The sequence below is a fragment of the Ranitomeya imitator genome, chromosome 2 (genome assembly GCF_032444005.1).
Source record: "Ranitomeya imitator isolate aRanImi1 chromosome 2, aRanImi1.pri, whole genome shotgun sequence".
Taxonomy (NCBI): domain Eukaryota; kingdom Metazoa; phylum Chordata; class Amphibia; order Anura; family Dendrobatidae; genus Ranitomeya; species Ranitomeya imitator.
The window spans coordinates 17,629,167-17,773,345 of record NC_091283.1 but is presented as its reverse complement, the minus strand read 5'-3'; positions in this window follow the sequence as shown (position 1 = coordinate 17,773,345).

Here is a 144,179-nt window from a genome sequence, read left to right as displayed (position 1 = left end):
TAAGCATCGCGTGGTGGTATTGACTGATCATAAGAACTTGACTTATCTCGAGTCTGCCAAGCGCTTGAATCCTAGACAGGCCCGTTGGTCGTTATTTTTTGCCCGCTTCGACTTTGTGATTTCGTACCTTCCGGGCTCTAAAAATGTGAAGGCGGATGCTCTGTCTAGGAGTTTTGTGCCCGACTCTCCGGGTTTATCTGAGCCAGCGGGTATCCTCAAGGAAGGAGTCATTGTGTCTGCCATCTCCCCTGATTTGCGGCGGGTGCTGCAAAAATTTCAGGCGAATAAACCTGATCGTTGTCCAGCAGAGAAACTGTTCGTCCCTAATAGGTGGACTAATAAACTTATCTCTGAACTTCATTGTTCGGTGTTGGCTGGTCATCCTGGAATCTTTGGTACCAGAGAGTTAGTGGCTAGATCCTTCTGGTGGCCATCTCTGTCACGGGATGTACGTACTTTTGTGCAGTCCTGTGGGATTTGTGCTAGGGCTAAGCCCTGCTGTTCTCGTGCCAGTGGGTTGCTTTTGCCCTTGCCGGTCCCAAAGAGGCCTTGGACACATATTTCGATGGATTTCATTTCTGACCTTCCCATTTCTCAAAAGATGTCAGTCATTTGGGTGGTCTGTGATCGCTTTTCTAAAATGGTCCATCTGGTGCCCTTGGCTAAATTGCCTTCCTCCTCTGATTTGGTACCTTTGTTCTTTCAGCATGTGGTTCGGTTGCATGGCATTCCTGAGAATATTGTTTCTGACAGAGGTTCCCAGTTTGTTTCAAGGTTCTGGCGAGCCTTTTGTGGTAGGATGGGCATTGACCTATCCTTTTCCTCGGCTTTCCATCCTCAGACTAATGGCCAGACCGAACGAACCAATCAGACCTTGGAAACATATCTGAGATGTTTTGTTTCTGCAGACCAGGATGATTGGGTGTCCTTTTTGCCGTTGGCTGAGTTCGCCCTTAATAATCGGGCCAGCTCGGCTACCTTGGTTTCTCCATTTTTTTGCAATTCTGGGTTCCATCCTCGTTTCTCTTCAGGACAGGTTGAGTCTTCGGACTGTCCTGGTGTGGATTCTGTGGTGGATAGGTTGCAGCAGATCTGGACTCAGGTAGTGGACAATTTGATCTTGTCCCAGGAGAAAGCTCAACTTTTCGCTAATCGCAGACGCCGTGTGGGTCCCCGACTTCGTGTTGGGGATCTGGTTTGGTTATCTTCTCGTCATATTCCTATGAAGGTTTCCTCTCCTAAATTTAAACCTCGTTTTATTGGTCCGTATAGGATTTCTGAGGTTCTCAATCCTGTGTCTTTTCGTTTGACCCTCCCAGACTCCTTTTCCATACATAATGTATTCCATAGGTCGTTGTTGCGGAGATACGTGGCACCTATGGTTCCATCTGTTGAGCCTCCTGCCCCGGTTTTGGTGGAGGGGGAATTGGAGTATATTGTGGAGAAGATTTTGGATTCTCGTGTTTCTAGACGGAAACTCCAGTATCAGGTTAAATGGAAGGGTTATGCTCAGGAAGATAATTCCTGGGTTTTTGCCTCTGATGTTCATGCTTCCGATCTTGTTCGTGCCTTTCATGCGGCTCATCCTGGTCGGCCTGGGGGCTCTGGTGAGGGTTCAGTGACCCCTCCTCAAAGGGGGGGTACTGTTGTGAATTCTGTGGCTGAATTCACTCCTGTGGTCACAAGTGGTACTGCAGCTTCTGAGCTTCCTCCCTCAGGTGTTCTGGTGAGCTCGTTAACTGCTTCATTACTTAACTCCGCCTGATGCTGCTATCCTTGCTCCTTGTCAATGTTTCAGTGTTGGATCTGAGCTTCTCCTGATTGTTCCTGTGACCTGCTGCTCTGTATAGCTAAGTGCTTTTTGCTTTTTGTTGCTTTTTTTCTGTCCAGCTTGTCTTTTGTTTTGCTGGAAGCTCTGAGACGCAAAGGGTGTACCGCCGTGCCGTTAGTTCGGCACGGTGGTTTTTTTTTGCCCCCTTTGCGTGGTTTTGCTTTAGGGTTTTTTGTAGACTGCAAAGTTCGCTTTACTGTCCTCGCTCTGTCCTAGAATATCGGGCCCCACTTTGCTGAATCTATTTCATCCCTATGTTTTGTCTTTTCATCTTACTCACAGTCATTATATGTGGGGGGCTGCCTTTTCCTTTGGGGAATTTCTCTGGGGCAAGTCAGGCCTATTTTTCTATCTTCAGGCTAGCTAATTTCTTAGGCTGTGCCGAGTTGCCTAGGTAGTTGTTAGGCGCAATCCACAGCCGCTTTTAGTTGTGTTTAGGATAGGATCAGGTGTGCAGTCTAGAGAGTTTCCACGTCTCAGAGCTCGTTCTTGTATTTTTGGGTATTTGTCAGATCACTGTGTGCGCTCTGATCGCTAAGCACACTGTGTTTCTGGATTGCCTTCATAACACCTGTCATTAGCAAACATAACAGTATACCTTCCCACAGGTGAAGTGTGTCCCCAGGGCTTCCCAGTAAGGTGGATGGTGATGGTGTGAGGTGCAGGCAATAACGAGGACACAGGGTGGCAGTCTCTTTACCTCTTTACTGAAGACTTCAGGATCCTCAATCCAGAGCACGTTTAACAGGGCTATCAGAGACCGGCCGGTCCGATGGGCACATCCAGAGTTTCCGTCGCAGATGGAAATCGTTGCCTACCACTAGTGCCTTTGTGTTGTAGTCCTACCCTGCTGAGCATTCGGAATAGTCCTCACAACTGCTGTCCTCGTTCATTTGTTCTCTACAGCTCTCTCTCTCTTTTGTTCCAGATGTTACTAGTTTCTCGTCCCCCAGTATGTTTTGGCTAGGACGCACCCGTATGACGGGAAGGCTTGGAGGTCTTCCGGGACCCTAGAGACGCCCCTCTCCCAATGTTGCCCCCCATGTCTGCTTAGGAAATTTAAGGTAGACAGCCAACCTATAATTGACTGTCCGGCGGAGTTTGAAGTAATTCTTGAAGTCAGTTACTCCTGCGGTGTTCCGGCCACCGACTACGCGCCTCAGTAAGATGTTGCCTCTATCTCTCGGCACGACTCTTACTGGCTCTCCTTTGTGCTTGATCTCGTTTACACTGTTCCACAATACCCTTCCCTTCGTGTTTCTCTCCTGGATACCGCCGCAGGGTGTGCAGGTGCGGTTCCGTTACGTTCTGTTCTGTTCACTAGGCACCTGCTAGGATTCCACGCCTGACAGGGACCCCCCTGTGCCTTCTCCATTCAACACCCCCTACCACGGGATGTTGCCTGGTTCCAACCCAGTCAGCTTCTGATTAACTTCCTCCCCAGCCCCTAGTTTTACCAGTGTGAGGAGTGGCCCAATAAATAAAGCCTTTTTCTCCCCCTAGTGGCCGGAGTGTGAAGTGTAATGTGTTCTGGTGATACCTGGTCAGGAGAACTCCTTAGTGCCATCAGACGTACCGCCACTCTCCTTAGCAGCAGAGTGGCATACTGCAACGACCAGGTCTCTGGGGTGCTGCAACTACACACATACTACATACATACTACATACAACATACATACATGCATACAACATACAACATACTACATACATACTACATGCATACTACATACAACATACTACATACATACTACATACATACTACATACATACTACATGCTACATACGTACAACATACTACATACATACATACTACATACATACATACTACATACATAAATACTACATACATACATACATACATACTACATACATACTACATACAATGCATTCATACATTACATACAATACATACATACAGACATACAGTACATATAACATAGATTACATTCTCACCATCACTTGTCATTTTGATCCCCGAAGCCAGTGTCATCCGTAAAAAAGATTAAAATAACAAACAACCAATATACTCCCTGTACATAGAAATCCACGAGTGTCCCACGATGATCTCCCATGGAGAACGGCGAGCATCAGCTGATGTGACCGCTCTCCAGGGGCTCCAGGAATACAATGACAAGGGGAAAGTATCCTTCCGCACTGTATTCCTCCACCACTGTAAAAAATTAGTCCCTAGTCTCACTTTTGGCCTTGCTGTGCGAGAAAGTTCCTACGCAGCTTTTGCCATAAAGTGAGACTTTGAACTAAGGTAACCTCAATGATGCAGTGCAGGAGCCATTGTCTCCTGTCAGTGTTTCACTGAAGGTCCTATAGAGCAGTGACATCACCCGATGTCACTGTTCTATAGGGGAGATCGTCGTGGAACACTCGTTATTAATTGGACTACGGCGGACAGGTAGTATATGGTTTATTATTTTACGTTTTTTGCAGGCGCTGAAGTATGGTAAGTATGATTAAATGAAGAATATTAAAATACTTTTTTACCTAATGTGTGTGTGTTTTATTAACCGTTTACTAGTATTGGATTAATAATGGATAGTGTTGTGAATTCCGTTCTTGGGCTCCCTCCGGTGGTTGTAAATGGCTGGTGGTTTTGAGTGGAACTGCTGCTCCTTGGGTTTAGCTTTAGCAGCTGCTTTCACTAATCGTCTCTCCTGGCCACTTGTCAATGTTCTCTGGCTGGATTCACATCTCTGCTTGGATTCTCCTGGTTTCCTTACCAGTTCTGCTAAGTTAAGTTCTGGCTTTGCTCATTTCAGTCCTCATGTTGTGGACTTATTGTTCTGTGCATTCTATTTTTGTCCAGCTTGTCATTATGGATTTTTTCTGTTAGCTGGAAGCTCTGGGAAGCAGATTTACCCTCCACATCTTTAGTCAGGTGTGGAGATTTTGTAAACTCTGTGTGGATTGATTTGTAGTTTTTATACTGACCGCACAGTTTCCTTTCCTGTCCTATCTATCAAGCTAGACTGGCCTCCTATGCTAAAATCTGATTTCATCTCTGCGTATGTTATTTTCCCCTCCTCTCACCGTCAATATTTGTGGGGGGCTAACTTTCCTTTGGGGATTTTCTCTGAGGCAAGATAGGTTTCCTGTTTCCATCTTTAGGGGAAGTTAGATCTTAGGCTGTGCCGAGGGGTCTAGGGAGCGTCAGGTACCCCCCACGGCTATTTCTAGTTGCGCTGCTAGGTTCAGGGTCTGCGGTCAGTACAGATACCACCTCCTTCAGAGCTTGTCTCATGTTGTTCCTAAACCACCAGATCATAACAGTACAAGTGGCCAAAAATGAATTAAATGTATCTCAAAAGAAGGAAAAGAAAGTTCTGAACCATTTTTTTTTCTGTGCTCTGGTTTGCCTCTTTTTTCTTCTTGATATCTGGGTGGTGCAGGATATATGCTTTGGCATGGATGCTCAGGGTTTGTTTTCTCGTTTGGATCAACTGGCTGCAAGAGTACAGAGTATCCAGGACTATGTTGTCCAGACTCCGGCTTTAGAGCCCAGAATTCCTACTCTGGATTTGTTCTTTGGGGACAGATCCAAGTTTTTGAACTTTAAAAATAACTGCAAATTGTTTTTTGCTTTGAAACCCCGTTCTTCAGGTGATCCCATTCAGCAGGTGAAAATCATCATATCCTTGCTGCGTGGTGATCCGCAAGACTGGGCTTTTTCTCTTGAAACAGGGGATCCGGCATTATTGAATGTAGACGCATTTTCTCAAGCGCTCGGATTATTATATGATGAACCTAACTCTGTAGAGCATGCTGAGAAAACACTGTTGGCCCTGTGTCAAGGTCAGGAAGCGGCAGAGTTATACTGCCCGAAATTTAGAAATTTAGAAAATGGTCTGTGCTCACTAAATGGAATGAAGAGGCTCTGGCTGCTATTTTCAGAAAAGGTCTTTCTGAAACCCTTAAAGATGTTATGGTGGGCTTTCCTACGCCTGCCGGTTTGAACGAATCTATGTCTCTAGCCATTCAGATTGATCGGCGTCTGCGCGAGCGCAAAGCTGTGCACCATATGGCAGTATCCTCTGAGCAGAGTCCAGAACCTATGCCATGTGATAGGATTTTGACTAGAATAGAACGGCAGGAATTCAGACGTCAGAATAGGCTGTGTTTTTACTGTGGTGATTCGGCTCATGTTATCTCTGATTGCCCTAAGCGTACTAAAAGAGTCGCTAGGTCTGTTACCATTAGTATTATACAGCCTAAATTTCTCTTATCTGTGACCCTGATTTGCTCATTGTCGTCCTTTTCTGTCATGGCATTTGTGGATTCAGGCGCTGCCCTGAACTTAATGGACTTAGAATTCGCCAGGCACTGTGGTTTTTCCTTGCAGCCTTTGCAAAGCCCTATTCCTTTGAGGGGCATTGATTCTACACCCTTGGCCAAGGATAAACCTCAGTACTGGACACAGATGACTATGTACATGGCTCCTGCACATCAGGAAGATTGCCGTTTTCTGGTGTTGCATAACCTGCATGATGTTGTTGTGCTGGGATTTCCATGGTTACAGGAACATAATCCGGTGCTGGATTGGAAAACTATGTTTGTGACTAGTTGGGATTGTCAAGGAGTACATAGTGACGTTCCTTTGATGTCAATTTCCTCTTCCCCCTCTTCTGAGGTCTCTGAGTTTTTGTCGGATTTCCAGGATGTATTTGATGAGCCCAAGTCCAGTTCCCTTCCTCCACATAGGGACTGTGATTGTGCTATTAATTTGATTCCTGGTTGTAAGTTCCCTAAGGGCCGACTTTTCAATCTGTCTGTGCCAGAGCATGCCGCCATGCGGAGCTATGTTAAGGAATCTTTGGAGAAAGGGCATATTCGGCCCTCTTCGTCACCATTGGGAGCGGGTTTCTTTTTTGTTGCTAAGAAGGATGGCTCCTTGAGACCCTGTATTGATTATCGTCTTAATAAGATCACGGTCAAATTCCAATACCCCTTGCCTTTGCTTACTGATTTGTTTGCTCAGATTAAGGGGGCAAGTTGGTTTACTAAGATTGACCTCCGAGGGGCATACAATCTTGTTCGTATTAAACAGGGTGACGAATGGAAAACTGCATTTAATACGCCCGAAGGCCATTTTGAATACCTTGTGATGCCATTTGGGCTCTCTAATGCTCCATCTGTGTTCCACTCTTTCATGCATGATATTTTCCGCAATTATCTTGATAAATTCATGGTCGTATATTTGGATGATATTTTGATTTTTTCCAATGATTGGGAGTCTCATGTGAAGCAGGTCAGGATGGTAATCCAAATCCTTCGTGATAATGCTTTACTTGTGAAGGGGTCTAAGTGCCTATTCGGAGTTCAGAAGGTCCCTTTTTTGGGTTTTGTTTTTTCTCCCTCGTCTATAGAAATGGATCCTGTTAAGGTCCAAGCTATTCATGACTGGATCCAACCCACATATGTGAAGGGTCTTCAAAAATTTTTGGGCTTTGCTAATTTCTATCGCCGTTTCATTGCCAACTTTTCCAGTGTGGTTAAGCCCCTTACTGATTTGACGAAGAAAGGCGCTGATGTGACAAATTGGTCCTCTGAGGCTGTTGAGGCCTTTCAGGAGCTTAAACGCCGATTTACTTCTGCCCCTGTGTTGCGTCAACCGGATGTTTCTCTTCCTTTTCAGGTTGAGGTCGACGCTTCTGAGATTGGGGCAGGGGCTGTCTTGTCTCAGAGGGAGTCTGATGGTTCTTTGATGAAACCGTGTGCTTTTTTCCAGAAAGTTTTCGCCTGCGGAACGCAATTATGATGTCGGCAATCGGGAGTTGTTGGCTATGAAGTGGGCGTTTGAGAAGTGGGGACATTGGCTTGAGGGAGCTAAACACTGTGTTGTGGTACTGACGGATCATAAGAATCTGATTTACCTCGAGTCGGCCAAGCGGCTGAATCCTAGACAGGCTCGATGGTCCCTGTTTTTCTCCCATTTTGATTTTGTAATCTCGTATCTTCCGGGATCTAAGAATGTTAAGGCTGATGCCCTCTCTAGGAGTTTTTCGCCTGATTCTCCTGGAGTCCTTGAGCCAGTTGGCATTCTTATGGAGGGGGTGATTCTTTCTGCTATTTCCCCTGATTTGCGCCGGGTGCTTCAGGAATTTCAGGCTGATAGGCCTGACCGCTGTCCAGTGGGGAAGCTGTTTGTTCCTGATAGATGGACAAGTAAGGTAATTTCTGAGGTTCATTGATCAGTGTTGGCTGGTCATCCTGGGATTTTTGGTACCAGAGATTTGGTTGCTAGGTCCTTTTGGGGGCCTCCTTGTCTCGCGATGTGCGTGCTTTTGTGCAGTCCTGTGGGACTTGCGCCCGGGCCATGCCTTGCTGTTCCAGCGCTAGTGGGTTGCTTTTGCCTTTGCCGGTCCCTGAGAGGCCCTGGACACATATTTCCATGGATTTTATTTCGGATCTTCCTGTTTCACAGAAGATGTCTGTTATCTGGGTTGTTTGTGACCGGTTCTCTAAAATGGTCCATTTGGTACCTTTGCCTAAGTTGCCTTCCTCCTCAGATCTGGTTCCATTGTTTTTTCATCATGTGGTTCGTTTGCATGGCATTCCAGAGAATATTGTGTCTGACAGAGGTTCTCAGTTTGTCTCTAGATTTTGGCGGGCCTTTTGTGCTAGGATGGGCATTGATTTGTCTTTTTCTTCTGCGTTTCATCCTCAGACTAATGGCCAAACTGAGCGAACTAATCAGACCTTGGAGACCTATTTGAGATGCTTTGTGTCTGCTGATCAGGATGATTGGGTGTCTTTCTTGCCGTTGGCCGAGTTTGCCCTTAATAATCGGGCTAGTTCGGCTACTTTGGTTTCACCTTTCTTTTGTAATTTTGGTTTTCATCCTCGTTTTTCTTCTGGGCAGGTTGAGCCTTCTGATTGTCCTGGTGTTGACTCTGTGGTGGACAGGCTGCAGCAGATGTGGACTCATGTGGTGGACAATTTGACATTGTCTCAGGAAAGGGCTCAACGTTTTGCTAACGTGTGGGGGATTTGGTTTGGTTGTCTTCTCATCATGTTCATATGAAGGTTTCTTCTCCTAAGTTTAAGTCTCGGTTTATTGGTCCTTATAAAATTTCTGAAATTATTAATCCGGTCTCTTTTCGTTTGGCTCTTCCAGCCTCTTTTGCCATTCATAATGTTTTCCATAGATCTTTGTTGCGGAGATATGTGGTGCCCGTTGTTCCCTCGGTTGACCCTCCTGCCCCGGTGTTGGTTGAGGGAGAGTTGGAATATGAGGTTGAGAAGATTTTGGATTCTTGTTTTTCGAGGCGGAGGCTCCAGTATCTTGTCAAGTGGAAGGGTTATGGCCAGGAGGATAATTCTTGGGTTGTTGCCTCCGATGTCCATGCTACCGATTTGGTTCGTGCTTTTCACTTGGCTCGTCCTGATCGGCCTGGGGGCTCTGGTGAGGGTTCGGTGACCCCTCCTCAAGGGGGGGGGGTACTGTTGTGAATTCCGTTCTTGGGCTCCCTCCGGTGGTTGTAAATGGCACTTTTGTGAATTCTGTCCTTGGGCTCCCTCTGGTGGTTTTGAGTGGAACTGCTGCTCCTTGGGTTTAGCTTTAGCAGCTGCTTTCACTAATCGTCTCTCCTGGCTCTGCTATTTAACCTGGCTCTAGTCTTCAGCCTATGCCACTTGTCAATGTTCTCTGGCTGGATTCACATCTCTGCTTGGATTCTCCTGGTTTCCTGACCAGTTCTGCTAAGTTAAGTTCTGGCTTTGTTCATTTCAGTCCACATGTTGTGGACTTATTTTTCTGTGCATTCTATTTTTGTCCAGCTTGTCATTATGGATTTTTTCTGTTAGCTGGAAGCTCTGGGAAGCAGATTTACCCTCCACACCTTTAGTCAGGTGTGAAGATTTTGTAAACTCTGTGTGGATTGTTTTGTAGTTTTTATACTGACTGCACAGTTTCCTTTCCTGTCCTATCTATCAAGCTAGACTGGCCTCCTATGCTAAAATCTGATTTCATCTCTGCGTATGTTATTTTCCCCTCCTCTCACCGTCAATATTTGTGGGGGGCTAACTTTCCTTTGGGGATTTTCTCTGAGGCAAGATAGGTTTCCTGTTTCCATCTTTAGGGGAAGTTAGATCTTAGGCTGTGCCGAGGGGTCTAGGGAGCGTCAGGTACCCCCCACGGCTATTTCTAGTTGCGCTGCTAGGTTCAGGGTCTGCGGTCAGTACAGATACCACCTCCTTCAGAGCTTGTCTCATGTTGTTCCTAAACCACCAGATCATAACAGGATAGGCGTCTTATTGATGCCTCTCCATTATTAACCAAGCTTAATGTCACCTTACAATAGCAAGGTGACATTAACCCTTTATTACCCCATATCCCACCGCTACACGGGAGTGGGAAGAGAGGGGCTAAGTGCCGGAATTGGCGCATCTTACAGATGTGCAATTTCTGGGGTGGCTGTGGACTGGTATTTGTAGCCGGGGAACGGCAATATCCATGGCCCCTCTCTAGGCTATGGATATCAACCCGCAGATGTCTGCATAGCCTTTCTGGTTATAAAATATAGGGGGACCCCACATCATTTTTTTTGGGGGGTCCCCCTATTTTAATAGCCACTAAAGGCTATGCAGACAGCTGCAGGCTGATATTCATAGCAGGCTACAAATATTGGCCCCCGGCCATCGGCTTTCCCCCTCTGGCACAGAAAATTGCACGGGAGCCCACGCCGTTTTTTTTTTTTTTAAATTAAATGCTCATTAAGGCCTCTTTCATACTTGCGTCGGTACGGGTCTGTCGCTATGCGTCGGGCCGACGTACCGACGCACGTTGTGAAATTTGTGCACAACGTGGGCAGCGGATGCAGTTTTTCAACGCATCCGCTGCTTATTCTGAAGTTCGGGGAGGAGGGGGTGGAGTTTCGGCTGCGCATGCGCGGTAGAAAATGGCGGACGCGATGGACAAAAAAAGTTCACTTGAACGTTTTTTTCGCGCCAACGGTCCACCAAAACACGACAGATCTGTTGCACGATGGACGCGATGTGTGGCCAACCATCGCGATCCGTCGCTAATACAAGTTTATGGGTAAAAAATGCATCCTGCAAGCACATTTGCAGGATCCGTATTTTTCTGCCGGATCCATTTTTTTCTCAGTTATATTAGTGCCGGATTGCGCCTGATGGCCACACGTTTCATCCGTTTTTTTCCAGATCCGTCCAAAAAGCTGTTTCCGCCGGACGGAAAACACTTACAGAGGAACGGTTTTTCTGTCTGGCAAAAAAACACACAGCGACGAATCCGGCATAAAACAGATGAAACTGAGATGTGTAATGATGAATCCGGCCTCCGAATCTGTTTTTTTCATGCATGTTTCCATTCAAATCATGCACATTTTCCGTTTATTTATTTATTTCCAAAAACTGCATCAAAACTGCGCAAAAAGCGCACCAAAAACTGCATCAAAACTGCACCAAAAACTGCATCAAAACCTGCATCAAAAACTGCATCAAAACTGCAACAAAACTGCACCAAAAAGTGCATCAAAAATCACACCAAAAACTGCATCAAAACCTGCTTCAAAAATTGCACCAAAAACAGCATCAAAACTGCACCAAAAACTGCATCAAAACTGCACCAAAAACTGCATAAATATCCGCATCAAAAACTGCATAAAAACTGTGGAAACAGCTTTTTTGATGGATCCGGAAAAAACGGATGAAATGTGTGGCCATCAGGTGCAATCCGGCGCTAATACAACTCTATAAGAAAAAATGGATCCGGCAGAAAGATACGGATCTTGCAAATGTGCTCGCAGGATGCGTTTTTTACCCATAGACTTGTATTAGAGGCGGATCGCGACGGATGGCCATACGTCGCATACATCGTGCAACGGACCTGTTGTGTTTTGGCTGACCATCTGCACGAAAAAAAGTTCAAGTGAATGTTTTTTGTCCGTTGCGTCCGCTATTTTCTACCGCGCATGTGCGGCCAAAACTCCGCCCCTTCCTCCCTGGACTTCAGAATGGGCAGCAGATGCGTTAAAAAACTGCATCCGCTGCCAACGTCGTGCACAAATTTCACAACGTATAGCGACGGACCTGTACCGACGCAAGTGTGAAAGAGGCCTTAATGGGCGTTTAATTTAAAAAAAAAAAAATGGCTTGGGCTCCCGCACAATTTTCTGCCCAAGACGGGGAAAGCCGGCGGCCAATATTTGTAGCTTGCTATGAATATTACCCCACAGCTGTCTGCGTAGCCTTTACTGGCTATTAAAATAGGGGTCCCCCCTATATTTTATAGCCAGAATGGCTACGCAGACAGCTGCGGTCTGATATTCATAGCCTAGAGAGGAGCCATGGATATTGGCCCCCCCGGCTACAAATACCAGTCCGCAGCCGCCCCAGAAATGGTGCATCTGTAAGATGCACAAATTCCGGCACTTAGCCCCTCTCTTCCCACTCCCGTGTAGCGGTGGGATATGGGGTAATAAGGGGTTAATGTCACCTTGCTATTGTAAGGTGACATTAAGCCGGGTTAATAATGGAGAGGCATTAATAAGACGCCTATCCATTATTAATCCAATACTAGTAAATGGTTAATAAAACACACACACATTACAAAAAAAGTATTTTAATGATCTTCTTTTAACCATACTTACCATACTTCAGTGGTTGCAAAAAACGTAAAATCATAAACTGTATACTACCTGTCTGCCGTAGTCCAATTAATAACGAGTGTCCCACGACGATCTCCCCTATAAAACAGTGACATTGGGTGATGTCACTGATCTATAGGACCCTCAGTGACACACTGACAGGGGATAATGGCTCCTGCAGTGCATCACTGAGAGGTTACTAGAGTTCAAAGTCTCACTTTATGGCAAGTGCTGCGTGGGAAAATTTCTCACACAGCAATGCCAAAGGTCACACTAGGGACTATTTTTTTACAGCGGCGGAGGAATACAGTGCGGAAGGATACCTTTCTCCCGTCATTGAATTCCTGGAGCCCCTAGAGAGCGGTCGCATCAGCTGATGCTGCCGTTCTCCACGGGAGATCATCGTCGGAAACTTGTGGATTTCTGTGGATCAGGGAGTATATTGGTTGTTTGTTATTTTAATATTTTTTACAGATGACACTGGCTTCGGGGATCAAAATGACATGTGATGGTGAGAATGTACTCTATGTTATATGTACTGTATGTCTGTATTGTATGTAATGTATGAATGTATTGTATGTAGTATGTATGTAGTATGTATGTATGTAATATGTTTGTAGTATGTATGTAGTATGTATGTATGTAGTATGTTGAATGTATGTATGTAGTATGTTGTATGTATGTAGTATGTATGTTGTATGTGTGTAGTATGTATGCATGTATTGTATGTAGTATGTAAGTAGTATGCATGTAGTATGCATGTAGTATGTTGTATGTATGTAGTATGTATGTAGTATGTATGTATGTAGTATGTATATATTATGCTGTATGTATGTAGTATGTATGTATGTAGTATATATGTAGTATGTTGTATGTAGTATATATGTAGTATGTATGTAGTATGTATGTAATATGTATGTAGTATGTATGTAGTATGTAGTATGTAATATGTATGCATATATGTAGTATGTATGTAGTATGTATGTTGTATGTAGTATGTGTGTAGTATGTATGTAGTTTGTATGTAGTATGTATGTTGTATGCAGTATGTATGCAGTATGTATGCAGTATGTATATATGTATGTAGTATGTATGTAGTATGTATGCAGCGCCCCAGAGTCCTGATCGTTGCAGTAATGTCGCTCTGCCGCTAAGGGGAGTGATGTTATGTCTGATTGCACTAAAGGAGTTTACCTGACTAGGTATCACAGTCACACATTACACTTCACACTCCAGCCACCAGGGGGAGCAAAAGGCACGATGTATTAGGCCACTCCTCACACTTTGGTAAAACTGGGGGTTGGATAGGAAGTTAGTGAGAACGCAGCCTGGGAGAGCTCCAGGGAGGACCTGTCAGGGGTGGGTTCCTGGCAGGTTCCTAGCAGAAAGGACAGAACGTACGGAGCCGTGCCTGCACTACCTTGCGGCGGAATCCTAAGGAAGGATACGAAGCGAAGGATATTGTGGAGAAGTGAGAAACATAATCGCAGCTCAAGGAGATATCCAGTAGGAGTCGTGCCCCGTGATCGGCAACATCCTACTGAGGCGCGTAGCTAGGTGGCCGGAACACCGAGGAAATAACAGACACCAAGCATTACTTCAAACAGCGGCATGACAGTTGATTTTAGGTTGGCTGTCTACCTTACATCACCTAAGCAGACATAGGGGGCAATGCGTGGAGAGGGGCATCTCTAGGGTCCCAGAATAGCTCCGAGCCTTCCCGTCAAAAGGGTACGTCCTATCCAAATAATAAACTTGGGGGACAGAGAGAAAGAGAAAGAACAGATACGAAAGTTGTGAGGACTATCCCGAATGCTCAGCAGGGAAGGACTACAATACACAGGCGCTAGTTGGTAGGCACTGATTTCCACCTGCAAAGGGAACTCTGGATGTGCCATCGGACCGGCCGGACTCAGACAGCCCTGTTAGCAGTGCCCTGGATTGCGGACCCCGAAGTCTTCAGTAAAAAGGTAAAGAGACTGCAACCCTGTGCTCTCGTTATTAACCGCGCCTCACATCATCGCCACTTACACTACTGGGAAGCCCTGGGGATATACTTCACCTGTGGGAAGGTATTCCATCTAGATGCCATTCCATCACCCCAGCGGACCCCTAAGCAGCGTCGGTCACCCTGACCGAATACCACAGGTGGCATCACAAACCCTTGACAACCTTTCATCACCCCTTTTATTGGACGCCCCTAAGCAGGGTCACGGACCGGGTCCAGCCAGCGTGACAACCCCAGCACCGAGACCGAGAGGACCGGTACCGAGTACCCCGCGGCCCTGCGTCTGGGGGCGCTCCATGTACGTAGTATGTAGTTTTTGTTTTTTTTACATTCAACACATTAGCCGGATGATGGGACTACTCCTGTCCCATCATTGGCTAATGTGTCAATCACTGCCATTGTAGCAGGCATAGCCCGATGGTACTTCTAGTCCCACCAGACGATGTCTGCACACAAACACAAAGGTCACACAGACCCACGAGGAGCCCATACAAATCCCCGGCAGGCCGCACAGACCCCTGGCAGGCCTCATAGACCCCCAATAGTCCCGTACAGGCCCACTGCAGGCCGCAGAGATCCCCGGCAGGCCACACAGACCCCCGAGAGGCCCATACAGACCCCCGGCAGGCACGCACAGACCCCCGGCAGCCCACACAGACCCCCGAGAGGCCCGTACAGACCCCCCACAGTCCCACACAGACATGCTGTCTCCACCCACGCACCGCCCACACTCTTCCCCCCTCCGGAACAGGATGTACAGAGAAAGAAAGGGTTTATTTTCATTCCGATATTTGTGTCCCATTGACTTGCATTGGTATCGGGTATCGGTATTGGCAATATCCGATATTTTTTTTATATCGGCCGATACAATCCGATCCCGATATTTCCGAATATCGGAAGGTATTGCTCAACACTACTAATGAGCCCTCTTTACTTGACAACATAATTGTCACTAAGTCAAAAGTTGCCATTTTTTTCCCTGGTATTTCATGCTGCCTCCCAGTATGATATATATATACATGAGCATTTGAAAACGTCATGCTAAAAGGAGGAGTCAGTGAGCTGTGTCATTACCTAAAGCAACTGGTAGATCCTATGTTATCAGCTGTATATAGAGATGTTATCAGTCATTGCACAGGAGGAAGAGGTGAGCTGTGACCTCCTGGATTGTGGACGGTGGATCCTGTGTTATCTACTGAAAACAGAGGTGTTATCAGTCATTGTACAGGAGGAGGAGGTGAGCTGTGACATCACCTATTGTGAATGGTGGATCCTGTGTTATCTACTGTATATAGAGGAGTTATCAGTCATTGTAAAGGAGGAGGAGGTGAGCTGTGACATCATCTATTGTGAATGGTGGATCCTGTGTTATCTACTGTATATAGAGGTGCTATCAGTCATTGTACAGGAGGAGGAGGTGAGCTGTGACATCATCTATTGTGAATGGTGGATCCTGTGTTATCTACTGTATACAGAGGTGTTATCAGTCATTGTACAGGAGGAGGAGGTGAGCTGTGACATCATCTATTGTGAATGGTGGATCCTGTGTTATCTACTGTATATAGAGGTGTTATCAGTCATTGTACAGGAGGAGGAGGTGAAAAGTGACATGATCTATTGTGGATGGTGGATCCTGTGTTTATCAGCTCTATATAGAGATGTTATCTTGCATTGTACAGGAGGAGGAGGAGGTGATCTGTGACAACATCTATACTGATTGATGGATCCTTTGTTATCTACTGTATATGGAGGTGTTATCAGTAATTGTACAGGGAGAGGAGGTGAGCTGTGACATCACCGACTGTGAATGGTGGATTCCTTGTTATCTGCTGTATATAGAGGTGTTATCCGTCATTGTACAGGAGGAGGAGGTGAGCTGTGATATCACCTATTGTGAATGGTGGATCCTGTGTTATCCCCTGTATATAGAGGTGTTATCAGTCATTGTAAAGGAGGAGGAGGTGAGCTGATATCATCTATTGTGAATGGTGGATCCTGTGTTACCTACTGTATATAGAGATGTTGTCTAGCATTGTACAGGAGGAGGTGAGCTGTGACAACATCTATACTAATTGGTAGATCCCGTGTTATCTGTTATGATCTGGTGGCCTTGGAGCAGCATGAGACGTACTCTGGAGAAGGTGGCACCTGTACTGACCGCAAACCCTGAACTTGCAGCGCAAGTAGAAGCAGCCGTGGGGGGTACCTAACGCTCCCTAGACCCCTCGACACAGCCTAAGAACTGGACCCGTTGAAGCACATACCGTGCGAAAAGGCCGTCGTCCACACTCCACCTCCGCACTCTCCTGTTGACCTGATGTCCTAATGGACGTTTTATACATTTTTCTCCAATAAAGAGCACGATTTCACAGCTTCAAAAATAAGGGTGAGTGCCGCACTGCTTTCTTTTCTTGCTTCATCGTATTTACTCTGGATTGCTTATCAGTGCTGAGCACCGTATACCCAGAACATACGTGCCACCTGCGCATTTTTCGGATGTTCTTTAAGGAGTGAATGTCCATATTGATTTGTGCTTCTCTAGTGCCGTCCATTGCTCATTCTGTGTGTTGGTCAGCCTAAGAATTAACTACCCCTAAAGACAGAAACAGGAAACCTATCTTGCCTCAGATAAAATCCCCAAAGGATAGATAGCCCCCCACTAATATTGACTGTGAGAGGAGAGGGAAACAACATACGCAGACATGAAATCAGGATTTAGCATAGGAGGCCATACTAGCTAAAAAGAGAGGATAGAACAGAGTACTATGCGGTCAGTATAAAAACACTAGAAAATATCCACCACAGAAAATACAAAACACCACATCTGACTAAAGACATGGAGGGTATATCTGCATCTCCAGAGACACAGCTAGGCTGCAAAAAATCCTTTACAACAAAGCTGGACAAGACAAAACATGAAAAATGCACAGAACTATAAGGTCCACAGCAGGTGGACAGCAAAAACAAAGCCAGGACTTATCTTTGAAGAAAAGCACAGCGAACTGGAGAGACCAGAAGGGATGTGAATCCTCCATAAACAATGGACAACTGGCACTGACTAAAGGATCAAGCAAGGCTATATAGCCCAGCCCAAATTGCAAAAAATAGATACACCTGATAAATGCTGTGATCCAACTACCGCCGCACTACCACTCATAACCGCCGGTGGAAGCCCAAGAGCAGAATTCACAACAGTTATCTACTGTATATAGAGGTGTTATCAGTCATTGTACAGGAGGAGGAGGTGAGCTGTGACATCTCCTATTGTGAATGGTGGATCCTGTGTTATCTACTGGATATAGAGATGTTTTCAGTCATTGTACAGGAGGAGGAGGTGAGCTGTGACATCACCTATTGTGAATGGTGGATCCTGTGTTATCTACTGTATATAGAGGTGTTATCAGTCACTGTACAGGAGGAGGAGGTGAGCTGTGACATCTGTTGTGAATGGTGGATCCTGTGTTATCTACTGGATATAGAGATGTTTTCAGTCATTGTACAGGAGGAGGAGGTGAGCTGTGACATCACCTATTGTGAATGGTGGATCCTGTGTTATCTACTGTATATAGAGGTGTTATCAGTCACTGTACAGGAGGAGGAGGTGAGCTGTGACATCTGTTGTGAATGGTGGATCCTGTGTTATCTACTGGATATAGAGATGTTATCAGTCATTGTACAGGAGGAGGAGTTGAGCTGTGACATCACCTATTGTGAATGGTGGATCCTGTGTTATTTACTGGATATAGAGGTGCTATCAGTCATTGTATAGGAGGAGGTGAGCTGTGACATCACCTATTGTGAATGGTGGATTCTGTGTTATCTACTGTATATAGAGCTGTTATCAGTCATTGTACAGGAGGAGGAGGTTAGCTGTGATATCACCTATTGTGAATGGTGGATCCTGTGTTATCTACTGTATATAGAGCTGTTATCAGTCATTGTACAGGAGGAGGAGGTGAGCTGTGACATCACCTATTGTGAATGGTGGATCCTGTGTTATCTACTGTATATAGAAATGTTATCAGTCATTGTATAGGAGGAGGAGGTGAGCTGTGACATCTATTGTGAATGGTGGATCCTGTGTTATCTACTGGATATAGAGATGTTATCAGTCATTGTACAGGAGGAGGAGTTGAGCTGTGACATCACCTATTGTGAATGGTGGATCCTGTGTTATTTACTGGATATAGAGATGTTATCAGTCATTGTATAGGAGGAGGTGAGCTGTGACATCACCTATTGTGAATGGTGGATTCTGTGTTATCTACTGTATATAGAGCTGTTATCAGTCATTGTACAGGAGGAGGAGGTTAGCTGTGATATCACCTATTGTGAATGGTGGATCCTGTGTTATCTACTGTATATAGAGCTGTTATCAGTCATTGTACAGGAGGAGGAGGTGAGCTGTGACATCACCTATTGTGAATGGTGGATCCTGTGTTATCTACTGTATATAGAAATGTTATCAGTCATTGTATAGGAGGAGGAGGTGAGCTGTGACATCACCTATTGTGAATGGTGGATCCTGTGTTATCTACTGTATATAGAGCTGTTATCAGTCATTGTACAGGAGGAGGAGTTGAGCTGCGACATCACCTATTGTGAATGGTGGAACCTGTGTTATTTACTGGATATAGAGATGTTATCAGTCATTGTATAGGAGGAGGTGAGCTGTGACATCACCTATTGTGAATGGTGGATTCTGTGTTATCTACTGTATATAGAGCTGTTATCAGTCATTGTACAGGAGGAGGAGGTTAGCTGTGATATCACCTATTGTGAATGGTGGATCCTGTGTTATCTACTGTATATAGAGCTGTTATCAGTCATTGTACAGGAGGAGGAGGTGAGCTGTGACATCACCTATTGTGAATGGTGGATCCTGTGTTATCTACTGTATATAGAAATGTTATCAGTCATTGTATAGGAGGAGGAGGTGAGCTGTGACATCACCTATTGTGAATGGTGGATCCTGTGTTATCTACTGTATATAGAGCTGTTATCAGTCATTGTACAGGAGGAGGAGTTGAGCTGCGACATCACCTATTGTGAATGGTGGAACCTGTGTTATTTACTGGATATAGAGATGTTATCAGTCATTGTATAGGAGGAGGTGAGCTGTGACATCACCTATTGTGAATGGTGGATTCTGTGTTATCTACTGTATATAGAGCTGTTATCAGTCATTGTACAGGAGGAGGAGGTTAGCTGTGATATCACCTATTGTGAATGGTGGATCCTGTGTTATCTACTGTATATAGAGCTGTTATCAGTCATTGTACAGGAGGAGGGGGTGAGCTGTGACATCACCTATTGTGAATGGTGGATCCTGTGTTATCTACTGTATATAGAAATGTTATCAGTCATTGTATAGGAGGAGGAGGTGAGCTGTGACATCACCTATTGTGAATGGGGGATCCTGTGTTATCTACTGCAGGGGTCCCCAACTCCAGTCCTCAAGGCACACCAACAGGTCATGTTTTCAGGATTTCCTTTGCATTGCACAGGTGATGCAATTATTACCTGGTCAAGACTAAGGAAATCCTGAAAACATGACATGTTGGTGGGCCTTGAGGACTGGAGTTGGGGACCCCTGATCTACTGTATATAGAGGTGTTATCAGTCATTGTACAGGAGGAGGAGGTGAGCTGTGACATCACCTATTGTGAATGGTGGATCCTGTGTTATCTACTGTATATAGAGCTGTTATCAGTCATTGTACAGGAGGAGGAGTTGAGCTGCGACATCACCTATTGTGAATGGTGGAACCTGTGTTATTTACTGGATATAGAGATGTTATCAGTCATTGTATAGGAGGAGGTGAGCTGTGACATCACCTATTGTGAATGGTGGATTCTGTGTTATCTACTGTATATAGAGCTGTTATCAGTCATTGTACAGGAGGAGGAGGTTAGCTGTGATATCACCTATTGTGAATGGTTGATCCTGTGTTATCTACTGTATATAGAGGTGTTATCAGTCATTGTACAGGAGGAGGAGGTGAGCTGTGACATCACCTATTGTGAATGGTGGATCCTGTGTTATCTACTGTATATAGAGGTGTTATCAGTCATTGTACAGGAGGAGGTTAGCTGTGATATCACCTATTGTGAATGGTGGATCCTGTGTTATCTACTGTATATAGAGGTGTTTTCAGTCATTGTACAGGAGGAGGAGGTGAGCTGTGACCCTGCATATTGTGAATAGTGGGCTATGTGTTATCTACTGTATATAGAGATGTTATCAGTCATTGTACAGGAGGAGGAGGTGATCTGTAACATCACCTATTGTGAATGGTGGATCCTGTGTTATCTGCTGTATATAGAAGTGTGGAAACAGGAACACATGGGCTACCTGCACAGTGAACAAGTCTGTATGATCATGTTCACACACCACCAAGAAACCTGAAGACACAAAAGAGAGTAGTAAAACCAAAAACACTCAGTTTGAAAAAATGAGTGTTTTTGGTTTTACTATTCTCTTTTGTGTCTTCAGGTTTCTTGGTGGTGTGTGAACATGATCATACAGACTTGTTCACTGTGCAGGTAGCCCATGTGTTCCTGTTTCCATAATTGTCCTCTTGTGTCTACAAGACTGGGGAGTTCCACCACTCCTCTTGGGCTATCTGCACAAAAGCTGTTCTACCCTGTATGCACACATGGATCTTTCCTCTCTGAACCCTGTTCACACAGGTTATATACAGATGATCAGGTTTTTAAATACATCAGATAGGGATTGCATACATTAGTTAGGACTGCTCTGATAAGGGTATACCGTGAAGATTGGTAGAGCAGCTTAGTATACATTTTTTGCAAAAAACGTATCAACCAAATACCCTGTATTTTACATCTTTTACTAGCACTTGCGGATTACTGCAACATTTTTTCAAACTGAGTGTTTTTGGTTTTACTATTCTCTTTTGTGTCTTCATGTATATAGAAGTGTTATCAGTCATTGTACAGGAGGAGGAGGTTAGCTGTGATATCACCTATTGTGTATGGTGGATCCTGTGTTATCTACTGTATATAGAGGTGTTTTCAGTCATTGTACAGGTGGAGGAGGTGAGCTGTGACATCACCTATTGTGAATGGTGGATCCTGTGTTATCTACTGAATATAGAGGTGTTATTAGTCATTGTACAGGAGGAGGAGGTGAGCTGTGACATCATCTATTGTGAATGGTGGATCCTGTGTTATCTACTGTATATAGAGGTGTTATCAGTCATTGTACAGGAGGAGGAGGTGTGCTGTGACATCACCTATTGTGAATGGTGGATCATGTGTTATCTACTGTATATGGAGGTGTTATCAGTCATTTTACAGGAGGAGGAGGTGAGCTGTGACAACATTTATACTGATTTGTGGATCCTTTGTTATCTACTGTATATGGAGGTGTTATCAGTCATTGTACAGGAGTCAGAGGTGAGCTGTGAAATTGCATTCTCAATGGTGGATCCTGTGTTATCTACTGTATAGAGAGGTGTTTTCAGTTATTGTACATGGGGAGTAGGTGAGCTGTGATTTACAGGGCTATTTAGTCTTGCTTGATTCTTTAGTCAGTGCCAGTTGTCCACTGTTTTTGGAGGATTCACATCCCTACCTGGTCTCTCCTGTTTTGCTGTTCATTTCTACAAAGATAAGTTCTGGCTTTGTTTTTGCTGTCCACAAGCTGTGGGCCTTATAGTTCAGTGCAGTTTCTTGTTTTGTCTTGTCCAGCTTGGTCTGTGTAAGGATTTTTGCAGCCAAGCTGTATCTCTGGAGATGCAGATATACCCTCCATGTCTTTAGTCAGATGTGGAGATTTGTATTTTCTGTAGTGGATATTTTCTAGTGTTTTAATACTGACCGCATAGTACTCTGTCCTATTCTTTCTTTTTAGCTAGAATGGCCTGCTTTGCTAAATCCTGAATTCAGTCTACGTATGTCATTTCCCTCTCCTCTCACAGTCAATATTTGTGGGGGGCTGTCTATCCTTTGGGGATTTTCTCTGAGGCAAGATAGTTTTCCCGTTTCTATCTTTAGGGGAAGTTAGTCCTTAGGCTGTGTCGTGGTGTCAAGGGAGTGTTAGGTAACTAAATATAAATTTAATCTGGGTAAAGGAAGGAGGTAGCGGCGCTCCCGTGCCTAGCTGTAGTGATCGCTCAGCACGGGAGCGCCGCTACCTCCTTCCTCTACCCAGATTAAAAGTTGTCCCAACATTGCGCAGATATGCCTGGGCATTACGCAAACTTAGCATCACCAGGATCCTTATCCCTACTCTCCCTATACGCTCTAAAAACTCTCTAAACAAGCGAGTATGATGAAGGCTCTGGTGGAGCCGAAACGTCTCTTATCGCTTTTTTGAAATATTCTGTTATGCTCCCTGAACACATTGAATAAATTTGTTAATATTTTGGCATCACATTCCCTGTGAGAGTGCGGTGAAATTTATATTTAGTTATCTAAGAGACCATTTGGTCCGTTACACCTGCACCCCAATTCTCTGACAGAGTGCACGCTATATCCGTTACTAGGGAGTGTTAGGTACATCCCACGGCTACTTCTAGTTGCGGTGCCAAGTTCAGGGTCTGCGGTCAGTACAGGTACCACCTTTTCCAGAGTACGTCTCATGCTGCTCCTAGGCCACCAGATCATAACAGCATGCGTGATCATCAATGGAGTCAGCTGATCCTGACAGCTGACGCGTGGCACTCAATGCCCGGAGCGGTGCCATCACTGCTCTCGACACTTTAACCCACTAAATACTGTGATCACTAGAAAAATGTCATGTGCCTAAAAATGGTACTAATAAAAAACATCAACTAGTCCCACAAAAAACAAGCCCTCACATGACTCTGTAGGCAGAAAAATTGAAAAATTATAGCTCTCAAAATGTGGTGATGCGAAAACTAGTTTCTCAATAAAAAGCTTTTTTTAGTGTGTGACAGCAGCCCAACATAAAATCCGACATAATCCAGTATCTCTGTAATCGCACGAAGAATAAATCCACCTAATCACTTATACCACACGAGGAACGGAGTAAGAAAAATAAATAAAACCAATTCTTCGCATGCTGTTGATTTGTTCATTCTGCCTCCCAAAGATTGCAGTTAGGCTCGATGCACACTTATCCTGCTCTCTGCACTGAGCGCTTACTCCGGGGTTTCTGTGTAAATCTCTGAAAAACGAGATTCAGACAGAACCTCTGGCAGAAGATTGCCTATAATGAAGCAGATGGAGGCACTGTGGATGCTGTTTGGCCTATGATCTGGCGGTGTCCGTGTTTCTAGGTGTGTATAAAAGTGCTGTTGGCAACGGTTTTGTGCACTTCTGAAAAAAACACTGCTGAACAGAGGCCAGACAGAGTCCAGAGTAACTCTGCTGCCTCATTATAGTGAATGGATCCCTTGGGGGTTTCATCTGGATCATGGCACTTGGAAAACCCAAAGTAAGCGCTCAGCGCAAAGCACAAGATAAATTTGATACAAAACATTATGGAAAATGTTCCTAATAAAAGCTTCAAATCAATCCACAAAAAAAAGCAAGTCCTCACTCGGGTCCATCATCTGTCAATAGAAATATAGGGGGCTTCCACGTTACAGGAAGTGACATCTACTACATTATCTGTACTCAGAGACTTATCATTGTGTTATATTTGGTGTTACATAGGACTGCAGGTGACATCTACATTATCTGTACTCAGAGAGTTATCACTGTGTTATCTGTGGTGTTACATAGGACTGCAGGTGACATCTACTACATTATTTGTACCCGGAGAGTTATCACTGTGTTATCTGTGGTGTTACATAGGACTGCAGGTGACATCTACTACATTATCTGTACTCGGAGAGTTATCACTGTGTTATCTGTGGTGTTACATAGGACTGCAGGTGACATCTACTACATTATCTGTACTCAGAGAGTTATAATTGTGTTATCGGTGGTGTTACATAGGACTGCAGGTCACCACATTATGGCTATTCTATTTGGCACACACTCTGCCCCCTCCTCACTCTTTGTTCCATACACTGATGATGTAATATGAATATTATGCCGTAGAGCAGATGATGCTCATCCGTCGCTCAGCTCTTTTCTATTGTAGAATGACAGTAAATCTCCTCTTTTGAGCCCCCAGTATTTCCATCTTTTCAGCCCCCAGTATTTCCATCTTTACCCTCAGAGAACACGATACAGACATTTCTTTCTCCGTGAAGCTTTTTCCTTCCAGAACGTACAGAATTCCCGACCGCCTTCCTCTGCGGAGACGTTCCGCTTTGTCCTGCAGGGGGCAGTGTTTGTCCACAGTAAACGTTCCTCATCTTTATTTCCTCCCCTGTGTTTTGGGGCTGCGTCGCGGCGTTAAACGCGTTTCTCCGTGTTATATGCACAACAATTTTCCTAAGTTATTTTCTTGATTGATAATGTTGGCAAAAGCTAAATCACTTCTGTTTGCAAACTGCTGTTTGTATAAATTTACATTTGTATACCTTCACAACAAAGAAAGATAAGTTTAGGGAGATGCTCGTTATGTCATCCTGTCGCTGCATTATGCGTCCTGTAATATTGTGTTACACCGCGCTCTCGTATTCACTTGTTTCTCTGCGGTGGGTTCGCTCAGCGCTTGTGGACGTAATTGCGCCTTCTTTCATCATGTACACGCCGGGCTTTGCGTCAATGACCTTCGCATGGGATGAAAATGCAAAGCTGTCACTGCGGTCACAGAGGTGCATTCATCTGCGCGGTGCCCCAACAGCTGGGGTGCAGATTTACATAGAGCACATTGCAAGATACAAAGGGACTGTCAGCACAAAATGACTGTTCAAACCAAGCACAGGCGCTCGGCGCACCTTTAGTGTCACCGATCAGTTCATTGCTTCTTCCCACCTACTTGTGTTCAGACCACTTTCCTGATCTTCTGGCTTTACAGGGGCAGATATAGATGGAGAAGTAGGTGCATTATTCTGCTCGGCCATGCTAAAGGTGCACTGAGTGCCTCTGCTTGGTTAAACATTTGTTTTGTGCTGAAAGAACGACAGAACCCCTTTAAAGAGAAGGTTCCGTGTTTGTAGATCATTAATAAATCAATGTAATGTAGCATAACATGCTGTTATAACCAAGTTTTGATTGCATTTGAAACATATTTTGTGTGGTATAGGACTTTAAAGAAGGCACTGAGGGCTGTCATCTTGGTTTTATAGTAGCAGCACGACACTCTCAGTGTCATAAAATGGCAGACCATGGTCATAGGAGATAACAGACCACCGCTGACCCTATCTATTGTAATGGAGCTCGATTCACAGTAGTGGGAGTGTTCTGCTGCCCACTACTTGGAGCCCTCGGATCTGCTAACAAAAGCAGTACTGATTCCAGCAGAACAGATCCTAGATAGATGGCCAAGGGGAGTGAAATGCAGGAGAAAAGCATGGCCAAATAGCAGAGACATCAAGGAGGAACAGTGTACCATTAGCATTTTTGAAACAGGAGCTGTGATCCACCCCTTGCTAAGAAAAGATAAGGAGCTACGGGTCTGCAGTGAATGGCCAGACATTGTGGAGGGGGTGAGAGAATCATGTAATTAAGTGGCCCGCCTGGGCAGTGGGGTACTTGGTACCGGGTCCGATCTCACTCAAAGGGGATGTCACGGTGCCTGTGACCCAGTCAGTGGCCCTGGACACTCAATTAAAGGGAAAAGTCTTTTGAAGGGTTTTGTATAAAAGTTTCTGTTCCTGACGCCACCTGTGGTTCTCGGACAGAGGGGACCGACGTGGCTTAAAGGGGTCCTCTGGGGTGATGTTGTTGCAGCAAGATGGTGACACTTCTCACAGGTGAAGTGGGGTCCCCAGGGCTCCCAAGGTGTATGGGCAAGGATGGTGTTTGCCCGCAAATAAGTGGAGGACACAAAGTTGTAAAGTCTTTACCTGGTTTACTGACAGTAGCAGTCCACAGTCCAGGGTACCAGGAAAAGGTGATGGTATGGCCCAGCCGGACTGGAGGCAATAGTGAATCCCTCTCCCAGGTGAGGCCTGTAAGCTTTCCTACTTGCGCTAGTATGCAAGGTCCCTGCTGCCTGTAGCTGTTGGCAAAATCCTCTCTCTCCTGTCCTGGAGCAGTTACCTGTATGGTGGGCAACTTGAGTCATTTTATAGGGTCTGACGAAGGAGCAAGTGCGTCCGAAACGCGCGTCGGGGTGCCCCTGATTGTCCTGGCTACCCACGGTGGAGTATATACAAATTGATCAGAGTAAGTGTCTTCCTACTACTACCTACCCGTTCTGTGTTTGCACCTTTTATAATAATAATAATAATAATTTTGTTTATATAGCGCCAACATATTCCGCAGCGCTTTACAAATTATAGAGGGGACTTGTACAGACAATAGACATTACAGCATAACAGAAATACAGTTCAAAACAGATACCAGGAGGAGTGAGGGCCCTGTTCGCAAGCTACAAACTATGAGGAAAAGGGGAGACACGAGAGGTGGATGGTAACAATTGCTTTAGTTATTCGGACCGGCCATAGTGTAAGGCTCGGGTGTTCATGTAAAGCTGCATGAACAGTACTTTAGTTTTTCTTGCAAGTTTTTGCAACTATACCCATTACATCATATGTACATTAAGCACCTTAGGCACATTGCACTTTTTTCACTTTTTATTCAACTGAGAATTTTTTATATATGTATTTTTGATATTTGCAATAGGTGGTAGGACTGAGTAGTGACCTTATGTTGATCTAGATTATAACAGCCAGTTGAATTGGGGCACGTAGTAGTAATTTTGTTACATATATATTGGTATTTAATTATTATTTATTTTCCCTTGTAATCTTATGTGTGGAATTTAATAAAACTATATTTTATATGATTATATCCTTGTCTTGATTAATTTTTGGATTTTTTACCATGGGAAGAGCTTGAGTTTTTAACCTTTGGTAGTGGTTCACTACATCACTAATACACTGGGTGTTTTCAGGGTTCTTTTTAAAAAATAGATTTTATGAATTATTTTAATATATTATATATGAAATATTTTTTTACCTGAACAACATCTGTGTATTTTTATTAGCACACAGCCACATAGTATATTGCCCAGCCACGTAGTATATTGCCCAGTCACGTAGTATATTGCCCAGCCACGTAGTATATTGCCCAGCCACGTAGTATATTGCCCAGTCACGTAGTATATTGCCCAGTCACGTAGTATATTGCCCAGCCACGTAGTATATTGCCCAGCCACATAGTATATTGCCCAGTCACGTAGTATATTGCCCAGCCACATAGTATATTGCCCAGCCACATAGTATATTGCCCAGTCACGTAGTATATTGCCCAGCCACATAGTATATTGCCCAGCCACATAGTATATTGCCCAGCCACGTAGTATATTACCCAGTCACGTAGTATATTGCCCAGCCACGTAGTATATTAACCAGCCACGTTGTATATTGCCCAGCCACGTAGTATATTGCCCAGTCACGTAGTATATTGCCCAGCCACGTAGTATATTGCCCAGTCACGTAGTATATTGCCCAGTCACATAGTATATTGTCCAGTCACATAGTATATTGTCCAGTCACGTAGTATATTGCCCAGTCACATAGTATATTGCCCAGTCACATAGTATATTGTCCAGACACATAGTATATTGCCCAGTCACGTAGTATATTGCCCAGCCACATAGTATATTGCCCAGCCACATAGTATATTGCCCAGTCACGTAGTATATTGCCCAGCCACATAGTATATTGCCCAGCCACATAGTATATTGCCCAGTCACATAGTATATTGCCCAGTCACGTAATATATTGCCCAGTCACGTAGTATATTGCCCAGCCACGTAGTATATTGCCCAGTCACATAGTATATTGCCCAGTCACGTAGTATATTGCCCAGCCACGTAGTATATTGCCCAGTCACGTAGTATATTGCCCAGTCACGTAGTATATTGCCCAGCCACGTAGTATATTGCCCAGTCACATAGTATATTGCCCAGTCACGTAGTATATTGCCCAGCCACGTAGTATATTGCCCAGTCACGTAGTATATTGCCCAGTCACGTAGTATATTGCCCAGTCACGTAGTATATTGCCCAGCCACATAGTATATTGCCCAGTCACATAGTATATTGCCCAGTCACGTAGTATATTGCCCAGTCACATAGTATATTGCCCAGTCACGTAGTATATTGCCCAGCCACGTAGTATATTGCCCAGTCACGTAGTATATTGTCCAGTCACGTAGTATATTGCCCAGTCACATAGTATATTGCCCAGTCACGTAGTATATTGCCCAGTCACGTAGTATATTGCCCAGCCACGTAGTATATTGCCCAGTCACATAGTATATTGCCCAGTCACGTAGTATATTGCCCAGTCACGTAGTATATTGCCCAGTCACGTAGTATATTGCCCAGTCACGTAGTATATTGCCCAGCCACGTAGTATATTAACCAGCCACGTTGTATATTGCCAAGCCACGTAGTATATTGCCCAGCCACGTAGTATATTGCCCAGCCACATAGTATATTGCCCAGTCACATAGTATATTGCCCAGTCACGTAGTATATTGCCCAGTCACGTAGTATATTGCCCAGTCACATAGTATATTACCCAGTCACGTAGTATATTGCCCAGCCACGTAGTATATTAACCAGCCACGTTGTATATTGCCCAGCCACGTAGTATATTGCCCAGCCACGTAGTATATTGCCCAGCCACATAGTATATTGCCCAGTCAAGTAGTATATTGCCCAGCCACGTAGTATATTATCCAGTCACGTAGTATATTGCCCAGCCACGTAGTATATTGGCCAGTCACGTAGTATATTGCCCAGTCACGTAGTATATTGCCCAGTCACGTAGTATATTGCCCAGCCACGTAGTATATTGTTCAGTGACATAGTATATTGCCCAGCCACGTAGTATATTGCCCAGCCACGTAGTATATTGCCCAGTCACGTAGTATATTGCCCAGTCACGTAGTATATTGCCCAGCCACGTAGTATATTGTTCAGTGACATAGTATATTGCCCAGTCACGTAGTATATTGCCCAGCCACGTAGTATATTGTTCAGTGACATAGTATATTGCCCAGTCACGTAGTATATTGCCCAGCCACGTAGTATACAGCACAGAGCCACGTAGTATATTGCCCAGCCACATAGTATATTGCCCAGCCACGTAGTATATTGCCCAGTCATGTAGTATATTGCCCAGTCACGTAGTATATTGCCCAGTCACGTAGTATGTTGCCCAGCCACGTAGTATATTGCCCAGTCACATAGTATATTGCCCAGTCACGTAGTATATTGCCCAGTCACATAGTATATTGCCCAGTCACGTAGTATATTGCCCAGCCACGTAGTATATTGCCCAGTCACGTAGTATATTGTCCAGTCACATAGTATATTGCCCAGTCACATAGTATATTGCCCAGTCACGTAGTATATTGCCCAGTCACGTAGTATATTGCCCAGCCACGTAGTATATTGCCCAGTCACATAGTATATTGCCCAGTCACGTAGTATATTGCCCAGTCACGTAGTATATTGCCCAGTCACATAGTATATTGCCCAGTCACGTAGTATATTGCCCAGCCACGTAGTATATTAACCAGCCACGTTGTATATTGCCAAGCCACGTAGTATATTGCCCAGCCACGTAGTATATTGCCCAGCCACATAGTATATTGCCCAGTCACATAGTATATTGCCCAGTCACGTAGTATATTGCCCAGTCACGTAGTATATTGCCCAGTCACATAGTATATTACCCAGTCACGTAGTATATTGCCCAGCCACGTAGTATATTAACCAGCCACGTTGTATATTGCCCAGCCACGTAGTATATTGCCCAGCCACGTAGTATATTGCCCAGCCACATAGTATATTGCCCAGTCAAGTAGTATATTGCCCAGCCACGTAGTATATTATCCAGTCACGTAGTATATTGCCCAGCCACGTAGTATATTGGCCAGTCACGTAGTATATTGCCCAGTCACGTAGTATATTGCCCAGTCACGTAGTATATTGCCCAGCCACGTAGTATATTGTTCAGTGACATAGTATATTGCCCAGCCACGTAGTATATTGCCCAGCCACGTAGTATATTGCCCAGTCACGTAGTATATTGCCCAGTCAAGTAGTATATTGCCCAGCCACGTAGTATATTGTTCAGTGACATAGTATATTGCCCAGTCACGTAGTATATTGCCCAGCCACGTAGTATATTGCCCAGCCACGTAGTATATTGTTCAGTGACATAGTATATTGCCCAGTCACGTAGTATATTGCCCAGCCACGTAGTATACAGCACAGAGCCACGTAGTATATTGCCCAGCCACATAGTATATTGCCCAGCCACGTAGTATATTGCCCAGTCATGTAGTATATTGCCCAGTCACGTAGTATATTGCCCAGCCACGTAGTATACAGCACAGAGCCACGTAGTATATTGGCCAGTCACGTAGTATATTGCCCAGCTATGTAGTATATTGCCCAGCCACATATGTAACAGGTTAAAAAATAAAAAATAAATATACTCACCTTCTGAAGGGCCCCTTGTAGTCCTGGCACTTGTGTACGGTGCACGCGGCAGCTTCCGGACCCAGGGTTGGTATGAGCGCAGGACTTGTGATGATGTTGCGGTCACATGACCATGACGTCATGGCAGGTCCTTCTCGCATAGCATCCTTGCCACCGGAACCTGCCGCTTGCACTGCCGAGGACAGGATGAAACATCGGAGGGTGAGAATTACTTTTTTTTTATTATTATTATTTGTAACAGTGGATGTTTTTACTATTGATGCTGCATACACATCATCAACAGTAAAAAGTTGGTCACACAGGGTTAATAGCAGCGTTAATGGAGTGCGTTACACCGTGCTACGGTAACGCTGGCATTAACCCTGTGTGAGGGCTGACTGGATGACTGGAGGGGAGTATGGAGCGGGCACTGACTGCGGGGAGGAAGGAGCGGCCATGTTGTCACCCGACTGCGCCCATCGCTGATTGGTCGTGGCAATGGTCGTGGGTGTTTTGCCACGACCAATCAGCGACTTGGATTCCATGACAGACAAAGGCCGCGACTAGGGTTGAGCGAAACGGATAAAACAAATTAAAAAATCACCGACTTTCGGCAAAGTCAGGTTTCATGAAACCCGACCCGATCCTAGTGTGGGATCAGCCATGAGGTCGGCGATCTTCGCGCCAAAGTCGCGTTTCGTATGACGCTTTCAGCGCCATTTTTCAGCCAATGAAGGAGGACGCAGAGTGTGGGCAGCGTGATGATGACATAGTTCTCGGTCCCCACCATCTTAGAGAAGGGCATTGCAGTGATTGGCTTGCTTTCTGCGGCATCACAGGGGCTATAAATGGGCGTTCCCGCCGACCGCCGTCTTACTTCTGCCGATCTGAGTATAGGGAGAGGTTGCTGCCGCTTCATCAGAAGCAGGGATAGCATTAGGGAGGGAAGATTAAGCCCCGAAACTGCTTGTGCTGTAGCGATTTCCACTGTCCAACACCACCTTTTGTTTGCAGGGACAGTGGAAGCTACATTTTTTTTCCTCAGCGCTGTAGCTCATTGGGCTGCCCTAGAAGGCTCCCTGATAGCTGCATTGCTGTGTGTACGCCGCTGTGCAAACCAACTGCTTTTTTAAAAGCAAAAATCCTCTTGCTCCTTTCTGCACAGTTATCTTGTTTATTTGTCCACACTTTTGTGTGCAGCAGTCCTTTTTATTGCTGCCATACTTGTCCTGAGATCATTGTAGGGAAATTTAAATTGTACTACAGTCCTTGTATTTTTTCATATATCTTCCAGCCACGTTCTGCCACTTACATTGTGTAGTGTAATACATTGGGCCTGAGTTTTGGTTCAGTCTCCCCCCCAAAAAAGGGAGATTTAAATTCTCAACAAGTTTATATACACCTTCTACCTTGTTTTACACTACCAAACAACGGTTGTTATTTTGGTTAGATTTTCCCAAAAACGAGGAAGTCTGGTGGAAGAGGCCGTGGGCGGTGGTTGCCAGCTGGTACTGATGGTGGTGGTTGTGGTGATGGAGCATCTGGTGGTAGTGGGAAAAGCAAAATAGCACCAAAGGCTGGAGGTGTTGAGCCAGGTTCGTCGTCTGGCTACACAAGGCATCGAACGCTCCCTTTTCTGGGAGTAGGAAAATCGCTTTTAAAGCCGGAGCAGCAGGAAAAAGTTTTGGCTTTCCTTGCTGACTCAGCCTCCAACTCTTTCGCCTCCTCTTCAGAAAGTTCGAAATATTAAAGCAGTGCGTCGTCAGTGGATGCTCCCGGTCAGGAACAAGTTGCTTCCTTGTGTCCTTCACCCAAACCAAAAGTGAAGGATGCATCAGGCGACACTACAGTTTGCTCCATGGAGCTCTTTACACATACCGTGCCTGGGTTAGAACGGGAAATTATTAACAGCGCATTACAAGATGAATGGGACATGGAGTGCACAGACGCACAGCCACAGCTAGATTATTATGCTGTTCCATTGACTCAGATCACTACATTGCCCTCGTAGTGTACTGAGCCAGAATCTGACCCTGATGAGACTATTGTGCCCCGTCCAGAACGCTATAGAACCGGCTTACACGGTGACACAGAGGAAGGTGCATATGACATTGAAGAGGAGGTGATTGATGACCCAGTTGTTGACCCAGATTGGCAGCCATTGGGGGAACAGGGTGCCGCTGCCAGTAGCTCTGAAGCGGAGGAGGATGATCCACAGCCGCCATCTACATCGCAACAGCTGGCAGGCCCATATCTGGCCAAAAACGTTTGTCAAAAACAGTTTTAGGACAGCGTGGCCATCCGGTGAAAGTAGCACAGCGTCCAATGCCTGAAAAGGTATTCCATAGTAGGAAGAGTGCAGTGTGGGAATTTTTTAACCAAGATCCGAATGATCAGTGCAAAGTTATCTGTAAGAAATGCTCAAAGACCTTTAGCAGAGGGAAGAATCTTCAAAATTTAAATACAATGTGCATGCTTAGACATTTAACCAGCATGCACTTGCAAGCCTGGACTAACTACCAAACGTCCCGTGCCGTTGGTGCACCTGCTCAGAATGAAGGTAGTCTGCAACGCTACATTGCTTCCCTCACTGTAACCCACCGGTTAGGACACCACCAGCAGCAAATGTGGAGGTATTGTCGCAAGGCCAAAGCAGTCAGGGAATCGCAAGGTCCTGGGTAGGGAACACTGTATGTAGGCCAACATCGAGAATACCATCACAAACCCTCTCTCAATCCGCCATGTCCACCACCACCCCTGCTAGTTCCACCATATGCAGCACTCCAGTCCAGCTCACCCTACAAGAGACTCTCGTTAGGAAAAGAAAGTACTCATCCTCTCATCCGCGTACACAGGGTTTGAATGCCCACATTGCTAGACTAATCTCATTAGAGATGATGCCCTACCGGTTGGTTGAAAGTGAAGCTTTCAAAGCCCTGATGGCCTACGCAGTGCCATGCTATGACCTACCCAGTCAACACTTCTTTGCTAGAAAAGCCATCCCAGCCTTCCATCAGCATGTCAAAGACCGCATTGTCCATGCACTGAGGCAATCAGTCAGTAGAAAGGTGCACCTCACAACAGATGCATGGACCAGTAGGCGTGGCCAGGGACGTTACGAGTCCATCACGGGTACACTGGGTTAATGTGGTGGATGCAGTGTCCACAGGGGACAACCATAGTGGGACAGTTCTGCCTAGCCCATGGTCTAGGAAACAGTTGGCTGTAGCCGTTCGCCCCCCCTCCTCCTCCTCCTCTTCCTCCTCCAGAAGAGAGATCGTCCACAGACCACAGTCGCACAACCACTCCATCCGCAGCTGCCAGTGTTGCACACGAGGTGTCCCATTATGGAACAGCTAGTGGTAAGCGTCAGCAGGCTGTGCTACAAATGAAGTATTTGGGCGACAACAGACACACCGCGGAAGTTCTGTCTGAGTACTTTCAGCAAGAAACTCAGTCATGGCTGGGCAGTGTACATCTCGAGACAGGCAAGGTAGTCAGTGATAACGGAATGAATTTTATGGCTGCCATAGCCCTTTCAGAACTGAAACACATTCCTTGCCTGGCTCACACCTTGAACCTGGTGGTACAGTGCTTCCTGAAAAATTATCCGGAGTTATCGGACCTGCTCCTGAAAGTGCGAAGACTTTGTTCGCACATCCGCCGGTCGCCCGTACACTCCAGCCATATGCAGAACCATCAGCGATCGCTGAATCTTCCCCAGCATCGCCTAATCATCGACGTTGCAACAAGGTGGAACTCCACACTGCACATGCTTCAGAGGCTGTGCGAACAGAGGAGTGCTATCATTTATTTGTGGGAGGATACACATACACGAGCAGGCAGTTGGATGGCAGACATGGAGTTGTCAGGTGTGCAGTGGTCGAAGCTCCAAGACCTCTGTCAAGTCCTTCAGTGTTTTGAGGAATGCACATGGCTGGTAAGTGCAGACGACGCCATCATAAGCATGAGCATCCCACTAATGCGTCTGCTGATGCAAAGTTTGATACACATAAAGGAGCAGGCGTCTGCAGCCGAGGAGGACGGAAGCCTTGATGACAGTCAGCCATTGTCTGGTCAGGAAACTCTCCTGGACGAGGTGGCGGATGAAGAGGAGGAGGAGGATGATGGGGATGAATTTTTATGGGAGGAGGATGCTTCTCAGGGGGCAATAGAAACTGGTGGTGTTGCAAGGTCAGGTGTTGTGAATTCTGTGGTCAAACTCCCTCCTGTGGTCATGAGTGGTACTTCGGCTGGTTCTGTCTATGAGCTTCTTCTGGTGGATGTGAGTGGGGCTGCGGCTTCTGAGTTTCCTTCCTCAGGTGACGAGGTTAAGTCGTTAGGTGCTGCTCTATTTAACTCCACCTAGTTCTTTGTTCCTTGCCTCCAGTCAATGTTCCAGTATTGGTCTTGCTCTCTCCTGGATCGTTCTTGTGGCCTGACTGCCATGCATAAGCTAAGTTCTGCTTGTGTTACTTTTGTTTGCTATTTTTTCTGTCCAGCTTGCTATATTGGTTTGTCTTGCTTGCTGGAAGCTCTGGGACGCAGAGGGAGCACCTCCGTACCGTTAGTCGGTGCGGAGGGTCTTTTTGCGCCCCCTGCGTGGTTGTTTGTAGGTTTTTGTGTTGACTGCAAAGCTATCTTTCCTATCCTCGGTCTATTCAGTATGTCGGGCCTCACTTTGCTAAAACCTATTTCATCTCTGTGTTTGTATTTTCGTCTTTACTCACAGTCATTATTTGTGGGGGGCTGCCTTTTCCTTTGGGGAATTTCTCTGAGGCAAGGTAGGCTTATTTTTCTATCTTCAGGGCTAGCTAGTTTCTCAGGCTGTGCCCGAGGCGCCTAGGTCTGGTCAGGAGCGCTCCACGGCTACCTCTAGTGTGGTGTGATAGGATTAGGGATTGCGGTCAGCAGAGTTCCCACGTCTCAGAGCTCGTCCTATGTTATTAGTAACTATCAGGTCACTTTGTTTGCTCTTAACCACCAGGTCCATTGTGTTTCTGAATCACCAGTTCATAACAGTACTGGAGGCCCAAAGTACTAATGCTTCTCAATAGAGGGAAAAGAGAAGTTCTGAGACCATTTTTTTTTCTCTGCACTGTGTTTTGTCTTTCTTTTCCCCTAGACATTTGGGTGGTTCAGGACACAGGTGTAGTGATGGACATTAAAGGTCTGTCTTCTTGTGTGGATAATCTCACTGCAAGAGTACAAAAAATTCAAGACATTGTGGTCCAGAAATCTATGTTAGAACCTAGAATTCCTATTCCTGATTTATTCTCTGGAGATAGAGCTAAGTTTCTGAATTTCAAAAATAATTGCAAACTGTTTCTGGCTTTGAAACCCCGCTCCCCTGGTGACCCAGTTCAACAATTTAAGATCATTATTTCTTTATTATGTGGCGACCCTCAAGACTGGGCATTTTCCCTTGCGCCAGGAGATCCTGCATTATGTAATATTGATGCGTTTTTTCTGGCGCTCGGATTGCTTTATGATGAACCTAATTCAGTGGATCAGGCAGAAAAAAATTTGCTGGCTCTGTGTCAGGGTCAGGATGAGGTAGAGATATATTGTCAGAAGTTTAGGAAGTGGTCTGTGCTCACTCAATGGAATGAATGTGCGCTGGCAGCAATTTTCAGAAAGGGTCTCTCTGAAGCCCTTAAGGATGTCATGGCGGGATTTCCTATGCCTGCTGGTCTGAATGAGTCTATGTCTTTGGCCATTCAGATCGATCGACGTTTATGTGAGCGTAAAACTGTGCACCATTTGGCGGTATTATCTGAGTATAAACCTGAACCTATGCAATGTGATAGGACTTTGACCAGAGCTGAACGGCAAGAACACAGACGTCGGAATGGGCTGTGTTTTTACTGTGGTGATTCCACTCATGCTATCTCCGATTGTCCTAAGCGCACTAAGCGGTTCGCTAGGTCTGCCACCATTGGTACGGTACAGTCGAAATTTCTTTTGTCTGTTACTTTGATCTGCTCTTTGTCATCCTATTCTGTCATGGCATTTGTGGATTCAGGCGCTGCCCTGAATTTGATGGACTTGGAGTTTGCTAGGCGCTGTGGGTTTTTCTTGGAGCCCCTGCAGTATCCTATTCCTTTGAGAGGAATTGATGCTACGCCTTTGGCCAAGAATAAGCCTCAGTACTGGACCCAATTGACCATGTGCATGGCTCCTGCGCATCAGGAGGATATTCGCTTTTTGGTGTTGCAGAATCTGCATGATGTGGTCGTGTTGGGGTTGCCATGGTTACAAGTCCATAACCCAGTATTGGATTGGAAGTCTATGTCTGTGTCCAGCTGGGTTTGTCAGGGGGTACATGGTGATGTTCCATTTCTGTCTATTTCATCATCCACCCCTTCTGAGGTCCCAGAGTTCTTGTCGGATTACCGGGATGTATTTGATGAGCCCAAGTCCAGTGCCCTACCTCCGCATAGGGATTACGATTGTGCTATCGATTTGATTCCTGGTAGTAAGTTTCCTAAAGGTCGACTGTTTAATTTGTCTGTGCCTGAGCACGCCGCTATGCGGAGTTACGTAAAGCAATCCTTGGAGAAGGGTCATATTCGCCCGTCGTTGTCGCCATTGGGAGCAGGGTTCTTTTTTGTGGCCAAGAAGGATGGTTCGCTGAGACCTTGTATTGATTACCGCCTTCTAAATAAAATCACAGTCAAATTTCAGTGCCCCTTGCCGCTGCTGTCTGATTTGTTTGCTCGGATTAAGGGGGCTAGTTGGTTCACCAAGATAGATCTTCGTGGTGCGTATAATCTTGTGCGTATTAAACAGGGCAATGAATGGAAAACAGCATTTAATACGCCCGAGGGCCATTTTGAGTACCTGGTTATGCCATTCGGGCTTTCTAATGCTCCATCAGTATTTCAGTCCTTTATGCATGACATCTTCCGAGAGTACCTGGATAAATTCCTGATTGTATACTTGGATGATATTTTGGTCTTCTCGGATGATTGGGAGTGTCACGTGAAGCAGGTTAGAATGGTGTTCCAGGTCCTGTGTGCAAATTCTTTGTTTGTGAAGGGGTCAAAGTGTCTCTTTGGTGTTCAGAAGGTTTCATTTTTGGGTTTCATTTTTTCCCCTTCTACTATCGAGATGGAACCTGTTAAAATTCAGGCCATTTATGGTTGGACTCAGCCGACATCTCTGAAGAGTCTGAAAAAGTTCCTGGGCTTTGCTAATTTTTATCGTCGCTTCATCAATAATTTTTCTAGTATTGCCAAACCGTTGACTGATTTAACCAAGAAGGGTGCTGATGTGGTCAATTGGTCTTCTGCTGCTGTGGAAGCTTTTCAAGAGTTGAAGCATCGTTTTTCTTCTGCCCCTGTGTTGTGTCAACCAGATGTTTCGCTCCCGTTCCAGGTCGAGGTTGATGCTTCTGAGATTGGAGCAGGGGCTGTTTTGTCGCAAAGAAGTTCTGATGGCTCGGTGATGAAACCATGCGCCTTCTTTTCCAGGAAGTTTTCGCCTGCTGAGCGTAATTATGATGTTGGCAATCGAGAGTTGCTGGCCATGAAGTGGGCATTCGAGGAGTGGCGTCATTGGCTTGAAGGAGCTAAGCATCGCGTGGTGGTCTTGACTGATCACAAGAACTTGACTTATCTCGAGTCTGCCAAACGGTTGAATCCTAGACAGGCTCGTTGGTCGCTGTTTTCTCCCGTTTTAACTTTATGGTTTCGTACCTTCCGGGCTCTAAAAATGTGAAGGCGGATGCCCTGTCTAGGAGTTTTGTGCCCGACTCTCCGGGTTTGCCTGAGCCGGCGGGTATTCTCAAAGAGGGGGTAATTTTGTCTGCCATCTCCCCTGATTTGCGGCGGGTGCTGCAAAAATTTCAGGCTAATAGACCTGACCGTTGCCCAGCGGAGAAACTGTTTGTCCCTGATAAATTGACGAGTAGAGTTATCTCTGAGGTTCATTGTTCGGTGTTGGCTGGTCGTCCTGGAATCTTTGGTACCAGAGATTTGATGGCTAGATCCTTTTGGTGGCCATCTCTGTCGCGGGATGTGCGTTCGTTTGTGCAGTCCTGTGGGATTTGTGCTCGGGCTAAGCCCTGCTGTTCTCGTGCCAGTGGGTTGCTTTTGCCCTTGCCGGTCCCGAAGAGGCCCTGGACACATATCTCTATGGATTTTATTTCGGATCTCCCCGTCTCTCAAAAAATGTCGGTCATTTGGGTGGTCTGTGATCGCTTCTCTAAGATGGTCCATTTGGTACCCTTGTCTAAATTGCCTTCCTCCTCTGATTTGGTGCCATTGTTCTTCCAGCATGTGGTTCGTTTACATGGCATTCCGGAGAACATCGTTTCTGACAGAGGTTCCCAGTTTGTTTCGAGGTTTTGGCGAGCCTTTTGTGCTAGGATGGGCATTGATTTGTCTTTTTCCTCGGCTTTCCATCCTCAGACAAATGGCCAGACTGAACGAACCAATCAGACCTTGGAAACATATCTGAGATGTTTTGTTTCTGCTGATCAGGATGATTGGGTGTCCTTCTTGCCTTTGGCTGAGTTCGCCCTTAATAATCGGGCCAGCTCGACTACTTTGGTTTCGCCGTTTTTCTGCAATTCTGGTTTCCATCCTCGTTTCTCTTCAGGGCAGGTTGAGTCTTCAGACTGTACTGGTGTGGATACTGTGGTGGATAGGTTGCAGCAGATTTGGACTCATGTAGTGGACAATTTGACATTGTCCCAGGAGAAGGCTCAACGTTTCGCTAACCGCAGGCGCTGTGTGGGTCCCCGACTTCGTGTTGGGGATTTGGTTTGGTTGTCATCTCGTTATATTCCTATGAAAGTTTCCTCTCCTAAGTTTAAGCCTCGTTTCATTGGTCCGTACAGGATTTCTGAGGTTCTTAATCCTGTGTCTTTTCGTTTGACCCTTTCAGCTTCTTTTTCCATCCATAATGTATTCCATAGGTCATTGTTGCGAAGATACGTGGCACCTGTGGTTCCATCCGTTGATCCTCCTGCCCCGGTTTTGGTTGAGAGGGAGTTGGAGTATATAGTGGAGAAGATTTTGGATTCTCGTATTTCGAGACGGAAACTCCAGTACCTGGTTAAGTGGAAGGGTTATGGTCAGGAAGATAATTCCTGGGTCTTTGCCTCTGATGTTCATGCTGCCGATCTGGTTCGTGCCTTTCATTTGGCTCATCCTGGTCGGCCTTGGGGCTCTGTTGACGGTTCGGTGACCCCTCCTCAAGGGGGGGTACTGTTGTGAATTCTGTGGTCAAGCTCCCTCCTGTGGTCATGAGTGGTACTTCGGCTGGTTCTGTCTATGAGCTTCCTCTGGTGGATGTGAGTGGGGCTGCGGCTTCTGAGTTTCCTTCCTCAGGTGACGAGGTTAAGTCGTTAGGTGCTGCTCTATTTAACTCCACCTAGTTCTTTGTTCCTTGCCTCCAGTCAATGTTCCAGTATTGGTCTTGCTCTCTCCTGGATCGTTCTTGTGGCCTGACTGCCCTGCATAAGCTAAGTTCTGCTTGTGTTACTTTTGTTTGCTATTTTTTCTGTCCAGCTTGCTATATTGGTTTGTCTTGCTTGCTGGAAGCTCTGGGACGCAGAGGGAGCACCTCCGTACCGTTAGTCGGTGCGGAGGGTCTTTTTGCGCCCTCTGCGTGGTTGTTTGTAGGTTTTTATGTTGACCGCAAAGCTATCTTTCCTATCCTCAGTCTATTCAGTAAGTCGGGCCTCACTTTGCAAAAACCTATTTCATCTCTGTGTTTGTATTTTCATCTTTACTCACAGTCATTATTTGTGGAGGGCTGCCTTTTCCTTTGGGGAATTTCTCTGAGGCAAGGTAGGCTTATTTTTCTATCTTCAGGGCTAGCTAGTTTCTCAGGCTGTGCCCGAGGCGCCTAGGTCTGGTCAGGAGCGCTCCACGGCTACCTCTAGTGTGGTGTGATAGGATTAGGGATTGCGGTCAGCAGAGTTCCCACGTCTCAGAGCTCGTCCTATGTTATTAGTAACTATCAGGTCACTTTGTGTGCTCTTAACCACCAGGTCCATTGTGTTTCTGAATCACCAGTTCATAACAGTCAGGTACAGGGTTTTTGCGGGCCACAAGTGATGTTGATTTGCAAGAAAGTGCTCCTTAACCCAGCACAAGCAGTGAATTGACACCTGGAACATTGACCCACATGGCAAAGTATGCCTTGCGTATCCTAAAAGGGACCCCCGCATTATCAAAATGATGACCGATGACGTTTACTGGTTGGCCTGCCTCCTGGATCCACGATACAAAGGAAAATTACAAAATATCATGCCACATGAGAACCTTGAGCAAATATTGGCTACCAAACCAGCAACTCTTGTAGACCGTTTGCTTCAGACATTCCCAGCACACAGAGGCGGTGATGGTTCTCACACGAGCCGTAGGGGGCAACATGGCAGAGGTGTTAGAGGTGCACAAATCCGAAGTGGCGTTGGACAGAGGGGTTTTATGACCAGGTTGTGGAGTGATTTCGTAATGACCACAGACACGACAGGTACTGCTGCATCAATTCAAAGTGACAGGAGACAGCATTTGTGCAGTATGGTTACGAACTACTTTTCCTCCCTTATCGATGTTCTCTGTTATGGACCTGGTGGTTAGGAGCACCCGGAACGACCTGATGGTTAAACTCACATAGGACAAGCTCTGGGAAGTGGGAGCTCTGCTGACCGCAACCCCTAATCCTATCACACAACTAGAAATAGCCGTGGAGCGTACCTCACTCTGCCTAGACGCCTCTTCACAGCCTAAGAGCTAACTAGCCCTAGAGATAGAAAATAAAGTCTACCTTGCCTCAGAGAAATTCCCCAAAGGAAAAGGCAGCCCCCCACATATATTGACTGTGAGTTAAGAGGAAAGTCACAAACACAGAAATGAAACAGGTTTCAGCAAAGGGAGGCCAGACTTACTAAACAGACAGAGGATAGGAAAGGTAACTTTGCGGTCAGCACAAAAAACTACAAAAAAAACCACGCAGAGTGTGCAAAAACACCTCCGCACCGACTCACGGTGCGGAGGTGCCACTCTGCATCCCAGAGCTTCCAGCTAGCAAGGCAAAAATCATGATAGCTAGCTGGACAAGGAAACAATGAACAAATAATTAACTAGCAGGGACTTAGCTTCTGCTGGAGTAGACAGGTCACCAGAAAGATCCAAGAGCGAACTGAACCAGTACAAGAACATTGACAGCTGGCATGGAGTAACGATCTAAGTGGAGTTAAATAGAGCAGCCAGCCAAAGAATAAACTACGTCACCTGTGGAAGGAACCTCAGAAGCAGCAGCTCCACTCACAGCGACCAGAGGGAGTCCATGCACAGAACTCGCCGAAGTACCATTAATGACCACAGGAGTGAGTTCGATAACAGAATTCACAACAGTACCCCCCCCTTGAGGAGGGGTCACCGAACCCTCACCAGAGCCCCCAGGCCGACCAGGATGAGCCAAATGAAAGGCACGAACCAGATCGGCAGCATGAACATCAGAGGCAAAAACCCAGGAATTATCTTCCTGACCATAACCCTTCCACTTGACCAGGTACTGGAGTTTCCGTCTCGAAATACGAGAATCCAAAATCTTCTCCACCACATACTCCAACTCCCCCTCGACCAACACCGGGGCAGGAGGATCAACGGAGGGAACCATAGGCGCCACGTATCTCCGCAATAACGACCTATAGAACACATTATGGATGGCAAAAGAAGCTGGAAGGGCCAAACGAAATGACACAGGATTGAGAACTTCAGAAATCTTATACGGACCAATGAAATGAGGCTTAAACTTAGGAGAGGAAACCTTCATAGGAACATTACGAGACGACACCTAAACCAAATCCCCAACACGAAGTCGGGGACCAACACAGCGCCGGCGGTTAGCGAAACGTTGAGCCTTCTCCTGGGACAATGTCAAATTGTCCACCACATGAGTCCAAATCTGCTGCAACCTGTCCACCACAGTATCCACACCGGGACAGTCCGAAGGCTCAACCTGCCCTGAAGAGAAACGAGGATGGAAACCAGAATTACAGAAAAAAGGCGAAACCAAAGTAGCCGAGCTGGCCCGATTAGTAAGGGCGAACTCAGCCAAAGGCAAGAAGGACACCCAATCATCCTGATCAGCAGAACAATGATCTCAGATATGTTTCCAAAGTCTGATTAGTTCGTTCGGTTTGGCCATTTGTCTCAGGATGGAAAGCCGAAGAAAAAGACAAATCAATGCCCATCTTAGCACAAAAGGACTGCCAAAACCTCGAAACAAACTGGGAACCTCTGTCCGAGACGATGTTCTCCGGAATGCCATGCAAACGAACCACATGCTGGAAAAACAATGGCACCAAATCAGAGGAGGAAGGCAATTTAGACAAGGGTACCAAATGGACCATCTTAGAGAAGCGATCACAAACCACCCAAATGACCGACATCCTTTGAGAGACAGGGAGATCTGAAATAAAATCCATGGAAATATGCGTCCAGGGCCTCTTCGGGACTGGCAAGGGCAAAAGCAACCCACTGGCACGAGAACAGCAGGGCTTAGCCCGAGCACAAGTCCCACAGGACTGCACAAAAGAACGCACATCCCATGACAAAGAAGGCCACCAAAAGGAACTAGCCACCAAATCTCTGGTACCAAAGATTCCAAGATGACCAGCCAACACCGAACAATGAACCTCAGAGATAACTCTACTAGTCCATCTATCAGGGACAAACAGTTTCTCCGCTGGACAACGGTCAGGTCTATCAGCCTGAAACTTCTGCAGCACCCGCCGCAAATCAGGGGAGATGGCAGACAAAATTACCCCCTCTTTGAGAATAACCGCCGGCTCAGGAACACCCGGAGAGTCAGGCACAAAACTCCTTGACAGGGCATCAGCCTTCACATTCTTAGAGCCCGGAAGGTACGAAACCACAAAATCAAAACGGGAAAAAAACAGCGACCATCGAGCCTGTCTAGGATTCAACCGTTTGGCAGACTCGAGATAAGTCAAATTCTTGTGATCCGTCAAGACCACCACACGATGCTTGGCTCCTTCAAGCCAATGTCGCCACTCCTCGAATGCCCACTTCATGGCCAACAACTCTCGATTGCCAACATCAAAATTGCGCTCAGCAACCGAGAATTTTCTAGAAAAGAAGGCACATGGTTTCATCACCGAGCCATCAGAACTTCTTTGCGACAAAACAGCCCCTGCTCCAATCTCAGAAGCATCAACCTCGACCTGAAATGGGAGCGAAATATCTGGCTGGCACAACACAGGGGCAGAAGAAAAACAACGCTTCAACTCCTGAAAAGCCTCTACAGCCGCAGAGGACCAATTGACTACATCAGCACCTTTCTTGGTCAAGTCAGTCAACGGTTTAGCAACACTAGAAAAATTAGCTATGAAGCGAAGGTAAAAATTAGCAAAGCCCAGGAACTTCTGCATGCTCTTCACAAATGTCGGCTAAGTCCAATCATAAATGGCCTGAACTTTAACAGGGTCCATCTCGATAGTAGAAGGGGAAAAAATGAAACCCAAATATGAAACCTTCTGAACTCCAAAGAGACATTTTGACCCCTTCACAAACAAGGAATTCGCACGAAGGACCTGGAACACCATTCTGACCTGCTTCACATGAGACTTCCAATCATCCGAAAAGACCAAAATATCATCCAAATATACAATCAGGAATTTATCCAGGTACTTTCGGAAGATGTCATGCATAAAGGACTGAAACACAGATGGAGCATTAGAAAGCCCGAATGGCATAACCAGGTACTCAAAATGGCCCTCGGGCGTATTAAATGCTGTTTTCCATTCATCGCCCTGTTTAATTCGCACAAGATTATACGCCCCTCGAAGATCTATCTTGGTGAACCAACTAGCCCCCTTAATCCAAGTAAACAAATCAGACAACAGCGGCAAAGGGTACTGAAATTTGACTGTGATCTTCTTAAGAAGGCGGTAATCAATACAAGGTCTCAAAGAACCATCCTTCTTGGCCACAAAAAAGAACCCTGCTCCCAACGGTGATGACGACGGGCGAATATGACCTTTCTCCAAGGATTCCTTTATATAACTCCGCATAGCGGCGTGCTCTGGCACAGATAAATTAAACAGTCGGCCCTTAGTAAACTTACTACCCGGAATCAAATTAATAGCACAATCGCAATCCCTATGAGGAGGTAGGGCACTGGATTTGGGCTCATCAAATACATCCCGGTAATCTGACAAAAACTCAGGGACTTCAGAAGGAGTGGAAGGTGAAATTGACAGCAATGGAACATCACCATGTACCCCCTGACAACCCCAGCCGGACACAGACATAGATTTCCAATCCAATACTGGATTATGGACCTGTAGCCATGGCAACCCCAAAACGACAACATCATGCAGATTATGTAACACCAAAAAGCGAATATCCTCCTGATGTGCAGGAGCCATGCACATGGTCAATTGAGTCCAGTACTGAGGCTAATTCTTGGACAAAGGCGTAGCATCAATTCCTCTCAATGGAATAGGATACTGCAAGGGCTGCAAGAAAAAACCACAGCGCCTGGCAAACTCCAAGTCCATCAAATTCAGGGCAGCGTCTGAATCCACAAATGCCATAACAGAATAGGACGACAAAGAGCAAATCAGAGTAACGGACAAAAGAAATTTAGACTGTACCGTACCAATGGTGGCAGACCTAGTGAACCGCTTAGTGCGCTTAGGAAAATCAGAGATAGCATGAGTGGAATCACCACAATAAAAACACAGCCCATTCCGACGTCTGAGTTCTTGCCGTTCAGCTCTGGTCAAAGTCCTGTCACATTGCATAGGCTCAGGCCTATGCTCAGAGAATACCGCCAAATGGTGCACAGCTTTGCGCTCACGCAAGCGCCGATCGATCTGAATGGCCAAGGACATAGACTCATTCAGACCAGCAGGCGTGGGAAATCCCACCACGACATCCTTAAGGGCTTCGGAAAGACCCTTTCTGAAAATTGCCGCCAGGGCACACTCATTCCACTGAGTAAGCACAGACCACTTTCTAAACTTCTGACAATACACCTCCGCTTCATCCTGACCCTGACACAAAGCCAGCAAGATTTTCTCTGCCTGATCCACTGAATTTGGTTCATCATAAAGCAATCTAAGCGCCAGAAAAAACGCATCTACATCACGCAATGCAGGATCTCCTGGCGCAAGGGAAAATGCCCAGTCTTGAGGGTCACAACGCAACAAAGAAATAATAATTTTTACTTGTTGAACGGGGTCACCAGAGGAGCGGGGTTTCAAAGCCAGAAACAGTTTACAATTATTTTTGAAATTCAGGAACTTAGATCTATCCCCAGAAAACAAATCAGGAATTGGAATTCTAGGCTCTAACATCGGATTCTGAACCACAAAATCTTGAATGTTTTGTACCCTTGCAGTGAGATGATCTACACAAGAGGACAGACCTTGAATGTCCATATCTACACCTGTGTCCTGAACCACCCAGAGGTTAAGGGGAAAAGAAAGACAAAACACACTGCAGAGAAAAAAAAATGGTCTCAGAACTTCTCTTATCCCTCTATTGAGATGCATTAATACTTTGGGCCAGCTGTACTGTTATGGACCTGGTGGTTAGGAGCACCCGGAACGACCTGATGGTTAAACTCACATAGGACAAGCTCTGGGAAGTGGGAGCTCTGCTGACCGCAACCCCTAATCCTATCACACAACTAGAAATAGCCGTGGAGCGTACCTCACTCTGCCTAGACGCCTCTTCACAGCCTAAGAGCTAACTAGCCCTAGAGATAGAAAATAAAGCCTACCTTGCCTCAGAGAAATTCCCCAAAGGAAAAGGCAGCCCCCCACATATATTGACTGTGAGTTAAGAGGAAAGTCACAAACACAGAAATGAAACAGGTTTCAGCAAAGGGAGGCCAGACTTACTAAACAGACAGAGGATAGGAAAGGTATCTTTGCGGTCAGCACAAAAAACTACAAAAAAACCACGCAGAGTGTGCAAAAAGACCTCCGCACCGACTCACGGTGCGGAGGTGCCACTCTGCATCCCAGAGCTTCCAGCTAGCAAGGCAAAAATCATGATAGCTAGCTGGACAAGGAAACAATGAACAAATAATTAACTAGCAGGGACTTAGCTTCTGCTGGAGTAGACAGGTCACCAGAAAGATCCAAGAGCAAACTGAACCAGTACAAGAACATTGACAGCTGGCATGGAGTAACGATCTAAGTGGAGTTAAATAGAGCAGCCAGCCAAAGAATAAACTACGTCACCTGTGAAAGGAACCTCAGAAGCAGCAGCTCCACTCACAGCCACCAGAGGGAGTCCATGCACAGAACTCGACGAAGTACCATTCATGACCACAGGAGGGAGTTCGATAACAGAATTCACAACAGTTCTCCCTCACAGGTCATTCCCATTTGATTACTGGGCATCCAAAATAGACACCTGGCCTGAATTGGCAGAATATGCATTGCAGGAGCTTGCTTGCCCAGCAGCTAGTGTGCTATCAGAAAGATTCTTCAGTGCTGCTGGTTCAATAGTGACCGAAAAAAGGAAATGTCTGGCTACCCGAAATGTTGATGATGATCTAACCTTCATTAAAATGAACCAATCATGGATTTAAAATTATTTTGCCCCACCTTCCCCTGCTGACACGTAGCTTGCCTTCAAATTGTCTTGCTTTTGGCCTCCTCTTACTGACTGCTCCAAATCCTCCATTTGCAGCTACTGAATGTCCACCATAGGCCATTTTTATACCTACCTAAATGGGCTGACTCCCACCACAGGGCTGTGGTCACCACTTGGCGCAAGCATCCGTGCGAGTGCCGTTTGCCTGGACAGGTGGGTGTGCCCACCCCTGGGCGATGGCACTGGCACAGGGTCCCTCATAGTACAATGAAGTGTCTCTGATGGTGGTTGTGCACAACCAACGCCAGACACACCGTCATAATATGAGGGGCCCTGTGCCAGTACCGCCACCCACGAGAGAGTGTTCCCCCCCAGCTCGAACAGTGCTCTACAAACTTGCAATACTTACCTCTCCCTGCTCCACCACTGTGTAGTCTGTGCTGTTAAATCCTTCAATGGCACTGCCAATACAAATTTGTTGAAATAATAGATGATAGTAAAAATATACAGGGGCCCTGGCCTCCATTTAGACAGGTTAATTCTTTGCGCCAACTACCACTGTCTGCTACTCAGCAGAGGAGCCCACCCCTGTACCTAGCTATGCCACCAGTTTATTAAATTATGAACATTTTTTTGGCTGACATTTATTATTATTTTATTTTATTATTATTATACATTTTTATAGCGCCATTTATTCCATGGCGCTTTACATGTGAATACGAGGCAAATATAGACAAACACATTAAATAAGAGCAGATAACAGGCACACGGGTACATAAGGAGGGAGGACCCTGCCCGCGAGGGCTCACAGTCTGCAGGGGGTGGGTGATGAAACCCTAGGAGAGGGTAGGGCAGGTTGCGTGGCGGTTCAGTAACTTCAGGATCATTGCAGGCTGTAGGCTTGTCGGAAGAGATGGGTCTTCAGGTTCTTTTTGAAGGTTTCTATGGTAGGCGAGAGTCTGATGTGTTGGGGTAGAGAGTTCCAGAGTATGGGGCAAGCACGGGAGAAGTCTTGGATGCGGTTGTGGGAAGAAGAGATGAGAGGGGAGTAGAGAAGGAGGTCTTGAGAGGATCGGAGGTTGCGTGTAGGTAGGTACCGGGAGACCATGTCACAGATGTATGGAGGAGAAAGGTTGTGGATGGCTTTGTATGACATTGTGAGGGTTTTGAATTGGAGTCTCTGGGCGATAGGAAGCCAGTGAAGGGCTTGACATAGGGGAGAGGCTGGGGAATAGCGGGGAGACAGGTAGATTAGTCGGGCAGCAGAGTGTAGGATGGATTGGAGCGGTGCCAGAGTGCTAGAGGGGAGTCCAGAGAGTAGGAGGTTGCAGTAGTCGAGGCGGGAGATGATAAGGGCATGCACTAGCGTTTTTGCGGTGTCGCGGTCAAGAAAAGCACGGATCCGGGAAATATTTTTGAGTTTGAGACGGCAGGAGGAGGCAAGGGCTTGGATATGTGGCTTGAAAGAGAGGGCAGAGTCGAGGATCACCCCGAGGCACCGGGCGTGTGGGACTGGGGAAAGTGAGCAGCCATTGACATTGATGGATAGGTCTGGTGGAAGGGTAGAGTGAGATGGGGGAAAGATGATGAATTCTGTTTTGTCCATGTTCAGTTGTAGAAAGCGAGCAGAAAAGAAGGCTGAAATAGCAGACAGACAGTGCGGGATTTTGGTAAGTAAGGAGGTGAGGTCAGGTCCGGATAGGTAGATCTGCATGTCATCAGCGTAGAGATGGTACTGCATACCGTGGGATTCTATGAGCTGTCCCAAGCCAAAAGTGTAGATGGAGAAGAGTAGGGGTCCTAGAACAGAGCCTTGAGGAACACCGACTGACAAGGGGTGAAGTGAGGAGGTGGTGTGGGGGAGGGAGACACTGAATGTTCGGTCTGTCAGATATGACGAGATCCAGGAAAGGGCCAAGTCTGTGATGCCAAGAGATCAGAGAATTTGTAGCAAAAGGGAGTGGTCCACAGTGTCAAAGGCAGAAGACAGGTCCAGGAGAAGGAGGACAGAGTAGTGTTGCTTGCTCCTGGCAGTTAGTAGGTCATTGGTGACTTTAGTTAGGGCAGTTTCAGTTGAGTGATGGGGACGGAAGCCTGATTGTAACCGATCAAAGAGGGAGCAGGAGGAGAGGTGGGAGGTCAGTTCAAGATGGACGTGTTGCTCCAGCAATTTGGAGGCATAAGGGAGAAGAGATATCGGGCGATAGCTAGACACAGAGGATGGGTCGAGGGAGGGCTTTTTGAGGATGGGTGTGATCTTGGCTGTTATGAACTGGTGATTCAGAACCACAATGGACCTAGTGGTTAAGAGCACACAAAGTGACCTGATAGTTACTAATAACATAGGACGAGCTCTGAGACGTGGGAACTCTGCTGACCGCAATCCCTAATCCTATCATACCACACTAGAGGTAGCCGTGGAGCGCTCCTGACCAGACCTAGGCGCCTCGGGCACAGCCTGAGAAACTAGCTAGCCCTGAAGATAGAAAAATAAGCCTACCTTGCCTCAGAGAAATTCCCCAAAGGAAAAGGCAGCCCCCCACATATAATGACTGTGAGTAAAGATGAAAATACAAACACAGAGATGAAATAGATTTTAGCAAAGTGAGGCCCGACTTACTGAATAGACCGAGGATAGGAAAGATAGCTGTTAGGACTGGTGGAACGCACCAAGACAGATGGTATAGATGCGTTCACAGTCCGGGGTCCACCGTGCAGGTAAAAACCTGCTGCTAGCAATTAGCAGACTATATGGCGGTACACTAGAGCAGAGGTCCCCAACTCCAGTCCTCAAGGCCCACCAACAGGTCATGTTTTCAGGATTTCCTTTGCATTGCACAGGTGATGCAATTATTACCTGGGCAAGACTAAGGAAATCCTGAAAACATGACATGTTGGTGGGCCTTGAGGACTGGAGTTGGGGACCTCTGCACTAGAGTATACACGCGTGGGTTAACCTCACCCAGCGTGAAAGAAGCAATCCTGTTAAGGCACAGGACCGCGGTACCGCACCTAATGCGCGAGCAAGTAGTCAGCGAACTCAACCCCAACTGGGATTGAAGTCCGATTAGACCCTTGCTGGCGCAACACCGCAACTGGGTGTGAAATGAAACAGAAGAGCATGCAGTGCCGCACTGACGAACGCCACTAACCACCCAGGCTTGGGTAAGGAAAGCACAGAGGAAGTGCACGGCGCCGTACTGGCGGTCACAGCAACTGGACGCTATAATGTGTGACTAGTGCTGTAGGATAAGTCGGGCGCTAGGTAGCAGCCATACACCTTCCGCGAACAGTCATACTATAGGGTAGGGGTATCCAAGGACGACTTGCACTCACAACATACACACATTAGCAATTGTTTGACAATACTAGCGCATGGCCGTGCGGTCATGCGCAGTTTATATAGCAGCAGCACAGGAAGTGGCCACAGCACTTTTGCCCTTCTAGGACCTGCCAAGAGGACCAATGGAATGTGCTGCAGAGCCTGAGCACATGACCCTCGATCTCCAACGGGAGACCTTACGCTGGGCATGCTCAGTACGTGCAGACAAGGACTTAGTCCCAGAGAAGTCCGCTCGCTGCTGACCAGCACAGACTTTAATAGCAGAGACTGGAGAAGCAGCAGTAACTCTCAGAACAGAGTGAGAATGAGCAAGACGCTGGGACCGACGTCCTTGCTGAGCAGACTCCACTGCGGCTGGACAAGAATGGGAGACCGCAGCGGAGGTGGCTCGAGATTCCCCCTGTGCAGAAGCGGGAACTCGACCCCTAACATTACCCCCCCTCCTAGGGCCCCCCCCTCCTTGGGCCTCGCTACGTTCGAAGGCAGCAATGAGCTGCGGAGCCCAAATGTGCTCAGCAGGCTCCCAGGACCTATCCTCAGGGATGTAACCCTTCCAGTCCACCCAAAAAAATTTTTTGCCACGTACCACCTTGCACCCCAAGATAGCGTTCACCTCGAAATCGTCCGTAGACGAACCCGATGTCCCGGCAGATGGCTCAGAAAACCGAGACATGTATATGGGCTTAAGGAGGGACACATGAAAGGTGTCGGTGATACCAAGGCGTGGAGGAAGGGCCAGATGGTAGACCACAGGATTAACCTGTTCGAGGACCTTGAAGGGACCCAAGTAGCGAGGAGCAAATTTAGTGGACTCAACTCGCAGCCTGATGTTACGGGCGGAGAGCCACACCAAGTCGCCAGGAGCAAAGGACGGGGCGGGGCGCCGATGAGCATCGGCGGAGGACCTCATTCTCTCCTTAGATGCCCGAATGGCATCCTGAGTGCGGTCCCAAATATCCCGTGCCTCCACAGCCCACTCTGCCACCCTGGAGTCTGCGGAAGACACGGGCATAGGCACAGGTACCCGTGGATGCTGACCATAGTTGAGGAGGAATGGGGTTTGTCCAGTGGAGTCGGCTACGGCGTTGTTCAGCGCAAACTCTGCCCATGATAGCAAGGATGCCCAGTCATCCTGCCTGGCTGAAACAAAATGTCGCAGGTATGTGACCAAGGTCTGGTTGGCCCTCTCTACCAACCCATTCGTCTCGGGATGATAAGCGGAAGAGAGATTCAACTCAATACTGAGAAGACGACAGAGCTCTCTCCAGAACCGAGACGCAAACTGGGGACCCCGGTCACTGACAATTTTGTCAGGCATACCATGTAGGCGGAAGATGTGCTTAATGAACAACGCAGCCAAGGCCCGTGCAGAAGGTAACCGTGGTAGCGGCACCAAATGCACCATTTTCGAGAAATGATCGGTGATGACCCAAATGATGGTACAGCCGCGAGACTTGGGCAAACCCACGACAAAGTCCATCCCGACCATCTCCCAGGGCCTATCTGCCACCGGCAAGGGATAGAGCAACCCAGCTGGCCTTTGACGCGGAGATTTATTTTTGGCGCAGGAGACACACGCCAGAATATAATCCCTGACATCCCGGACCATATGCGGCCACCAGTACGTCCTCGCCAGTAGCTCAGATGTCCTCTTTGTCCCAAAGTGTCCACCCACTCTGGACGAATGAGCCCAAGAGAGAACCTCCGGTCGCAAATTAATGGGCACAAAAGTCTTGCCCGGAGGCACAGACTCAAGCGAAACCGGTGCTACGGTTCTCAGGCTCTCAGAGGGAACAATAAGCCGAGGCTCCTCTTCCTCCTCTTCAGTTGACATAAGGGAGCGAGAGAGAGCATCAGCACGAATATTCTTCTCCCCGGCGAGAAAATGAAGAGAAAAGTGGAACCGGGAAAAGAACAAGGACCATCTGGCTTGGCGAGAATTTAGCCGCTGGGCTGTCTGTAAGTAGACCAAATTTTTGTGGTCAGTTTAAACCTGGAAGGGAAACCGCGCACCTTCCAGAAGATGTCTCCACTCTGAAAAGGCCAACTTCATTGCTAGCAGCTCCCTATCCCCGATGGAGTGGTTTCTCTCCGCTGGCGAGAAAGTCTTAGAGAAGAAGAAGCATGGATGCTTCCGACCTTGAGCATCCTTCTGGTAGAGGACTGCTCCAGCACCAACGGACGAGGCATCCACCTCCATTAGGAATGGCTTATCCACATCGGGACGATGTAAGATGGGAGCGCTAGCAAAGTGGGACTTAATAGAAGTGAAGGCCTTGGAGACCTCTTCCGACCACAATTTAGGATTCGCTCCCTTCTTGGTGAGGGCTACCAAGGGAGCTACCAGAGTTGAGAAGTGGGGAATGAACTGGCGGTAATAGTTAATGAACCCCATAAAGCGCTGCACCGCTTTAAGAGAATGGGGCTCTTGCCAGTCCATCACAGCCTGTAGTTTGGCAGGATCCATAGCCAATCCCTGGGCGGAGATGATATAGCCCAGGAACGGCAAAGACTCCTGCTCAAACATACACTTCTCCAACTTAGCGTAAAGAGAGTTTGCCCGTAGGAGGTCGAAGACTCTGCCAACATCTCTCCGGTGGGAGCCAATATCTGGAGAAAAGATGAGAATATCATCCAGATAGACTACAACTGAGGTGGAAAGCATATCCCGGAAGATGTCGTTGACAAAGTCTTGAAAAACGGCTGGGGCATTACAGAGCCCGAAGGGCATCACCAGATACTAATAGTGCCCATCTCTGGTGTTAAACGCCGTTTTCCATTCGTCCCCCTCACGGATGCGAATCAGGTTGTAAGCACCCCGCAGATCTAATTTAGTAAATACCCTTGCTCCCCGAAGCCTATCGAAGAGCTCAGATATCAAGGGCAAAGGATACTTGTTCTTAACGGTGATAGCGTTAAGACCCCTGTAGTCTATGCATGGACGTAGCTCCCCATTCTTCTTCTGCACGAAGAAGAACCCTGCCCCAGCAGGTGACACTGACTTCCTGATAAACCCTCTTGCCAGATTCTCTTGAATGTACTGAGACATGGCCTCCGTCTCCGGGAGAGATAATGGATAAACTCGACCCCGGGGAGGCTCCGCACCAGGCAAGAGATCGATAGGACAGTCATAGGGGCGATGGGGCGGAAGGGTCTCCGCTGCCTTCTTGGAGAACACGTCTGCGTAAGACCAATATTGCTTGGGGAGAGAGGATAGATCTGCGGGTACCTCAGTAGTAGCAACCTGAACGCACTCTCGGTGACACCTACCCCCACATGATTCACCCCATCCCAGAATTCTGCCTGAGGACCACTCGATGTGAGGAGAGTGGTACCGTAGCCAAGGTATCCCCAACAGGACCTCATCAATACCCTCAGGAATGACAAGCAGAGAAATAATCTCCTGATGGGATGGCGACAGGGACAGAGTAACAGGGATGGTCTGATGTGTTATCTGTGCGGGGAGTGTCGACCCATTCACCACTCGTACCGTTACTGGTTGAGATAGCATAACCAGGGGTATTGCGTGACGTTGGGCGAAGGCAGAAGACATAAAATTGCCCTCCGCCCCAGAATCCACGCAGAGGTCTACCGAGTGGGAGGATGAGTCAAAGGTAATTGTCCCCTTAAAGGACAATTTGGAGGCAAACGTCGCAGTGTCTAGTGCACCTCCACCTACTACCACTAGATGCTGACGTTTCCTCGACCGCTCATGACATCTGGTGGCAAGATGTCCTGACTGTTGGCAAACATGGCAACCCTGGAGTGCACGAGCGGTCTGGGACTTAGATCCCGCTCGTGACACCACCTTAGGTTCCTGGAACTCAGGAGCCTGGACTGGAGATTCCAAAGGTTTGGCGAAGGTGGGAGCCAGCCGAAACCTCTGCCTACACTTTGCTCGCTCTAACCTCCGCTCGTGAAAACGGAGGTCAATGCGAGTAGATACTGCTATTAACTCCTCCAGTGTGGCGGGAATCTCCCTAGTGGCCAGAGCATCCTTAACGTGGTCAGCCAGCCCCCTCCAAAATATAGGGATAAGGGCTTTATCCGACCACTCCAGCTCAGATGCCAGAGTGCGGAAATGGATGGCAAAAAGGCTGACCAAGGACAAGCCCTGAGTCAGTGCCAACAGTTGGAGCGCCGTGTCATGGGTGACACGAGGTCCTAGAAAGACCTGTTTCAGAGTGCTCAGGAATAACGGAGCACTCTGCACCACATGATCGCCACGCTCCCACAGCGGCGTAGCCCACTGCAACGCCCTGTCTGACAATAAGGAAATTATAAAGCCCACCTTAGCCCGCTCTGTAGGGAAATGAGAGGCCAGAAGCTCGAGATGTATTGAGCACTGACTCACGAAACCCCTACAGGACTTACTGTCACCAGAAAATTTCTCTGGTAGCGGGAGGCGAGATAGCGTCGGTACAGGAGCGGCAGTGGACAAGGTAGCTGCAGCCACACTTGCAGTCTGAACAGCGACAGCAGTAACATCCACAGCTGAGGTTGAACGCTCAAGAGCCGCCAACCTTCCCTCCAGCTGCTGGATGTACCGCTGTAAACGCTGGTTGTCCACCATTTTACTAGCCAGACCCTGGCGCTAGTATTCTGTTAGAACTGGTGGAACGCACCAAGACAGATGGTATAGATGCGTTCACAGTCCGGGGTCCACCGTGCAGGTAAAAACCTGCTGCTAGCAATTAGCAGACTATATGGCGGTACACTAGAGTATACACGCGTGGGTTAACCTCACCCAGCGTGAAAGAAGCAATCCTGTTAAGGCACAGGACCGCGGTACCGCACCTAATGCGCGAGCAAGTAGTCAGCGAACTCAACCCCAACTGGGATTGAAGTCCGATTAGACCCTTGCTGGCGCAACACCGCAACTGGGTGTGAAATGAAACAGAAGAGCATGCAGTGCCGCACTGACGAACGCCACTAACCACCCAGGCTTGGGTAAGGAAAGCACAGAGGAAGTGCACGGCGCCGTACTGGTGGTCACAGCAACTGGACGCTATAATGTGTGACTAGTGCTGTAGGATAAGTCGGGCGCTAGGTAGCAGCCATACACCTTCCGCGAACAGTCATACTATAGGGTAGGGGTATCCAAGGACGACTTGCACTCACAACATACACACATTAGCAATTGTTTGACAATACTAGCGCATGGCCGTGCGGTCATGCGCAGTTTATATAGCAGCAGCACAGGAAGTGGCCACAGCACTTTTGCCCTTCTAGGACCTGCCAAGAGGACCAATGGAATGTGCTGCAGAGCCTGAGCACATGACCCTCGATCTCCAACGGGAGACCTTATGCTGGGCATGCTCAGTACGTGCAGACAAGGACTTAGTCCCAGAGAAGTCCGCTCGCTGCTGACCAGCACAGACTTTAATAGCAGAGACTGGAGAAGCAGCAGTAACTCTCAGAACAGAGTGAGAATGAGCAAGACGCTGGGACCGACGTCCTTGCTGAGCAGACTCCACTGCGGCTGGACAAGAATGGGAGACCGCAGCGGAGGTGGCTCGAGATTCCCCCTGTGTAGAAGCAGGAACTCGACCCCTAACAATAGCTTTGCGGTCAACAAAAAAACCTACAAACAACCACGCAGAGGGCGCAAAAAGACCCTCCGCACCGACTAACGGTATGGAGGTGCTCCCTCTGCGTCTCAGAGCTTCCAGCAAGCAAGAAAAACCAATATAACAAGCTGGACAGAAAAAATAGCAAAACAAAAGTAACACAAGCAAAACTTAGCTTATGCAGGGCAGACAGGCCACAAGAACGATCCAGGAGAGAGCAAGACCAATACTGGAACATTGACTGGAGGCAAGGAACAAAGAACTAGGTGGAGTTAAATAGAGCAGCACCTAACGACTTAACCTCGTCACCTGAGGAAGGAAACTCAGAAGCCGCAGCCCCACTCACATCCACCAGAGGAAGCTCATAGACAGAACCAGCCGAAGTACCACTCATGACCACAGGAGGGAGCTTGACCACAGAATTCACAACACTTGGCATGCTTGAAGGATGAGGGGAAGACACCTGTTGTGAGTGAAAGGTTGAAGAGGTGCGTTAGGGTTGGGATGAAGACCATGGAAAGGTTAGGGATGAGGTGAGATGGGAGCGGGTCAAGCGTGCAGGTGGTGAGGTGTGATCTTGACAGGAGGATGGAGAGCTGATCTTCTGTCATGGTGGAGAAGCTGGTTTTGGAGGAGCAGGGTTGAGCAGCTAAGAGGGGCAGTGGGCGCTGTGGGCCAAAGCTTTCTCTGATCGTATCGATCTTCTGTTTAAAGAAAGAGGCGAAGTCTTCAGCAGAAACGAGGGGGGAGGGAGGAGGTGCTGGGGGACGGAGTAGAGAATTGAAAGTGTTGAAAAGCTGTTTAGGGTTGTAAGACAGGGAGGATATGAGAGATGAGAAGTAAGTTTGTTTTGCGGCAGTGAGTGCAGACTTGAAGCTGGCGAGGGACTGCTTGTATGTAGTGAAGTGGTCGGCAGAGCGGGATTGCTTCCATCTCCGCTCAGCAATCCTGGAAGCCCGTCTTAATTCTTTGGTCAGGCTGGTCAGCCAGGGCTGCCTGTTAATTGTACGAGTTTTACTATGCATGAGTGGGGTGGCCGAATCGAGTGTTGCTGTTATTGTGGTGTTATAACAAGTGGCAGCAGCATCTGTGTCATGAAGGGAGGCTATGTCTGTGAGAGGGAGAAGGGACCCCCGAGAGTGATTGTAAGTTGAGATGTTTGAGATTTCTGTGAGGGAGTTTGTGGAGTGGGGGTTGCACACTAGGAGAGGAGAGGGAAGAGCATGTCAGTAGATTGTGGTAAGACAGGGGGAGGGGTGTGTTGATGAGATTAGTAAGGGAGCACAGGCAGGTAAAGATGAGGTCCAGCGTGTGGCCATCTTTGTGAGTGGCCTCAGAGGACCATTGAGTGAGGCCGAAGGAGGCAGTCAGTGATAAAAGTTTAGAGGCAGCTGAGGTGGAAGTGTCAATGGGGACATTGAAATCACCCATGATGATAGTGGGGATGTCAACAGAGAGGAAATGAAGTAGCCAGGTGGTGAAGTGGTCGAGAAAGGTGGAGATGGCTAGTTCTGGGGGGCGGTAGATGACAGCCAGCTGGAGGTTGGAGGGGGAAGAGATGCGGACAGAGTGCACCTCAAACGAAGGAAGATTAGCGGAGGGTGGTAGCGGGATTGGAGTAAAGGAGCAAGTGTCGGACAGGAGCAATCCAACTCCTCCACCACGTTTGTTGCTGGGGCGAGGGGTGTGAGAGAGGTGGAATCCGCCATAGGAGAGCGCAGCTGGAGAGGCCGAGTCAGATGGGGTGAGCCAGGTTTCAGTGAGGCCGAGGATGGAGAGTTTGTTGGTGATGAAGAGGTCATGGATAAATGGCAGTTTGTTGCAGATGGAGCGTGCGTTCCATAGTGCTCCAAGTAGAGGGACCGGGGGAGTGGGGGCTGGATGAATGGGTATGAGGTTGTCGTGGTTGGGAAAACGTGGGGAGGATCGTGGCAGGGGGGTTAGAAACGAGTGTGGGGATGAATTGGGGAGGGCCGGGATTTGGGGATATGTCCCCAGCGATGAGGAGCAGATGACAGAGCGTTAGAAGGTGGGAGCAGGATAGGACATGATGCGGCCGTGTGTGTCTGGAGAAAAAGGATTGTATGTGGAGGAACAGTTCTGAGGAGAAGGTGAGATGGCTGGGGAGGATGGAGGAAGAAATGACTAGTTCCTTACTAGGTGGAGGGATTACAGGAGATTATAAGAAGGAAAGTAGTATGGGGGTGAAAGAGAAAAGAAACCGAAACATTGTAGTGGTTGGTATTCTGTTACCTTCCAGTCCAATTCAGTCTAATTCAAAATCATAATTAAAAAGATGTAATTTAAAAGATGGAAGTTAAAAGATGAAATGCAGCAGACTGAGTCTATAGCAGACTCCTGCATGTGAATATATCCCCAGTTAAGGGCAATCAGGTGTGAATGAGGGGGTGGCTGGGTATGGGAGGCCAGATGTAGAGAGTTAAGCAAAGGTCATAAAGTGAGGGAGGGGTAAGACTGACCACTCAAAGAGATGCCAGGATCACACAATAAGATACATGAAAACAGGTCATGGAAAACAAGCTGATAGGTAAGAAAGCATACTAAAAGGATTATATGTGCTGCACCAAGACACTAAGATCCAGGGGAAGCATAGGAAAGTCAGTGCAATATATAGAGACATTCAGAAGCCAGGGAGAGCTGGGGAAAAGTTACTGCATACCATGGAAAGTCAATGCAATATATAGAGACATTCAGAAGCCAGGGAGAGCTGGGGAAAAGTTACTGCATACCATGGAAAGTCAATGCAATATATAGAGACATTCAGAAGCCAGGGAGAGCTGGGGAAAAGTTACTGCATACCATGGAAAATCAATGCAATATATAGAGACATTCAGAAGCCAGGGAGAGCTGGGGAAAAGTTACTGCATACCATGGAAAATCAATGCAATATATAGAGACATTCAGAAGCCAGGGAGAGCTGGGGAAAAGTTACTGCATACCATGGAAAATCAATGCAATATATAGAGACATTCAGAAGCCAGGGAGAGCTGGGGAAAAGTTACTGCATACCATGGAAAATCAATGCAATATATAGAGACATTCAGAAGCCAGGGAGAGCTGGGGAAAAGTTACTGCATACCATGGAAAATCAATGCAATATATAGAGACATTCAGAAGCCAGGGAGAGCTGGGGAAAAGTTACTGCATACCATGGAAAATCAATGCAATATATAGAGACATTCAGAAGCCAGGGAGAGCTGGGGAAAAGTTACTGCATACCATGGAAAATCAATGCAATATATAGAGACATTCAGAAGCCAGGGAGAGCTGGGGAAAAGTTACTGCATACCATGGAAAATCAATGCAATATATAGAGACATTCAGAAGCCAGGGAGAGCTGGGGAAAAGTTACTGCATACCATGGAAAATCAATGCAATATATAGAGACATTCAGAAGCCAGGGAGAGCTGGGGAAAAGTTACTGCATACCATGGAAAATCAATGCAATATATAGAGACATTCAGAAGCCAGGGAGAGCTGGGGAAAAGTTACTGCATACCATGGAAAATCAATGCAATATATAGAGACATTCAGAAGCCAGGGAGAGCTGGGGAAAAGTTACTGCATACCATGGAAAATCAATGCAATATATAGAGACATTCAGAAGCCAGGGAGAGCTGGGGAAAAGTTACTGCATACCATGGAAAATCAATGCAATATATGGAGACATTCAGAAGCCAGGGAGAGCTGGGGAAAAGTTACTGCATACCATGGAAAATCAATGCAATATATGGAGACATTCAGAAGCCAGGGAGAGCTGGGGAAAAGTTACTGCATACCATGGAAAATCAATGCAATATATGGAGACATTCAGAAGCCAGTGAGAGCTGGGGAAAAGTTACTGCATACCATGGAAAATCAATGCAATATATGGAGACATTCAGAAGCCAGGGAGAGCTGGGGAAAAGTTACTGCATACCATGGAAAATCAATGCAATATATAGAGACATTCAGAAGCCAGGGAGAGCTGGGGAAAAGTTACTGCATACCATGGAAAATCAATGCAATATATAGAGACATTCAGAAGCCAGGGAGAGCTGGGGAAAAGTTACTGCATACCATGGAAAATCAATGCAATATATAGAGACATTCAGAAGCCAGGGAGAGCTGGGGAAAAGTTACTGCATACCATGGAAAATCAATGCAATATATGGAGACATTCAGAAGCCAGGGAGAGCTGGGGAAAAGTTACTGCATACCATGGAAAATCAATGCAATATATGGAGACATTCAGAAGCCAGGGAGAGCTGGGGAAAAGTTACTGCATACCATGGAAAATCAATGCAATATATGGAGACATTCAGAAGCCAGGGAGAGCTGGGGAAAAGTTACTGCATACCATGGAAAATCAATGCAATATATGGAGACATTCAGAAGCCAGGGAGAGCTGGGGAAAAGTTACTGCATACCATGGAAAATCAATGCAATATATGGAGACATTCAGAAGCCAGGGAGAGCTGGGGAAAAGTTACTGCATACCATGGAAAATCAATGCAATATATGGAGACATTCAGAAGCCACGGAGAGCTGGGGAAAAGTTACTGCATACCATGGAAAATCAATGCAATATATAGAGACATTCAGAAGCCAGGGAGAGCTGGGGAAAAGTTACTGCATACCATGGAAAATCAATGCAATATATAGAGACATTCAGAAGCCAGGGAGAGCTGGGGAAAAGTTACTGCATACCATGGAAAATCAATGCAATATATAGAGACATTCAGAAGCCAGGGAGAGCTGGGGAAAAGTTACTGCATACCATGGAAAATCAATGCAATATATAGAGACATTCAGAAGCCAGGGAGAGCTGGGGAAAAGTTACTGCATACCATGGAAAATCAATGCAATATATAGAGACATTCAGAAGCCAGGGAGAGCTGGGGAAAAGTTACTGCATACCATGGAAAATCAATGCAATATATAGAGACATTCAGAAGCCAGGGAGAGCTGGGGAAAAGTAACTGCATACCATGGAAAATCAATGCAATTTATAGAGACATTCAGAAGCCAGGGAGAGCTGGGGAAATGTTACTGCATACCATGGAAAATCAATGCAATATATAGAGACATTCAGAAGCCAGGGAGAGCTGGGGAAAAGCTACTGCATACCATGGAAAATCAATGCAATATATAGAGACATTCAGAAGCCAGGGAGAGCTGGGGAAAAGTTACTGCATACCATGGAAAATCAATGCAATATATAGAGACATTCAGAAGCCAGGGAGAGCTGGGGAAAAGTTACTGCATACCATGGAAAATCAATGCAATATATAGAGACATTCAGAAGCCAGGGAGAGCTGGGGAAAAGTTACTGCATACCATGGAAAATCAATGCAATATATAGAGACATTCAGAAGCCAGGGAGAGCTGGGGAAAAGTTACTGCATACCATGGAAAATCAATGCAATATATAGAGACATTCAGAAGCCAGGGAGAGCTGGGGAAAAGTTACTGCATACCATGGAAAATCAATGCAATTTATAGAGACATTCAGAAGCCAGGGAGAGCTGGGGAAAAGTTACTGCATACCATGGAAAATCAATGCAATATATAGAGACATTCAGAAGCCAGGGAGAGCTGGGGAAAAGTTACTGCATACCATGGAAAATCAATGCAATATATAGAGACATTCAGAAGCCAGGGAGAGCTGGGGAAAAGTTACTGCATACCATGGAAAATCAATGCAATATATAGAGACATTCAGAAGCCAGGGAGAGCTGGGGAAAAGTTACTGCATACCATGGAAAATCAATGCAATTTATAGAGACATTCAGAAGCCAGGGAGAGCTGGGGAAAAGTTACTGCATACCATGGAAAATCAATGCAATATATAGAGACATTCAGAAGCCAGGGAGAGCTGGGGAAAAGTTACTGCATACCATGGAAAATCAATGCAATATATAGAGACATTCAGAAGCCAGGGAGAGCTGGGGAAAAGTTACTGCATACCATGGAAAATCAATGCAATATATAGAGACATTCAGAAGCCAGGGAGAGCTGGGGAAAAGTTACTGCATACCATGGAAAATCAATGCAATATATAGAGACATTCAGAAGCCAGGGAGAGCTGGGGAAAAGTTACTGCATACCATGGAAAATCAATGCAATATATAGAGACATTCAGAAGCCAGGGAGAGCTGGGGAAAAGTTACTGCATACCATGGAAAATCAATGCAATATATAGAGACATTCAGAAGCCAGGGAGAGCTGGGGAAAAGTTACTGCATACCATGGAAAATCAATGCAATATATGGAGACATTCAGAAGCCAGGGAGAGCTGGGGAAAAGTTACTGCATACCATGGAAAATCAATGCAATATATAGAGACATTCAGAAGCCAGGGAGAGCTGGGGAAAAGTTACTGCATACCATGGAAAATCAATGCAATTTATAGAGACATTCAGAAGCCAGGGAGAGCTGGGGAAAAGTTACTGCATACCATGGAAAATCAATGCAATATATAGAGACATTCAGAAGCCAGGGAGAGCTGGGGAAAAGTTACTGCATACCATGGAAAATCAATGCAATATATAGAGACATTCAGAAGCCAGGGAGAGCTGGGGAAAAGTTACTGCATACCATGGAAAATCAATGCAATATATAGAGACATTCAGAAGCCAGGGAGAGCTGGGGAAAAGTTACTGCATACCATGGAAAATCAATGCAATATATAGAGACATTCAGAAGCCAGGGAGAGCTGGGGAAAAGTTACTGCATACCATGGAAAATCAATGCAATATATAGAGACATTCAGAAGCCAGGGAGAGCTGGGGAAAAGTTACTGCATACCTGTGGGAAGAGGAGAACAGCTCGATTAGATGGTGCAGATGATGATAATATTGTAGTAGTGATAAGTAGCCAAATGCATTCTAGAATTCAGTCTAATTCAAAATCATAATTAAAAAGATGGAAGATAAAAGATGAAATGCAGCAGACTGAGTCTATAGCAGACTCCTGCATGTGAATATATCCCCAGTTAAGGGCAATCAGGTGTGAATGTGAATTTAGCCCACTTTATTATTTTGGCCTACTAACTGTCTGAGCCACTTATTACAGTTGTCCTCCACTGAACAAAGCAATGCCGCCTGTGTACTCCTCTTAGCTATTTTGAACTGCATTTAGCCTACTTTTTTATTTTAGGCCTACTAAGTCTGTGTGAGCCTCTCATAACAGTTGTCCTCCTCTGCTGAAAAAAGCTATGCCGCCTGTGTACTCCTCTTACCAATTTTGAACTGCATTTAGCCTACTTACTTACTTGAGCCTAGTAACTGTGTCAGCCTCTCATTACAGTTGTTCTCCTTCGCTGAACAAAACTATCCCACCTGTGTACTCCTCCTACCAATTTTGAACTGCATTTAGCCTACTTATTTATTTTAGGCCTACTAAGTCTGTGTGAGCCTCTTATAACAGTTGTCCTCCTCCGCTGAAAAAAGCTATGCCGCCTGTTGTGAATTCTGCTCTTGGGTTCCCTCCAGTGGTTGTAGGTGGGAATGCAGTTGTCTCAGAGTCAGAGTCCTGGCCAGGTGTATCTGCTAATTGCTGTTCTGACTTGGATATTTAAGTGTGCAGGATTCTTTAGCCCTTGCCAGTTGTCAATGTTCCTTGTGAAGTGTTGGATCATTTTCTGGCTTCTCCTGCTGGCTGCCAAATTCAGCAAAGATAGGTGTTTGGTTTTTTGTGTCTGCGGCACACTGCTGTGTGCTTGTTTTTGTTTGTATTCCTGCTCTGATTGTAGGATTCGCTGGAGTTGCAGATATACGCTCCTACATCTTTAGTTAGATGTAGGAGGTTTTGGTATATTCTGCTGTGGATATTTTTGAAGGGTTTTAATACTGACCGCACAGAACTCTGTCCTATCCTGTCCTATTTAGCTAGAGTGGCCTCCTGTGCTAAATCCAATGATTCTCTATGGTGTAGCTCCTATCTGCCGTATATTTCTCGACTGTATTTTACGGGTGTAAAAAATCGCAGCAGACTACTTTTGTCAGCGTCTTGAGCAAAAAATCTGCCAATGAAAGTCTATGGGGGCGAGAAAAATACGGATTACACATGGGCCATCAGTGTGACTTGCGAGAAATACGCAGCGGTGTTCTATAGAAAAGCCGTCAATTCAGTGCGGTGTACAGTAAAATCACACTGACAGGTTAGAAAATATTTCATACAGCGCTAGACAGCAGAAAAGACGGTAATTCAATTGTCAGCTTTTGCTATCTCCTTATCAAACCCGACAGGTTATGAGGCACGGTTACATACAGTAAACCATTTTATATCCCTTTTTTTTTTTACATATTCCTCACTAATAATGTTAGTAGAGTCTGTGTGCAAAATTTGGGGGCTCTAGCTGTTAAAATAAAGGGTTAAATCATAGAAAAAACTGGTGTGGGCTCCCGCACAATTTTCTCCTCCAGATTGGGAAAGCCAGTGACTGAGGGCAGATATTCAAGGTGGGCAGCATGATGGCGCAGTGGATAGCATTGCAGCGCTGGGGTACTGGGTTCTAATCCCACCCACGACAACATCTGCAAAGAGTTTGTATGTTCTCTCCGTGTTTGCGTGGGTTTCCTCCGGGCACTCCGGTTTCCTCCCACTTTCCAAAGACATACTGATAGGGATTCTAGATTGTGAGCCCCATCGGGGACAGTGATGATAATGTGTGCAAACTGTAAAGCGCTGCGGAATATGTTAGCGCTATATATAAAAAATAAAGATTATTATTATTATTATAGAGAGGAACCAGGGTTATTTTCCCCCCCCAGCTAAAAACATCTGCCCCCAGCCACCCCAGAAAAGGCACATCTGTAAGATGTGCCTTTTCCGGCACTTAGCCTCTCTCTTCCCACTCTGCTGTAGCGGTGGGATATGGGGTAATAATGGGTTAATGTCACCTTGCTGGTTTATAATGGAGAGGTGTAAATGAGACACCCATCCATTATTAATCCAATAATATTAAAGGGTAATAATACACACACACTAAGAATAAAGTATTTTATTGAAATAAAAATACACATGGGGTTGTAAAATCTTTATTATACTCTTTATCCACCTGAAGACCCTCGTTATGTAAAAGAACAAAATTAAAAAAAGCAACAATATCCCATACCTTTCTGGCACTCAGTCACGTCCCACGCTGTAAATCCATCTGAAGGGGTTAAATAATTTTACAGCCAGGAGCCAGCTAATGCAGCTGTGCTCCTGACTGTAAAATCTGGGGAATGAATGGAATGCAGGGGAACGTAGCATTGTAGACTTGCGGTGCTGCACCCCCTGCTGGTATAAACTCATATGAACTCTAGCGTGAGAAAACAGTCAGAAAAATTCCCACGCTACAGTTCATATGAGTTTATACTAGCAGGGGGTGCAGCACCGCAAGTCCAGGTAGCTACGTTCTCCTGCTTTCCATTCATTCCCCAGATTTTACAGTCAGGAGCACAGCTGCATTAGCAGGTGTCATGATCCAGTTCTGAGTTTATGTTCAGCTGTCTTATCTCTGGACTGGTCATGTGGCAGTTAATCCCCTCTGCCTCACTTTGTAGTGCGCTGAGCTATTTATGTCCGCTGCAGCCTGTGGGCCAGTGTCAGCTATAGTTCATGCTGCACGGTTTGAGCACCTGACCTGGATACTTGTACTAGTGTTCCTTTTGCCTCTGTCTGCCTGCACCCGTTTATGACTTACTCTGACCTCTGGCTTGTACCCCAACTCTGTCTTACGTCTCACGTTTTGGTTACCACGGTCCCAGTAGGCTCTGACTACTTGCTTGCCCCGACTATTCTCTGCTCCCCCCTTCTGTACTGCACTGCTATCTCCGTGCATGACCTTGGCTTGTCTGACGTCCCTTTCATTACCTCTGACACCTGTGTTGTTGTTCAGTGTTGCTGCGCTGTGTGTACAACCTCTTTTCCTTAACCAGCACCCACTGGTGGAGATTGCTCTATACTGCACTGCAGCAGCACATTACAGCAGGCTCAGGCTTCTAAAATTATTTAACCCCATCAGATGGATTTACAGCGTGGGACGTGACTGAGCTCCGGAAAGGTATGGGATATTGTTATTTTCCTTTTTTACAGAACGAGAGTCGTCATTTGGATTAAGAGTATAATAAACTATTACAACACCCTGTGTCTTTATTTCAATGAAATACTTTTTTCCTAATGTGTGTGTGTTTTATTAACCATTTACTACTATTAGATTAATAATGGATAGGTGTCTTATTGACATCTCTCAATTATTAACCAGGATTCATGTCACCTTACATTAGCAAGGTGACATTAACCCTTTATTACCCCATATCCCACTGCTCCTCGGGAGTGGGAAGAGAGTGGCCAAGTGCCAGAATAGGCGCATCTTCCAGATGTAAATCCAATAGAAGATAGGTACTCCAGCTCCGATAAAAAAGTGAAGTCTTTATTAATCCAAAATGGTTAAAACATAATCTTTACAGTCGGTGAACCAGATAGGTGTTTGTAGTAGTTATGGATCTAGGCATGAGTAAGACCGATCCAGGTCGAAACGCGTTGCCATAACTACTACAAACACCTATCTGGTCCACCGACTGTAAGGATTATGTTTTAACCATTTTGAATTAATAAAGACTTCACTTTTTTATCGGAGCTGGAGTACCTATCTTCTATTGGATTTGCTGCTGCTGGACGTCCAGGTCAGGATGAACTCCCGTGCTCCGTACCTGCTGGTCTGGTTGGTGAGCTGGCTGAGGCTTTGCAAGCCGTTTTTCTATATATGTGTTGCATCTTATAGGTGTGCCTTTTCTGGGGTGGCTGGGGGCGATATTTTTAGTCAGGGGGGGGGGCAATAACCATGGACCCTCTCCAGGCTATTAATATCTGCCCTCAGTCACTGACTTTCCCACTCTGGCGGAGAAAATTGTGCGGGAGCCCATGACAGTTTTTTCCGTGATTTAACCCTTTATTTTAACAGCTAGAGCCCCCAAATTTTGCACACAGACTCTACTAACATTATTAGTGAGGAATATGTAAAAAAAAAACGGATATGAAATGGTTTACTGTATGTAACCATGTCTCATATCCTGTCGGGTTTGATAAGCAGATAGCAAAAGTGGACAATTGAATTACTGGCCTTTCTGCTATCTAGCGCTGTATGCAATATATATATATATATATATATATATATATATATATATACATATATATATATATATATATATGGGTCTCAATGACATATATATATATATATATATACTGTATATATGTTTTCACGAATACTTGAGCCCATGGATACATTATATGTCCATTTTGCAAGGTTGCGAGAAAAAAACGCAGTACGGATGCCATACGGATTACATACAGAGGTTTACATGCGTAAAATATGCAGACACACCCTGCATACGGATGACACACGGAACACTGTTTTGGAATCATTTCTGCGTATTACGCCTGTAAAATACGGACCGTATTTCCCTAAGCTGAGTGTGACACCGGACTTAGTCAACATACTTATAAAGGAAAGTCATCTCCACAATTTCACAGCAGCCTACAGTAGTTATAAATGTGATGTAACTTCAGAGTCATCTACAGTATGTTAAGTGCCAGATAGAAACAAACCATTCTAAAATCTAGATGCTTATCTCTAGAGAACACCTTCCTAAAAAAGCAGAGACCACCAAGTGTCCTGGAAGAGTTGGCAAAACTCCCAAATGGCATCAAATCCTCCAGGAGCCTTACCAAAAGCAACAGTCTCAGCTGTGTGGGGGGTGTAGAGATGATTCATTATCTGACGGTTCCTTGGTGTCCACTTAACCATTGAAGAGGCAAGACAAGGATGTGGCCTATAATAAAAGCATTGTCAAATCAACACTGGCTATGGAATAATACTTTTGAATTTAGTCAAGTCTCAGCACATCAAAATAATTGGCTGCTGCTTACAAATTGTTACTTGCCTTTCTTCGCTCCCTTCCACTATGACTGGTGCCCTTCTCTGTGCTCCACATTGGGTTTCAAAAGTTGCCTGATGAACTACAATGACATAATGACTTGACCCCTTATTGACCACAGCTTTTTTCAGTTTAGCATTTTTGTTTTTCGCTCCCCTTTTTCCAGATCCATAACTTTTTTATTTTTCTGTCAATATGGCCATGTGAGGGCTTGTTTTCTGTAGGACGAGTTGTACTTTTGAATGACATCATTGGTTTCACCATGTCGGGTACTAGAAAATGGAAAAAAAAAATTCCAAGTGCGATGAAATTGCAAAAAAAGTGCAATCCCACACTTGCTTCTTGTTTGGCTTTTTTGCTAGGTTCACTAAATGCTAAAACTGAGCTGCCATTAGGTGTTATGGTCTGGCGATTAAGGAGCGACATGCGACTAGCTCTGAGCAGGAGGTAACTATACTGACCGCAATCCCTAAGCTCGACACAACACTAGAAGTAGCCGTGGAATGCTCCTAACTCTGCCTAGGCATCTCGTCACAGCCTAAGAGCTAACTACCCCTAAAGATAGAAGCAGGAAAACTATCTTGCCTCAGAGAAAATCCCCAAAGGATAGATTAGCCCCCCACAAGTAATGACTGTGAGAGGAGAAGGAAAAGACATACGTAGTATGAAACAAGATTAAACACAGGAGACCACTTCTAGCTAGATAGAAAAAGTACAGGACAGAATGCTGTGCGGTCAGTAATAAAAACTAGAAAAAGTCCACCGCAGAGGAATGCAAAAAATCTCCACACCTGACTAAAGGTGTGGAGGGCAAACTCTGCTGCCCAGAGCTTCCAGCCTAGCTGAATAGATCCATACTGATAAGCTGGACAAATGAACAAAACATAGAAAGTGCTGAACAACAAGTCCACAACAAGTGAACTGCAAAAGGAAAAGCAAGGACTTAGCTTTTGCTGAACTGGTCAGAGTGTCAGGAAAATCCTAAAAGCAATGACTCCAGGCAGGAACAATTGACAACTGACATTGAATGAGGGATAAGGCCAGACTAATATAGCCGAGCCAGAAAGACGATCAGTGAAAACAGCTGCTGAAGCTAAATCCAAGAAGCAGCCATACCACTCTAAACCACAGGAGGGAGCCCAAGAGCAGAACTCACAAAAATGCTACTTACAACCACCGGAGGGAGCCCAAGAGCGGAGTTCACAACAATTAGGATTCTCCAGGTCATTACAAGTTTATAGACACCAAACATGTCTAGGTTATGTTTTATCTAAGTGGTAAAAAAAAATTCCAAACTTTGCTAAAAAAAATATATATATTGCGCAATTTTCCGATACCCATGGAGTCTCCATTTTTTGTGATCTGGGGTTGGGTGACCTCTTATTTTTTGCACGCCGAGCTGATGTTTTTAATGATCAAAATTATCTGCAAAAACCCTAGTCCATGCCCTCATCATCTCCCGTCTCGACTACTGTAACCTCCTGCTCTGTGGCCTCCCCTCTAACACTCTCGCAGCCCTCCAATCTATTCTAAACTCTGCTGCCGACTAATCCACCTGTCCCCCCGCTATTCCCCGGCCTCTCCCCTCTGTCAATCCCTTCACTGGCTCCCTATTACCCAGAGACTCCAGTACAAAACCCTAACCATGACATACAAAGCCATCCACAACCTGTCTCCTCCATACTGTGACCTCGTCTCCCGGTACTTGCCTACATGCAACCTCCGATCCTCAAAAGATCTTCTTCTCTACTCCCCTCTTATCTCCTCTTCCCACAATCGTATACAAGATTCCTCTCACGTATCACCCCTACTCTGAAACTCTCTACCACAACATATCAGACTCACCTACCATCGAAACCTTCAAAAAGAACCTGAAGACCCACCTCTTCCGACAAGCCTACAACCTGCAGTAACCACCGATCGACCAAACCGCTGCATGACCAGCTCTACCCTCACCTACTGTATCCTCACCCATCCCTTGTAGATTGTGAGCCCTCGTGGGCAGGGTCCTCTCTCCTCCTGCATCCTCACCCATCCCTTATAGATTGTGAGCCCTCGTGGGCAGAGTCCTCTCTCCTCCTGCATCCTCACCCATCCCTTATAGATTGTGAGCCCTCGCGGGCAGGGTCCTCATTCCTCCTGCATCCTCACCCATCCCTTATAGATTGTGAGCCCCCGTGGGCAGAGTCCTCTCTCCTCCTGCATCCTCACCCATCCCTTATAGATTGTGAGCCCTCGTGGGCAGAGTCCTCTCTCCTCCTGCATCCTCACCCATCCCTTATAGATTGTGAGCCCTCGCGGGCAGGGTCCTCATTCCTCCTGCATCCTCACCCATCCCTTATAGATTGTGAGCCCCCGTGGGCAGAGTCCTCTCTCCTCCTGCATCCTCACCCATCCCTTATAGATTGTGAGCCCCCGTGGGCAGAGTCCTCTCTCCTCCTGCATCCTCACCCTTCGCTTATAGATTGTGAGCCCTCGTGGGCAGAGTCCTCTCTCCTCCTGCATCCTCACCCTTCGCTTATAGATTGTGAGCCCTCGCGGGCAGAGTCCTCTCTCCTCCTGCATCCTCACCCATCCCTTATAGATTGTGAGCCCTTGTGGGCAGAGTCTTCTCTCCTCCTGCATCCTCACCCATCCCTTATAGATTGTGAGCCCTCGTGGGCAGAGTCCTCTCTCCTCCTGCATCCTCACCCATCCCTTATAGATTGTGAGCCCTCGCGGGCAGGGTCCTCTCTCCTCCTGTACCAGTTGTGACTTGTATTGTTTAAGATGTAAAGCACCATGGAATAAATGGCGCTATAATAATAAATAATAATAGCAGATTGTAGCAGATACGTTCTTTTGATTGCCCGTGACCAAAAAAACATAATTCTGGCGTTTTGAATTTTTTGGATCACGATTCCACCCGCCACTTTTGCGGGCACCAAAAAAGTTGACATGTCCCGACTTTGATGCGGGTTCACCGCCGAAGCCTGCATCAAAGCGAGGGTTCTGTCCTTGGACGTACTATTCAGTCCAAGGACAGAAAGGGGTCAAGACCATTTAAGGCCGACTTTTTCACCCATGCGAGTCTAAGTATAGAGAGCAATTGGTGTTCAATGCTGTGGACTTCAGAGGTAGAGATTTCTATTTGTTTGCTGCTTAACTCTTTGTTAGCTGTAACTTTACCAAATCGTTAACAAACACGCTCTCCATGCATATGTTGTGACTGTCACACAGCCGCGACACATGCAGCTGCGGAGCCGAGCAGCTGATTATCGGGAGTGTTCCAGGTATCCGGGTTCCCGAGGCAGATATTCGGAAAGTACTATAGCTATTCGGATGAGTGCTTATTCAAAGCTATTCGATCAACACTATTAACGGACTATCCTCTGGGTTTGATCACATAACATTCGCTGTTGCATTTCCTTCTGACTAAACTTCTTCAGTTCCTATGCCTGTCAACTTTCCTGGATCTGTGTATTCTGTTTTTTCCTCCTCCATTTTCCATCCTGCCATCCAGCTTTTTCCCATTGTCCTGACCAGCGGCTTAGTGTATCCATCTGACTAAATGAGCTTAACATACATTTTAAAAATTGTCCCTTTGTAGTTCTAAAATTAGAAAAAAAAATGAATAAAAAATTCCTTCTGTTACCCTCAAAGATGGATTAAAATACTGAGGCAAAAGTATTTAATCCAAAATATCCTACTACTACACTCTAGACTGTGAATTCACAGCAGAAAACCTCAGCAACATCTTGTGATACAATCACATAAAGCATAAAATGATGAGCCAATTGCCTGTATATAGATGTAAAAGGGAAGTACATGTAAAAGTTTTTGCAACCCTGGTCAAAATTACTGTTATTGTTAACAGTTAAATAAGTTAAAGATGAAAGGCCTAAAGTTACAGATGACACATTAATATGTACACACATATATATATATATACAGTGTGGCAAAAAAGTATTTAGTCAGTCAGCAATAGTGCAAGTTCCACCACTTAAAAAAATGAGAGGCGTCTGTAATTTACATCATAGGTAGACCTCAACTATGGGAGACAAACTGAGAAAAAAAAAATCCAGAAAATCACATTGTCTGTTTTTTTATCATTTTTTTTGCATATTATGGTGGAAAATAAGTATTTGGTCAGAAACAAACAATCAAGATTTCTGGCTCTCACAGACCTGTAACTTCTTCTTTAAGAGTCTCCTCTTTCCTCCACTCATTACCTGTAGTAATGGCACCTGTTTAAACTTGTTATCAGTATAAAAAGACACCTGTGCACACCCTCAAACAGTCTGACTCCAAACTCCACTATGGTGAAGACCAAAGAGCTGTCAAAGGACACCAGAAACAAAATTGTAGCCCTGCAACAGGCTGGGAAGACTGAATCTGCAATAGCCAACCAGCTTGGAGTGAAGAAATCAACAGTGGGAGCAATAATTAGAAAATGGAAGACATACAAGACCACTGATAATCTCCCTCGATCTGGGGCTCCACGCAAAATCCCACCCCGTGGGGTCAGAATGATTACAAGAACGGTGAGCAAAAATCCCAGAACCACGCGGGGGGACCTAGTGAATGAACTGCAGAGAGCTGGGACCAATGTAACAAGGCCTACCATAAGTAACACACTACACCACCATGGACTCAGATCCTGCAGTGCCAGACGTGTCCCACTGCTTAATCCAGTACATGTCCGGGCCCGTCTGAAGTTTGCTAGAGAGCATTTGGATGATCCAGAGGAGTTTTGGGAGAATGTCCTATGGTCTGATGAAACCAAACTGGAACTGTTTGGTAGAAACACAACTTGTCGTGTTTGGAGGAAAAAGAATACTGAGTTGCATCCATCAAACACCATACCTACTGTAAAGCATGGTGGTGGAAACATCATGCTTTGGGGCTGTTTCTCTGCAAAGGGGCCAGGACGACTGATCTGGGTACATGAAAGAATGAATGGGGCCATGTATCGTGAGCTTTTGAGTGAAAACCTCCTTCCATCAGCAAGGGCATTGAAGATGAAACGTGGCTGGGTCTTTCAACATGACAATGATCCAAAGCACACCGCCAGGGCAACGAAGGAGTGGCTTCGTAAGAAGCATTTCAAGGTCCTGGAGTGGCCTAGCCAGTCTCCAGATCTCAACCCTATAGAAAACCTTTGGAGGGAGTTGAAAGTCCGTGTTGCCAAGCGAAAAGCCAAAAACATCACTGCTCTAGAGGAGATCTGCATGGAGGAATGGGCCAACATACCAACAACAGTGTGTGGCAACCTTGTGAAGACTTACAGAAAACGTTTGACCTCTGTCATTGCCAACAAAGGATATATTACAAAGTATTGAGATGAAATTTTGTTTCTGACCAAATACTTATTTTCCACCATAATATGCAAATAAAATGTTAAAAAAACAGACAATGTGATTTTCTGGATTTTTTTTTCTCAGTTTGTCTCCCATAGTTGAGGTCTACCTATGATGTAAATTACAGACGCCTCTCATCTTTTTAAGTGGTGGAACTTGCACTATTGCTGACTGACTAAATACTTTTTTGCCCCACTGTATATAGCAATTTTTTTACATTTTTCACAGCTTTAGAAAAACCCAGCCTCTTCTAAACTTGTGCCAAAAAAACAGCCATGGGTTCTTCTAAGCAGCTGACTACCACTCTGAAAATGTAAATGTTGGAGGCCCACAATGCAGAAGGCTATAAGAAGATAGCAAAGCGACTTCAAGTTTCCCTTTCCTCATTTTGAAATGTAATTAAGAAATGGCAGTTAACAGGAACAGTGGAGGTCAAGATAAGGTGTGGAAGACCAAGCAAAATTTCAGTGAGAGCTGCTTGTAGTTTTGCTAAAGAGACAAATCAGAACTCCCACTTGATTGCAAAAGACCTTTAGCAGACTCTGGAGTTGTGGTACATTTTTTCTACTGTTCAGAGACACCTGCACAAATATGGCCTTCATGGAAGAGTCATCAGCAGAAAACCTCTCCTGCATCCTCACCATAAAATTCAGCGTCAGAAGTTTGCAAAAGAACATCTTAACAAGCCTGATGTATTTTGGATACCAGTCCTGTGGACCGATGAGTTTAAAATAGAACAATTTGGCCACAATGATCAAATATATGTGTGGAGAAAAACGGGGCCCCGAATTTCAGAAAAAGACATCTCGCCAATCATTAAGCATGGGGGTGGATCAATCATGCTTTGGGGTTGTGATGCAACCAGTGGCACAGGGAACATTTCACGGGTAGAGGAAAGAATGGTTTCAATTAAATTTCAAAATACAATAAACCTCATTCCCCACTCCTGGGACTGAACATGCCTCTTCTGCTGGACATAAATTTACCAGACACACATGTCCTAGCTCTCTTTCTTATTCCGCTGGTAGCGTCAATTTATCCCCTAATCCCCTGTAACCCTTTACTTACTAGGCCTGCATACCCTGTACACCTGCATTAACCCCTTCTATCATATCATCATCTATCATATATATAGCCCCTTGTTTATATACATATATATATATATATATTGCTCAGTGTCACAAGGAGGTTACATGTTCTACTCACCGGAAGTTCTACTCACCAACTCACCAAAGCTGTGGAGCTGACCTTCATTCCACTGCATAATTTCACAAAAGACTTATCTAGTAGAGGGCTTGGTGACTTCATGGCCTCCAGTAAGATGACGTCAGCCCGATTCCATCAGATATCATGTCACCACTCAGCTCAACACAATAAAATATGTACAAAACATATTTAAAGGGGTACATTTATTTGACGATTTGCATAGGAAAGAGTAAAGTGCGTGGTCGGAGAATTCCGCAGTAGATGTCTCAGGGGACCGTATGCAGTGGCAGTATAAGTGCCCTCCAGCATTGAGGAGAGACAGGCACGGGACGCGCAGTGTTATGTGCGGCCGCCTGCAATAGTCTCTAGCCCCGCAGTAAGCCAGAGGGAAGAGGCACCCTCAAAGAAATTGGTGGCCACAGTCAGGTCACGGGAGTGGGAGGCTCCATGTTTGCAGAGCCGGCCACTGCTGGAGGAAAGAAGATGGAAGCTCCGGAGACCCTGGACTCACCGCTGAGAAGTGTGAGAAGCAGAAGGAGCAACAGCGGGTTATCGTCTTCTCGCGAATCTTCGGGCCACATGTACATAGTGGTGCAGGGCTCGAATGCAGCCCATTATGCTGCTCAGATGTCTGGCATCAAATGATGTGGTCCTGTTCCAAAAGGAAAATGTTTGTGTTGTGCCAGTTGCACCTGTGGAAAGTACCAGGGACTGTTCCACGTTCCTAAGAAGGCAGTGGGCCCTGTACGGTGTCAAAGGACTGAGGCGTCAGTGGTGGCCAAAGCAGTCACAATGGACAAAATGTTGTCTTTCCCCTTCTCCCAGTTTTCAGTTGTGCCTGTTGCGCCTTCCCTGCTGGACCACGGCGCTGCAACCCTATGAGGGTTAATTGCGGTGGGCTCTGTGTGCGGCTGTAGAACTGGACTTTGCCCCATTTCTATCCCGGACTAGCCCCATGTTGTATGCAGCCCACCACTATCAAAAGCCCGTGGACCACTTAAAGGAGGGAGCAGGAGAATGCTATCAGGAGGACACGAGGATCGAACCGGGTTAAGAACTGTGTAATAAGTTGTGCATTGGCCCACTATGAAAGACTCCTTCATGGACTGTAGGTTTTAAGGGCAATATACAAAACATGCATATAAAAAGTCTCAAATATTTTATTAATTACTCGAATAAACTACCATATTCACAATATTATTAAAAAAAGTTTTTTTATGGACAAAAATTTTCACAGTGAAGGACACAAACAGAAAAGATCCGACACTATTACATATGCATGAGGACCGGGAGTTCAGAGACCGTAGAAATCCCCATAATGTAATAATATTATATAGATGTATTAATATTGCAACACTGTCACAGTACTAGAAAGTTAATATAACATTGTGGGTGTAACTAGGGTAGGTTGAGACCTATTGCCATCATAGCTGTAACCCCATAAACACCCAAACATGGATAATCCAAATCTAGTACATAGAAAAAAAGTCGCACCCAAAGTCTCAGCACCCTGAGGAAGCCCACGCGAAACACGCGTTGGGGCTGCATGGTCTGACTGTTTACAAGGACCTATTTGGGTGAAACTTTTTTATTCATTATTCTGACAAGTCACCGAGCGATGTTACTGCAGTGCAGAAAAATAAGTTGTAACAACAGAAAATGTATAGTTATTATTAGAAAATAGTTGACTTAGTTGTCAATGAATTTATCTTATTAGATGAAACTCTGCATTCTTAAAGGAAAAGGGCACCTATGGTTTTTGTCTACAGTTGTGTAAAAGTATTTGCCCCTTCCTGATTTCCTGTTCTTTTGCATGTTTGTCACACTTAAATGTTTCAAATCACCAAACAAACTTAAATATTAGACAAAGATAACACAAGTAATCACAAAATGCAATTTATAAATGAAGGTCTTTATTATTAAGAGGGAAAAAATCCAAACCTACAGGACGCTGTGTGAAAAGGGATTAACTGTTGTGAATTCCGCTCTTGGGCTCCCTCCGGTGGTTGTAAGTGGCACTTTTGTGAGTTCTGCTCTTGGGCTCCCTCCGGCGGTTTTAAGTGGAGTGGCTGCTCCTTGGATTTAGCTGTCAGCAGCTGCTTCCACTGATTGTCTATTCTGCTCGGCTATTTAGCCTGGCTCTTTCCTTCAGCTTGTGCCCCTTGTCAATGGTTCCTGGTTGGATTCACATCTCTTTGGATTTCCCTGTTATCCTGACCAGTTCAGCAAAGCTAAGTCCTTGCTTGCTCTTTTCTGTCCACAGGTTGTGGACTTATCCATTCTGAGCTTTTTATGTTTTGTCCAGCTTGTCAGTATGAATTAATTCAGTGATGCTGGAAGCTCTGGGAAGCAGATTTACCCTCCACACCTTTAGTCAGGTGTGGAGATTTTTGTAAACTCTGTGTGGATTTTTTGTAGTGTTTTATACTGACCACACAGTATTCCGTCCTGTCCTATCTATCTAGCTAGACTGGCCTCCTGTGCTCATCCTGGTTTCATTCTGTGTATGTCTTTTCCCTCTCCACTCAGTCATTACTTGTGGGGGGCTATCTATCCTTTGGGGATTTTCTCTGAGGCAAGATAGTTTTCCTGTTTCCATCTTTAGGGGTAGTTAGTTCTCAGGCTGTGACGAGGTGCCTAGGGAGTGTTAGGAGCATCCCACGGCTACTTCTAGTGTTGTGTTGAGCTTAGGGACTGCGGTCAGTACAGGTACCACTTCCTTCAGAGCTCGTCCCATGTTGCTCCTAAACCACCAGATCATAACAATTGACCTCCCTCTAAAACATAAATTAACTGTGGTTTATCACATCTTTGGGAAGGTGACTTCAAATTCCCTGATTACTGCTACAGCTGTTCTCAATCAAGAAATCACTTAAAAAGGATCTGCCTGACAAAGTGAAGTAGACCAAAAGAACTTGAAAAGCTAGACATCATGCCGCTATCCAAATAAATTATGAAACAATTGAGAAACAAAGTAATTGAGATCTATCAGTCTAGAAAAGATTATAAAACCATGCATCAAGCTTTGGGTCTCCAGCGAACCACAGTGAGAGACATTATCCACAAATTACGAAAACATGGAAAAGTGATGAACCTTCCCAGTAGTGGCAGGCTTACCAAAATTTCCCAAGAGCACAGCGGTATGTCATCCAAGAGGTCACAAAAGACCCCACAACAACACTCAAAGAACTCTACAGTATGCCTCATTTGCCTCAGTTAAGGTCAGTGTTCATGCCTCCACCATAAGAAAGAGGCTGGGCAAAAATGGCCTGCATGGCAGAGTTCCAAGATGAAAATCACTGCTTAGGAATTAGAACATAAAGGCTTGTCTCAGTTTTGCCAGAAAACATCATGATGATCCCCAAGACTTTTGGGAGAATACTCAGTGGACTGATGAGACAAAAGTTGAACTTTTTGTAAGGTGTATTTACCAGTACATCTGGCGTAGAAATAACACAGCATTTCAGAAAAGGAACATCATACCAACAGTGAAATATGGTGGTGGTAGTATGATAGTGGTAGTGGTAGTGTGGCTGTTTAGCTTCTTCAGGACCTGGAAGAATTGCTATGCTAAATGGAACCATGAATTCTGCTGTCTACCAGAATGTTTTGAAGGAGAATGCCCAGCCATCTGTTCACGACTAGGGTTGAGCGAAACGGGTCGTTCATTTTCAAAAGTCGCCAACTTTTGGCAAAGTCGGGTTTCATGAAACCCGATCCGACCCCTGTGCGGGGTCGGCCATGCGGTACGCGACTTTCGCGCCAAAGTCACGTTTCAATGACGCGAAAAGCGCCATTTCTCAGCCAATGAAGGTAAACGCAGAGTGTGGGCAGCGTGATGACATAGGTCCTGGTCCCCACCATCTTAGAGAAGGGCATTGCAGTGATTGGCTTGCTGTCTGCGGCGTCACAGGTGCTATAAAGGGGCGTTCCCGCCGACCGCCATCTTACTGCTGCTGATCTGAGCTTAGGGAGAGGTTGCTGCCGCTTCGTCAGAAGCAGGGATAGCGTTAGGCAGGGTCCATTAACCACCAAACCGCTTGTGCTGTAGCGATTTCCACTGCCCAACACCACCTTCGGTGTGCAGGGACAGTGGAAGCTACATTTTTTTTTTTTCCCCTCAGCGCTGTAGCTCATTGGGCTGCCCTAGAAGGCTCCCTGATAGCTGCATTGCTGTGTGTACGCCGCTGTGCAAACCAACTGCTTTTTTCAAAGCACAAATCCTCTTGTTCCTTCCTTTCTGCACAGCTATCTTTTTTGTTTGTACACACTTTTTATTTAATTTGTGCATCAGTCCACTCCTTATTGCTGCCTGCCATACCTGGCTGAGATTACTGCAGGGAGATAGTAATTGTAGGACACTCCGTTTTTTTTTTGTTTTGTTTTTTTTTGTGGGAGATTAAGATTGGCATTTCTGCTAGAGTGCCATCCCTGTGTGTGCCATCTCTCACTCAGTGGGCCATAGAAAGCCTATTTATTTTTTTGCTTGATTTGGGTTATAAAATCTACCTGAAAAAATCACTACATCAATCAGTGGGAGAAAAATATTGGCCTCAGGGCTTGTGTGCCACTCCTGACTCCTGTGTGCATCATCACTCACTCAGTGGGCCATAGAAAGCCTATTTATTTTATTTTTTTGCTTTATTTGGGTTCTAAATTCTACCTGAAAAAATCAATAAATCAATCAGTGGGAGATTAATATTGGCCTTTGGGCTTGTGTGCCAGTCCTAAGCGTGCCATCTCTCTCTCTCAGATAGTGGGCCATAGAAAGCCTATTTATTATTTTTTTTATTGGGTTTATAAATTTTCCCTGGAACAAAAAAAAAAAAAGTGGGAGATTAATATTGGCCTCTGGGCTTGTGTGCCAGTCCTGAGCGTGCCATCTCTCTCACAAATAGTGGGCCATAGAAAGCCTATTTATTTTTTTGCTTTATTTGGGTTCTAAATTCTACCTGAAAAAATCAATAAATTAATCAGTGGGAGATTAATATTGCCCTTTCTGCTTGTGTGCCAGTCTTGACTCCTGGGTGTGCCATCTCTCTCTCTCTCTCTCTCCAATTGTGGGCCATAGAAAGCCTATTATTTTTTTAGCTTGATTTGGGCTCCAAAATCTACATGAAAAAATCACTACATCAATCAGTGGGAGATAAATATTGGCCTCTGGGCTTGTGTGCCACTCCTGACTCCTGTGTGCGTCATCTCTCACTCAGTGGGCCATAGAAAGCCTTTTTTTGTTTTATTTGTTTTCTAAATTCTCCATGAAAAAATCATTTTATTTTATTTGGTTTCTAAATTCTTCCTGAAAAAATCATTTTATTCTATTATTTTTTTTTCCTAAAGTCTCCCTGAAAAAAAAAAAAAAAATCAAATCAGTGGGAGATTAATATTTACATTTGTGCTTCAGTGACAGTCCTGCGTGTGTGGCATCTCTCTCATTTGTTGCCACCAACAACAGAGTGTGTAACATTGTGCCTGATTTTCGTTGTGGTCTCACTCACCTGTAAAGGGGTAGCTAAATCATACTGAAGTTATAGCTCACCGTGTAATTTGTGTGACAGCAACAAATACCGTTAGTTTGTTTACGTTTTTAAAACAATGAGGAAGTCTGGTGGAAGAGGTCGTGGCCGGGGGCGTTCATTGTCAGCTGGTAATGAGGGTAGTGGTAGTGGTGGAGCATCAGCTGGTCGTGGGAAAAAAAATATTGCACCTAAGTCTGGAGCTGTGGAGCCAGGTTCGTCGTCTGGCTACACAAGGCCTCGAACGCTCCCTTTTCTGGGATTAGGAAAACCGCTTTTAAAGCCGGAGCAGCAAGAGCACTCAACACTGCACATGCTTCAGAGACTGTGCGAACAGAGGCGGGCTGTTATGTTTTTGTGGGAGGATACACATACACGGGCAGGCAGTAGGATGGCAGACATGGAGTTGTCAGGTGTGCAGTGGTCGAAGATTCAAGACATGTGTCAAGTCCTTCAGTGTTTTGAGGAATGCACACGGCTGGTTAGTGCAGACAATGCCATAATAAGCATGAGCATCCCCCTAATGCGTCTGCTGATGCAAAGTTTGACGCACATAAAGGATCAGGCGTCTGCAGCTGAGGAAGAGGAAAGCCTTGATGACAGTCAACCATTGTCTGGCCAGGGCAGTGTACAGGACGAGTTAGCGGGCGAAGAGGAGGAGGAGGACGAGGAGGATGATGGGGATGATTATATTTTTAATGAGGAAGCTTTTCCGGGGCCACTGGAAATTGGTGGCGCGGCAAGGCCGGGTTCTGGTTTTTGGAGGGACACAAGTGACGTGGATTTGCCTGAAACTGCCCCTCAACCAAGCACAACCGCAGATTTGAGAACTGGAACTTTGGCCCACATGGCGGATTATGCCTTACGTATCCTCAAAAGGGACACACGCATAACTAAAATGATGAACGATGACGATTACTGGTTGGCCTGCCTCCTTGATCCTCGCTATAAAGGCTAATTGCAAAATATAATGCCACATGAGAACTTGGAACTAATATTAGCAACCAAACGATCAACTCTTGTTGACCGTTTGCTTCTGGCATTCCCTGCACACAGCGCCCGTGATCGTTCTCACACGAGCTGCAGGGGCCAGCAGACCAGAGGAGTTAGAGGGGCAGAAATCAGAAGTGGCGTTGGCCAGAGGGGTTTTCTGACCAGGTTGTGGAGTGATTTTGCTATGACCGCAGACAGGACAGGTACTGCAGCATCAATTCAAAGTGACAGGAGACAACATTTGTCCAGTATGGTTACAAACTATTTTTCATCCCTTATCGACGTTCTCCCTCAACCGTCATTCCCATTTGATTACTGGGCATCAAAATTAGACACCTGGCCAGAATTGGCAGAATATGCATTGCAGGAGCTTGCTTGCCCGGCAGCTAGTGTCCTATCAGAAAGAGTATTCAGTGCTGCAGGTTCAATACTAACAGAAAAAAGGACTCGTCTGGCTACCCAAAATGTAGATGATCTAACCTTCATTAAAATGAACCACAACTGGATTTCAAAATCTTTTGCCCCACCTTGCCCGGCCGACACCTAGCTTTCCTATGAAAAGGTCTTGCCTGTGGACTATTCTGAATGCCTTTTCCAATCTCGTAATTTTCTGCACCTGATTGTCCAGCATACGACATGTTTACACCTCACTAAATGGCCAAACTCCCCACACGGGGCCGTGGTATCGACACTTGGCGACAGCACCCGTGAGAGTGCTGTTTGTCTGAAGAGGTGGGTGAGCCCGCTTTTGGTCGACGGCACTGCCACTGGGTCCCTCCTAGTACAATAAAGTGTCTCTGGCGGTGGTGGTGCGCACCCAACGTCAGACACACCGTTGTAATATGAGGGGCCCTGGGCCTGTACCGCCGGCCACAAGACAGTTCCCCCCCCCAGCTCAAACAGTGCTCTACCACTTGCAAAATTATCTCACAGCTCCACCAATGTTTAGTCTATGCGCTGACATCCTTCAATGCCTGCCACTGACAATACCATTGTATTGACATTTTTGTTATGTTAGGCCTTCGAAGAATGTCTGCGGTTACTCCTTCCACTATGCCTCCACTGACCACACCACTGCTGCTCGTGTACCCCTGGAACCAATTTAAAATTGCCTACAGCCAGCCCAATTTTTTTATTTTAGGCCTTCGATGCCTGTTTGCGGTCACTCCTTCCACTAGGCCTCCACTGACCACACCACTGCTGCCCGTGTACCCCTGGAACCAATTTAAAACTGCCTACAGCCAGCCCAATTTTTTTATTTTAGGCCTTCGATGCCTGTTTGCGGTCACTCCTTCCACTAGGCCTCCACTGACCACACCACTGCTGCCCGTGTACCCCTGGAACCAATTTAAAATTGCCTACAGCCAGCCCAATTTTTTTATTTTAGGCCTTCGATGCCTGTCTGCGGTCCATTCTTTCCACTACTACTACACTGACCAGGCCACTGCTGCCCGTGTCCCCCTGGAACCAATTTAAAATTGCCTACAGCCATGTGTTATTATTTTAGGCCTTCGATGCCTGTCTGCGGTCACTCCTTCCACTAGTCCTCCACTGACCACACCACTGCTGCCCGTGTACCCCTGGAACCAACATCAGAAAATATAAAAATAAGTATTTTGCTTATAAAAAAGAAAATACTGGAGAGATATCAAATGCAGACATTTTAACATTAAAAACAAACACATACAACAAAAATCTGGTACAGTACTAAAAATGGCCACCTTCTCCTGCAAGTAGTTAACTGAAAGTTTTTTTCAATTTAAAACACAGATATGGCATCCACCGAGTGTTGTCCTGTCGCGTCTTCTTTATATTATTGCCAAGAAGATGCAAAACAATGAAAATAATAAAATCATTATTTACCAAAAAAATAGAGTAAGTCAAAACCACATTGCAAATAAACATTCATTACAAATAAAGAAGCAGGGCGCGTCCGAGGGTGAGTATATACCTAATAAGAATATAATCACCCTCGGACGCGCCCTGCTTCTTTCCGACAGCCTTCCTTCCTAAGAATTAGCCCTTCCGTGGTGTAGAGAGAGGGTTTGTTACACTCCAAGGTGTTCTCCAGGTTGCCTTTCCTGAGCTTCGATCTTCCGGCTCTCGTTTAGTAGTTCTTGGAAACTACACTGCATTAGGCCTACAAATTGGGTATGGGGTGTAGAGAGATGGTGTGTTCCACTCCAAGGTGTTCTCCAGGTTGCCTTTCCAGAGCTTCGATCTTCCGGCTCTCGTTTAGTAGTTGTCGGAAAGTAGGCTGCATTAGGCCTACAAATTGGGTATGGGGTGGAGAGAGATGGTGTGTTACACTCCAAGGTGTTCCCCAGGTTTCCTTGCCATTGCTTCGGTCTTCCGACTCTCGTTTAGTAGTTGTAGAAAACTACACTGCATTAGGCCTAAAAAATGGGTATCGGGTGGAGAGAGATGGTGTGTTACACTCCAAGGTGTTCCCCAGGTTGCCTTTCCTGAGCTTCGATTTTCCGGCTCTCGTTTAGTAGTTGTTGGAAACTACACTGCATTAGGCCTACAAATTGGGTATGGGGTGTAGAGAGATGGTGTGTTCCACTCCAAGGTGTTCTCCAGGTTGCCTTTCCTGAGCTTCGATCTTCCGGCTCTCGTTTAGTAGTTCTTGGAAACTACACTGCATTAGGCCTACAAATTGGGTATGGGGTGTAGAGAAATGGTGTGTTCCACTCCAAGGTGTTCTCCAGGTTGCCTTTCCTGAGCTTCGATCTTCCAGCTCTCGTTTAGTAGTTCTTGGAAACTACACTGCATTAGGCCTACAAATTGGGTATGGGGTGTAGAGAGATGGTGTGTTCCACTCCAAGGTGTTCTCCAGGTTGCCTTTCCAGAGCTTCGATCTTCCGGCTCTCGTTTAGTAGTTGTCGGAAAGTAGGCTGCATTAGGCCTACAAATTGGGTATGGGGTGGAGAGAGATGGTGTGTTCCACTCCAAGGTGTTCTCCAGGTTGCCTTTCCAGAGCTTCGATCTTCCGGCTCTCGTTTAGTAGTTGTCGGAAAGTAGGCTGCATTAGGCCTACAAATTGGGTATAGGGTGGAGAGAGATGGTGTGTTACACTCCAAGGTGTTCCCCAGGTTTCCTTGCCATTGCTTCGGTCTTCCGACTCTCTTTTAGTAGTTGTAGAAAAGTACACTGCATTAGGCCTACAAAATGGGTATGGGGTGGAGAGAGATGGTGTGTTACACTCCAAGGTGTTCTCCAGGTTGCCTTTCCTGAGCTTCGATCTTCCGGCTCTCGTTTAGTAGTTGTTGGAAACTACACTGCATTAGGCCTACAAATTGGGTATGGGGTGTAGAGAGATGGTGTGTTCCACTCCAAGGTGTTCTCCAGGTTGCCTTTCCAGAGCTTCGATCTTCCGGCTCTCGTTTAGTAGTTGTCGGAAAGTAGGCTGCATTAGGCCTACAAATTGGGTATGGGGTGGAGAGAGATGGTGTGTTCCACTCCAAGGTGTTCTCCAGGTTGCCTTTCCAGAGCTTCGATCTTCCGGCTCTCGTTTAGTAGTTGTCGGAAAGTAGGCTGCATTAGGCCTACAAATTGGGTATAGGGTGGAGAGAGATGGTGTGTTACACTCCAAGGTGTTCCCCAGGTTTCCTTGCCATTGCTTCGGTCTTCCGACTCTCGTTTAGTAGTTGTAGAAAACTACACTGCATTAGGCCTAAAAAATGGGTATCGGGTGGAGAGAGATGGTGTGTTACACTCCAAGGTGTTCTCCAGGTTGCCTTTCCTGAGCTTCGATCTTCCAGCTCTCGTTTAGTAGTTGTTGGAAACTACACTGCATTAGGCCTACAAATTGGGTATGGGGTGTAGAGAGATGGTGTGTTCCACTCCAAGGTGTTCTCCAGGTTGCCTTTCCAGAGCTTCGATCTTCCGGCTCTCGTTTAGTAGTTCTTGGAAACTACACTGCATTAGGCCTACAAATTGGGTATGGGGTGTAGAGAGATGGTGTGTTCCACTCCAAGGTGTTCTCCAGGTTGCCTTTGCTGAACTTCTATCTTCAGGCTCTCATTAAATTGTGGTTAAACGGAACAACTGCATTTGGCGTACTAGTTGGTTTGGGGCCTACTATCGGTGTCTGCCACTCCTTGCTGTTCTCCTGGTTTCCTGTCCTGAAATTCCGTTTCAGATGAAGTGCAGATGAAAGTGCAGGTTCCTTCATCAGGTGGGGGGAGGAATACTAGTTGGCGACGTCACTGGCACAGGGCCTCTCATAGTACGCAAAAGTGTTGCTGCCGGTGGGAGGCGCCCCCGCCGTGCAAACACACCGCTGTACTTTGAGGGGCCCTGTGCCAGTGCCAATGCCAACGAGTGGGCCCCCCCTGCTTGCTCAGGTTCACAGCACTTGCAAAGTTGAAATACTTACCTCTCCCTGCTCCACTGCCGTGACGTGGTCCAGATTTCCTGGGCCCACTAATTACTTGAACCAGCCCTACCCACCACAACTTTAGCCAAATGACCCCCAATTTCAAATGCCTTCCAATTGTTATAAGGTAAATTACGCTTGACAAGCTTCATTAAGAAGAATGGATGGTTTTGACATTAAAATGGGCACTCTAGGTGTTTTCCTGGCCCCCACTCACTGCCGACTATGCTGCCCCATTGACTTGCATTGGGTTTCGTGTTTCGGTCGATCCCGACTTTACGTCATAATCGGCCGATTTCACTCGACCCGACTTTTGAGATAGTCGGGTTTCGCGAAACCCGGCTCGACTCTAAAAAGGTCAAGGTCGCTCAACTCTATTCACGACCTCAAGCTGTAGCGCACTTGGGTTATGCAGCAGGACAATGATCCGAAACACACCAGCAAGTCCACCTAAGAATGGCTTAAGAAAAACTATATAAAGACTTTCGAGTTGCTTAGTCAAAGTCCTGACCTTAGTCCAATTGAGATGCTGTGTCATGACCTTAAAAAGGAAGTTCATGCTCGGAAACCTCCGATGTGGCTGAATTGCAACACTTCTGCAAAGATGAGTGGTCACAATCCTTACAGAGCATTGTAAAAGGCTCATTGCCAGTTATCACAAACCCTTGATTGCAGTTGTTGCTTCTAAGGGTGACCCAACCAGTTATTAGGCTATCACTTTTTCACACAGGGCCCTGTAGGTTTGGATTTCTTTTTTTCTTAATAATAAAGACTTTCATTTGAAAATGGCATTTTGTGTTTATTTGTGTTATCTTTGTCTATATTACTTAAATTTGGTGATCTGAAACATTTAAGTGTGACAAACATGCAAAAGAATAGGAAATCAGGAAGGGTTAAACACATTTTCACACGACTGTACTGTATATTACAAATTTCTCCCACATACAATAATAAACAAAGATAATCCATCTAACCTCCTGTAGCCTGTCACATTTGATTGTGGCCCAATTTTGAAATTTCAGACATTAGCCAAAAGTTTACTATGGCCATTCCAAAGTTTTAAAAGTGATCTACACATTTGCACTGCTTTCTTTATTATTGTTCATTCACTTCTTAAAACCAAAAGGCAGCAGATTTCCGAACAGTTTTCATTACAAACGTTTTTAGTATTTTGCTGCCCATCAATTTTTTGTTTGTTTGTGCATATACTTGTGTTTCTTCAGTAACTTTGTTATACCATGCCTGAGGAAGGGACCTAAGAAGTCCCGAAAGCTGCTGAGTAACATCATTTATTTTATTTTTGTTAGCCATTAAAAGGTCTCATAACTACAAGGTTATTTTGTTTTTCACACTGAGAGCAATTTTTTTTCAACTGGCTAATACGGTAACAAACCCCTTTTTATCTTTAAACTCCTACAAGAGAAATGTGTGACTCTAGGATCCAACTGCAAACTGCATATCACGGGACCTGAAAATGAAAGAAGAAATGAAAATTCTAGATTGAAAATTACACTAGCATATGTACAATCATTATTTTACCATGACCTCATCCTTTAAAATGCAAATATTGCATGAGGTTTATCAATGAATAAATCATAATTCAAATAATTATTTAACCTTACTTCTATAATTCGATACTTTATTTTATGTTCACAACTTACTCTTAAAAGAGCTGAATGGTGATTTCAAAGGATTCTACCTATAGGTGGCGCTAGAGAGACAGTTTTTTTGCTTGTGGAGGAGGTATATTTTGCATACATTGAACAAGGGAGCATTATTCTAAAGACTTTTAAATTCAAGCAAAAAAAAAAAATGTTGCTAAGTGCTCAACTGGTGAGGTGAAATCTTAGCTAATTTAGATTGTGAGCCCCCTCGGAGACAGCCATGATAATGTGTGCAAACTGTGAAGTGCTGCGGAGTATGTTGGTGCTATATAAATAAAATAGTATTATTATAAAGGTCTAAAGGTGATGAAAACCGCCGTGCATAGATTGGAGAAGACCAGGATACCAGAGTTTGAAGAACAGCAGGAGGGAAAGTGAACATGAAAGCAATTCATGCTGCTCGAGGACAGTCATACACAAAAACAAAAGAAAGGTAAAACAAGAATCGGAACTTGCAGCAAGGATACGGTTAACCGCAGGATATCAGTGATGTATCGGCAAATTAGTAACTTGCTTACAGAGGTGCAGTGCTCAATTAAATAGCAGGAATGTATTGTCAACCTGCTAATTTTCTTACAGAGATTCTTTACATTGATAGCAGAGACTAAGGTATGAACAATATCGATAAGAGTTATGAGAAGTTAATAACCTGCAATCTTGATTGCAGAGTGTTAACTTCCCCTAGATAAGCTGTACTTAGTATGGAAATAATGTTGGGTCTAGAATGGATGTCAGGAGTAGCAGAGGAGAAAATTAGACATGTGGCTTGAGCTGAACCAAGTAGAGGTGAATTTAACACCTGGCAATACATATGGTAGCTAACAACAATACTATCTAAATATTCTGTCACATTTGTTGTGAATTCTGCTCTTGGGTTCCCTCCAGTGGTTGTAGGTGGGAATGCAGTTGTCTCTGAGTCACAATCCTGGTCAGGTGTATCTGCTGATTGCGGTTCTGGCTGGGATATTTAGGTGTGCAGGATTCTTTAGTCCTTGCCAGTTGTCAATGTTTCTTCTGAAGTGTTGGTTCACTTTCTGGCTTCTCCTGCTTCGCTGCCAATTCAGCAAAGATAAGTGTCTGGTTTTTGTTTCTGTGGCACACATGCAGTGTGCTTATATTCTGTGTTATTCTGTTGTTTTTCTCTTGTCCAGCTTAGACTGTGTCAATGTTTTCTCAGTCTTGTTGGATTCTCTGGAGATGCAGATATACGCTCCACATCTTTAGTTAGATTGTGGAGTTTTTGTATTTTCTGCCGTGGATATTTTTGGAAGGATTTTTAATACTGACCGCTTAGCATCCTGTCCTATCCTTTCCTACTTAGCTAGTGTGTGCCTCATTTGCTAAATCCTGTTTCCTGCCTGTGTGTGTCTTTTCCTCTACTACTCACGGTCAATATTTGTGGGGGACTGCCTATCCTTTGGGGTTCTGCTCTGAGGCAAGGTAGATATTCCTATTTCCATCTATAGGGGTATTTAGTTCTCCGGCTGTGTCGAGGTGTCTAGGGCTTGTTAGGTACACCCCACGGCTACTTCTAGTTGCGGTGATAAGATCAGGGTTTGCGGTCAGTATAGTTACCACCTACTCCAGTGAAAGTTTTCATGCTGCTCCAAGGTCACCTGATCATAACACATATTTGAGTATTTAAACCAGGCCCAGAAATCCTTGGGTGATTAAATCAGTAACGCAGTAACCTGGCATAGAATAGCACAGAGGGAGTCAGAAATAAGTGAAGGACGCAAGACCCGGCGCTTGAGCCAGTACAGGTGAGTAACATCGGTATTAATCTGACTTTTCCTCAAAGTGGAATGTGTCTCCAAAGCTCCAGTTACCATAGCACGCTGTTCTCATCAGGATTTGTTCTTTCTTTAGTTCTGCTTTCTCATACAATTAAGAAAAGTGCGGGTTCTGTCTCGTAACGGACACCAGCAGACACACCAATAACTGCTTGTCGTTTAACAAATAAATTCACTTTTAAACGCATGAGCAGGGCCGTATTTAGAGTTTCTGCTGCCCTAGGCACTTTTAGTGCTGCCTCCCCCTTTGGTGAGTATGACACTATCGGCAGTGACTTTGGCAAAAATCGCTGATGTGAAAGTCGCCTTTTGCAGCAGATCCGACAGTTTTTCCGCATCTGCCGCGTAATGGATCACTTAGGGCAACACTGCGTTCGGCCTCATTCATTCCCTATGGGACTTACAGACATGTGCGGCACTTGCGGTTTTGCCGCCATTCGGCAAATGCGGTACTTGCAGCAATGAGAAAAAACACTACTAGCAGTGTTTTATGTATCATCGTAAGTGCAAAACCGCAATTGCCGCACATGTTTGCAAGTAGCCATCACTACCTGTCCCTGCACCTTGCTAGCTCATCCCTATCCAACCCTCCCTGACCTATAACTACACTATAAAGCTTCAGAAAAGCAATTTATTAACTGACATATTCCTATGATAATGAGGGCTCTAGGCTACGGCGTAGACTGGGACGGGCAGTCTCCGGGTCTCCATCCTCTCTGTGCACACCCTCAGTCCCTGCCTCACTGCCTGTGCACAGACCTCCCTCCACCGCACCCGGTAATCACCGCTCGCAGTAGCATACCAGCAGAGGTGTATCTAGGGTTTCTGGCACCCGGGGAAAGAATTCATTTTGGTGCCCCCCCTCCGCCAAGGACATATGTGATTTGCACACTCAGTCATGTGCCCACGAGCTCCTCTCCCTAATGCTCTCAATGTTCAGTGAAAAACTAAGAGAAGCAGAAGAGAAGCTCGTTGTCGCAGGACCATAAGAGTATGTGTCCACGTTCAGGATTGCATCAGGATTTGGTCAGGATTTTTCATCAGTATTTGTAGCCAAAACCAGGAGTGGAACAATTAGAGGAAAACTATAATAGAACCATATGCTCCACTTCTGTATTTATCACCTACTCCTGGTTTTGGCTACAAATACTGATGTAAAATACTGACCAAATCCTGATGCAATCCTGAACGTGGACACATACCCTAAGTCTGAAAAATCGCATATGAGTGACGTGTCCATGTGACGACTACTGGAACTTGCAGAGCTGAATCCTGACATCGCAGCTTCTGAATTCTCACAACGCATGTACTGCACACTTTTAGGATTCTCCCTTGCCGGTGGACGGTCATGTCAGCACAAGTATGTGATTTGTAGACTTCTGACCACATTCCGACTAGATGTGCCCGGCCTCGCTCAGTTCATTTTCATTGACGGAGGTCACGCATGTCTAGTCAGCACGTGATTGCATTAATGTAAATCCCCAGCATGAGAGAATCCTGACAGCGTGCAGTGTGCACTGTGAGAATTCAGAAGTCTGCAGTCACAAAGAATGACTGCAGACTCATCACAAGCCTGGACATCCCCTTTAAAAGGGACTCTGTCACCTGAATTTGGAGGGAACAATTTTCAGCCATAGGGGCGGGGTTTTCGGGTGTTTGATTCACCCTTTCCTTACCCGCTGGCTGCATGCTGGCTGCAATATTGGATTGAAGCTCATTCTCTGTCCTCCATAGTACACGCCTGCGCAAGGCAAGATTGCAGATTGTGCAGGTACAGTATGTACTACGGAGGACAGAGAATGAGCTTCAATCCAATATTGCAGCCAGCATGCAGCCAGCGGGTAAGGAAAGGGTGAATCAAACACCCGAAAACCCCACCCCTATGGCTGAAAATTGTTCCCTCCAAATTCAGGTGACAGTGTCCCTTTAAATCTCCTAACATATATAAAAACATGAGAGTTAGCATCACAAATAACATTTACATCCAGGCACCTGATAGATGACGTCGCCTCTGGAGCCGTTCTCCTTTTCTTCATCTTGTCCAGATCCCATGATGAGTTTTTTCTCATCCACAGCCATCTCTGCAGACTTCCATCTTCGCCGCTCTTTTGCAGAAAGTCTCCACATGACGCCCTTAAAGATACAAGTGTCATTATAATGCTCCCAAATAAAAAATTGCCCCTCACTATATTGTCTGCACAAAGTATGACCCACACACTGTCCCTCTTATGGTACATGCTCTTCACACTGTCCTCTCCTTTCTATACCGGTCCCCTCTTCACTGTCCTCTCACACTGTGTCCCCCTTATAGGGCCCAGTATTTATACTCCATATTTATACTCCATCCTCCCACACTGCGTTCATGCCTCCCCCATCCTCCCACCCTGCGTTCATGGCTCCCCCATCCTTCTCCCCTGCAAGCATGGCTCCCCCATCCTCCCACTCTGCGTTCATGGCTCCCCATCCTTCTCCCCTGCGTTCATGGCTCCCCCATCCTTCTCCCCTGCGTTCATGGCTCCCCCATCCTCCCACTCTGCGTTCATGGCTCCCCCATCCTCCCACTCTGCGTTCATGGCTCCCCATCCTTCTCCCCTGCGTTCATGACTCCCCCATCCTTCTCCCCTGCGTTCATGGCTCCCCCATCCTCCCACCCTGCGTTCATGTCTCCCCCATCCTTCTCCCCTGCGTTCATTGCTCCCCCATCCTTCTCCCCTGCGTTCATGGCTCCCCCATCCTTCTCCCCTGCGTTCATGGCTCCCCCATCCTTCTCCCCTGCGTTCATGGCTCCTCCATCCTTCTCCCCTGCGTTCATGGCTCCCCCATCCTTCTCCCCTGCGTTCATGGCTCCCCCATCCTTCTCCCCTGAGTTCATGGCTCCCCCATCCTTCTCCCCTGCGTTCATGGCTCCCCCATCCTTCTCCCCTGCGTTCATGGCTCCCCCATCCTTCTCCCCTGCGTTCATGGCTCCCCCATCCTTCTCCCCTGCGTTCATGGCTCCCCCATCCTTCTCCCCTGCGTTCATGGCTCCCCCATCCTTCTCCCCTGCGTTCATGGCTCCCCCATCCTTCTCCCCTGCGTTCATGGCTCCCCCATCCTTCTCCCCTGTATGCACGGCTCCCCATCCTTCTCCCCTGTGTGCACGGCTCCCCATCCTTCTCCCCTGTATGCACGGCTCCCCATCCTTCTCCCCTGTATGCACGGCTCCCCATCCTTCTCCCCTGTATGCACGGCTCCCCATCCTTCTCCCCTGTATGCACGGCTCCCCATCCTTCTCCCCTGTATGCACGGCTCCCCATCCTTCTCCCCTCTATGCACGGCTCCCCATCCTTCTCCCCTGTGTGCACGGCTCCCCATCCTTCTCCCCTGTATGCACGGCTCCCCATCCTTCTCCCCTGTGTGCACGGCTCCCCATCCTTCTCCCCTGTGTGCACGGCTCCCCATCCTTCTCCCCTGTATGCACGGCTCCCCATCCTTCTCCCCTGTATGCACGGCTCCCCATCCTTCTCCCCTGTATGCACGGCTCCCCATCCTTCTCCCCTGTGTGCACGGCACCCCACTTTTTTTCCCTGTCATACTTACCTCTCACCGGCGCGCAGCACAGAACTTCCTGGCATCTCAGCGTCTTCCTTCCTGTCTTCAGCGGTCACATGGTAGCACTAATTAAGGGTGATGAATATGCGCATATTCATCACCCTTAATGATCGGTACCATGTGACCGCTGAAGACAGGACGGCGCTGAGACGCAGTTGCAGCCACCGCTGGAGGAAGGTGAGTATTACGTCTTCAGGGAGGGAGGGAGGGGGGCGGGAAGGAGGGAGGAGGGGGGGGCGGGAAGGGGGGCGGGAGGAGGGGGGGCGGAAACTTGACCCCGGAGTTTTATAAAAAAAAAAAAAAAAGAAAAAACCTAGCTCAAGGGCGCCCCCCCGCATCCCGCCGCCCTAGGCACGTGCCCTCAAGTGCCTAGTGGCAAATACGGCCCTGCGCATGAGGTTTTGATTTTAAACACAATGCAACTTTTAGCACCATGATTTTGGGGAACATTTTACTTACTAATTAAAACTTTATCAACTCTTTCTGGGAGTAATTAAAAAAACCAACAACACCGATTTGGTCAATTTTGAAAGTTTTAAGTTTGCCCCTTCAGCAGATGGCATATATCCTATTTCCTTTTTTTCTGTGGGCAGTACGATTACGTTGGTACAAATTTGTATAATTTTTTCTTATGTTTCCTTCTTTTTCTACATGTTTTAAGAGCTGCAATATCTTGGCATACATAGAACTTTTTAAATCAATGTTTGTTTCAATTTTTCCTCAAGTTTTGACAACATTTTTTTAGTTTCTTACGTCTTTCAGTTTGCGAAGGGACCTGCATCTAATGCACAATTAAAACATATCATAGTGATACCCTATGTCAAAAATGGAACATGTCTTAAAATCTTACGTCGGACAGAGCCTAATACGTTCACCAAGTGTTAGGGTTGGCGGAACGCACAAAGTATATTTAGATATAATTATTGGTGCGTTCTCTGCCCGGGGTCCACCGTGCAGGAGACGAACCAGCTGCTAGCAAATGGCGGCACAAAATGGCGGTATAAGCGAACTCTGTTACTTCACAGAGTCGCACAGAAGGGAAAATGCTGTGCCCTGTTAGCTTCACAGGTGAACACAGCTGCCTAACAGAGCAAAAGCAATCAGTGGTCAGGGAGTAGCAAGCACACAAACACCTCCTCTCCGGGGGAGCTGCAATTCTAATGGCTTTATGCCTGCCCTGAATTCACCATACAAAACTCCTCACCGGAGGTGCCGGTATTCTAGTGGCTTATTTCAGCCAGACCCTGCCCACAAGCAGACAAGACCACTGAATAGCAATAGCTCATGACATAAGCTGATCCTAGCACATGGCTGTGCGGCCATGCAAACCTTTTATAGCTGCAGCAACTTCAGGACCTTCCTAGAGGACCAATGGGAGCTGCCACAGTACATGAGCAACTTTAGGACCTTCCTAGAGGACCAATGGGAGCTGTTACAATACCTGAGCATGTGACCCCTGACCTCCAATGAGAGGTCTTACTTTGGGCATGCTCAGACGGGGAAAAGCAGGACTTACTCCCAGAGACGTCTGCTCGCCGCTGACCAGTACTGGCTACAATGCCTGAGCCTGGAAAGGGAGCAGTAACCATCCAGACAGTGTCAGGCTGAGCCAGACGCTGAGACCGACGTCTCCGCTGAGCAGGCTCAACTGCGACTGGAGAAGAATGGGAGACCGCAGCAGAGATGGTTTGAGACTCCCCCTGTGCAGAGGTGGGAACTCGACCCCAAACACCAGGGTGGTAATATGGGACTTTGTTGAACTTCTGGCTGCCACAACCCATGAGTGACCATGATGACGTTGTGTAGACAAAGATATCGGTGAATTTCTATTGTCTTTAGATTCTGTGGTGTCTGTTCATCCTGATGGCATCTAAGGGATTAACAGTCAGAACTGGAGAAAGTTTCAAGGTAGACCGTAGCGGGAAGATGTCAGCTGCCCCTGATCCTGCACCATCACTGTGCTGTAATACTTTCCCTTTGTATGAAATGTCATGGAAGGGATAAAGAGACATTCGGGGAAATCATTTTCTTTAGCAGACCAAGACAAGAGCCCACTAAAATTTCCATTTTGGCTTGTGATTTTTCGTGAATCTTCTCCACCTTCATAATAAGTTTCCAATTCTCTCGTTGTCCAAGGATCCAGAGTATTTAATATTCCGTCACTTTTTCCGACCCATTGATGATGGATCAGACATATTGTAAATGAAAATGGTTCAATAACTTGCTACAGTGTCATTTTTCATCCTCATTTTTTTTGCGGATTCAGAAAACAGCAGGACGAGAATCTCAACGACCTGAGGGGCCGGCGGGTCAGATCCAGAATCAGTAATGAGTCCGACTGCTCCACTTTTTGTTCTTGTTAACGTTACAAATTCTTTTTTCTTATAAAGAGTAGGTTTTTAAGTTGTAAAGCATTGCTCAATCAGAAAATCTGATAAATGAGCCCGTCACTTCCTATCAGCCACTTACTTTGTTCTTTAAGGACTTTATATTTTTTTGTAATGGCATTGCGGGATCCTGTGCCCGCGGCGCCTCTCGCTGAATCCCCTGACTTGCTGTATATTAACGGCTAAGAAGGAAAACAGCAGAATTGATGGCGTCTTCTGTAACTTTCATAGAGTTGTGGAGATTTGTTAAGTACATGGTCAGCAGAGAAAGATGAATGATTCCAGTTATATCACTCTGTCCCAAGAAAACCTAACAGATTGATCGGATTTTTATTTCTTATACTTTTTATCTTGAGACACAAATATATAAAAAATTGACAGAAGTAGAGTAATATCCAGAACGATGGCAACATAACGAAAACAACAAACCGTGGTGTCATTATCCTGCACCCCGAGTGTCATTATCCTGTACCCCGAGTGTCAGTGACATTATCCTGTACCCCGAGTGTCAGTGACATTATCCTGTACCCCGAGTGTCAGTGTCATTATCCTGTACCCCGAGTGTCAGTGTCATTATCCTGTACCCCGAGTGTCAGTGTCATTATCCTGTACCCCGAGTGTCATTATCCTGTACCCCGAGTGTTAGTGTCATTATCCTGTACCCCGTGTGTCAGTGTCATTATCCTGTACCCCGTGTGTCAGTGTCATTATCCTGTACCCCGAGTGTCATTATCCTGTACCCCGTGTGTCAGTGTCATTATCCTGTACCCCGAGTGTCAGTGTCATTATCCTGTACCCCGAGTGTCAGCGTCATTATCCTGTACCCCGTGTGTCAGTGTCATTATCCTGTACCCCGAGTGTCAGTGTCATTATCCTGTACCCCGAGTGTCAGTGTCATTATCCTGTACCCCGAGTGTCAGCGTTATTATCCTGTACCCCGAGTGTCAGCGTCATTATCCTGTACCCCCAGTGTCAGCGTCATTATCCTGTACCCCGAGTGTCAGTGTCATTATCCTGTACCCCGAGTGTCAGCGTCATTATCCTGTACCCCGAGTGTCAGTGTCATTATCCTGTACCCCGAGTGTCAGTGTCATTATCCTGTACCCCGAGTGTCAGCGTTATTATCCTGTACCCCGAGTGTCAGCGTCATTATCCTGTACCCCGAGTGTCAGCGTCATTATCCTGTACCCCGAGTGTCAGTGTCATTATCATGTACCCCGAGTGTCAGTGTCATTATCCTGTACCCCGAGTGTCAGCGTTATTATCCTGTACCCCCAGTGTCAGCGTCATTATCCTGTACCCCGTGTGTCAGTGTCATTATCCTGTACCCCGAGTGTCAGCGTTATTATCCTGTACCCCGAGTGTCAGTGTCATTATCCTGTACCCCGAGTGTCATTATCCTGTACCCCGAGTGTCAGCGTCATTATCCTGTACCCTGAGTCTCAGTGTCATTATCCTGTACCCCGAGTGTCAGTGTCATTATCCTGTACTCCGAGTGTCAGTGTCATTATCATGTACCCTCAGTGTCAGTGTCATTATCCTGTACCCCGAGTGTCAGCATCATTATTCTGTACCCCGAGTGTCAGCGTTATTATCCTGTACCCCGAGTGTCAGTGTCATTATCCTGTACCCCGAGTGTCAGTGTCATTATCCTGTACCCCGAGTGTCAGTGTCATTATCCTGTACCCCGAGTGTCAGTGTCATTATCCTGTACCCCGTGTGTCAGTGTCATTATCCTGTACCCCGAGTGTCAGTGTCATTATCCTGTACTCCGAGTGTCAGTGTCATTATCCTGTACCCCGAGTATCATTATCCTGTACCCCGAGTGTCAGTGTCATTATCCTGTACCCCGAGTATCATTATCCTGTACCCCGTGTGTCAGTGTCATTATCCTGTACCCCGAGTGTCAGTGTCATTATCCTGTACTCCGAGTGTCAGTGTCATTATCCTGTACCCCGAGTATCATTATCCTGTACCCCGTGTGTCAGTGTCATTATCCTGTACCCCGAGTGTCATTATCCTGTACCCCGAGTGTCAGTGTCATTATCCTGTACTCCGAGTGTCAGTGTCATTATCCTGTACCCCGAGTATCATTATCCTGTACCCCGTGTGTCAGTGTCATTATCCTGTACCCCGAGTGTCAGCGTCATTATCCTGTACCCCGTGTGTCAGTGTCATTATCCTGTACCCCGAGTGTCAGTGTCATTATCCTGTACCCCGAGTGTCAGTGTCATTATCCTGTACCCCGAGTGTCAGCGTTATTATCCTGTACCCCGAGTGTCAGTGTCATTATCCTGTACCCCGAGTGTCAGTGTCATTATCATGTACCCCGAGTGTCAGTGTCATTATCCTGTACCCCGAGTGTCAGCGTTATTATCCTGTACCCCCAGTGTCAGCGTCATTATCCTGTACCCCGTGTGTCAGTGTCATTATCCTGTACCCCGAGTGTCAGCGTTATTATCCTGTACCCCGAGTGTCATTATCCTGTACCCCGAGTGTCATTATCCTGTACCCCGAGTGTCAGCGTCATTATCCTGTACCCCGAGTGTCAGTGTCATTATCCTGTACCCCGAGTGTCAGTGTCATTATCCTGTACCCCGAGTGTCAGCGTTATTATCCTGTACCCCGAGTGTCAGCGTCATTATCCTGTACCCCGAGTGTCAGCGTCATTATCCTGTACCCCGAGTGTCAGTGTCATTATCATGTACCCCGAGTGTCAGTGTCATTATCCTGTACCCCGAGTGTCAGCGTTATTATCCTGTACCCCCAGTGTCAGCGTCATTATCCTGTACCCCGTGTGTCAGTGTCATTATCCTGTACCCCGAGTGTCAGCGTTATTATCCTGTACCCCGAGTGTCAGTGTCATTATCCTGTACCCCGAGTGTCATTATCCTGTACCCCGAGTGTCAGCGTCATTATCCTGTACCCTGAGTCTCAGTGTCATTATCCTGTACCCCGAGTGTCAGTGTCATTATCCTGTACTCCGAGTGTCAGTGTCATTATCATGTACCCTCAGTGTCAGTGTCATTATCCTGTACCACGAGTGTCAGCATCATTATTCTGTACCCCGAGTGTCAGCGTTATTATCCTGTACCCCGAGTGTCAGTGTCATTATCCTGTACCCCGAGTGTCAGTGTCATTATCCTGTACCCCGAGTGTCAGTGTCATTATCCTGTACCCCGAGTGTCAGTGTCATTATCCTGTACCCCGTGTGTCAGTGTCATTATCCTGTACCCCGAGTGTCAGTGTCATTATCCTGTACTCCGAGTGTCAGTGTCATTATCCTGTACCCCGAGTATCATTATCCTGTACCCCGAGTGTCAGTGTCATTATCCTGTACCCCGAGTATCATTATCCTGTACCCCGTGTGTCAGTGTCATTATCCTGTACCCCGAGTGTCAGTGTCATTATCCTGTACTCCGAGTGTCAGTGTCATTATCCTGTACCCCGAGTGTCAGTGTCATTATCCTGTACCCCGTGTGTCAGTGTCATTATCCTGTACCCCGAGTGTCATTATCCTGTACCCCGTGTGTCAGTGTCATTATCCTGTACCCCGAGTGTCAGTGTCATTATCCTGTACTCCGAGTGTCAGTGTCATTATCCTGTACCCCGAGTATCATTATCCTGTACCCCGAGTGTCAGTGTCATTATCCTGTACCCCGAGTATCATTATCCTGTACCCCGTGTGTCAGTGTCATTATCCTGTACCCCGAGTGTCAGTGTCATTATCCTGTACTCCGAGTGTCAGTGTCATTATCCTGTACCCCGAGTGTCAGTGTCATTATCCTGTACCCCGTGTGTCAGTGTCATTATCCTGTACCCCGAGTGTCATTATCCTGTACCCCGAGTGTCAGTGTCATTATCCTGTACTCCGAGTGTCAGTGTCATTATCCTGTACCCCGAGTATCATTATCCTGTACCCCGTGTGTCAGTGTCATTATCCTGTACCCCGAGTGTCAGCGTCATTATCCTGTACCCCGTGTGTCAGTGTCATTATCCTGTACCCCGAGTGTCAGTGTCATTATCCTGCACCCCGAGTGTCAGTGTCATTATCCTGTACCCCGAGTGTCAGCGTTATTATCCTGTACCCCGAGTGTCAGTGTCATTATCCTGTACCCCGAGTGTCAGTGTCATTATCATGTACCCCGAGTGTCAGTGTCATTATCCTGTACCCCGAGTGTCAGCGTTATTATCCTGTACCCCCAGTGTCAGCGTCATTATCCTGTACCCCGTGTGTCAGTGTCATTATCCTGTACCCCGAGTGTCAGCGTTATTATCCTGTACCCCGAGTGTCATTATCCTGTACCCCGAGTGTCATTATCCTGTACCCCGAGTGTCAGCGTCATTATCCTGTACCCTGAGTCTCAGTGTCATTATCCTGTACCCCGAGTGTCAGTGTCATTATCCTGTACCCCGAGTGTCAGTGTCATTATCCTGTACTCCGAGTGTCAGTGTCATTATCATGTACCCTCAGTGTCAGTGTCATTATCCTGTACCCCGAGTGTCAGCATCATTATTCTGTACCCCGAGTGTCAGCGTTATTATCCTGTACCCCGAGTGTCAGTGTCATTATCCTGTACCCCGAGTGTCAGTGTCATTATCCTGTACCCCGAATGTCAGTGTCATTATCCTGTACCCCGAGTGTCAGTATCATTATCCTGTACCCCGAGTGTCAGTGTCATTATCCTGTACCCCCAGTGTCAGTGTCATTATCCTGTACCCCGAGTGTCAGTGTCATTATCCTGTACCCCGTGTGTCAGTGTCATTATCCTGTACCCCGAGTGTCAGTGTCATTATCCTGTACTCCGAGTGTCAGTGTCATTATCCTGTACCCCGAGTATCATTATCCTGTACCCCGAGTGTCAGTGTCATTATCCTGTACCCCGAGTATCATTATCCTGTACCCCGTGTGTCAGTGTCATTAACCTGTACCCCGAGTGTCAGTGTCATTATCCTGTACTCCGAGTGTCAGTGTCATTATCCTGTACCCCGAGTATCATTATCCTGTACCCCGTGTGTCAGTGTCATTATCCTGTACCCCGAGTGTCATTATCCTGTACCCCGAGTGTCAGTGTCATTATCCTGTACTCCGAGTGTCAGTGTCATTATCCTGTACCCCGAGTATCATTATCCTGTACCCCGTGTGTCAGTGTCATTATCCTGTACCCCGAGTGTCAGTGTCATTATCCTGTACCCCGAGTGTCAGCGTCATTATCCTGTACCCCGTATGTCAGTGTCATTATCCTGTACCCCGAGTGTCAGTGTCATTATCCTGTACCCCGAGTGTCAGTGTCATTATCCTGTACCCCGAGTGTCAGCATTATTATCCTGTACCCCGAGTGTCAGCGTCATTATCCTGTACCCCGAGTGTCAGTGTCATTATCCTGTACCCCGAGTGTCAGCGTCATTATCCTGTACCCCGTGTGTCAGTGTCATTATCCTGTACCCCGAGTGTCAGTGTCATTATCCTGTACCCCGAGTGTCAGTGTCATTATCCTGTACCCCGAGTGTCAGCGTTATTATCCTGTACCCCGAGTGTCAGCGTCATTATCCTGTACCCCGAGTGTCAGTGTCATTATCCTGTACCCCGAGTGTCAGCGTTATTATCCTGTACCCCGAGTGTCAGCGTCATTATCCTGTACCCCCAGTGTCAGCGTCATTATCCTGTACCCCGAGTGTCAGTGTCATTATCATGTACCCCGAGTGTCAGCGTTATTATCCTGTACCCCGAGTGTCAGCGTTATTATCCTGTACCCCCAGTGTCAGCGTCATTATCCTGTACCCCGTGTGTCAGTGTCATTATCCTGTACCCCGAGTGTCAGTGTCATTATCCTGTACCCCGAGTGTCATTATCCTGTACCCCGAGTGTCAGCGTCATTATCCTGTACCCTGAGTCTCAGTGTCATTATCCTGTACCCCGAGTGTCAGCATCATTATTCTGTACCCCGAGTGTCAGCGTTATTATCCTGTACCCCGAGTGTCAGTGTCATTATCCTGTACCCCGAGTGTCAGTGTCATTATCCTGTACCCCGAGTGTCAGTGTCATTACCCTGTACCCCGAGTGTCAGTGTCATTATCCTGTACCCCGAGTGTCAGTGTCATTATCCTGTACCCCGAGTGCCAGTGTCATTATCCTGTACCCCGAGTGTCAGTGTCATTATCCTGTACCCTGAGTGTCAGTGTCATTATCCTGTACCCCGAGTGTCAGTGTCATTATCCTGTACCCCGAGTGTCAGTGTCATTATCCTGTACCCCCAGTGTCAGTGTCATTATCCTGTACCCCGAGTGTCAGTGTCATTATCCTGTACCCCGAGTGTCAGTATCTTCATCCTGTACCCCGAGTGTCAGTGTCATTATCCTGTACCCCCAGTGTCAGTGTCATTATCCTGTACCCCGAGTGTCAGTGTCATTATCCTGTACCCCCAGTGTCAGTGTCATTATCCTGTACCCCGAGTGTCAGTATCTTCATCCTGTACCCCGAGTGTCAGTGTCATTATCCTGTACCCCGAGTGTCAGTGTCATTATCCTGTACCCCGAGTGTCAGTGTCATTATCCTGTACCCTGAGTGTCAGTGTCATTATCCTGTACCCCCAGTGTCAGTGTCATTATCCTGTACTCCGAGTGTCAGTGTCATTATCCTGTACAACCAGTGTCAGTGTCATTATCCTGTACCCCGAGTGTCAGTGTCATTATCCTGCACCCCGAGTCAGTGTCATTATCCTGTACCCCCAGTGTCAGTGTCATTATCCTGTACTCCGAGTGTCAGTGTCATTATCCTGTACCCCCAGTGTCAGTGTCATTATCCTGTACCCCGAGTGTCAGTGTCATTATCCTGTACCCCCAGTGTCAGTGTCATTATCCTGTACCCCGAGTGTCAGTGTCATTATCCTGTACCCCGAGTGTCAGTGTCATTATCCTGTACCCCGAGTGTCAGTGTCATTATCCTGTACCCCGAGTGTCAGTGTCATTATCCTGGACCCCGAGTGTCAGTGTCATTATCCTGTACCCCGAGTGTCAGTATCTTCATCCTGTACCCCGAGTGTCAGTGTCATTATCCTGTACCCCGAGTGTCAGTGTCATTATCCTGTACCCCGAGTGTCAGAGTCATTATCCTGTACCCCGAGTGTCAGTGTCATTATCCTGTACCCCGAGTGTCAGTGTCATTATCCTGTACCCCGAGTGTCAGAGTCATTATCCTGTACCCCGAGTGTCAGTGTCATTATCCTGTACCCCGAGTGTCAGTGTCATTATCCTGTAGCCCGAGTGTCAGTGTCATTATCCTGTACCCCGAGTGTCAGTGTCATTATCCTGTACCCCGAGTGTCAGTGTCATTATCCTGTACCCCGAGTGTCAGAGTCATTATCCTGTACCCCGAGTGTCAGTGTCATTATCCTGTACCCCGAGTGTCAGTGTCATTATCCTGTAGCCCGAGTGTCAGTGTCATTATCCTGTACCCCGAGTGTCAGTGTCATTATCCTGTACCCCGAGTGTCAGTGTCATTATTCTGTACCCCGAGTGTCAGTGTCATTATCCTGTACCCCCAGTGTCAGTGTCATTATCCTTTTTCCCCCGAGTGTCAGTGTCACTATCCTGTACCCCGAGTGTCAGAGTCATTATCCTGTTCCCCCAGTGTCAGTGTCATTATCCTGTACCCCCAGTGTCAGTGTCATTATCCTGTACCCCGAGTGTCAGTGTCATTTTCCTGTACCCCGAGTGTCAGAGTCATTATCCTGTACCCCCAGTGTCAGTGTCATTATCCTGTACCCCGAATGTCAGTGTCATTATCCTGTACCCCCAGTGTCAGTGTCATTATCCTGTACCCCAGTGTCAGTGTCATTATCCTGTACCCCCAGTGTCAGTGTCATTATACTGTACCCCCAGTGTCAGTGTCATTATCCTGTACCCCGAGTGTCAGTGTCATTATCCTGTACCCCAGTGTCAGTGTCATTATCCTGTACCCCCAGTGTCAGTGTCATTATCCTGTACCCCAGTGTCAGTGTCATTATCCTGTACCCCAGTGTTAGTGTCATTATCCTGTACCCCGAGTGTCAGTGTCATTATCCTGTACCCCGAGTGTCAGTGTCATTATCCTGTACCCCAGTGTCAGTGTCATTATCCTGTACCCCCAGTGTCAGTGTCATTATCCTGTACCCCCAGTGTCAGTGTCATTATCCTGTACCCCGAGTGTCAGTGTCATTATCCTGCACCCCGAGTTTCAGTGCCATTATCCTGTACCCCGAGTGTCAGTGTCATTATCCTGTACCCCCAGTGTCAGTGTCATTATCCTGTACCCCGAGTGTCAGCATCATTATCCTGTACCCCGAGTGTCAGTGTCATTATCCTGTACCCCGAGTGTAAGTGTCATTATCCTGTACCCCGAGTGTCAGTATCTTCATCCTGTACCCCGAGTGTCAGTGTCATTATCCTGTACCCCCAGTGTCAGTGTCATTATCCTGTACCCCGAGTGTCAGTGTCATTATCCTGTACCCCGAGTGTCAGTGTCATTATCCTGCACCCCGAGTGTCAGTGTCATTATCCTGTACCCCCAGTGTCAGTGTCATTATCCTGTACCCCGAGTGTCAGTGTCATTATCCTGTATCCCCAGTGTCAGTGTCATTATCCTGTACCCCGAGTGTCAGCGTCATTATCCTGTATCCCCAGTGTCAGTGTCATTATCCTGTACCTCGAGTGTCAGTGTCATTATCCTGTACCCCCAGTGTCAGTGTCATTATCCTGTACCCCCAGTGTCAGTGTCATTATCCTGTACCCCGAGTGTCAGTGTCATTATCCTGTATCCCCAGTGTCAGTGTCATTATCCTGTACCCCGAGTGTCAGTGTCATTATCCTGTACCTCGAGTGTCAGTGTCATTATCCTGTACCCCCAGTGTCAGTGTCATTATCCTGTACCCCGAGTGTCAGTGTCATTATCCTGTACCCCCAGTGTCAGTGTCATTATCCTGTACCCCGAGTGTCAGTGTCATTATCCTGTATCCCCAGTGTCAGTGTCATTATCCTGTACCCCGAGTGTCAGTGTCATTATCCTGTACCCCCAGTGTCAGTGTCATTATCCTGTACCTCGAGTGTCAGTGTCATTATCCTGTACCCCCAGTGTCAGTGTCATTATCCTGTACCCCGAGTGTCAGTGTCATTATCCTGTACCTCGAGTGTCAGTGTCATTATCCTGTACCCCCAGTGTCAGTGTCATTATCCTGTACCCCGAGTGTCAGTGTCATTATCCTGTACCCCCAGTGTCAGTGTCATTATCCTGTACCCCCAGTGTCAGTGTCATTATCCTGTACCCCGAGTGTCAGTGTCATTATCCTGTACCCCGAGTGTCAGTGTCATTATCCTGTACCCCGAGTGTCAGTGTCATTATCCTGTACCCCCAGTGTCAGTGTCATTATCCTGTACCCCCAGTGTCAGTGTCATTATCCTGTACCCCCAGTGTCAGTGTCATTATCCTGTACCCCGAGTGTCAGTGTCATTATCCTGTACCCCCAGTGTCAGTGTCATTATCCTGTACCCCCAGTGTCAGTGTCATTATCCTGTACCCCGAGTGTCAGTGTCATTATCCTGTACCCCGAGTGTCAGTGTCATTATCCTGTACCCCGAGTGTCAGTGTCATTATCCTGTACCCCCAGTGTCAGTGTCATTATCCTGTACCCCCAGTGTCAGTGTCATTATCCTGTACCCCCAGTGTCAGTGTCATTATCCTGTACCCCCAGTGTCAGTGTCATTATCCTGTACCCCCAGTGTCAGTGTCATTATCCTGTACCCCGAGTGTCAGTGTCATTATCCTGTACCCCAGTGTCAGTGTCATTATCCTGTATCCCCAGTGTCAGTGTCATTATCCTGCACCCCCAGTGTCAGTGTCAATATCCTGTACCCCAGTGTCAGTGTCATTATCCTGTACCCCGAGTGTCAGTGTCATTATCCTGTACCCCGAGTGTCAGTGTCATTATCCTGTACCCCCAGTGTCAGTGTCATTATCCTGTACCCCAGTGTCAGTGTCATTATCCTGTACCCCCAGTGTCAGTGTCATTATCCTGTACCCCCAGTGTCAGTGTCATTATCCTGTACCCCGAGTGTCAGGGTCATTATCCTGTACCCCGAGTGTCAGTGTCATTATCCTGTACCCCGAGTGTCAGTGTCATTATCCTGTACCCCAGTGTCAGTGTCATTATCCTGTATCCCCAGTGTCAGTATCATTATCCTGTACCCCGAGTGTCAGGGTCATTATCCTGTACCCCGAGTGTCAGTGTCATTATCCTGTACCCCAGTGTCAGTGTCATTATCCTGTACCCCCAGTGTCAGTGTCATTATCCTGTACCCCCAGTGTCAGTGTCATTATCCTGTACCCCGAGTGTCAGGGTCATTATCCTGTACCCCGAGTGTCAGTGTCATTATCCTGTACCCCAGTGTCAGTGTCATTATCCTGTACCCCCAGTGTCAGTGTCATTATCCTGTACCCCCAGTGTCAGTGTCATTATCCTGTACCCCGAGTGTCAGGGTCATTATCCTGTACCCCGAGTGTCAGTGTCATTATCCTGTACCCCGAGTGTCAGTGTCATTATCCTGTACCCCAGTGTCAGTGTCATTATCCTGTACCCCCAGTGTCAGTGTCATTATCCTGTACCCCAGTGTCAGTGTCATTATCCTGTACCCCGAGTGTCAGTGTCATTATCCTGTACCCCGAGTGTCAGTGTCATTATCCTGTACCCCGAGTGTCAGTGTCATTATCCTGTACCCCCAGTGTCAGTGTCATTATCCTGTACCCCGAGTGTCAGTGTCATTATCCTGTACCCCAGTGTCAGTGTCATTATCCTGTACCCCAGTGTTAGTGTCATTATCCTGTACCCCGAGTGTCAGTGTCATTATCCTGTATCCCCAGTGTCAGTGTCATTATCCTGTACCCCGAGTGTCAGCGTCATTATCCTGTATCCCCAGTGTCAGTGTCATTATCCTGTACCCCGAGTGTCAGTGTCATTATCCTGTATCCCCAGTGTCAGTGTCATTATCCTGTACCCCGAGTGTCAGCGTCATTATCCTGTATCCCCAGTGTCAGTGTCATTATCCTGTACCCCGAGTGTCAGTGTCATTATCCTGTACCCCCAGTGTCAGTGTCATTATCCTGTACCCCGAGTGTCAGTGTCATTATCCTGTACCCCAGTGTCAGTGTCATTATCCTGTACCCCAGTGTTAGTGTCATTATCCTGTACCCCGAGTGTCAGTGTCATTATCCTGTATCCCCAGTGTCAGTGTCATTATCCTGTACCCCGAGTGTCAGCGTCATTATCCTGTATCCCCAGTGTCAGTGTCATTATCCTGTACCTCGAGTGTCAGCGTCATTATCCTGTACCCCCAGTGTCAGTGTCATTATCCTGTACCCCGAGTGTCAGTGTCATTATCCTGTATCCCCAGTGTCAGTGTCATTATCCTGTACCCCGAGTGTCAGTGTCATTATCCTGTACCTCGAGTGTCAGTGTCATTATCCTGTACCCCCAGTGTCAGTGTCATTATCCTGTACCCCGAGTGTCAGTGTCATTATCCTGTACCCCCAGTGTCAGTGTCATTATCCTGTACCCCGAGTGTCAGTGTCATTATCCTGTATCCCCAGTGTCAGTGTCATTATCCTGTACCCCGAGTGTCAGTGTCATTATCCTGTACCCCCAGTGTCAGTGTCATTATCCTGTACCTCGAGTGTCAGTGTCATTATCCTGTACCCCCAGTGTCAGTGTCATTATCCTGTACCCCGAGTGTCAGTGTCATTATCCTGTACCTCGAGTGTCAGTGTCATTATCCTGTACCCCCAGTGTCAGTGTCATTATCCTGTACCCCGAGTGTCAGTGTCATTATCCTGTACCCCCAGTGTCAGTGTCATTATCCTGTACCCCCAGTGTCAGTGTCATTATCCTGTACCCCGAGTGTCAGTGTCATTATCCTGTACCCCGAGTGTCAGTGTCATTATCCTGTACCCCGAGTGTCAGTGTCATTATCCTGTACCCCCAGTGTCAGTGTCATTATCCTGTACCCCCAGTGTCAGTGTCATTATCCTGCACCCCGAGTGTCAGTGTCATTATCCTGTACCCCGAGTGTCAGTGTCATTATCCTGTACCCCGAGTGTCAGCGTCATTATCCTGTACCCCAGTGTCAGTGTCATTATCCTGTACCCCGAGTGTCAGTGTCATTATCCTGTATCCCCAGTGTCAGTGTCATTATCCTGTACCCCCAGTGTCAGTGTCATTATCCTGTACCCCCAGTGTCAGTGTCATTATCCTGCACCCCGAGTGTCAGTGTCATTATCCTGTACCCCGAGTGTCAGTGTCATTATCCTGTACCCCGAGTGTCAGCGTCATTATCCTGTACCCCAGTGTCAGTGTCATTATCCTGTACCCCGAGTGTCAGTGTCATTATCCTGTATCCCCAGTGTCAGTGTCATTATCCTGTACCCCGAGTGTCAGCGTCATTATCCTGTATCCCCAGTGTCAGTGTCATTATCCTGTACCTCGAGTGTCAGTGTCATTATCCTGTACCCCCAGTGTCAGTGTCATTATCCTGTACCCCCAGTGTCAGTGTCATTATCCTGTACCCCGAGTGTCAGTGTCATTATCCTGTACCCCCAGTGTCAGTGTCATTATCCTGTACCCCGAGTGTCAGTGTCATTATCCTGTATCCCGAGTGTCAGTGTCATTATCCTGTACCCCCAGTGTCAGTGTCATTATCCTGTACCCCGAGTGTCAGTGTCATTATCCTGTACCCCCAGTGTCAGTGTCATTATCCTGTACCCCGAGTGTCAGTGTCATTATCCTGTACCCCGAGTGTCAGTGTCATTATCCTGTACCCCGAGTGTCAGTGTCATTATCCTGTACCCCGAGTGTCAGTGTCATTATCCTGTATCCCCAGTGTCAGTGTCATTATCCTGTACCCCCAGTGTCAGTGTCATTATCCTGTACCCCGAGTGTCAGTGTCATTATCCTGTACCCCGAGTGTCAGTGTCATTATCCTGTACCCCGAGTGTCAGTGTCATTATCCTGTACCCCCAGTGTCAGTGTCATTATCCTGTACCCCCAGTGTCAGTGTCATTATCCTGTACCCCCAGTGTCAGTGTCATTATCCTGTACCCCCAGTGTCAGTGTCATTATCCTGTACCCCCAGTGTCAGTGTCATTATCCTGTACCCCGAGTGTCAGTGTCATTATCCTGTACCCCAGTGTCAGTGTCATTATCCTGTATCCCCAGTGTCAGTGTCATTATCCTGCACCCCCAGTGTCAGTGTCAATATCCTGTACCCCAGTGTCAGTGTCATTATCCTGTACCCCGAGTGTCAGTGTCATTATCCTGTACCCCGAGTGTCAGTGTCATTATCCTGTACCCCCAGTGTCAGTGTCATTATCCTGTACCCCAGTGTCAGTGTCATTATCCTGTACCCCCAGTGTCAGTGTCATTATCCTGTACCCCCAGTGTCAGTGTCATTATCCTGTACCCCGAGTGTCAGGGTCATTATCCTGTACCCCGAGTGTCAGTGTCATTATCCTGTACCCCAGTGTCAGTGTCATTATCCTGTACCCCGAGTGTCAGTGTCATTATCCTGTACCCCGAGTGTCAGTGTCATTATCCTGTACCCCCAGTGTCAGTGTCATTATCCTGTACCCCAGTGTCAGTGTCATTATCCTGTACCCCAGTGTCAGTGTCATTATCCTGTACCCCGAGTGTCAGTGTCATTATCCTGTACCCCGAGTGTCAGTGTCATTATCCTGCACCCCGAGTCAGTGTCATTATCCTGTACCCCCAGTGTCAGTGTCATTATCCTGTACCCCCAGTGTCAGTGTCATTATCCTGTACCCCGAGTGTCAGTGTCATTATCCTGTACCCCAGTGTCAGTGTCATTATCCTGTATCCCCAGTGTCAGTGTCATTATCCTGCACCCCCAGTGTCAGTGTCAATATCCTGTACCCCAGTGTCAGTGTCATTATCCTGTACCCCGAGTGTCAGTGTCATTATCCTGTACCCCGAGTGTCAGTGTCATTATCCTGTACCCCCAGTGTCAGTGTCATTATCCTGTACCCCAGTGTCAGTGTCATTATCCTGTACCCCCAGTGTCAGTGTCATTATCCTGTACCCCCAGTGTCAGTGTCATTATCCTGTACCCCGAGTGTCAGTGTCATTATCCTGTACCCCGAGTGTCAGTGTCATTATCCTGTACCCCGAGTGTCAGTGTCATTATCCTGTACCCCCAGTGTCAGTGTCATTATCCTGTACCCCGAGTGTCAGTGTCATTATCCTGTACCCCAGTGTCAGTGTCATTATCCTGTACCCCAGTGTTAGTGTCATTATCCTGTACCCCGAGTGTCAGTGTCATTATCCTGTACCCCGAGTGTCAGTGTCATTATCCTGTACCCCAGTGTCAGTGTCATTATCCTGTACCCCCAGTGTCAGTGTCATTATCCTGTACCCCAGTGTCAGTGTCATTATCCTGTACCCCCAGTGTCAGTGTCATTATCCTGTACCCCCAGTGTCAGTGTCATTATCCTGTACCCCGAGTGTCAGTGTCATTATCCTGTACCCCAGTGTCAGTGTCATTATCCTGTACCCCCAGTGTCAGTGTCATTATCCTGTACCCCGAGTATCAGTGTCATTATCCTGTACCCCGAGTGTCAGTGTCATTATCCTGCACCCCGAGTTTCAGTGCCATTATCCTGTACCCCCAGTGTCAGTGTCATTATCCTGTACCCCAGTGTCAGTGTCATTATCCTGTACCCCGAGTGTCAGTGTCATTATCCTGTACCCCAGTGTCAGTGTCATTATCCTGTACCCCCAGTGTCAGTGTCATTATCCTGTACCCCCAGTGTCAGTGTCATTATCCTGTACCCCGAGTGTCAGTGTCATTATCCTGCACCCCGAGTTTCAGTGCCATTATCCTGTACCCCGAGTGTCAGTGTCATTATCCTGTACCCCCAGTGTCAGTGTCATTATCCTGTACCCCGAGTGTCAGCATCATTATCCTGTACCCCGAGTGTCAGTGTCATTATCCTGTACCCCGAGTGTAAGTGTCATTATCCTGTACCCCGAGTGTAAGTGTCATTATCCTGTACCCCGAGTGTCAGTGTCATTATCCTGTACCCCCAGTGTCAGTGTCATTATCCTGTACCCCGAGTGTCAGCATCATTATCCTGTACCCCGAGTGTCAGTATCTTCATCCTGTACCCCGAGTGTCAGTGTCATTATCCTGTACCCCCAGTGTCAGTGTCATTATCCTGTACCCCGAGTGTCAGTGTCATTATCCTGTACCCCGAGTGTCAGTGTCATTATCCTGCACCCCGAGTGTCAGTGTCATTATCCTGTACCCCCAGTGTCAGTGTCATTATCCTGTACCCCGAGTGTCAGTGTCATTATCCTGTATCCCCAGTGTCAGTGTCATTATCCTGTACCCCGAGTGTCAGCGTCATTATCCTGTATCCCCAGTGTCAGTGTCATTATCCTGTACCTCGAGTGTCAGTGTCATTATCCTGTACCCCCAGTGTCAGTGTCATTATCCTGTACCCCCAGTGTCAGTGTCATTATCCTGTACCCCGAGTGTCAGTGTCATTATCCTGTATCCCCAGTGTCAGTGTCATTATCCTGTACCTCGAGTGTCAGTGTCATTATCCTGTACCCCCAGTGTCAGTGTCATTATCCTGTACCCCGAGTGTCAGTGTCATTATCCTGTATCCCCAGTGCCAGTGTCATTATCCTGTACCCCGAGTGTCAGTGTCATTATCCTGTACCCCCAGTGTCAGTGTCATTATCCTGTACCCCCAGTGTCAGTGTCATTATCCTGTACCCCGAGTGTCAGTGTCATTATCCTGTATCCCCAGTGTCAGTGTCATTATCCTGTACCCCGAGTGTCAGTGTCATTATCCTGTACCCCGAGTGTCAGTGTCATTATCCTGTACCCCCAGTGTCAGTGTCATTATCCTGTATCCCCAGTGTCAGTGTCATTATCCTGTACCCCGAGTGTCAGTGTCATTATCCTGTACCCCCAGTGTCAGTGTCATTATCCTGTACCCCCAGTGTCAGTGTCATTATCCTGTACCCCCAGTGTCAGTGTCATTATCCTGTACCCCCAGTGTCAGTGTCATTATCCTGTACCCCGGGTGTCAGTGTCATTATCCTGTACCCCAGTGTCAGTGTCATTATCCTGCACCCCCAGTGTCAGTGTCAATATCCTGTACCCCAGTGTCAGTGTCATTATCCTGTATCCCCAGTGTCAGTGTCATTATCCTGCACCCCCAGTGTCAGTGTCAATATCCTGTACCCCAGTGTCAGTGTCATTATCCTGTACCCCCAGTGTCAGTGTCATTATCCTGTACCCCGAGTGTCAGTGTCATTATCCTGTACCCCCAGTGTCAGTGTCATTATCCTGTACCCCAGTGTCAGTGTCATTATCCTGTACCCCGAGTATCAGTGTCATTATCCTGTACCCCGAGTGTCAGTGTCATTATCCTGTACCCCCAGTGTCAGTGTCATTATCCTGTACCCCAGTGTCAGTGTCATTATCCTGTACCCCCAGTGTCAGTGTCATTATCCTGTACCCCCAGTGTCAGTGTCATTATCCTGTACCCCAGTGTCAGTGTCATTATCCTGTACCCCAGTGTCAGTGTCATTATCCTGTACCCCCAGTGTCAGTGTCATTATCCTGTACCCCGAGTGTCAGTGTCATTATCCTGTACCCCCAGTGTCAGTGTCATTATCCTGTACCCCAGTGTCAGTGTCATTATCCTGTACCCCGAGTGTCAGTGTCATTATCCTGTACCCCGAGTGTCAGTGTCATTATCCTGTACCCCCAGTGTCAGTGTCATTATCCTGTACCCCAGTGTCAGTGTCATTATCCTGTACCCCCAGTGTCAGTGTCATTATCCTGTACCCCGAGTGTCAGTGTCATTATCCTGTACCCCAGTGTCAGTGTCATTATCCTGTACCCCAGTGTCAGTGTCATTATCCTGTATCCCCAGTGTCAGTGTCATTATCCTGTACCCCGAGTGTCAGTGTCATTATCCTGTACCCCGAGTGTCAGTGTCATTATCCTGTACCCCGAGTGTCAGTGTCATTATCCTGTACCCCGAGTGTCAGTGTCATTATCCTGTACCCCCAGTGTCAGTGTCATTATCCTGTACCCCGAGTGTCAGTGTCATTATCCTGTACCCCGAGTGTCAGTGTCATTATCCTGTACCCCGAGTGTCAGTGTCATTATCCTGTACCCCGACTGTCAGTGTCATTATCCTGTACCCCGAGTATCAGTGTCATTATCCTGTACACCGACTGTCAGTGTCATTATCCTGTATCCCCAGTGTCAGTGTCATTATCCTGTACCCCGAGTGTCAGTGTCATTATCCTGTACCCCGAGTGTCAGTGTCATTATCCTGTACCCCCAGTGTCAGTGTCATTATTCTGTACCCCGAGTGTCAGTGTCATTATCCTGTACCCCGAGTGTCAGTGTCATTATCCTGTATCCCCAGTGTCAGTGTCATTATCCTGTACCCCAGTGTCAGTGTCATTATCCTGTACCCCCAGTGTCAATGTCATTATCCTGTACCCTGAGTGTCAGTGTCATTATCCTGTACCCCGAGTGTCAGTGTCATTATCCTGTACCCCGAGTGTCAGTGTCATTATCCTGTACCCCGAGTGTCAGTGTCATTATCCTGTACCCCGAATGTCAGTGTCATTATCCTGTACCCCGAGTGTCAGTGTCATTATCCTGTACCCCGAGTGTCAGTGTCATTATCCTGTACCCCGAGTGTCAGTGTCATTATCCTGTACCCTGAGTGTCAGTGTCATTATCCTGTACCCCGAGTGTCAGTGTCATTATCCTGTACCCCGAGTGTCAGTGTCATTATTCTGTACCCCCAGTGTCAGTGTCATTATCCTGTACCCCCAGTGTCAGTGTCATTATCCTGTACCCCCAGTGTCAGTGTCATTATCCTGCACCCCGAGTGTCAGTGTCATTATCCTGTACCCCGAGTGTCAGTGTCATTATCCTGTACCCCGAGTGTCAGTGTCATTATCCTGGACCCCGAGTGTCAGTGTCATTATCCTGCACCCCAGTGTCAGTGTCATTATCCTGGACCCCGAGTGTCAGTGTCATTCTCCTGCACCCCAGTGTCAGTGTCATTATCCTGTACCCCGAGTGTCAGTGTCATTATCCTGGACCCCGAGTGTCAGTGTCATTATCCTGTACCCCCAGTGTCAGTGTCATTATCCTGTACCCCGAGTGTCAGTGTCATTATCCTGTACCCCGAGTGTCAGTGTCATTATCCTGTACCCCGAGTGTCAGTGTCATTATCCTGTACCCCCAGTGTCAGTGTCATTATCCTGTACCCCGAGTGTCAGTGTCATTATCCTGTACCCCGAGTGTCAGTGTCATTATCCTGTACCCCCAGTGTCAGTGTCATTATCCTGTACCCCGAGTGTCAGTGTCATTATCCTGGACCCCGAGTGTCAGTGTCATTATCCTGTACCCCCAGTGTCAGTGTCATTATCCTGTACCCCGAGTGTCAGTGTCATTATCCTGGACCCCGAGTGTCAGTGTCATTATCCTGTACCCCCAGTGTCAGTGTCATTATCCTGTACCCCGAGTGTCAGTGTCATTATCCTGTACCCCGAGTGTCAGTGTCATTATCCTGTACCCCCAGTGTCAGTGTCATTATCCTGGACCCCGAGTGTCAGTGTCATTATCCTGTACCCCCAGTGTCAGTGTCATTATCCTGCACCCCGAGTGTCAGTGTCATTATCCTGTACCCCGAGTGTCAGTGTCATTATCCTGCACCCCCAGTGTCAGTGTCATTATCCTGTACCCCCAGTGTCAGTGTCATTATCCTGCACCCCGAGTGTCAGTGTCATTATCCTGTACCCCGAGTGTCAGTGTCATTATCCTGTACCCCGAGTGTCAGTGTCATTATCCTGTACCCCGAGTGTCAGTGTCATTATCCTGTACCCCCAGTGTCAGTGTCATTATCCTGTACCCCGAGTGTCAGTGTCATTATCCTGGACCCCGAGTGTCAGTGTCATTATCCTGTACCCCCAGTGTCAGTGTCATTATCCTGTACCCCGAGTGTCAGTGTCATTATCCTGGACCCCGAGTGTCAGTGTCATTATCCTGGACCCCGAGTGTCAGTGTCATTATCCTGTACCCCGAGTGTCAGTATCTTCATCCTGTACCCCGAGTGTCAGTGTCATTATCCTGTACCCCCAGTGTCAGTGTCATTATCCTGTACCCCGAGTGTCAGTGTCATTATCCTGTACCCCCAGTGTCAGTGTCATTATCCTGTACCCCGAGTGTCAGTATCTTCATCCTGTACCCCGAGTGTCAGTGTCATTATCCTGTACCCCGAGTGTCAGTGTCATTATCCTGTACCCCGAGTGTCAGTGTCATTATCCTGTACCCTGAGTGTCAGTGTCATTATCCTGTACCCCCAGTGTCAGTGTCATTATCCTGTACTCCGAGTGTCAGTGTCATTATCCTGTACCCCCAGTGTCAGTGTCATTATCCTGTACCCCGAGTGTCAGTGTCATTATCCTGTACCCTGAGTGTCAGTGTCATTATCCTGTACCCCCAGTGTCAGTGTCATTATCCTGTACCCTGAGTGTCAGTGTCATTATCCTGTACCCCCAGTGTCAGTGTCATTATCCTGTACAACCAGTGTCAGTGTCATTATCCTGTACCCCGAGTGTCAGTGTCATTATCCTGCACCCCGAGTCAGTGTCATTATCCTGTACCCCCAGTGTCAGTGTCATTATCCTGTACCCCGAGTGTCAGTGTCATTATCCTGTACCCCCAGTGTCAGTGTCATTATCCTGTACCCCGAGTGTCAGTATCTTCATCCTGTACCCCGAGTGTCAGTGTCATTATCCTGTACCCCGAGTGTCAGTGTCATTATCCTGTACCCCGAGTGTCAGTGTCATTATCCTGTACCCTGAGTGTCAGTGTCATTATCCTGTACCCCCAGTGTCAGTGTCATTATCCTGTACACCGAGTGTCAGTGTCATTATCCTGTACCCCGAGTGTCAGTGTCATTATCCTGCACCCCGAGTCAGTGTCATTATCCTGTACCCCCAGTGTCAGTGTCATTATCCTGTACCCCGAGTGTCAGTGTCATTATCCTGTACCCCCAGTGTCAGTGTCATTATCCTGTACCCCGAGTGTCAGTATCTTCATCCTGTACCCCGAGTGTCAGTGTCATTATCCTGTACCCCGAGTGTCAGTATCTTCATCCTGTACCCCCAGTGTCAGTGTCATTATCCTGTACCCCGAGTGTCAGTGTCATTATCCTGTACCCCCAGTGTCAGTGTCATTATCCTGTACCCCGAGTGTCAGTGTCATTATCCTGTACCCCGAGTGTCAGTATCTTCATCCTGTACCCCGAGTGTCAGTGTCATTATCCTGTACCCCGAGTGTCAGTGTCATTATCCTGTACCCCGAGTGTCAGTGTCATTATCCTGTACCCCAGTGTCAGAGTCCTTATCATGTACCCCGAGTGTCAGAGTCATTATCCTGTACCCCGAGTGTCAGAGTCATTATCCTGTACCCCGAGTGTCAGTGTCATTATCCTGTACCCCGAGTGTCAGTGTCATTATCCTGTACCCCGAGTGTCAGTGTCATTATCCTGTACCCCGAGTGTCAGAGTCATTATCCTGTACCCCGAGTGTCAGTGTCATTATCCTGTACCCCGAGTGTCAGTGTCATTATCCTGTAGCCCGAGTGTCAGTGTCATTATCCTGTACCCCGAGTGTCAGTGTCATTATCCTGTACCCCGAGTGTCAGTGTCATTATCCTGTACCCCGAGTGTCAGTGTCATTATCCTGTACCCCGAGTGTCAGTGTCATTATCCTGTACCCCGAGTGTCAGTGTCATTATCCTGTAGCCCGAGTGTCAGTGTCATTATCCTGTACCCCGAGTGTCAGTGTCATTATCCTGTACCCCGAGTGTCAGTGTCATTATCCTGTACCCCGAGTGTCAGTGTCACTATCCTGTACCCCGAGTGTCAGAGTCATTATCCTGTACCCCCAGTGTCAGTGTCATTATCCTGTACCCCCAGTGTCAGTGTCATTATCCTGTACCCCGAGTGTCAGTGTCATTTTCCTGTACCCCGAGTGTCAGAGTCATTATCCTGTACCCCCAGTGTCAGTGTCATTATCCTGTACCCCGAATGTCAGTGTCATTATCCTGTACCCCCAGTGTCAGTGTCATTATCCTGTACCCCAGTGTCAGTGTCATTATCCTGTACCCCCAGTGTCAGTGTCATTATACTGTACCCCCAGTGTCAGTGTCATTATCCTGTACCCCGAGTGTCAGTGTCATTATCCTGTACCCCAGTGTCAGTGTCATTATCCTGTACCCCCAGTGTCAGTGTCATTATCCTGTACCCCAGTGTCAGTGTCATTATCCTGTACCCCAGTGTTAGTGTCATTATCCTGTACCCCGAGTGTCAGTGTCATTATCCTGTACCCCGAGTGTCAGTGTCATTATCCTGTACCCCAGTGTCAGTGTCATTATCCTGTACCCCCAGTGTCAGTGTCATTATCCTGTACCCCCAGTGTCAGTGTCATTATCCTGTACCCCGAGTGTCAGTGTCATTATCCTGCACCCCGAGTTTCAGTGCCATTATCCTGTACCCCGAGTGTCAGTGTCATTATCCTGTACCCCCAGTGTCAGTGTCATTATCCTGTACCCCGAGTGTCAGCATCATTATCCTGTACCCCGAGTGTCAGTGTCATTATCCTGCACCCCGAGTGTCAGTGTCATTATCCTGTACCCCGAGTGTCAGTATCTTCATCCTGTACCCCGAGTGTCAGTGTCATTATCCTGTACCCCCAGTGTCAGTGTCATTATCCTGTACCCCGAGTGTCAGTGTCATTATCCTGTACCCCGAGTGTCAGTGTCATTATCCTGCACCCCGAGTGTCAGTGTCATTATCCTGTACCCCCAGTGTCAGTGTCATTATCCTGTACCCCGAGTGTCAGTGTCATTATCCTGTACCCCGAGTGTCAGTGTCATTATCCTGTATCCCCAGTGTCAGTGTCATTATCCTGTACCCCGAGTGTCAGCGTCATTATCCTGTATCCCCAGTGTCAGTGTCATTATCCTGTACCTCGAGTGTCAGTGTCATTATCCTGTACCCCCAGTGTCAGTGTCATTATCCTGTACCCCCAGTGTCAGTGTCATTATCCTGTACCCCGAGTGTCAGTGTCATTATCCTGTATCTCCAGTGTCAGTGTCATTATCCTGTACCTCGAGTGTCAGTGTCATTATCCTGTACCCCCAGTGTCAGTGTCATTATCCTGTACCCCGAGTGTCAGTGTCATTATCCTGTACCCCCAGTGTCAGTGTCATTATCCTGTACCCCGAGTGTCAGTGTCATTATCCTGTATCCCCAGTGTCAGTGTCATTATCCTGTACCTCGAGTGTCAGTGTCATTATCCTGTACCCCCAGTGTCAGTGTCATTATCCTGTACACCGAGTGTCAGTGTCATTATCCTGTACACCCAGTGTCAGTGTCATTATCCTGTACCCCGAGTGTCAGTGTCATTATCCTGTACCTCGAGTGTCAGTGTCATTATCCTGTACCCCCAGTGTCAGTGTCATTATCCTGTACCCCGAGTGTCAGTGTCATTATCCTGTATCCCCAGTGTCAGTGTCATTATCCTGTACCTCGAGTGTCAGTGTCATTATCCTGTACCCCCAGTGTCAGTGTCATTATCCTGTACCCCCAGTGTCAGTGTCATTATCCTGTACCCCGAGTGTCAGTGTCATTATCCTGTACCCCCAGTGTCAGTGTCATTATCCTGTACCCCGAGTGTCAGTGTCATTATCCTGTACCCCCAGTGTCAGTGTCATTATCCTGTACCCCCAGTGTCAGTGTCATTATCCTGTACCCCGAGTGTCAGTGTCATTATCCTGTACCCCCAGTGTCAGTGTCATTATCCTGTACCCCGAGTGTCAGTGTCATTATCCTGTACCCCCAGTGTCAGTGTCATTATCCTGTACCCCCAGTGTCAGTGTCATTATCCTGTACCCCGAGTGTCAGTGTCATTATCCTGTATCCCCAGTGTCAGTGTCATTATCCTGTACCCCGAGTGTCAGTGTCATTATCCTGTACCCCGAGTGTCAGTGTCATTATCCTGTACCCCCAGTGTCAGTGTCATTATCCTGTACCCCCAGTGTCAGTGTCATTATCCTGTACCCCCAGTGTCAGTGTCATTATCCTGTACCCCGAGTGTCAGTGTCATTATCCTGCACCCCGAGTGTCAGTGTCATTATCCTGTATCCCCAGTGTCAGTGTCATTATCCTGCACCCCCAGTGTCAGTGTCAATATCCTGTACCCCAGTGTCAGTGTCATTATCCTGTACCCCGAGTGTCAGTGTCATTATCCTGTACCCCAGTGTCAGTGTCATTATCCTGTACCCCCAGTGTCAGTGTCATTATCCTGTACCCCCAGTGTCAGTGTCATTATCCTGTACCCCGAGTGTCAGTGTCATTATCCTGTACCCCAGTGTCAGTGTCATTATCCTGTACCCCAGTGTCAGTGTCATTATCCTGTATCCCCAGTGTCAGTGTCATTATCCTGTACCCCAGTGTCAGTGTCATTATCCTGTACCCCGAGTGTCAGTGTCATTATCCTGTACCCCGAGTGTCAGTGTCATTATCCTGTACCCCGAGTGTCAGTGTCATTATCCTGTACCCCGAGTGTCAGTGTCATTATCCTGTACCCCCAGTGTCAGTGTCATTATCCTGTACCCCGAGTGTCAGTGTCATTATCCTGTACCCCGAGTGTCAGTGTCATTATCCTGTACCCCCAGTGTCAGTGTCATTATCCTGTACCCCGAGTGTCAGTGTCATTATCCTGTACCCCGAGTGTCAGTGTCATTATCCTGTACCCCCAGTGTCAGTGTCATTATCCTGTACCCCAGTGTTAGTGTCATTATCCTGTACCCCGAGTGTCAGTGTCATTATCCTGTACCCCGAGTGTCAGTGTCATTATCCTGTACCCCAGTGTCAGTGTCATTATCCTGTACCCCCAGTGTCAGTGTCATTATCCTGTACCCCAGTGTCAGTGTCATTATCCTGTACCCCCAGTGTCAGTGTCATTATCCTGTACCCCCAGTGTCAGTGTCATTATCCTGTACCCCGAGTGTCAGTGTCATTATCCTGTACCCCAGTGTCAGTGTCATTATCCTGTACCCCCAGTGTCAGTGTCATTATCCTGTACCCCGAGTATCAGTGTCATTATCCTGTACCCCGAGTGTCAGTGTCATTATCCTGCACCCCGAGTTTCAGTGCCATTATCCTGTACCCCGAGTGTCAGTGTCATTATCCTGTACCCCGAGTTTCAGTGCCATTATCCTGTACCCCCAGTGTCAGTGTCATTATCCTGTACCCCGAGTATCAGTGTCATTATCCTGTACCCCGAGTGTCAGTGTCATTATCCTGCACCCCGAGTTTCAGTGCCATTATCCTGTACCCCCAGTGTCAGTGTCATTATCCTGTACCCCAGTGTCAGTGTCATTATCCTGTACCCCGAGTGTCAGTGTCATTATCCTGTACCCCAGTGTCAGTGTCATTATCCTGTACCCCCAGTGTCAGTGTCATTATCCTGTACCCCCAGTGTCAGTGTCATTATCCTGTACCCCGAGTGTCAGTGTCATTATCCTGTACCCCGAGTGTCAGTGTCATTATCCTGTACCCCCAGTGTCAGTGTCATTATCCTGTACCCCGAGTGTCAGCATCATTATCCTGTACCCCGAGTGTCAGTGTCATTATCCTGTACCCCGAGTGTAAGTGTCATTATCCTGTACCCCCAGTGTCAGTGTCATTATCCTGTACCCCGAGTGTCAGTGTCATTATCCTGTACCCCCAGTGTCAGTGTCATTATCCTGTACCCCGAGTGTCAGTATCTTCATCCTGTACCCCGAGTGTCAGTGTCATTATCCTGTACCCCCAGTGTCAGTGTCATTATCCTGTACCCCGAGTGTCAGTGTCATTATCCTGTACCCCGAGTGTCAGTGTCATTATCCTGCACCCCGAGTGTCAGTGTCATTATCCTGTATCCCCAGTGTCAGTGTCATTATCCTGTACCCCGAGTGTCAGTGTCATTATCCTGTACCCCGAGTGTCAGTGTCATTATCCTGTATCCCCAGTGTCAGTGTCATTATCCTGTACCCCCAGTGTCAGTGTCATTATCCTGTACCCCCAGTGTCAGTGTCATTATCCTGTACCCCGAGTGTCAGTGTCATTATCCTGTATCCCCAGTGTCAGTGTCATTATCCTGTACCCCGAGTGTCAGTGTCATTATCCTGTATCCCCAGTGTCAGTGTCATTATCCTGTACCCCGAGTGTCAGCGTCATTATCCTGTATCCCCAGTGTCAGTGTCATTATCCTGTACCTCGAGTGTCAGTGTCATTATCCTGTACCCCCAGTGTCAGTGTCATTATCCTGTACCCCGAGTGTCAGTGTCATTATCCTGTATCCCCAGTGTCAGTGTCATTATCCTGTACCTCGAGTGTCAGTGTCATTATCCTGTACCCCCAGTGTCAGTGTCATTATCCTGTACCCCGAGTGTCAGTGTCATTATCCTGTACCCCCAGTGTCAGTGTCATTATCCTGTACCCCGAGTGTCAGTGTCATTATCCTGTATCCCCAGTGCCAGTGTCATTATCCTGTACCCCGAGTGTCAGTGTCATTATCCTGTACCCCCAGTGTCAGTGTCATTATCCTGTACCCCCAGTGTCAGTGTCATTATCCTGTACCCCGAGTGTCAGTGTCATTATCCTGTATCCCCAGTGTCAGTGTCATTATCCTGTACCCCGAGTGTCAGTGTCATTATCCTGTACCCCGAGTGTCAGTGTCATTATCCTGTACCCCCAGTGTCAGTGTCATTATCCTGTATCCCCAGTGTCAGTGTCATTATCCTGTACCCCCAGTGTCAGTGTCATTATCCTGTACCCCCAGTGTCAGTGTCATTATCCTGTACCCCGAGTGTCAGTGTCATTATCCTGTATCCCCAGTGTCAGTGTCATTATCCTGTACCCCGAGTGTCAGTGTCATTATCCTGTACCCCGAGTGTCAGTGTCATTATCCTGTACCCCCAGTGTCAGTGTCATTATCCTGTACCCCCAGTGTCAGTGTCATTATCCTGTACCCCCAGTGTCAGTGTCATTATCCTGTACCCCCAGTGTCAGTGTCATTATCCTGTACCCCGAGTGTCAGTGTCATTATCCTGTACCCCAGTGTCAGTGTCATTATCCTGTATCCCCAGTGTCAGTGTCATTATCCTGCACCCCCAGTGTCAGTGTCAATATCCTGTACCCCAGTGTCAGTGTCATTATCCTGTACCCCGAGTGTCAGTGTCATTATCCTGTACCCCGAGTGTCAGTGTCATTATCCTGTACCCCCAGTGTCAGTGTCATTATCCTGTACCCCAGTGTCAGTGTCATTATCCTGTACCCCCAGTGTCAGTGTCATTATCCTGTACCCCCAGTGTCAGTGTCATTATCCTGTACCCCGAGTGTCAGTGTCATTATCCTGTACCCCAGTGTCAGTGTCATTATCCTGTACCCCAGTGTCAGTGTCATTATCCTGTATCCCCAGTGTCAGTGTCATTATCCTGTACCCCAGTGTCAGTGTCATTATCCTGTACCCCGAGTGTCAGTGTCATTATCCTGTACCCCGAGTGTCAGTGTCATTATCCTGTACCCCGAGTGTCAGTGTCATTATCCTGTACCCCGAGTGTCAGTGTCATTATCCTGTACCCCGAGTGTCAGTGTCATTATCCTGTACCCCGACTGTCAGTGTCATTATCCTGTACCCCGAGTATCAGTGTCATTATCCTGTACACCGACTGTCAGTGTCATTATCCTGTATCCCCAGTGTCAGTGTCATTATCCTGTACCCCGAGTGTCAGTGTCATTATCCTGTACCCCGAGTGTCAGTGTCATTATCCTGTACCCCCAGTGTCAGTGTCATTATTCTGTACCCCGAGTGTCAGTGTCATTATCCTGTACCCCGAGTGTCAGTGTCATTATCCTGTATCCCCAGTGTCAGTGTCATTATCCTGTACCCCAGTGTCAGTGTCATTATCCTGTACCCCCAGTGTCAATGTCATTATCCTGTACCCTGAGTGTCAGTGTCATTATCCTGTACCCCGAGTGTCAGTGTCATTATCCTGTACCCCGAGTGTCAGTGTCATTATCCTGTACCCCGAGTGTCAGTGTCATTATCCTGTACCCCGAGTGTCAGTGTCATTATCCTGTACCCCGAGTGTCAGTGTCATTATCCTGTACCCCGAGTGTCAGTGTCATTATCCTGTACCCCGAGTGTCAGTGTCATTATCCTGTACCCTGAGTGTCAGTGTCATTATCCTGTACCCCGAGTGTCAGTGTCATTATCCTGTACCCCGAGTGTCAGTGTCATTATTCTGTACCCCCAGTGTCAGTGTCATTATCCTGTACCCCCAGTGTCAGTGTCATTATCCTGTACCCCCAGTGTCAGTGTCATTATCCTGCACCCCGAGTGTCAGTGTCATTATCCTGTACCCCGAGTGTCAGTGTCATTATCCTGTACCCCGAGTGTCAGTATCATTATCCTGTACCCCGAGTGTCAGTGTCATTATCCTGTACCCCGAGTGTCAGTGTCATTATCCTGGACCCCGAGTGTCAGTGTCATTATCCTGCACCCCAGTGTCAGTGTCATTATCCTGTACCCCGAGTGTCAGTGTCATTATCCTGGACCCCGAGTGTCAGTGTCATTCTCCTGCACCCCAGTGTCAGTGTCATTATCCTGTACCCCGAGTGTCAGTGTCATTATCCTGGACCCCGAGTGTCAGTGTCATTATCCTGTACCCCCAGTGTCAGTGTCATTATCCTGTACCCCGAGTGTCAGTGTCATTATCCTGTACCCCGAGTGTCAGTGTCATTATCCTGTACCCCGAGTGTCAGTGTCATTATCCTGTACCCCCAGTGTCAGTGTCATTATCCTGTACCCCGAGTGTCAGTGTCATTATCCTGTACCCCGAGTGTCAGTGTCATTATCCTGTACCCCGAGTGTCAGTGTCATTATCCTGTACCCCGAGTGTCAGTGTCATTATCCTGTACCCCGAGTGTCAGTGTCATTATCCTGTACCCCCAGTGTCAGTGTCATTATCCTGGACCCCGAGTGTCAGTGTCATTATCCTGTACCCCCAGTGTCAGTGTCATTATCCTGTACCCCGAGTGTCAGTGTCATTATCCTGTACCCCGAGTGTCAGTGTCATTATCCTGTACCCCGAGTGTCAGTGTCATTATCCTGTACCCCCAGTGTCAGTGTCATTATCCTGTACCCCGAGTGTCAGTGTCATTATCCTGGACCCCGAGTGTCAGTGTCATTATCCTGTACCCCCAGTGTCAGTGTCATTATCCTGTACCCCGAGTGTCAGTGTCATTATCCTGGACCCCGAGTGTCAGTGTCATTATCCTGTACCCCCAGTGTCAGTGTCATTCTCCTGCACCCGAGTATCAGTGTTATTATCCTGTACCCCGAGTGTCAGTGTCATTATCCTGTACCCCCAGTGTCAGTGTCATTATCCTGTACCCCCAGTGTCAGTGTCATTATCCTGTACCCCGAGTGTCAGTGTCATTATCCTGTACCCCCAGTGTCAGTGTCATTATCCTGTACCCCGAGTGTCAGTGTCATTATCCTGGACCCCGAGTGTCAGTGTCATTATCCTGTACCCCCAGTGTCAGTGTCATTATCCTGTACCCCCAGTGTCAGTGTCATTATCCTGTACCCCCAGTGTCAGTGTCATTATCCTGTACCCCGAGTATCAGTGTCATTATCCTGTACCCCGAGTATCAGTGTCATTATCCTGTACCCCCAGTGTCAGTGTCATTATCCTGTACCCCGAGTGTCAGTGTCATTATCCTGGACCCCGAGTGTCAGTGTCATTATCCTGTACCCCTAGTGTCAGTGTCATTATCCTGTACCCCCAGTGTCAGTGTCATTATCCTGGACCCCGAGTGTCAGTGTCATTATCCTGTACCCCCAGTGTCAGTGTCATTATCCTGTACCCCGAGTGTCAGTGTCATTATCCTGGACCCCGAGTGTCAGTGTCATTATCCTGTACCCCCAGTGTCAGTGTCATTATCCTGTACCCCGAGTGTCAGTGTCATTATCCTGGACCCCGAGTGTCAGTGTCATTATCCTGTACCCCCAGTGTCAGTGTCATTCTCCTGCACCCGAGTATCAGTGTTATTATCCTGTACCCCCAGTGTCAGTGTCATTATCCTGTACCCCCAGTGTCAGTGTCATTCTCCTGCACCCGAGTATCAGTGTTATTATCCTGTACCCCCAGTGTCAGTGTCATTATCCTGTACCCCCAGTGTCAGTGTCATTATCCTGTACCCCCAGTGTCAGTGTCATTCTCCTGCACCCGAGTATCAGTGTTATTATCCTGTACCCCAGTGTCAGTGTCATTATCCTGTACCCCGAGTGTCAGTGTCATTATCCTGTACCCCGAGTGTCAGTGTCATTATCCTGGACCCTATGTGTTGGTGGTTGCACATGATGAGCAGTGTTTTGCGAGTGACCGTAGATGATGTGATAGGTGATCTCGGTGACACTGCGGCTCCTTTAGTCTCTATCCTCCATGAGATACATTGTTTTCTGCTCTACGGTGTATCTCCTCCTCTGATACAATGCAGTCATCCCCACGTTCTGCCGTCACCCTGCTTCCGCCTCAGCCGCTCTTGCAGGAGGTACCCGGTCTGTGCGCTGTGAATTAATAAGGAGCCATGAGGTTCATCCTCGTTCATCTACAACCTTCATAATGTCACATAACCGATCCCATCACAGAGCCATCACTAAATATATCCACCGCCCGGCACAACTGCTGCTGCTGCCACTGGCACGGCCCCGGCCCTGTTAGCACAGTATGGCAGACAATATGGGAATTTATTTCTGCTGCAATAATGGAACAGATGTCTGTCAAATGGAAATGAAATGACATGGAGGCCGGGGTAATTTAAATAAACAGCTGTCACTTTCTGTAAAGCCGCCTCAGCTGAGTTTCGATTTATGTGTTTCCGGAAAGCTCACTGCTACATGTGGAGGAAAGTTTTGAGATTCGCGTTTAGAAATTCAATGTAACGATTACGGTCGCAGTTATGGAGATCTATGGGGGAAGAATGCGGTAAATGGACATCACTGCACAAGTTGTAATGGAAGCTGTAGTGGGGGAGGGGTGTGAAGTCTTCTGTGAGGGATATCTGTGCCGAGAGCGAAATGTGGAACATTCACCTGTTTATGGCGGCGACAGTCAGCAAACTCCAGGTACAGAGCAGAATTTACCAGATCTAATACAATGGAGACGAAACACAGAACCAAATCGTAATGGGACAATGCAAAATATGCAAAGTTATGAAAGTCCGGGATCCGTAATACCAACCTGCTGACTGTCTCCGCTCACTGTGTCCGGGAGCTGCTCAGTAATAACCAGAGGAAATCCGGGAATATTTGCCTGAAGAACAGATCTAAGAATTGTGAAATTCACATTTTGCATTCACATATCCAGTCCCAGTGCAGAAGTATCAACGTCCAGCGCTATTAACGACATGTAAAGAATACTAACGATAACATTGTAAAGATGTATCCAATCATTTGTCCGAAAATGACAGACACAGATAGTACTGCCTCCCTGTCTCTCCCTACAACTGAGGTAAGTACAGATAGTACTGCCTCCTTGTCTCTCCCTACAACTGAGGTGAATAGAGAGAGCACTGCCACCCTGTCTCCCTCTTTAACTGAGGCAAGTACAGATAGCACTGCCTCCCTGTCTCTCCATGTAACTGAGGTGAATACAGATAGTACCGTCTCCCTGTCCCTCCCTATAACTGAAGGGAGTACAAATAGTACTGCCACAATGTCTTCCCCTATAACTGAGGTGAGTACCGATAGCACTGCCACCCTGTCTCTCCCTATAACTGAGGTAAGTAAAGATAGCAATGCCTCCCTGTCTCCCTATAACTGAGGGAAATACAGATAGTACTGCCTCCCTGTCTCTCCCTATAACTGAGGTAAGTAAAGATAGCAATGCCTCCCTGTCTCCCTATAACTGAGGGAAATACAGATAGTACTGCCTCCCTGCCTCTCCCTATAACTGAGGTAAGTAAAAATAGCACTGCCTCCCTGTCTCTCCCTATAACTGAGGTGAGTACAGATAGTACTGCCTCCCTGTCTCTCCCTATAACTGAGGTGAGTACAGATAGTACTGCCTCCCTGCCTCTCCCTATAACTGAGGAAAGTAAAAATAGCACTGCCTCCCTGTCTCTCCCTATAACTGAGGTAAGTAAAGATAGCACTGCCTCCCTTTCTCTCCCATATAACTGAGGAAATGAAAAATAGCACTGCCTCCCTGTCTCTCCCTATAACTGAGGTGAGTACAGATAGTACTGCCTCCCGATCTCTCCCCTATAACTGAGGAAATGAAAAATAGCGCTGCCTCCCTTTCTCTCCCTATAACTGAGGTAAGTAAAGATAGCACTGCCTCCCTTTCTCTCCCTATAACTGAGGTGAGTACAGACAGTACTGCCTCCCCGTCTCTCCCTATAACTGAGGTGAGTACAGATAGTACTGCCTCCCTGCCTCTCCCTATAACTGAGGTGAGTACAGACAGTACTGCCTCCCCGTCTCTCCCTATAACTGAGGTGAGTACAGACAGTACTGCCTCCCCGTCTCTCCCTATAACTGAGGTGAGTACAGACAGTACTGCCTCCCTGCCTTTCACTGTAACTGAGGTAAGTACAGACAGTACTGCCTCCCTGCCTTTCACTGTAACTGAGGTAAGTACACATGGCACTGCCTCTCTGTCTCTCCCTATAACTGAGGTAAATACAGATAGTACTGCCTCCTTGTCTCTTATAATTGTATAGTTAAAAATAGTGTTACAGTTACAGATAGCTAGTACTGTCTTTTTGTCTATTTCTGATAACTGTTTAGGTAAAGATAGTTATTCTTTCCATATAAATAATGTTTGTAAAGGTACCGTCACACTGAACGATATCGCTAGCGATCCGTGACGTTGCAGCGTCCTGGCTAGCGATATCGTTGAGTTTGACACGCAGCAGCGATCAGGATCCTGCTGTACCATCGTTGGTCGGAGCAGAAAGTCCAGAACTTTATTTTGTCGCTGGACCTCCTGCAGACATCGCTGAATCGGCGTGTGTGACGCCGATTCAGCGATGTCTTCACTGGTAACCAGGGTAAACATCGGGTTACTAAGCGCAGGGCCGCGCTTAGTAACCCGATGTTTACCCTGGTTACCAGCGTAAACATAAAAAAAACAAACACTACATACTTACCTTCTGCTGTCTGTCCCCCGGCGCTCTGCTTCTCTGCACTGTGTAAGCGCCGGCCGGAAAGCAGAGCACAGAGGTGACGTCACCACTGTAGGTGGTAAATTATGTAGGTGAAGACAGCACTGTCCTCTCCCCCGGCACCTATAAATGGTAAAAGCACAGATAGTACTGCCTCCTTTTCTCTCCTTGCAAATGATGTAGATCCAGATAGTACTGCCTTCCTGTCTCCCCTGTAAGTGATGCATTTACAGATAATTCCGCCTGCTTCTCTCCCCATTTAAGTGATGTTGGAACAGATAATACTGCCTCCCTGTCTATTCCTGTAAATGATGTGGGTGAATAACACTGTCCTCTCCCCCTTAAATGGTAAAAACACAGATAGTACTGCCTCCTTTACCCTCTATAGTTACAGTTGGTACTGCTTTACTATCTTACTACTAAAGCAGAAAACCCTTATAGAGAATGTACTAAAAGACAACACGGTGGTAGAAATAGCAAAAAAAAAAAAAATGTAAAAAAGATCAACAAAATGAAAGAAGAGTCATTCTAAACTTGTTTCCTGAATTGAGATCCTGATTAATAGCGGACAATTGCACACCCACTCCACATGCATTCGCCATCATATTGGACTATGATGGCGGGACAGAACTGGAGGAGAACCTTCCACTTTACTCCATCATAATTTCTGAAGCACTAAACCTTTGTGAAATATTTACAGAAATTAATTATTTAAATGCCAAGTAAACATCCAGATAATGAAAAATACATGCGCAGGTAAAAATAATTTCATTTTAATGAAATTGCTGGCCTGCATTAATCTATATTTCCAATCAATAAGGAAAGAAATCAATACTCGGCTCGCTCTTTGCTTTCAACCGCAGCACAGTTTAGGAAAGTGCTTGTTACACTTCATTGAAATGATCCAGCAGCAATTGGTGGAGCATTATCTCCCTCAAAAGGATAAATGGGTTATCCATTCATGCAGGAGATGGGAACATCTGGTGACACATGTTACGGGCAGGTGCTACGACAGCGAAGCTTTATCATTTGGCAATGAACAGATGAACAATGACAAACTTGATAAAGTACTCAGGGCTAAGAAACTGTCAAAACTCGAAACTTCTCAATTCTTGTAAATTAGAAGGAAACCAAACTCAATGAAATGTAAAGGCGCCCAGGGCTTAGGATTTCATATTCCTTCCTTATGAATCTGTTCAATTGCATTTAAATAAAGTCAACGGAAGAGAGTGAAGATCTGAATGTTACACCGGAGACGAGACATCTTCATTCTTCTGCACAATCCTACGCAGAGACACGATGAATCTTCCTAAGTGCAAAGATTACAATTCCCGGCCTTGGAATGGTTCTTCATGGTGTTAATTATTTTTAACAACAAAAACAAAGATAAAAATCCATCCCGACATACGGGAACAAAATTGTAGGATTTTTTGCTTTATTTCAGATACAATGTAACAGTAGATTTTTTTCTAAGAATCTTAGTAACACTTAGACTTTCTTTGGTCGCGGACATAATTTATGGCTCTTCCAATGATGTCCACGGTAATAGGAGCCACCGATGTAACAAGTCCGTTCATGATATTTCTTCTTCCTGAATCTTCCCCCCGTAACTTGTGTTGTAAGTGATATTATTGAGAAGTAGATGTAACCGCAGCAACTCAACCATGCCATGAAGTGGAGGAGACCCCGTAACGTTACCCAGCTGAGTGCTGAGGAGCAGAGGGCAGAAAAGTCACCATAGCTCTACTGATTCCTTAACTGAAAAATCCAGACCTTCTCTGCTATCAGTACAAACACTACTTCCAGGAGCTTCATGGTCGAACATCACCAAGCACAATCCCGAGTGTCAGATGGAGTGGTGTAGAGCAGGGGTCCCCAACTCCAGTCCTCAAGGCCCACCAACATGTCATGTTTTCAGGATTTCCTTAGTCTTGCCCAGGTAATAATTGCATCACCTGTGCAATGCAAAGGAAATCCTGAAAACATGACCTGTTGGTGGGCCTTGAGGACTGGAGTTGTTGACCCCTGGTGTAGAGCCCCCACAAGACTCTGGAGGATACATGTTCTGTACAGTGATGGATCACACTTTTATATCTGATACATTGGGTTTGGTGAATAGCAGAAGAACGTGACTCGCCTTACTCCATCCATCCACAAAAAAAACCAAAACTGACCAGCATCTTTTAACACAATGAAGCAAATGTGAACAGGTGCAACCTGCTGTGACTGCTTTACATACAAGCCAAAAAGTGCAGTGCACTCTCCTTCCATCAGTCTAAGCCTGTTCTGAAAGTGTTCTATCTGTCTGGGTATGCGATGGTGGTTATGTCGGGAAGGTTCTGGCACCTTGGATACTTGAGAGTGGCGGTGTGGATCGCCTGTGAGCAGAGGGGTTGGGTTTTCTTGTGTCTCTGTGAGCAAACGTGTCCCAAGTGCTCTGGCTCGCCAGCGGGTTGCCTCTTGACGCTCTCTGGTTGCGAGGGGTGGTGCGTCACCTAAGCCCATGTACTCCATTCCAGGGGACTTGCCTTGGGGCGTGGTGTAGTTGTGAGACGTGAGGCCATCGCCCAAAGCAGTGACGCTATTCAGGGGTCCCGGGATGCCAGGTTGCCCAGCATCAGTTGCTGCCAGGAGACATGGGACGCTGTGTCCCCTAGTTCAGATATGTGGTGGAGGGTCCCTTTCACTCCACCCTCCTCGATCCATCCTCTGTCTCTCTGGGGAGAGGGTGGAGATCAGGCATTACCACCTCAGAGGTGTGGGGTGATCCATGAGAGGGATATTTAAACCCATATCCTCTTGCTCACCCCTTTTATTCAGTTGCGCTTCCGTGGTCTGGTTGGTAACTCTTTGGTGAGTGTTTCTTTGGTTCATCTTTGACTCTGGTGTATGGTTCCCATTGGTTTCTACGTCCCTGTTTTATGCTTCGTGACACTTCAAGTTGTTAGGTTCGTAGGTGCCTTACCGACATATTTATTGGTGTGTTTGACCCAACTGTAGACAGTGTGAGCCGCCACCAGCCATCCCGCTTCTGGCACCTGGGAAGGGATCTGCAGAAGTCCTCTTTAGTGGGAGTCAGAGACGTAGCTAGGGTTTTGGTTGAGGGGGGTGAAGCTTCTGAGTGGGCCCAAACCAGGTTACCTTGATTACAACTGAGTGGCGAACCCTAATAGTGGAGGAGAACCTCAGCAGATGACTGCGCTGTTACTGAAGAATAATCTCTATATATACACCAATATTGATATTACCGCCATATGGTCAATGGTAGATACCAGTCCTACAGAACATATAAGAGATCACTGCATACTTACAGATGGTGACTTACCGCTGACGATCTTTCTGATGGAATCGTTCACTTTTCCCATTTTTTCCATCTGGCCCAGACCGACATGATAACTTCTTCCAGCCAGGACTCAGCTGCAGAGAATACAACAAAGACACAATTCACTCCTCCTCATCCTGCTGATACCCCAATACTGAGCCACTGCTGCCGTATGTGTCCCTATTACTGCACCTACTGTGTGGTTCTCTGTGTCCTCTAAATTCTAAAGCACCCCTCTATAATACAGTAATGCCGGGTGCAAGTGCCCTATAAAACAGTGCTCATATTTTGTCCCCTAAAAAGTAATAATGCCATGTGTGCCCCTTTGACAGTCACAGTAATCTGAGTTCCCCTATAACAATAAGTGCCAACTTTACATTTAATAATGTCCAGAGTCTCCCCCTGTACAGCTCTCCTATACACAGTGATGCTCTCTTATACACAGTATAATGCCCTCTCACTGTATAGATAGTGACCCCTTAATATCCCTCAAACTATTTAATGGCTCCAACATTGTATGATGGCCCCATCACTATAATCTCCACAATGTATGATGGCCCCCTAGATAGCCTCCATATAGCATAATACACAAGATAGTCCTCAATACAGTATAATGCACTCCCCATAGGCAGAATTAATAGTACTGAATAATGCACTCCCCACAGGTCTCCATATAGTGTAATGCACTCCCCACAGGTCTCCATATAGTGTAATGCACTCTCCATAGGCCTCCATATAGTATAATGCACTCTCCATAGGCCTCCATATAGTGTAATGCACTCCTCATATGCCTCCATATAGTATAATGCACTCTCCATAGGCCTCCATATAGTATAATGCACTCCTCGTAGGTCTCCATATAGTATAATGCACTCCCCATAGACAGTCTATACTATAATGCACCCCTTATAGGGACAGTCTATAGTATAATGCACTCCCAATAGGCAGATACTATATTATAATGCAGCCCCCCTCTCATAAACAGCCTATACACTATAATGCAGCCCCCCTCTCATAGGCAGCCTCTGTATTATGATGCAGCCCCCCTCTCACAGGCAGCATCTGTATTACAGTATAATGCAGCCCCTCTCATAGACAGCCTCTGTATTATAATGCAGCCCCCTCTCATAGGCAGCCTCTGTAATATGATACAGCCCCCCTCTCATAGGCAGCCTCTGTAATATGATACAGCCCCCCTCTCATAGGCAGCCTCTGTATTATAATGCAGCCTGTTGTGAATTCTGTTGTCGAACTCTCTCCTGTGGTCGTGAATGGTACTTCGGCGAGTTCTGTCTATGGGCTCCCTCTGGTGGCTATGAGTGAAGCTGCTGCTTCTGAGGTTCCTTACACAGGTGACGTGGGTTATCCTTTGGTTGGCTGCTCTATTTAACTCCTCTCAGATCGTTACTCTATGCCAGCTGTCAATGTTTTTGCATTGGTTCAGTTCGCTCCTGGATCTCTCTGGTTACCTGCCTTCTCCTGCAGAAGCTAAGTTCCTGATAGTCATTATTTGTTCATTGTTTTCTTGTCCAGCTGGTTATCATGATTTTGCCTTGCTAGCTGGAAGCTCTGGGATGCAGAGTGGCCCCTCCGCACCGTGAGTCGGTGCAGAGGTCTTTTTTTGCACACTCTTTGTGGTCTTTTGTAGGTTTTTGTGCTGATCGCAAAGTTTCCTTTCCTATCCTCTGTCTATTTAGTAAGTCTGGCCTCCCTTTGCTGAAACCTGTTTCATCTCTGCGTTTGTGACTTCCATCTTTACTCACAGTCAATATATGTGGGGGGCTTCCTTTACCTTTGGGGAATTTCTCTGAGGCAAGGTAGGCTTTATTTTCTATCTCTAGGGCTAGCTAGATCTTAGGCTGTGACGAGGTGCCTAGGGAGCGTCAGGAGCGCTCCACGGCTATTTTTAGTGTGTGTGATAGGATTAGGGCTTGCGGTCAGCAGAGCTCCCACATCCCAGAGCTCGTCCTGTATGAGGTTTAACTATCAGGTCATTCCGGGTGCTCCTAACCACCAGGTCATAACAGCAGCCCCCTCTCATAGGCAGCATCTGTATTATAATGCAGCCTCCCCATAGGCAGCATCTGTATTATAATGCAGCCCCCCCATAGGCAGCCTCTGTAATACAATGTAGCCCCCCTCTCATAGGCATCCTCTCTATTATAATGCAGCCTCCTCTCATAGGCAGCCTCTGTATTTTAATGCAGCCCTCTGATAGGCAGCCTCTCTATTGTAATGCAGCCCCCCTCTTAAAGGCAGTCTTTGTAATACAATGTAGCCCCTCTCTCATAGGCATCCTCTCTATTATAATGCAGATCCATCTCATAGGTAGCCTCTGTAGTATAATGCAGCCCCCCTCATAGGCAACCTCTCTATTATAATGCAGCCCCCCATAGGCAGCCTCTCTATTGTAATGCAGCCCCCCATTGGCAGCCTCTCTGTTGTAATGCAGCCCCAAAAATAATAAATAAATACTCACCTCTCTTCCTCTTGCTTCCTCCGCTGCTCCGAGCTCCAACCCGCTCATCTTCTGACAGCGGGCTCCGGGTAACGACGTCAGCGCGCCCACTGTCAGTGTCTGCATCAGAGGCTGAGAGGGGGATGATGGGAGAGGGAGAATATTGCTCCTTCTCCCATCAATGGGGTCATCTGTATCGGCTAGATGCTGGATAGCCTCACTCTGGGTTCTGGAAGGCTTTTTATAGCCTCATGGTGGGGCCATTCCCTGTCGCTTATACTCCCTTGACCCTTGTCCGAGTGTGTGTGACCCTGTTGTGTCTGTGCTTTGTGCCTGTGCTACTTTATGCTTGTCTGGTTCTGATCTGGTTCTGTCCGCATTAAGAGTTCTGCTTGTCCCTCCTGTACTGTGCTGCTATCTCCGTATATGACTCCTTGCCTATGTTCTGTCTATTCTCTGATCGCCCCTCCTGTACCGCACGGCCCTCTCCATGTATGACCCCCATTTGTACGATCTGAGTCAGAGAGCCGGCTCCCTGCTGTGAACGATGGGAGCCGACACCCCAGTGAAAGCCAATAAAATCTCTGAATGGCTCTCACTGGGCGTAAAATCCTTGTGTTCGGCAGTCGTAACTCCTCCCACCCGATCAAAACTCCTCCCACCCATCAATTTAATTAGCTACAAGCAAGTGGGCAGAGTTTCTGACATAGTTGAGCGGGGTTTCGGACGCCTTACATCAGCATAAATATGTGTTCACATATTGTGGACACATATTTACTAGGGATCCATTTAGGATCCAAAAAGAGCCAGCTCTTTTTGGTGAGCAGAGCCATGAGAGCCAGATCACCACAAAGAGCCAGACTGCCCATGACTACTATCCTGTACTCCAGGGTCCCTGTAGTATCCTGCACTCATCTCCAGCAGCAGGACGCTAAGCCGTGCCCCCTGTGATCACATGATCGCAGGTCCTTCTGTTTTTTGCTATCCACAGCATCTCCTCTCACCACGCTGCTCAGGTCCCGTCTGCCTGAGGTTTTCCTACATCATCTGACCCCGGGCTCTCCCGCAGTGTGGGTGCGTCACCTTGCTCAGCCATGGCAGTTCTCCGTGCTGACAGGGTCCTGATAGATGTCCCCATAGCTCCCTATACACAATATAATGACTTCCATAGAAGCATTCACACAATATAATGGCCTCCACACTAGACCAAAAACTGGCCCTCAAACTATATAATTGTCCCAGTAATAGCACCCACACTGTATAATGGTCCCCATAGTAAACCCCCAAACTGTATAATAGCCATCATTGTAGCCCAAAAACTGTATAATACCCACTGAATAATCTTCCACGCTGTATAATAGCCCAAATATTAGCCCCCAAACTGTATAATAAGCCCCACAGTAAGCCCCAATCTTTATAACGGCCCCAGCCTTAGCACTTATCTACTATATAAGGGGTATAAGAAGGGGTACTTCCGTCTTTCTGTCTGTCCTTCTGTCTGTCTGTCTTTCTGTCTGTCGGCAACTTCCATCATGGAAATCACGCGTCGCTGATTGGTCTCACCAGCTGCTTGTCCTGGCTGCCGTGACCAATCAGCAACGGGCACAGTCTGGCCAAGAATTAGTCCCTCCCTACTCCCCTGCAGTCAGTGCCCAGTACCCGCATACTCCCCTCCAGTCAGCGCTCACACAGGGTTAATGCCATCGTTAACGGACCGCGTTATGCCGCGGGTAACGCACTCCGTTAATGCTGCTATTAACCATGTGTGCCTATGCAGCATCAATAGTAAAAAAAGTCATGTTAAAAATAATAAAAAATAAAAAAACCTGTTATTCTCACCTTCCGTAGACCGCCCAGGCACGTGCGGCTGCTGCCGGGATGCAGCGAAGCTGTGCCAATGCGCACGCGGCTGCTGCCAGCTTCCGTTCCCAGAGATGCATTGCGAAATTACCCAGAAGATGGCAAAGTCATCTGGGTAATTTTGCAATGCATCCTAGGAACGGAAGATGGCGGCAGCCGCGTGCGCATCGGCACAGCTTCGCTGCATCCTGGCGTGTGAGTATATAACTATTTTTTATTTTAATTATTTTTTTGAACAGGGATATGGTGCCCACACTGCTAAATACGATGTGGGCTGTGTTATATATACCACGTGGGCTGTGTTATTTACTGCATGGGCTGTGTTATATACTGCATGGGCTGTGCTATATATTACGTGGCCAGTGTTATATACTGCGTGGGCTGTGTTATTTATTATGTGGCCAGTGTTATATACTATGTGAGCAGTGTTATATACTGTTTGGGCTGTGTTATATACTGCTTGGCCACTGTTATATACTACGTGGCCTGTAGTAATGCATCGGGTATTCTACAACATGTATGTATGTATATAGCAGCCACATAGTATATAGCACAGGCCACGTAGTATTTGTCTGCTATATACTACATAGCTCCTATATACTACGTGGCCTGTGCTATATACTATGTGGCTGCTATATACATACATACATACATATTCTAGAATACCCGATGCGTTAGAATCGGGCCACAATGTAGTACTGTATAATGACCCCACATTGGTTCCTATACTATATAATGGCCCCACGTTAGCTTTTATAGTGTATGATGGACTACACATTAGCTCCCATACTGTATAATGGGCCTCACATTAGCTCCTATATTGTATAATGGCCTTACATTATCTTGTATACTGTATAATGGCCTCACATTATCTCCTATACTGTATAATGAGTGTCAGGTCTCCCTGGAAGACCTTGAATTAGAAGGTCCTGTTGGGTAATGAATCACAGTCCTCTTTACATATAGTGTCATTCATGTCCTATTTTAAATGGATTTTCTTTCCTTCAGTGCTGAGAGGGTTATGTGCCACGAAAGTGACTGAACCATTATGAAACCCTAGACCTACCTAATCCCACAAGCTAAGCAGATCATGACTGTTATGGAACTGCAACACAGAACTAGGATAGAAGGGGGAAAACTGACCCTGCACTGAAACTTGGCAGATACCCTACGATGAAGTGGGCGACCAATTCCTTGCGAATAGACCCACCGACGATCCTAGGTTAATCTCAGCGAAGACCTATAGATAGGGGAAAGGAGGTCCCTGAAAGATCTAAGGACAGGGTATAAAAACAGGTCACCTACTAATAGAAAACACAAAGACGGCTGCAGAAACCAACTGAAAACAGAAACTAAGGATAGCAGAACCAGAGATCCCAGATCTGCACAATATCAAACACAGAAAGCTATCACAACACCTAGCCAGAACTCTAGCGGATTAAAACTGTTGTCCAGCAAGGAATGGGAGGCAGGTGGTGGGTAATAACGGGTGATACAATCACCTAACCTAAGACAACCCAGCACAAGGGGAAAAAGACCAGCAGCCAGAAAACCACAACAAGATGGCGGATGGTCAAAAACAAAACAGATTCTAACAATGACAACATCATACTGTGTATAAGGGAGCTGTGGGCCCATCATACTGAATATTTGGGTGCTGTGGGCCCACCACACTGTCTGTAGGAGAACTGTGGGCTCATCATACTGTGTATAAAGGAGCTGTGGGCCCATCATACTGTGTATAAGGGAGCTGTGGGCCCACCATACTGAATATTTGGTAGCTGTGGGCCCACCACACTGTCTGTAGGAGAACTGTGGGCCCATCATACTGTGTATAAAGGAGCTGTGGGCCCATCATACTGTGTATAAGGGAGCTGTGGGCCCACCATACTGAATATTTGGTAGCTGTGGGCCCACCACACTGTCTGTAGGAGAACTGTGGGCCCATCATACTGTGTATAAAGGAGCTGTGGGACCATCATACTGTGTATAAGGGAGCTGTGGGACCATCATACTGTGCATAAGGGAGCTGTGGGCCCACCACACTGTCTGTAGGAGAACTGTGGGACCATCATACTGTGTATAAGGGAGCTGTGGGACCATCATACTGTGCATAAGAGAGCTGTGGGCTCATCACACTGAGTATAGGGGAGCTGTGGGCTCATCATACTTAGTATAGGGGAGCTGTGAGCCCACCACTTTTTGTGTAGGAGCTGTGGGGACATCATACTGTGTATAAGGGAGCTGTGGGCTCATCATACTGCGTTTAAGGGAGCTGTGGGCCCATCACACTGAATATATGGGAGCTGTGGGCCCATCATACTGACTATATGGGAGCTGTGGGCCCATCATACTGAATATATGGGAGCTGTGGGCCCACCACACTGTCTGTAGGAGAACTGTGGGCCCATTGTACTGTGTATAAGGGAGCTGTGGGACCATCATACTGTGTATAAGGGAGCTGTGGGACCATCATACTATGTATAAGGGAGCTGTGGGCTCATCACACTGAGTACAGGGGAGCTGTGGGCTCATCATACTTAGTATAGGGGAGCTGTGAGCCCACCACTTTTTGTGTAGGAGCTGTGGGGACATCATACTGTGTATAGAGGAGCTGTACATTGGGGGACACAGTGCACATTATTAATTGTTAAATGAGCACATAAGAAGCATTTTTATTATAGGGGCACTAAGAGTATTGTGGCTGTCAAAGGGGCAAAATGTGGACACTTTTCTTGGCACTTGTACAGGGGATTAATAATTTCTAGGGGGCAACGTTCACCATCTAAAGGGCGCAAAGGAGACTTTATTACTATGTTAGGGGCACTGTGGTGAGCATTATTATGTGGGGCACTCAGTATTGGGGTATCAGTAGGGTGAGTAGTTTGGCCAGGTTGGGAATAGATGGGGACGGTGCTGGAAATGTGAGAAGTCAGATGTGTCTTTGTTATAATCTGCAGATGAGTTGTAAATGGATGAAGTTGCCATGTTGGTCTAGGCCAAATGAGTAAGATATGAAAAATGAACAATGCTATCAGAAAGAACGTCATCTGCAAGCCACTATATATAACTGTGCTGTGATCTCTTACATGTTCTGCAGGACTGGTATCTACCATTATATGGAACCATATGGTGGTAATATCAGTGTGCCACCATAATTGTAATCAGGATTACCAGTTAGGGCCCACTCAGATTTTTTCAGCCCTGTGAGCTGAACCCCTAGCTACGCCTCTGTTACAAAGAGTTTAATTTTGGTCTCATCTGGCTAGATTATATTCCCCCAGTATTTCACAGGCCTGTCTAAATGTTGTTGAGCAAACACACCTGAACACGCTTTTTGTTCAGAAATGGAGTCTTGCTTGGTGAGCTTGCATACAAACCATTAAGGTTGAATGCATTACTTATAGTTTTCTGTGAATAAATAGTACCTGAACTGGCTGATTCCAGATCTTCTTTATCTCCACAGGTGTCCTTGGCTCTTAAACAATTCTTCTGATAATTCTTGTCACTCCTCTGACTCAAATCCTGCTGGGAGCACTTGGTCGTGGCCAGTTTATGATTAAATTATATTCTTTCCACTTTCGGATTATGGCCCCAACAGCGCTCACTGGAGCTTTCAGTAGTTTAGAAATTCTTCTGTAACCAATGCCATCGGTATGTTTTGCAGCAATAAGGTTGTTATGGTCTTGAGACAGCTCACTGGTTTTGCCTATTATGAGATTTTTCTTGTGTTGTACCGTTGTAATGAGACACCTTTTTATAGTCCATCAGTTGAACCAGCTGTTATTATTTTCACAAAGTAGTAGGATTGCTATCTATCTATCTATCTATCTATCTATCTATCTATCTATCTATCTATCTATCTATCTATCTATCTATCCTGACCCCAGTATATATGATTTAACACTCTGATCACGGCATTCCTGTCCGTTGCCTCTAATACTTTATGAAGCTGGTCTTTGGTCCGCTGGGAATCCTTAGTTGTGATTAGGTTCTGCTTCTTGGTGTAGATTTGTTTTATCTGCCGATTACAGATGTAATTCCTGGAGGTGAAAATAAAGGAGAATTTCTGTTGCTCGGGGACATTACTCAGATATTTTAAGAAAATGCAGCCTGGGCATTAAAGTTTCAGAATTTGACTGTATTAAGGCGGCTTGTGAGATCTATCTAATTTCAATGTGCGCTCTACCTCCCGTGTAATATAATTCAGCCTTCCCATACAGGTGAATTCAGTTTTTAAGATATTAAATTTTAATGGTTAATGACTTAAGAGACACAATGGTGCTGTGTCAAGGATTCCCAGATATTACATTTATGAAAAATATATAGCTGTAAGTGAAATGCGCGGCTTTTGCCTCCATTGGATTAAGTATCAATTGTATTCAGTGGCGGTTGCAATATCTGCGCTGCAGAGGGGATTTTCGCATATATATGGGGTGCGGAGAGAACATCAGCTTCGCCTTGTAATGTGGTTAGGGCGCCACTCTGTTTGTATATACTTATTGTAAAGCTCGTATGTATCCCAGTGTACAGAATTGTGCTCTATGTACGATGTTACATTATAGATTATACAATGTTGCATCTTCCATGATGCAGATTTTCCCACAACGGTGAATGGTGTTAGACTGCGTTGATGTTTTTTTTCTCGTTTTCCGGGAATCATTTTGGAGTCCATTTATGTAGAACCATTACCGTCTGTTGGAAATTCTACTATCGCCACATCAGCAAGTTCCTTCCCTTTTGCAGATTCCTGGAGAAGAAACACTATGTTATTTATCAGCTAAAAACATTATTTTATAGTCTCTGGGAATTAGGCACATGTGAAAATCTCACTGTCAGAACGTTGATTACAACTGGTATCATCTCATGTTGCATTTTTCCCTTGGAAGTGCTGAAGGGAATTGAACCATGGCAGACAGATTCTTGTTTTTTTCTTTATTTTACCACTTTTGACCCATAAGGTTATAAAAATATATTTTCAGGGGTACGTTGAAATAAACAAACAGGCTCTCCATGCATATGTTGTGACCGTCACAAAGCCACGACACATGCAGTCAGAGCATTCTGGTGCAGAACATGAACATAAACTGATGGTGTCGCTGTCAGGGGTAACATCATCCATTTGTCACTAATAAGAGTGTTGTTCTCTATAGGCGCCAACCAGACCCCGGGCAATGCATGCCATAATATTAGAGGGATATTCGACGACAGAAGTTGGCAGAGAGAAAGGATGGGCGAAGAGGACAGTGCCCTGAGGATGAAGGAGAAAAAAAGAGGGCAGACGGAGTGGAAGGCAAAACGGAGAACTACGGTGATGGTGGGACAGGTGAACGGCGAAGTCAGTATTTTTATATTATATTTTTTTATTTATACCCCACAATTTGTCTACTGTGGGGTCTGGAGAGAGACCCCGGAACATGATACAAACATTCAATTTGATTGAAATAACTTTGATGCAAATTAAATTTCCCTGCCAAATTTGAGTGATCTGTCTAATTAGAATCTTGATAGATTCGCTCATCTCTGCTACACTCAGATACAGTGTAGACGTCTTCCCTCTTCTGCATCTTTATTATCCTACATGGACCGTAATAACGCGAGGAGCCCGTTCTATAGAAAATGCCTCGTTACGGTTTAATTTGCAGCCGCTGATTTTATTTCTATTATTAAACAATCTGTTCAGTGTTTTTTGGTTATTTGCTTCCGCTGAATAATTACTACTGAACTTCTCTGGAGGCTCCTGAAACGCCAACAAACAATTACTTTCATATTTTCATAAAGCATTTAGCGAATATGTTTTTCTTTATTACTTTGCAAATGATTCCATTCTGGCAGCCAGAAATCTATAATGCGGCCGTTTTCTCCAACCACCACCGCCGGCGCTATACCCATCGTCGCTGCCTGGAAAGCAGAATGTGAGCTCCTCCATAGTGAACTGGTATTTTTCAATTACAGCGTCAGCTATTAATACGAGCTCAGCGCGGCCAACTGCTTATGTTCCAGTCACTACTTAAAAAGAAAATTGATTACACTTAGTTTCTGGATTTCAATCGACGGAATGTGTCGGCTGTTTTTAGGCCAAAAGAACCAACATCTGTTTGCTTAGTCAGGAGTATCTGTGTAAGGACAAGAATGCAGTAATCCCTCAACTTCACTTTCTTGTAGGGATGTTGACCAAACAAAATCAAGATAATATCGTCTGGATAGGACAATGGGGGACGCAGCGAGATGAAAATATTCCTATAAGACAGTAAAGTATGCAAGAAAGATTGAACATCTACACACACGAAAATCCAATAATTGTTTATATTGAGAATAAATCTACATGGAAAGTGGAATTACTGTATAATTAAGATGATGCAAATTGACTCACAAGCATAGGTCTTAACAACCAAGTCAATAACCTGGTGTCACTAGTAATGGGTGGACCCGTGGATGTTCAGGTCTCTCTGGTTCACTTGAACATTTAAAATAAGTTTGGTTCAGGTACCAGAACAGTACCCAAATTCGAACCCGGACCCCATTCAAATGAATGGGGGTCTAAAAATCTGATGGTTCCCACTCTGTTATCTGTTTTGACAGTGCGGGAAACACCGTCTCGGAACGTCAGTAAGTTCATTACCGCCATTCAGAGCACTGTTACACAGATAACAGCGTGTGAGCCAGCAGTTCTGACCGGTGGTAAAAAGGTTACAGGCGCCAGCTGATGAGAGTACTACTCATCATCGTACGCCGGATGTCACTCAGAGTAGGCGAGGCTGATGAGAGTGCTCACCAGCGAGCACCTGAGAAATAAATAAAATTTAAAAACTACATATGGTCCCTCTGTTTTTTGCTAACCAGAGCAGGAGAAGCTGGAAGCTGGGGGCTGCAGCCCTCAGCTGTCAGCGTTATCTTGGCTGGTCATCAAAAATATTTAAATAATTGATTTAAAAAAAGGGCGTAGCGTCCCCCCATTTTTGACATCCAGACAAGCTAAAGCAGACAGCCTGGGGCTCATATCCTCAGACTGGGCAGGGGCACAGGATATTGGCCACCAGCCTAAAAATAGCAGCCCGCAGCTGCCCCAGAAAAGGTGCATCTATTAGAAGCGCCAATTCTGGCACTTTGCCCGACTTTTCCGACTTACCCTGGTGTTGTGGCAAGTGGGCTAATATCTGTGGGGTTGATATTAGCTTTCCCAACTTGTCTTTGGGAAGAGCCAAGCAAAGCAGCAGAATTGGCACATCTAATAGATGCGCCTTTTCTGGGAAGACTGCGTGCTGCTATTTTTAAGGCTGGGGTGGGCCAATATCCATTGCCCCTTCCCAATCTGAGCCTGCCTGCATTACCTTCACTGGTGTCAAAAATAGGAGATACCTCACGCCGTTTTATTAACAATTTATTTAAGTAATTAAAAAAAAAATGTCATGGTAACTCTCTAGCTTTTATTATCATGGCTGATTAGCACAAATAGAGCAGACCTCACTGCATTTTTTTTGTACACAGTGTGACCTGGCCAATCACAGCCATGCCAATATTTGTCATGGCTTTGATTTAGGTGGCAGTGCCCACACCGGCAATGCTTTTTGATTGGCTGTGCTGTATAATTTCATCAAACATTGTTTGGGCTGCAGAACTTGATCAGAAGCACTGACTTCATGGAATAAGTTCGGGGTAATTGCACAAATGCTAGGTGTTCGGTGCGGAACCCATCCCTAGTTGTCACTGCATGGGAGATCTGAGAACTGACACATAAATCGCGGCATCTGCAAATCTTGGTTGGATTAGCCAGCCTGGTGCAATATCGCAACGACGTCAGGCCAGGCAGGCTAATCTATTAGGATTTTATCATGTTGTCAGGGAAGAGATGGATCACAAGTCTTCTTTTCAGCAGTCACAGGTTAATGAGGTCGCCACTGGATCTGGTGCTGTAGTTGATTCGCAGCATCTCACCTATGCATACATTACTTATCTTGAGCTACGTCCTATATTTTACTAAACAGCTGCACTCACTATTCTGCTGGTGCAGTCACTGTGTACATACATTACATTACTGATCCTGAGTTACATCCTGTATTATACTCCAGAGCTGCACTCACTATTCTGCTGGTGCAGTCACTGTGTACATACATTACATTACTGATCCTGCATTACATCCTGTATTATTATTATTATTATTATTATTATTTATTATTATAGCGCCATTTATTCCATGGCGCTTTACATGTGAGGAGGGGTATACATAATAAAACAAGTACAATAATCTTGAAAAATACAAGTCACAACTGGTACAGGAGGAGAGAGGACCCTGCCCGCGAGGGCTCACAATCTACAAGGGTTATTATACCCCAGAGCTGCACTCAATATTCTGCTGGTGCAGTCACTGTGTACATACATTACATTACTGATCCTGAGTTACCTCCTGTATTATACCGCAGAGCTGCACTCACTATTCTGCTGGTGCAGTCACTGTGTACATATATTACATTACTGATTCTGAGTTACATCCTGTATTATACTCCAGAGCTGCACTCACTATTCTGCTGGTGCAGTCACTGTGTACATCAGGTATGGACTGGGACTGAAATTCAGCCCTGGCATTTGAAATTGCACAGGCCCATGCTGTCCCCGTTCCCAAGCACCAGATGGGATATATTACTAACATTACCCTGGATGGAGGAAAGACAGATTTACTACAAGACCCATATATCTAATGATACCCATGGCCTGCTGGGGTGAGTGACAGAGTCATCAACTTTGTGCTTCATTGCAACTCTTAACAGTATGGGTATCTTGAGAACACTGATTCTGTTAACAACATAGCAGTCAAGGCAGCCCACAACCAGACAGGCCCTTCTGGCATTTGCCAGAATTGCCAAATGGCCAGTCCGGCCCTGGTGTACATACATTACATT